The following is a 144179-nucleotide window of genomic DNA, read 5'->3' on the forward strand; positions in this document are numbered from 1 at the left end:
ATACTGACAACGCTCCTCAACTATGGACAAAAGGAACAAGTGGTAGATAAACTCATACAGTGGAATAATTATTTGGTCATAGACTGGAACAAGGTATTTCTTCATGAATTAATAAATCACAAATATTTAATGTTACATGAGAGAATCTATAATTCACAGAATGTAGGTGTAAATACACAGGACATTTTGGAAAGTTTAATTCTACTAAGCTAAACAACAGACTACTGTGTGCCAACACACAAAGCATAAAAATGTTTCTGGAAGGAACTGAATTTCTTCTCTTTATTGCTTGATTTATTAATTTGTTTTGTTCTCATAAATATTTATTTATGAAAATTCATAGAAGTATATATCATAAAGTATATTTCTGCATTCAAATTAAGAACCATGAAAAGGCTAGAAGCAGCTTTTAATTGTTGCTTTTTTTTTATTACTAAAAGAATGGCGACAGAAATAAGCAAGCACTTAAACATCACCTCTAAATGACACACGAAACTGAATATTTCAAATTTATTTGCAATATTTGCTAAGACTCCAATTTACCACTTGATCCAGTGAAGCTATTAATACAATTTAAAGTTGTGGGAAATAGTACTGTTCCAGAGAGCATCACAACTTATGGCTTTAAACCCTTATCACCTTGTCTCCTTGCAGATTGGCTTATGGCTAGTGTCTCTACTACAGAAAAAGCACTAACATGTGAAAGTTAAGTAATTTGGCTGCTCACAATTAAAGTTTCTGGGATGTAATATCAGGCTTAGTTTCACTTTTACAAATGACCAAACAAATGGACAAACAAACCCTAAGAACAGTTATGGTAATTTTGGGTGGCATTTCCTAAAATCATTTTGGGAACTTAAACAGTAGATGTCACAGTGCATAAGCTCCTGCTCACCCTTCCTGGATCTAAACTCCATGACCAGGTTTGCAGCTGCAAGAAGTTAAAGGCAATCTCTTAGTTGGAAGTTTTCAGAGCATTGAGAAGTCTGCTGTGACTAGCACTATGATTCCTCCCAAGGGTAGGCTGTATGTATTTTGTGAATGGTAAATGATGAAATAAAGGACATAGTCCCTTTGCCTAAGATCAGAATAAAGCTGAAAGTCTCTTGGGCTCTCTAGACCTCAGCATGGCTACCACTTCAGTTTTGGTGGCAATCACATCAGAGTTGACTATCTTCCCTTAACTTATTTTCTGTTTCTTTTAATGTTCCCAGGTGATGATTTCAAAAGTAATCCCCATTGCATATCTTGCTTGCAAATCCCCAAAAGAGAGCCAATTATCTGGGCTTCTGAAAGAGTTTATGCCAGAAAAGGTTCAAGGAAAGAGACTTAAAAAAAAAAAAAAAAAAAACTACTAGAGCCTGGTGACCCTCTGACTGGCTGGCAACGAACAATCCATCAGTGATGGCACATGGAGCTGAGTCCTGGTAATTCCTGGACACATAGGAAATGATTGCAAAATCTTCAGAGACAGAGGGAATTTCACTGACAAGTGCAATGTTTCAGCTAAGAAAATAATCTCGAGAACTGTAGAATAGTCCAGGCGTTATTCAGTGTTCTAGAAGAAAAAAAAAAAAATAAAATAAAATTCTGAGATTACTTAATCACCAATTAAACTTTAAGTGCAAAAACGTTGGTAGCACATAAAGACTCTTATCACCCACATGGTGAGGGCTCTGGAAGCAGAGAATGAAGATCACATCTTACCTTTTTTTATGGAGAATATGTTAGAAAAGGTTTATTATCAGTCTTGGAAGTGGTTCTGTGTGAAAGTGAGAGCCACAGCTAAGATGAGTGGGTCCAGGGGCTTAATATAGGGTCATCTATGATTTTATGTAATAGAGACTTAACCATTGGGAGCAACTTACATCCTTCTGCTAAAAGCTAACAATCTCCTGTATCAAAGATGATGGATATAACTTTTTTTCAAGAAAATATCTTTTGTCCGAAAGAATTGTATAATGTGCTTCTGGTATGTTATTAACATACCCCAATGTCACATAGCCAGGAAAGCACCTATTTTACTGTAACAGAAAGAGACCAATTTCAAAGGTGCTTTAGAAGTTCTCCAACATATATTAGGGAGGTGTTACAGATGAAGTGCTGAGCAGGATTATCCAAAGCCTCCATAGAGGGCTAAATAGGCCTACATTCTCAGATGGGCTCGAACAAGAATGGACTTTTCAAATATAAGTTTGATTTTTAAAAAGTCCTTTTAATAATAGAGCGATTAACCACAGAAAAGATTCTACCTGCTAGTGTGGAAGAACAATGTAACACCCCTCCCTCCCAGACCTTATCAAAAGTGAAAACATGATAAATGGCCATTCAGATCTTGGAACCAAGTACATAGGGAACATCCCCTTCCAAAACAAAAACAAAGACAAAACCAAAAGAAGCCCTTGTAGTCCTGTGATAGTCTCACGCTTTTTTGCTTCTGTAATTCCAGTTCTGGATTACTGTTCTTTGTAACTGAGGTGTGTGTGTGTGTGTGTGTGTGTGTGTGTGTGTGTGTGTGTGTTGAAAATCCCAATTGGAGAAAGGCTCTGAACTACACTTGGGTCCTGAATACCCAATGTAGTCATCGGCCAGCTAATAAAGACTTCCCATTGGCTTGAACCCATGTACAAGTGGTCTTTTCTGGTAGATCACTCACACCAATAGCATGAACTTTTTACGAGGATGGTTTTTAAGATACTGAAGAGAGTGGAAGAGCATAAAATATGAAGATGAAGGTGAAAATTCTTGTTAAAGTTAGAAAGTACTGATCAAAAGGTGGAGGGATTCATGCTGGAAGGGTACACTGCATAGACTTATAAGCAAGTTCTGAGCCTTCTGTGTTCCCAGTGATGTGATACACAAGGGACAAAGCAGTGTGAAGTGCCTAGGTGATGCTCATTCTCTGTAAGTCAGGATAATGGTGCTGTTGTAAACTGGCTTTTTTCGCTGGCTTCAATACAAGTAGACATAAATAACACCAAATGGCAGTGCTTAGTCATCAGAGGGAATGCATGTACATGTTCTTTGATAGGTAACAATCTTAAGGTGTTACTCAGGGTACTTTGACCTATGGCACTTTGTGGGTAAGATAAGCAGACAATCCTATTGTTTTATGATTGTAATAATAAATTAAATCAAGGGTGGTTTGTTTAGAACCCAAGAGAAGACCACTCAGTAAAATACCACTACACTAGCTTTCCTAAAGTCTGAATCAAATTTCAGACTTGAAAGCTGTTAGGCTCAAAATAAGCTAGGTACAAAAGAGAAAGGGTCCCATATCACAAGTATTGGTAGATATAGTAATGAATCCTTTTCATTCCATCCAGTGTACCCATGCCCCCAAGACAAGGCTTATCAGTTTGTCAGTTTGTGATCTTGGGAGATCCCTGTTCTGCTTTTAATGCTATGATAAACTTCATAGTAACTAAGTTTGGACCTTTTTTTTTTCTTAATGATTTATGTTAATTTTATTTATTCATATGTGTTTTGCAAATATATAGCATGTATATGTGTGGGTCCTAAGAAGACAGCAGGATCATTAGATTCCCATGGACCTGCAGCCATAGGCTGATGGGAGATATCATTCTGTAAATATGTTTCTCTTATTGGTTAATGAATAAAGTACTGTTGACCAATAGGAAAGGAAGACAGGCAGGACTAGGAGACAAGGAGGATTCCAGAAGTAGTAGGGAGAGGATTGAACATGGAGGATTAAGAGAGAGGAACACCAGCCCCTCTCTCCGGTAAGATAAGACCACGTGGAAGTACTTAGATTAATAGAAATGGGTTAATGATTAGGATAGAGCAAGCCCATAAGAAACTAGTAACTGGCCTACAGCTTTATGTCTAATACAGTAGTCTCTGTGTGTTAATTGGGGCTGGCTAGGTGGTGGGACCAGACTGGCAAGGTGGGGGGTAGAGACATACTCATAACAATAGGCTGTTGTGAACTGCTTTGTTGGAGTACTGGGAACTGAAATCTGGTTCTCTAACAATTCTGGAACTTAAAAGCTGGGCCATCTTTCCAGGCTTGAGTTTGCTTTTAGCATGTTTTAACAAAGAGCAAGGACATGATAAGAACATATGAGTCCACGTGTTCTCACATTCTTGCCATTCCAATTCCACAGCATTGGAAACAAGTGTGCTCTTTGAAATTGGTTAAGAAAAAGAACATGTCTTAATACTAAAATAAACAGATGTTAATTTCAAATAAACTAGAATCTGTTTTAAAGACAGAAAAAAACAGAAAAATCTAATCACATTCTTCTAAATATCTAGGAGCCCAAGGATCCTTGTCATGGTCTTTCTAACATTAGTTACTTGTAATTTGCATCAGCTATTTAGGTTGAAAATATGACCAGAAAAGAGCAAATTTATCTAAAGTTCTTTGCTTTGCTTATCTTTCCCTTACCAGTGGCCTGAAAGCACATAGTAGAGTTACAGTGTCTACATATCAGAAAATAAAGTAAAAATGACAAGATAGCTTCTTTGAACCTTGTAACTAGTGTAAAAAGAATGAAAATTATATGTGTCTACCAGTTAAAACAAAAATAATATCCTTTTGATATTTATTAATATGAGTTAAATGCTCCTATATTTGTTTTTGAAATCATCATTGCATGATATACAGATTAAAGTTAAGTTATTGCAATAATAAACAAAATATATTATTTTTTCATGGAAAACATTAAAAAAGGGGTCTTGTTCCCTTCTGTTTTTTTCTTTCATTTTGAAATATTGCAACAAACTTCTTATGACATGGAAAAGTATAAAACTCACTAAACTTCTCATTGAATTCAGAACACTCCTTTTTTAAGGAATGTGTCTCTAACCCATAGACTATAAGTAATGTGAAAATCTTTTAACTATGAGGATGACCGAGAAAGTGCTACAGGTTTGGCCTATGAAGCATATACTACAGGCACATGTTTCAAGTTCGTGGAAAGTTCTCAAAACAGGACCACAAATCATAGTTTCAGAATTAACTATAATGGAAAAAATGACAACAATCAAAAAACCATCAGCTTATATAACACCAGTATCAGAAACACTGAGATTAACAATTAATCAATGGGGCCTCCTGAAATTGAGTAGTTTCTGTAAAGCAAAGAACACATTCAACATGAATAAACAGCAGCCCACAAATGGGAAAAGATATTCACCAACCCCACATCTGACAGCGGGCTGATTTCCAAAATATACAAAGAACTCAAGAAGCTAGTTACGAAAACACCTAATAATCCAATTAAAAATCAGGGTACAGAACTAAATAGAGAATGCTCAATGGAGGAAACTAAAATGGCTGAAAGACAGCATGCTCCACATTCTTAGCCATCAGGGAAATGCAAATCAAAGCAACTCTGAGATACCATTTTACTGCTGACAGAATGGCTAAAATCAAAAACACCAAATACAGTATATGCTGGAGAGGATGTGGAGAATGTGGCTCACTCCTCTACTGTTGGTGGGATTACAAACTCATTGGAAATTAGTATGGTGGTTCCTAGGGAAAATGGGAATCAGTCTACCTCAAGGTCCATTAATTCCACTCTTAGGCATATATCCCAAAGATGCACATTCACAAAACAAAGACATCTGTTCAACTATGTTCATAGCAACATTATTTTAATAGCCAGAACCTGGAAGCAACCTAAATGCCCCGCAACTGAAGAATGGATGTAGAAAATGTGTTACCTTTACACAATGGAATACTACTCAGCAGAAAAAAACACAATGAAATCCTGAAATTTGCAGAGAAATGTATTGAACTAGAAGAAATCATCCTGAGTGAGGTAACCCAGGCACAAAAAGACAAATACTGTATGTACTCACTCATTTATGGATTTTAGACACAGAGCAAAGGATTACCAGTCTACAATTCACACCACCAGTAAAGCTAGGAAACAAAGACCCTAAGAGAGACATACATGATACCCCTGTGAAGGGGAAAGGGACAAGCTCTCCCAAGAAAATAGGGAGCATGAAGGGAGGGGAGAGGGAGTTAGGAGAAAGAGGAGGGGAGAGTAGGTATGAGGTAACAGGAAGGTTGAGATGGGGAAATAATGAAGAACAAGAAAAGAGATACCATAATAGAGGGTGCCATTATAGATCTAAAGAGAAGTTTGGCACTAGGGAAATGCTCAGAGATCTAAAAGGATAAACCCAATTAACAATCTAAGCAATAGTGGACAGGCTACCTTTAATGTTATTCAATGATAATGAGATTGGCAACTACCTAATATGTCATCCTAGAGCCTTCATCTAGTAGCTGATTGAAGCAGAAGCAGACACCCACAGTTAAACACTGAGAAAAACTCCTGAAATGCAGTTACAGAGAGTCAGGAGTGATAAGCAAAGGGTTCAAGACAAGTCTGGAGAAACCCACAGAATCAGCTGACCTGAACAAGCGGGAGCTCATGCACCTCAGTGTGATAGCTGGAGAAAACAACACAGAACTGACCCAGATCCCCTGATTGTGGGAGTTAGGAGGACTGGGAAGTCTATGAGGCTTCTTGTTATGGATCAGTATTTATCCCTAGTATACGAATGGACTTTGGGAGCCCATCTGACATAGAGGTATACTTTCTCAGCCCAGAACATGGGAGAGGGCCCAGGCCTTGCCCTAAATGATATGACAGACTTTGAAGACTCATCATGAATGGCCTCACCCTCCCTGGGGAGCAGAATGGGCAGGGGATGTGGTTCGGTAGGAGGGGGTGGTGGAGACTGACAGGAGGATGAGGGAACTGGGATTGACATATAAAACTTCCTTGTTTCAAATAAAAAAAAAAAAAACCCAAAATCAAAACAACAACAACAACAAAAAAAATCAGTCCTCCTAATTTTGTGGCACCACTTATTAAAAATGCCCCCCATGAACTGATGGGTATGCCTCTTGTATATAAGTTTCTGTTATTGGTTAATGAATAAAACACTCTTTGGTCATTGAGGCAAGAAAATAGGTGATTCTAGGAGATGAGAATTCTGGGAAAGGTAGGCAGAGAGAGCCCACCAAACAAAGGAGTAAAACATGTCAGGCATTAATAGGTAAGCCACAGCCTTGTGAAAATACATAGATTGATAAAAATGGGTTAATAATTAAGACAAGGCTAGCCAATAATATTGGATCCAAGGGCCACAGGATCAACCAGGACAAAGAGTTTCCTGTAATATGGAACCCTTTTTTTCAGGTGGCTATGGTATGAATAAGGTTGTTTTCCTACAAATTGGATGAAAAGTGTTTCAGATCCTCATGTTAATGAGTTCTCATGGAGAGGTACTTTTTCTTCTACTTATACCTGTATCCTCCTTCTGTGCAATGCCTTGTAACCAGTGGATCCTCTGCAGTGATGCTTCCCCAATATTCCCCAATAGAGTAGCATAGCAACACTATCTGAACTAGTCACAGTGACCATGGTGATGTAGGACTGGTCAAGATGCTGACACTCAGCCATAAATGAGTCACTCATATCATTTCCTCCAAGGCTCAAGGAACATTGCAGGAGAGATTAGAAATGTTTGAAGTAAATTATGATGCAGAGGGTGAGGAGATGCTGCCTTATACATATGATATGACACTGATACTTGCCTTAATATGGCATGTGGAATGGTGAGCCAGTAAACATTTAGCCATACACTGGAAGGGCTCCTTCAGCCCCACCCAAGGGAGTTAACAATATTCAAGGGCTCCCTGGAGACAGGAAGTCATTATATCCATCAATGGAGGGACTGGTCAGCTACCCATGCTGGGGAAGGTAATTTTACACTCCCTTCTGTGGGGTATTTCTCATTAAACCCAGTCAATTGTACATCAAATTCATAAACAAATTATGAGATATGAAAGTGGGATGGGGATTGGTGGGAGGAAAGAAGTGGAGTTGTGAGAATAGTAACAGTATAAGAAATGGTTAAGGGATAAATATGATGAAAATGTAGTATATACAACATGAAATTGTCAAAGAGACATTAACATAAAAAGCATTTAGCTGGGTGGTGGTGGCACACACCTTTAGTCCCAGCAATGGGGAGGCAGAGACAGGCAACTCTTGTGAGAGTTTGAGGCCAGCTTGGTCTACAAAGCTACAGAGAAATCCTGTCTCACAAAATAAAAAAAAAACAAACAAACAAACAAAAAAAAACAGAAGTTGATAACATTGTACAGTGGATAAAGCTATGTTCTGCCAGACCTGAGGATATGAATTTGATCCCCAGCAACCACATTGTGGAAGAAGAGGACTTTCACATGCAGTTCTTAGAATGCATTAATTTTCCTAACACATAAAGTAAAGAATAAAATATAATGTAATATTAAAAATTTAATTAAGCAAAATATTTCTAGATTTTTCTAGTAGGCAAGTTATCTATTCATTAAAACTGTGGAAATAGTGGGTGATCTATAATGTAGCTCAGTACATGATACAGGGGGCAGTGCATAGGACTGTATTTCATACACACCAAAGTTTTGAAAATGACAATGATAGTGTTGTCATTATGTTCTATAGAATGTGGAACATCAGACTGTAAAGAAGTAGGACACATGTGGGACTATACACTGAAAGTAACAAGCAGTGGAAGAAGCTTGGTGAGATATTCCTGTTGCCTCTTCTACTCTTAGATCTGAAATGTTCATTTTTATGGCTTTCTTCTTCCACAATGTGTGTGCTGGGGATCAAATTCATGTCCTCAGGTCTGGCAGCACATAGCTTTACCCATTGTGCACAGGCTGGCCTCGAACTCATAGAGTCTTGAGGGCTGACAGTTCTCATCTGAGTTCACTTCTAGTAATCTCTCTCAGCTGAAGGCCATAGTACTTTATGCAGGTTTTCTTCCTAGAAACAGCAAGAGTATAAAGGATACCTACTTCTGGTGTATGAGCATGCCTTCATTTGCTTGCTTTCATATATTAATGAAGGAAACTAATGCCAACTCCCCTGCTTTCCACTGATGCATTTTTATGACTGCACCCCATTCTGTTTAACCATGCTTGTTTAGTGGGAAATGTAACTTGTGGCTCTTCTTCATCAAATAGTACTTTTACTGCCAATCTCAAAAATGTTGGCAACATTGGAAGAAACACCCTGCAGGCTATACAATTTTTGAAGCCTCCTCCAACCATAGCTTTAAAATGAAACAAATGCTTATCACTTATAAACATCCCAAACAATATACCAGCTAAACTAAATTACCACACAAATAAAATCCTTTCCTCATCAGTGATTTAAAAGGATAAATGATATGGGAGCTGAAGAGCACTTCATTTTTATGCAATGTAAAGGACACTGAATAAAGAATTTCATTCATTTCTTTATGAGATGTCAAATTACAAAACTGATATGCAAACTAAATGAACTGAAACTGGATGGAAAAGAAAAAGGCACATAATCATTGATTGCTGGTCACATAAACATTATAGGGATTGTCTGGAGTAGGCATTATTTAACAAGCTAATCATAAGGAAGCAGAAATAGTTGAATACTAACTACATTTGCATATGAAATAAAAACACAGGAAATGTTTTTGGTAAGGGGGTAATAAAGGTGATCTCATAAAATTAGATAAAGTCCATTTCCCTATACAGTGGCCTTTATTTCATTTCCTATGATCATTAAACCATTAGTGTTTTCCTCCATTAATAATCCTATCAAGGTTGTTCCTTCAGCACCTTCTCCTTAGGAGTTCTTCTTCTTAGTGTTACCCTGATGCATTGTCAGATCAGATATAATATCTTGTCTTGGCATGGCTTTTATTACCTGAAATTACCTCAGTTGGGTCTGTTTAATCATTTTATTTCAGGGTCATTTATGATCCATTGTTTTCAGCTCTCGCTAGGAAACTGTTCTTGAAATTGCACCTTTTTTTTTTTTTTTTTTTTTTTTTTTTTTTTTTGTTCAATAGCAATGTCGGAACACCGAATGCCGAATGTCATTTATTGAGGGGAAAGAACGGGCTTACAGCACAGTGGAAAAATTACAGGAATTTTAGGCTTAGCTCCTCCCTACGTGGTGTGAGTTGTCAGGAGGCATGTGTTGTCATGAGGTGTGTGTTGTCACTAGGTGTGTGTTATCAAAATGAGAGGAGCACCAACAACAGCCGTGGGGCAAGTAGTTCCAGCCAACTGCTTCAGGCTTTCTCAAGGTGCCTCGGGGGTCCATGTAGGGGCCTACAGGTCCCCCTTTCTTTTAATATAAACTAACATCTGCCTTAGGTGTCAGAGGACGTCAGCATAATTCCTTACCTGTCATTGGAGAGGTCACCCAAGCCCGTAATCTTCCTATCTTAGGTTGAATATTTGCCCCCTCTGCCTTACTCTTCACTGGAGAATAGTTTGTCAGCCACATTTGGGAAGCGGCATTTTCACTTGAGCCAAAGAAGTTGAATCTGTCTTGTTTGAAAGTTGGTGAAGGAAATGCCATTGCTGATTTTAAAACTAAAAAAGATAGTGCCATCATGATGATGAGAGAGTCTGATTATGAAGCAGCCTGCAAAGCTCATACAACCTTCCACCTTAATGCAGGGTCACTTAAATTCCATTTTAAAATTACTAGAGACCAAGCTCTTAATATAGTTTTGAATTTTCCCCTATGTGCAGAGTTGTTAACTGTTCCACACCTTGGAGTTAATCACCGGGGTGGCACACCTAATGATATCTGGCAGATGGATGTTACTCATGTTCCTTCCTTTGGCTGACTACAATTTGTTCATGTATCTGTGGATACCCATTCTCATATCATATTTGCCTCTGCTCATATTGGAGAAAGGCTTAAGGATGTTAAGAGCCATTCTTTACAAGCCTTTGCTTATATGGGAATACCCAGACAATTAAAAATTGATAATGGCCCTGCTTATACTAGTCAGGGTTTTAACTCCTTTTGCAAAAATTTTTTATCTCACATAAGACGGGCATCCCTTATAATCCTCAGGGTCAGGCCATGTGGGGCCTGCACATCACAGAATTAAAGCCTATCTTCATAAAACAAAAGAGAGGGACTTTACAGAGTCTCTTCATAATCACCTTTCTCTTGTACTTTATATTTTAAAATTTTTAACTAATGATAGTGATGCTTGATCTGAGGCCTACAGGCATTGGCCCCATTGGTCATCTGACTATGGCTCAGTTATGTGGAAGAATGTCACTACTGGAAAATTGTGCAGCCAGGACCCAGTATGGTTCAGAGGGTCAGTTGTGTCTTTCCACAAGACGCAGATAACCCTGTTTGGGTGCCTGAGCGGCTGATTCACCATATGCAGAGGGACAGTGATTGCAACAGCCAGAAAGATTGTTCAATGGGTCTTCAAGAATCTACCCTTCCTGATGCCTGTGGGTCTGAGTAGCCATATGTGGCCTTTTTTTTTCCTGACCACTAATTATAGTTTGGATCAAGTGGCTATAAATTTACACTTGATCCAATGGACAAGAATTTCACCTTCATCTCAGGCACTGTATTCTGGTTCCATTCTTTTTGTTGTAGCCAATGATACTAATTTTGGAGAAAGTTTCAATTATTCTCAGCAGGTCTGCCATCTGTAACAGCTGTCATGTGCCAGTAGAGAGGAAAGGAGATTTCGAGATCATGGCTGCCAGTGCTGCCTCTGCCACTGAAGCAACAGTTTCTACAATAGCCCTCTCTCAATCTGTAAATACTGCAAGCACAGTGGATCAACTAGCAGGTGATTTGGCTGAAGTCTTAACCACCCAAAACTACTTGATTATCTAGTACAAATTGGCATTTTTAAACTAAATTTACTAACCTCCTATAGGAACACTTGAAGTTTTGTGAGAAGCTCATATGGCTTCTTGTTCTCTTTCTTTCACACATATCTGTGTTAATGCATCATTTTTCTCCAGAAATCCTGTAGTGATCAGTTTTTAAGTTATATACATGCTTGAGCCATGGAGATCATTAACATCAATGAAACCTGAGTGCCAATTGCCAATGCAGAAGTTTTTTTACCAGGACTTCAACTTGTGGGCTGATTACTGGGGTTTGTAGCCCTTGAACTTGGTAATTGCACCCTTCTAATAAGCTTTCAATAAATTTCTATAAAATTACTGTCTCATTTCATTATAAAAATCAGATCATCAAATACTTGACAACTATACCTAGTATGTCCTAGTTTCTTCAAAGGCTGCCTTAAGTTACACCATTCTGTTCTCTCCCTCTATAGTAGACCACTATAATGACTGGGATATAGTAAGTCATTTGAAAGCACATCTAAAGCCATGTCATCTTTTCTTTCTTTTCTTTTCTTTTTTTTTAAAGTGGATTTTATTTATTTATTTATTTTTCTTGTTTTACATATCAATACCAGTATCCCAGTTTCCTCTTCCTCCCTCCCTCTCTCCAACCTTCCCATAGCCATGTCATTTTAATAAAGATAAAAATATAAATATGAAAAGCTGTGTGGTCAAGCCACAAAATAGCTAGTAATACAACATGATAAAGAAGTTTCTCAGGGTTTGTTAAACTAAACAGAAAACAGGGGTTAATGCTTAAATGTAATCAGCATTGGAAAGCAGTAAACCTTTTTTTATCTTGTGCTTGGGTCATCTCTTAGCTCCTATAGCAAAAAGACAGAGAATTCTTCCTGAGGCCTGTGAGCTTTCCTTTCCTTCACAGTAGAAAGTAAATTAAGTGTTATGATGCAGTTGAGAGCTTCCAAAAACCTTCTAGTTCAGTGATTGATAATATAATGGGTTTGATGGCAAAAAGGCTTTCTTAAAATAAATATTGAAATTGGTTATTTTGGCAGGTTATTTTCTCCTATTGTTCTCCATAGAGATTTTGTTTCCCACATTGCCATATGACCACCCATTAATTTCATAACACCAGTAATTTGCTATTGGATTGTTTCTATTTTCAGTTCAGTCCAATGAAGGGGAAAATTCTAATCAATGTTCCATAGATCACAGCATCCTGCCTGCAGGGCCACACAACATTAGCAATTAGGGAAGTTGTCAGGCTAGCTTTCAGTCTTAGGCCTTTAGCAAGATTCTTTTATGGACCATTTCCTTGGGACTACTGCCTGAATAATTTTTTTGTTCTCATGTTTCTTTTACTTAATGTTTCTCTAAACAATGTAAAATACTGGGTTTCTCAATAGGGTATATTATAAAAACAACAGTTGCCACCCAATCATCTTTTGCAAAGTTTAGTCTAGCAAATCACAGATAAAAATGGGCTTGTCCTTTGAAGATGTAGACTCTACTCAGACATCACTTATTTGGAAGTACTGTAAAATAGAAAATGACAGACTACAGGTTGAATGGCAAGAAGTTCTTAGTGAGAAGCTTCTGACATGGCCAGTTTTGAGTGTTGAGGATTTTGACTCCTAAGAGAATATTAAATGATCCTTTCACACAAAATTGACCCAATAAAATTGTCCAGAGGATGGCATTTGGTCTATCAGGAAAATAGTTAGAAATAATTGCTGCATGGTAAAAGGCAAAATCAATGAACAATGAAAGCCACCATATGAAGATGAAATGCTGAGGGTATTCTTAAAATTACCCACTTACTATGAATACAGATGATGAGATCTATGAAAGACAGAATCTATTTTTTTAAAAAAAAAAAAGAGATGGTTCCCTGCTTGAGATCACATAGAGGACTTGGTTGTGACTCCCAGCACTTATATAGCACAACAATTCATAACTCAAGCTTCAGGGGATCAGTCATTCTCTTCTGGCACTTTTGGCTTCCAAGCACATATACAGTGCACTTATTCACATTCAGAAAAACACTTATAAGTTACAAATAAATAATTTTTGAAGGAAATTAAAATAAAGAGAAACATACATATAGATCAATAATTAGATCAAAAATGAAAACTGGAAGGCTGCATTAGCAAAACATTAAAGAGGATCTAGTATTATAGATAAGAATATTGAAGCATAAAATCACATAATTTGATCTTTATATCTCAACATATAATTACATAAACATTTTAAATGACAGACTGGTGAGATGGCTAATCAGGTAAAGGCACTTGTTTCAAACATGATAACCTGAGTTTGATTGGTGAACCAATATTTTAGAAGAAGAGAAGTGACTCCTACAATTCTCATATCTACACACATACCCCTGTACAGACACACACACACACACACACACACACACACACACACACACACACAAACACACACACACGAGACAGAGAGAGAGGGAGAGAGATAGAGACAAAGAATAAATAAACATTAGACATGACATTTTTAAAAAGTAGATGCTTGGTATATATATTTGAAATATATATATATATATATATATATATATATATATATATGTATGTATGTATGTATTACAGGCTAGGTTTAATTTTAGAACAATTAAAATGTAAGAAAATATAATAGATAAAAAGTTTACAAAACTATAGGATGAGCACAGAAGCCTAGATAATTTATTAATTAGGTTTCTAAACAAAACCAAATCAAATTTTAAAAGAAATAAAATACACTAAAAATATTCAAAATAAAAGACCGTTTCCTATTCATGTTCTCATATAATTTTAGTTCCTCGTTGGTAAATATGGTTCTGATAGCCCTTGTGGAAAAAGGTGGTTGGTCACATACAGAAGAAAAAAATCAAAACACAAGAGAGAAGATCAACTACGAGAAAAAAATATGTTCAATGAACCCTTCAAATTCCAAATTAAAGTATCTTCCAATTTTGAAGTATATAATATGGATTCTTTTTATTTATTAATCATTAATGACAATTCATGATGATCAGACCTTCATCTTTTCCAAAAGTGTATCTTCATTGCACTGTTTTTAAGAAAGTTAAAGGGTTTCCCCAGCATGCTCTTGACCCCTTTTCTCATCACTCCTCCTTCTTGACAACTGGAGTCCAGGAGTTCTGCTCAGTGCTTAGCTATGAATACCTGCTTCTGCTTCTATCAGCTACTGAATGAAGGCTCTATGATGGCATTGGAGGTAGTCATCAATCTCATTATAGGGGAAAGATATTTAAGGCAGCTTCTCCACTATTTTTAGATTCTTAGTTCGGGTCATCTTTGTGAATTCCTGTGAATTCCTCTAACGTCACGTTTAAAGTTCCTCAGCAAGATCAGATCAGCCACCAACATTCTGAAGCCAGATATTTTATTCTGGGGAGTTCAATAGATCAGGACATGTCTATAGCATGTCTGACTGTTTTGGGTGCTGGTTCAGCTGGATCCAGATCTGGGAACAAGGAAGGTCTGATGAGACCAGTGCATCCTGATTCAGGGCAAAGCAAGATATTACACTGTCCTCTGGTTATTTCTAGTTAACTGGGGGTTCAGTCAGAGCCACCAGTTCTTTCTCTGACCTGTCTTGAGAGCCTGAAGATGTCTTGGTGAAGACTTGGGCCTAGAATGATCTCAGAGAGGCCTGGCACCTAGGTGTCCCGTGGTGGGGTTTCAACACCTTGGCTGCACAACAGAGCAGAGGAACCATGAGGATGTCATATCTCACACAGTGTAGGACATCAAGTAATCCAGGCTGAGATGAAGTCAGGAAGGTCCAGCCTAACTGAATGGAGGGAATCTAACACCAGAAATCTCCAGCCTGTGTGGGGAGGATATTGAAAAAAAAAAAAAAAAAAAGGCATTCTGATGGTTAAGAAATTTCTTTGATTAAACTGGTGAACTTCTGAATGCCCCCAATTGTGGTTATGGTTGTCTTGTGTCTTTCATCTGTCTTGTCTTGTGCTTTATCTGTCTTTTTGTGTTATGATTTGGGGCAACTGAAAAGGGCAAGTATATGGGTACCAAGGCTGATACGGGATAGTCCTTTGACTTGTGTTCTGAAAATTTTAACAAACTGTATCCTCCTCCAGTTAAGACAGATTTTGGCTGTCCTGTCACCAAACGCTGCACTGCTCTTGGAGAAGTCAGTCCAGAATGGTTGAACGTTTTAGCATGGAGGTTGGTGGGTCAGTGCAGAGAAGACAGAGTGGACAGCTTGAAGCCTGGACGAAGGCTCAATGGACAGCCCTAGAATCCCGTGTGAGACCCCATAAGCCATCTCTTTGCAACAGCACAATGTCTAGCTATGAGGACCTTTCAATGTGTGGCTGGAATGCCAGCTCCAGCACCATGCTGTATAACTGATTACCAGGGCCCCCCATGGGGTCACCTAGACCATCTGCCGCACTAGAAACAGAAGATTCCATTGCCTTCCTTTTTCTGTACAATGCAGGCAGGATTTATAAAGCCTGATTGGCAGAAGGTGTGTGGATATCAATGAAGATGATTTAATTGCAAACATTGGTTTCTACAGCAGTAAGTACCCCACAGGCAGCTAAAGCGATCCTTGCAATAGCCTCACTGCCCAATGAGTTGAAGGCTGAAAGCATGATCGAGTCCTGCCAGACTCTTGCCACCCTTCAGAATTACAATGCCAAAGGAGGTAAGGAACGATTCAGTGAATACCACCAGGCTCTTATAGGAGAAAAAAAAATTTCCAGCTGTTGTAGATAGGGGAATGTGTCTGTGCTTTTGGTGTGCCCGTAAGTTTTGCAGCAAATGTGGTGAGCAGACAGAAATGGGTCAGGTTCAGTTGAATGTATGACTGATAGCATGTCTTGTTTCTCACTGACCTCCATTGAGTATTTCTGTTGCTTTGTTTTGGTCTGCTGATGCCATTGACCATTGCTATCATGGCTGCTTTGATGGCCAGGTCTCAGAAATTATCTCTGATCTTTCTAGTTACTAAGTTTATTTTTGCAGGGATTCAGATATTTTCTGGGTGGAGATAATATTAAAGTTATCTTTTGCTGTTTGACTTTATTGAAAAGCTGGCTCTGGGTTATGGTTCTCCCTTTCTGGACCCAGGTTTGCTTTTAAACTATTCTCTGTTTGCTGGGTCAGGACAGCCACCTGACTCACTTATAAATGAAGTGGTTTTGGAACATAGTTTTTGAATGTGAATGTGCAAATCTGAAAAGAGAACAGTTAACTATGAAGAAAGTTATTACTTTCTGAAACCTATTTGCACAAAACCATGAGGCACCCAATTTCATTAAAAAAAAAAAAGTGAAGTATTTAAAGACACAGATTAACATAGATCCATCGATAATAGGTGGTTTCACTTTCTCCAAAAGAAAGGTCACCAGAAAAAAAGAAATTCAACCAGGCAGCACATGAAAGCTTTTCTGCTACATCCTGAACACAAAACAAATCTTTACAAACAAAATTAGGTTGAAATAGCTCCTTGTATTCTGTCTAGCCACAGTGAGATAAAACTTGAATAGCAACCAAATATCACACAAAATCTTGATCACCTCTACCGATTAGATAAATGAAAATAAAAAGTAAAAACTTTGAGATTTCATCTTACCCCAACAAGAAAGGCAAAAAACAACCAAATACAAATTCTGGATGGGTTACAGAGAAAAGGAAATACTCATTCACTATACCTATGATTGTAAATGGTCCAGTCTCTATGGTAATTAGTGTGAAGAATTCCCAAAAAGCTAAGAATAAACTTAAAATGTGGCCCAGTCATACCATTCCTTACATATGCCAAAAATACTTGACATCCTACATTGTATCTTCTTGCTCTGCCAGGTTCCTTACCTCTCGACTCACAATAACAAGCAAATGGAAACATCATAAATATAATGAAAATATGGTATGTAGACACTATGAAATAATATTCAGCTATAAAGACAAAATGAAATAATGGATATTGCAGGTAAATGGATGAAACTAGAAAATGCATATTGAGTCCAGAAATCCACATCAGGAAAGAGAAACATCATATGTTCTGTATAACTGGAGGATCCCAGCTCTAAAGCTTCAGTATCAGTACATAGCCCAAAGTAACTGCAGAAATAAGGGAAATAAAGTAGTGCCATTGAAGTAATAAGAAGCAGGAGTGTAATAGAGAGGGAAATAGCAGGGTAAATGTGATCTGATTGGGTATGGCAAGAAAGAGAGCTGTAATTAGTTAGCGAAAAATGTCATAAATACAGAAGAAAGAGGATAAAATAACAATAAGTGTGTCTGGAAAAGACCTATGGAGCCATAATATTAACCTAAAAATCCATCCATCCATCCATCCATACATACATACATACATATATATGGTGAGTGTGTGTGTGTGTGTGTGTGTGTGTGTGTGTGTGTGTGTGTGTGTGCTTAAAAATACATATATGGTTTATGGGAAATTTTCTCATCTCCCTACAGAGACAAAGACTCATCTAACAAGAATACAAACAATGGGCAGAAGAAGCTCTCTTTTGAATTCTTGTTCATGGTGGCAAAAGGCTCAAAACACTTTGCAAACTTTTGCCACTATTCTTAGTTTCCCCTCAGTGGTGTTAGGGTCCTGGAGAAGTCCCACAAAAGACCACCATCTACATATGCAATCAGCAAGAGTTTGTATCATCCCAGAATGCTGGGTCTGTCCATCCCACACAAAGGCAAAATGACAACAAACCCTAGAGAAGCTCACAGGTTCCCTTTAAGCACAACTAAGGGAAGGGTCTGAAGTAGTTAGATCATCTTATGTATGATTGGCTTAAGCAAGCAGCAGTCATATTAGTATGTTTTAATTGGCTAGGGCTATCAAGGACTGGTTAAAATTACAGCTTTTCCATTTTGGGGAAGTCCTGGACAAGTTCCAGGCTTTGTCCTTATTTTGTTATCTGTTGACTGTGGCTACCACGCTTCTAATCCTTTGTTCCTGGCTCCCTCAAAAACTGTGTACTCAGTTCCAGGAAATTGAAATTCAAGTCTAATCATTGAGAGAGGATTGAACAGCCTGTCATTGCATTTGCTAGTTGCTCTCAGAAGGTAAGGATCCACTGTTGAAGACACAGAATACTTCAGATGTAGTAGGATCCAGAGTTCTATATGTTGAAACTTATTTAAACCTTTACTGGGGCAGCTTTCATGGTACCATAAAATGCCATGGAAGTTATCAAAGAAGGGAAACAAGGAACATTCTATTGAACTATGACATCTATGAACTACAACAATGGACCACCATGGCATGATAACCCTAAGGGTGCACACATAACTTGGTAACCAAAAGTTCTTCACATGGACTTAAGATGCACTCAACAAGAGAGATACCATGACTATACTGGAAAGTTAGCAAATTCGCCTGATCTACTGAAGTCATGGTGTTGGTATCCTGGCATTATGTTGGCCCAGTGCCCTGACAACTGGCAGGATACAGACACTGACATTCTGATAGATACTTAGACAGCTTAAAAGGCCCTGTGTTACATGGATGTGTCATGGGATGTGTGGCTGCCTAAGGACTCTGTAAACATGTGCAAGCTTCTCTTTTTAAGAGAACACCTCACACCTGTTTACCCCTTCTTCTTCCTCCTCTCCTCTTCCCCTTTGTCTCCCATTTCTACCTCTGTACCTACCCTTCTCTTTGTTCTCTTTCCCCGATAAACTCCACGTGAGTTTGTTGAGTCTTGTGGTTCAAGTTTAATGGCCTGCAGGTGCAAATGAAGAAAAATGACAACACATATATCTTGAAGAACATAAAAATCACTATTTTTCTAAAATAGTAAAGTATCTAAGTATATTCTAAAAATTTGTCCTAATATTCACAGAGAAATATAGTTCCCATGCCTAATCAAGGAAATTCCTCTTTGCAACAGACAAAACAATACAGAAAAAAAAATCAACTAAGTAAAATTCAAATCTGTAGAGCCCAGCACCAACTGACAAATCTATAAAACTACTCTGATACCCAGTACAGGTGGCATTGTAGAGGAGGGGTAGGAAAGATTTGTAAGATCCAGAGGACCAGGGAATTTGTTTTGAGATTGTAGGTCCTAGTAATGTCAGAAGTTACACCACTAGTTACCAGCATGACTCTCTAATCATGATGTGAAGAAGGATGACACCAATAGGCTTTCACGAGTGGACAAGGGAAAGACCACAAAGCTTACGCCCTACAAAGAAAACTTCCACTTGAAAGAATGATGAGAGAGAGAAAAAAATAGTCTTATCCAGGAAAGTGTGCAATTAGTTATCCAACACCAAGTCATGATACCTAAAATATTCATACAAGTAACATTATACAGACTCAGCAGGTTATATCTAGAGCTATAAATGTATACACACATATTTAGGAATATATCTATACATATATACATAACAACAATTGATGTAAAAAGAGGTCATGAATTTGAAATATCAAGAAAAAGTATATGGGATGATTTGGAGGTGGGAAAGGGAAGGTAGAAATGATGTAATATTTGTAACTTCAAAAGGTAAAATAAATAATTACCCCCAAAAAGAATGCTTGCTGCTTTTCAAAAGGCTTTAATTTGGTTCCAAACACTCAAACTGGAAATTCATTGTCATAGGTCCATAGCTGGAAGAGAAAGACAAGAAATCTCTGTTTGGATCCTGCAGATGAACAAGATGCATTTATATTGTGAGATAAGACATCAACACTTGTGGGCAAGTACAGGTTATTGTGGTTTTAAACTGAGTGTCTCACAAAATCTCATGTTTTGTGTCCTGTTGCCAGCTTCTGGGTTTTTCAAAATGATCAAATACTATGGGACCTAGCCTAATCATTGGATACTTTGATATGTTCATAACAGAATGACATTATTTAGAGGAAAGACAGAGGGAAAGGGGGTCACTGGTGTGTACTCCTAGAAAGATAGGTCTTACTATTTATCCTTTCCTATTTTCTCTAAGTACCATGAGGTGATCAATCAGCTTCTGCTACACAATCCCATTGTTGTAATTTGTGTCTCTTCTTAAAACCAAAGAAATATGTCCAGTTTATGTTGGACTGAAACTTTGGAAAACTTGGGTCAACATAAATCTTTCCACTTTCAAACCATTTCTCTCAAGTTATTTTTCACAGTGAAAGAAAACCAGAGTAACCCAAATTGTTAAACTTTCTTTGCTAGATTCCCATTGTCATGCTATAGCTTCATACTATAACCTGGTATATCACATCCCTCCTGCATTTATATCTTTCTACATAATGTGGAATTCATTAAGTGGGGCATTCTGATATCCTCTAGGTAGCTAAAAGAATTAAATGACAGTCTCCACAATATATTTGGCATATATTCAGACTATTTTACTCTCTTTGGATATGATGATGGGAAAACATTTTGAGTTCATGAGTATAGTAATTGGAATTGAGTTAGCCTCAATTTATCAAAGCTCAGAAATAGATCTTCAAAAGTACTAATAACTATGGTTTATTGAATGTTTGATACATTTCTATTTATGTCATTCATTTTTCTGTATTTTATTCATCAATAATATGGTAATAAAATAATATCAATTTCATAACTTTGTTGGGAAAGTGATTTCTTAATGAAAGAAATATAGCAGATCACTACATACAATAAATACTGGTTATTAGTAGTTGTTGATATGGTAATTAACTTTCTTGAGTATCTAATTTAGTGACACCTTACCAGAGAAGTTATTTTATCATTTTTTAAAAAGTGACTCATCCATTATTATCTACTTCCATTTTTTTCTGAATATTTTATATTTATTTCATTGTAGTACACAGAATATAAGCCTCATGAGAGGAGGAATAGTTTACTATTTTTTTCCTAGTTCTATCTCTAGTTCTTGTTACCATACGTGACAGAGGAGGATCCATGTTGAATTTAAACACAACCATCTTCTGGTCTGTTATTAACACAACTAAAAAATATACCAAAGAAATATGTATTATATATACATAATTATTGATTTACTATATAATAAATGCACACATATTAAATGTGTATTATAAAGACAAAATTGTGCAAACATGCATATAAATGTATGAGCCTATGTAGACATATACATGGTATAACATGTGATATGGTGAAAATTTAGTTCAAAAAGGAGAATATGGAGTAGATCAGACTTTGAATCTGTTATACATATAACTGGTGTTGCATCTATATATTTGTTTTTCCTAAATGTGAAGCAATTGAAGGATGTAGTTGTAAGAAACTATGTTGTGAAAGATTAAGTGCTATAGTCCTGCAATAAGATTGTACATGAAATGTTGGAAATCCAGCAAAACAATATTTATGTCTGATGGTGTATATATATATATCCACATATCTTATTTGTTCATGAATAAAGCCATGTTGGCCACTTGGAAAACAAGATAGGCGGTTGGAAAACAAGATAGGCAGGACTAGGAAACAAGAAAAATTCTGGGAGTAGAGGGGAGTCAAGATGTAGGACAAGAGAGAAGAGGTCAAGACCCGCTCTTTGGTAAAGTGAGACCGTGTCGTGTGGAAACACTGAGTGATAGAAATGGGTTAATATTTAAGACAGAGCTAGCCAATAAAAAACACTAGTAAACAGCCAACACTCTCATAATTAATTATAATGTCTGTGCATGTTGTCTGGGGCTGAGGTAGCTCTGGCAACAGGATGGTGGGAACCTACCCATAACAAAATCAGATGTCTTTGTTGCATGGATGTGGATCATTTGGGTATAAGCCTAAGAATGGGAATTCCAGGTCCTGTGGTAGACTGATTCCCACTTTAATAAGGAACTGCCATACAAGTGGCATCACCACCCCTGACTTCAAGTTCTACTATACAGCTATAGTCCTGAAAATGGCTTGGTATTGGCACTAAAATGGACAAGTAGGCCAATGGAATTAAAACAAAAACCCTGATATTAAACTACACACCTATGAACACCTGATTTTTGACAAAACACCTAAAAGTACACAATGGGAGGAGGAAAGCATCTTCAACAAATGTTGCTTAGTGGTGGCACAAGTGGATGATAGTGTGTAGAAGACTGCAGATAGATACATGTATATTACCATGCACAAAATTCAAGTCCAAATGGATCAAAGACATCAACATAAATCCAGCCACACTGAACCTCTTAGAAGGGAAAGTGGGAGGTACCCTTGAACAAATTGGTATAAGAGACTGCTTCCTGAACAACTCCATTAGCACAGAAACAGAGATTGATAATTAATAAATGAGACCTCCTCAAACTGGGAAGCTTCTGTAAGGCAAAAGACAGAGTTGACAAGACCAAATGGCAGCCCAGAGTCAGGGAAAATATCGTCACCGATCCTACATCTAACAGAGGGCTGATCTCCAAAATATACAAAGAACTCAAGAAACTAGTCAACAAAACAACAAAGAACCCTATTAATAAATGGGGTACAGAACTGAGACAGGATTCTCAATATAGGAAATCAAAAAGGCTGAAAGATACTTAAGAAAGTGCTCAACATCCTTAGCTATCAGGGAAATGCAAATCAAAACAATTTAGAGATACCATGTTACTCCTGCAAGAATGGCTAAAATTAGAAACACCAATAACAACTTATACTGGAGAGGATGTGGAGAAAAGGGAATACTCCTCCCCTGCTGGTTGCATTGCAAACTTACAAAAAGAGATTTTAAAAACAAAAGTACATGTTCGCAAAGTCCTTTTGTGCACCAGGGATACATCCTAGCTCCACTGTCTGAGGTCTCTTAGACTAATCAGTCCTTCTGGCTGAGACCCATATTCAGGGGGGGCCTGAGTAAGTCCCATGCTGGCTTCCCAGCTATCAGTCTAGTGGCCTTTAGCTCCTCCTTGTTCAGGTAAGCTGTCTCTATGTGCTTCTGCCGCGTGGTCTTGTCCTCTCCATCTGCTTCTGGGTTCTAGTTCAACTCAGTGTTTATGTATGGGTGTTTGCTCCTATTTTCAACAGGCATTAGTTGAAGGTTCCATGGAGAAGTTAGTTGTTGATCTCACTCTCCGGGAAGGGCATTTATGATAGCCTTTCCACGGAAGCTGAGATTGTTAGTTGGGAGCAGTCTTATAGTTCTCTCGACCTTTCTTTGTGTTCAATTTTATCTTCAAACCAATATTGGCTCCCTCTTTTATGTTCTCTCTCTCTCTCTGTCTCTGTCTCTCTCTCTTTCCTATCTTCTATTCCTAACCAGGCTCAATCTTCCTGGTCGCACATGTTTTCCTTTCCTCCCCCTCATTTTCTCCTACTTCTCTCTCCATTCGCTGTCCTCCCCCCTTCACCTGAGCTCTGGGGGACTTTCCCTTCCCAGTTCTGTCCCAGGGACTTTATATGAATCTCTTAGAATACACCTTGAATCCTAGTTCATCTGGTGATGTGAATTATAGGCTGGTGATCATTTGATCTAGGTATAAAATCTATATATGAGTGAGTACATACTGTGTTCCTCTTTTTGTGACTGGGTTACATCATTCAGGATGGTTTCTTCAAGTGGCATCCACTTGCCTGCGAATTTCAAGATACCATTATTTTTTTCTGCAGAGTAGTATTCAATTGTGTAGATGTGCCACATCTTCATTAACCATTCTTCAATTGAGGGGCATCTAGGTTGCTTCCAGGTTCTTGCTATTACAAATAGTGCTGCTATGAACATAGTTGAACAGATGTCTTTGTTGCATGGATGTGAATCCTTTGGGTTATGCCTAAGAGGGGGATTGCCGGGTCCTGTGGTAAACTAATTCCCATTTTCCTGAGGAACCGCCATACTGATCTCCAAAATGGCTGTATGAGTTTGCACTCCCACTAGCAGTGGAGGAGTGTTCCACTTTCTCCATATCCTCTCCAACATAAGTCATCACTGGTGTTTCTAATCTAGAGACAGGAGAGAAGCCCTAGTCCCTACTTCACAGGACCTGTCAGATCTACATGACCCCAACTGGATGGCATTCCCCTACATATGGAATTGGGGTGGGGGGATGGGAGGGGAGGGTGTTTAGAGTGCATGTGAGAGGGCAGATATGGTAAAAGGGAGGGAAGGAGAGAGGGAGGGCTTGGGAAAGGAGGGAGGGAGAGGGAACTGGGATCGACATGTAAAATAATAAATTAAATTAAAAAAAAAAAATGCTTTGACTCCAAACTTTAAGTTGAAGGACAAGTTACTGGGGAAAAGGATTTCTATTTTTGTTTCCACAGAAAATGAAAAGATGTGGATTCCTTCCAGAATAATGTGGTTTGATCAAGCCAGACCGCCTGAAACAGAGTACAAGTTAATCCTACATTCAAAACAGCTGGACAAAACAGCCCTACAGACTACAGCCAGGATATCTGAATCTTCTTTGTATCCCCCTAAGACAGCAGGAAGTAGTTTGGAAAGAACAATGCCCAAATTCCCAAATATTGTGTATAAATGTTTGTTTTCATTTAATTGGACTTTGTTATATAAAATTAAATAAAATAAAAAAAAAACAAAAACAAAAGTACAGAGACAAGCAATGCTTCTTGGTAATAACATTTTTCTAAGGTGTTATGTTGGAGAAAACAGTGACTTACACAGATCCTTTGACTAGACATAAGCAGCAAAATTCCTCAGGGCTCTTTCAAAAGGCCCTGCTACCAAACAAGAAAGTTGTGTATGAGCAGCTTGCAGTGACAGTGACTACATCTCTGAGCTGACAGCATGTTACTTGATGTCAGCATACACCAAAGAATTGAGCACAGTTCTCAGTATTGGTGTTAAACATATCCCTGCTATTTTGGATAGACAATGGCTAAATATCCTTATGGTTAATTTTAGCAATGCTGTTGTTTAACAGATAAAAGACATTTGGCCAGAAAAAGATAAAGACTTACAGTAAAGACAGATTAAGATAAAGAAAGACAACTAAATGTTTATAGTGTGTGTTTAAATATTCCTAGGCTTGGGAGAGAAAAAAGAAACAGGATAAAGTTGTTTAAAAGAAAGAAGGAAATAAGGAAGGAAGGAGAAAGAAGGAAAGGAAGGAAGGAAGGAAGGAAGGAAGGAAGGAAGAAAGGAAGGAAAGAAGAAACAGTAGCTGTATGCTGTGATACACTCCTTTAATTCCAACACTTGGGTGGAAGAGGCAAGCAGATCTCTATGATTTCAAGGCCAGAGTATATTTTAGAGCAGCCAAAGTTACACAGTGAAAATAGAAGTAACAGAAATAGAGTAATAAAAAAGCCACACAAACATGGAGAAAATACACATACAGTCTGGATACAATATGTGATTGTGCTGTGTTTGAATTTCTCAATTGCTAAGGAAGGAACAACTGCTAAAATATACTTGATTATCAATGTTTCTGAATTAATGCAATTTATATATTTTAAAAATGCTTTTACTTCAAATTTTAAGTCTAAGGACAGATTACTGGGGCAAAGAATTTCTATTTTTGTTTTACAGAAAATGAGAAGCGGTGGATTCCTTCCAGGATAACACGGTTTGATCAAGCAAGACCCATTGAAATAGTATCCCAGGAGATCCAATATTCAAAACAGCTGGGACAAAGTAGTACTGCAGACTACAGCCAGGATTTCAGCATATTCTTAGAATTTGTGTTACAGAATCCCCAAACCAACCAGCAGGAAGCAGTTTAAAAAGAGCTCCAATTCCCAAATATTGTCCATAAATGTTTATTTTTATAAATGGGTTTGGTTATAAAAGGTTAATGATCACAACAAATCTCTTTTTAAAAGTAAAAGAGGATTATAGTATAGAAATGAATACTTTGTTTTGGAATGGATTTCATTTATTGAAACAAATGTATGGTCAATTTTGTGATATGTATATTTCTCCTCTTGTTTAAGTATTGTGTTTATATAGCCCATTTAAAAATGTAATGTATAATTAAGTACACATTATAGATAGTTACCTAGAATAGTCAAACCATATAATTAGTTTAGTCAGATTTTCCAGATATATAGAGATATATTTCAATTGGATAGGCTTTTTCCAAATATTCCAAAGACCCAGAATATGGCATTTAAAATACTTTAGGGCTTTTCTTAACAGTGAGGCACAACTGCTCCTGGCAAAACCACCTTCTTCATAAAGGAAGATGGAACCCATTATGGAGTTTGCCTCCAATATGGCAAGACTAGCCATATTGACACTTATCTTGTCTGGACTGTTTGACTTCATGCTGTATAAATTGGACATGCAAGACCCACAGAAAAGTGATTGCTAATACAAGATGGACATTGCTACAGAGTTTCTATTTCATGGAAGTGTCTGGCAGACATTCTTTCTGACACAGAGGAAAGTGACTGACAAACTGCCAATACAGGTGACAGTTTAAAATTTCCTGCTTTGCTGAAGAGTCTGCCAGACACACTATGGCCTATGGGCTGAAGATGGATATGCCAATTTTCTGAGGAACTTTGGATGACTGTCCAAGTAGTGAGATGTCTCTGCCATTTCCAGAGTTTACATATTATCCTTTTGTGGTCTTTGATGGAATTGAAGACAGATAGTTATTGTTATAGTTTTCCTTCATTAGAGTTAAAGATAAGTTATGTATAAGACTTTAGACTCACAAAGATAGAATAGATGATGGAATATTTTCTTTAAATCTTGATAAATGTTAATGAAATATTGTTAATTATAGTTCTTATTTGATAACTGCTTTGCTATGTATTTTACTATGTTAAAGTTAAAACACTTCTTTTTATGTTAGACAGAAAAGAGAAGATGATGGGAGATGTCATTCTGTAAATATGTTTCTTTTATTGGTTAATTAATAAAGCCCCATTGGCCAATTGGAAAGCAAGATAGGCAGGACTAGGAGACAAGGAAGATTCCAGGAGATTTAGTAGAGGGAAGTCAAGATGTAAGACTTGAAAGAAGAGGTCTGGACCCTCTCTCAGGTAAGATAAGACCATATGGAAACACTTAGATTGATAAAAATGGATTAATATTTAAGACAGAGGCAGTCAATAAGAAACACTAGTAACTGGCCAACAGACTCATAATTAATATAATACCTCTGTGTGTTATTTGGGGCTGATGCAGCTCTGGAACCAGGCTGGTTGGAAACTGCTAGTAACATATGTCAGTTATTATTACATTTTTGCAAACTCATTTCTAGTTTTAACATTAAAATATGAAATGGGTATTGTTTCTTAATAAGTTAAAGTTAGGTTTTGTTATATTCAGGTACACTGTCAGAGTTTTATGATGGTGTCATCAACCACACTACTTACTAGATGACATCTGCTCCTTCGACACTCTCATGACAATGAGTTTCTCCAAATATCATTAAGTATACTTTATAAATGGAAAGAAGTGAATCCTTGCCCAGTTAAGACCTTGGTTCTGGAGCAGACCTCACTAAAGTCAAAGCCATCCTTCCTAATGACTAAGAGTTAACTTAGATTGTTCTTATTAATGGCACAATGATAATATTTAAGCATGTTAGTGGTCAGCTGATGTGTAAATAATTGACTCTGTAGTAAAACCATTTCCATGAGCAGCAATGACATCTTCCAACACTTTGAATAGAGAGCAGGTATCCTTTACCTTATTAAACAATGCGTATGTGATGTAAAATTTAAAGTGTATCCACAAGGAATATCTAAGCAAGTTTATTTTGTATTGACATGATAATATTTATAAAAAGAATTTATTAGCTAATTAATTTTATTAAAGGGAGTAAAAATAATTTTGTATTCAAAACTTGAGGACAAATATATCATACAAGATTTCATCAACATGCCAAATAAATCCATCTCAATGAGAATCACTCAGAATGAGCAAAGCTTAACTTCAATAATTCTGTAACTCATAAACAACACAACCAGGAGTTAGGATGTTCTTTGTGTACTGTCTATAGTGATGAATTTAACAATTGACTTTGTAACATAACAACTTAAACAAGCATCAGATAGCTTAAATACCTAAGTAAAAATGTATGTCATTATAAATGAGGAGGCTCAATTCTTTCTTTTGAACCTAATGCCTACAAGAGTACTTTGCCCTCTAAAGACAGACAACCATTACAGCTGTGGGTCTTTCCATCTTGGATGATAAATGATGTCATCATGAGGATATTTCAACAGTGCAATGAGAAAAGGCAACTTTGGGATTTCTTGGGCATGATTTGGAAAACGCAGCACAGAAATATTTGCCTTAAACATTTCTCTCTCAGCCTCTGAAGTTGAGCCTCATGCTGCTGAGCCAGGAGCAGAAGCTTACATCCAGCTTTATGTTGCCATCAGACTTGAAGACACATTAAAATGTTCCAAAAATCAAGAATAAATGACATTTTTAGAAGTATGTTAGACTAGAAAATAGATGTTGGAGATGCAGGCTACAGTATGACTCATGCTAATTTTAAATTATTATTTATGGCCCTGGAAAATGAATCAGGTACAGATTTTGCCACAGAGGCATGAGGGCCTGAGTATAGATCCCAAGGACACATTTCAAAGCCCATGATGGTGGTGCATGCTTGTATCCCATTATAGGGATACAAGCACTGACACAAGCAGAGCATGGAGCATGCTGGTTTAGTCTCAACGGTAAGTTCAAAATTTAGTGAGAGGTCTCCTCTCAAAAATGCAAGATGGAGAAGCCAATAAAGAAGATACTAGGTGTTGAGCTACTACTTTCAATCATGCACATACAAGTTAAGACTTAAACCTACTTACATATAAACATGAATACACACATATGCACAGCACAGGCATCCATCTAAACACATGCAATTATAAAACAAAAAAGCTCATGAAGTATTTAGCAGAATTGAGTTAAAATTATAATGGATATTAAGCATGTTATATGTTCTAAAAATGTATTTTATGCTTCTGATATTTATGTGAGCATGGTCATGGTAAACCATTATATTTTAACACATAGAATCAAATCATGAAGCATGTCCTTTGTCCCTCAAAAACAATTCTGTATTAAACGGCATGACTGAGACAGGATTCTTATAAATCAATCCATTTGAACTATGAGTTTTATTATTTCAGTGTTATATGGGAGAAGTGATCCTTCATATAGTGCCCAATCAAGGTGATGAACTAATGGTACTCATGAACATGTTTTCATTTTTGCCCAAAGAACAAAAATTGAGCTCATTGCACCCCCATCACTGGGCCTCTGCTAAAGAGGCCATAGCAGGAGAGTGCCAGGTCCCTGCTAGATTTGCCTATTGGATGGGAACATCCTGAGTCCCAGCCTGTGGGATCTTTGACCCCAATCACCAGGCACTGCTAGAGGTGAATCTGGGACAAATTCAGTTTGAATCCCCCACACCCTTCCCAGGTAACTCCCTGGATTGGCCCTGATTTTGCTCCCCCTGTGTCCTGTCCCCAGAGGGAGTAATCATGGTGGTCTGATACACACCCACCCACTCCCACCAAGAGCCTGCCCTCTCCCTACCCTGTGCCATACCCTGCCCAATATCCCACAGCACTGGTTGAACACTGGGACAGAGTCACGGAGCCAACACACTAGACCTGCCTATCCATGTGGAACCACCGGGAATTCCTGCCTGCCTGATCTCTGACCCCCACCACTGGTCCTCTACTGGAGATATGGGACCCTTCCAGAGATCTGCCTATCCCCTTGGTGCCATCCTGAGTCCCTGCAGGCTGGATCCTTGACCCCAATCACCTGGCCTCTGATAAAGAGGCCTCCTGTGAAGAGGGCCAGGCCCCTGCTAGATCCACCTTTCAGCAGGGGAACATCCTGAGGTCCAGGCTGCAGGATCTTTGACACTCATTGCTGGTCCTCTGCTGGAGTTAAAGCTTTGACCCCCCATTGCCAGACCCCTGCCTGGGGAGACACTTCCTAAAGAGTTCGTACCACCCAGAGCTACAGACATCAAACTTCTGACCCACCTAAGAGCCCACCACCAGGGGAGTACCAGAGAGAGAGAGAGACCCCACCTGCACCTACTGAAAGAAGCAATGCGAAGATAATGATACAAAAAAAAAAAAAAAAAAAAAAAAAAAACTAAAAATAGAAAGACAAGCATAACACCACCATAATCTAGGGAGTCTACATTAACTAGACCTGAACATCCAAAAGCAGATGAAGCAGAAGAGAACAACTTAAAAAATATCATCATAAAAACAATAGAGGCCCTCAAAGAAGATGTGAGAAAATCCCGTAATGAAACGGAAGAAAAAAACAAACACAAAATGGAAGGAATGAACAAATTTCTTAAAGAAAGTACGGAAGGCCAAGAAAAAAAAACAAACAGGTGAAGAAAACATTTCAAGACTTGAAAACTGAGATAGAAACAATAAACAAAACCCAAACTGAAGGAATGCTGGAAATAGAAAAAAAAAAATGGGCAAACGATTGGGTACTACAGTCGCAAGCATAACCAACAGAATACAAGAGATGGAAGAGAGACTCTCCGGCGCTGAAGATAAACTTGAGGAAACAGATTAATCAACCGAAGAAAATCGTAAATCCAACAAATCCTTAACACAATCCAGGAAATATAGGACACCATGGAAAGACCAAACCTAAGAATAATAGGCATAGAGGAAGGCGAAGAAGCCCAGCTCAAAGGTACAGAAAATATATTCAACAAAAACATTGTAGAACACTTTCCCAATCTGAAGAAGGACATGCCCATGAAAATACAAGAAACATACTGGATACCAAATAGACTGAACCAAAAAAAAAAAAAAAAAAAAAAAAAAAAGGCCCCTCAACACATAATAATCAAAACCAAAAACCCTAACAGAATAAAGAATATTGAGAGCAGCAAATGAAAAATGCCAGGAAACACATAAAGGCAGACTTATCAAAATTACACCTGACTTCTCCATGGAAACTCTCAGTCAGAAGGTCCAGCATAGATGTTCTACAAGTACTAAGAGTCTACAGATGCCAGACCAGGCTACTATACCCAGCAAAACTCTCAATCACTATAGATGGAAAAATAAGATATTAAATGAAAAAGCCAGATTTTCCCAATACATATCTACAAATCCAGCCCTACATAAAGTTTTGGAAGGAAAACTCTAACTCAATGAAGTTAACTACACTCACAAAGACACAGGCAATAAACATTACCATTTCACCAGAATCCCAGGGTATAGCAGGACAAATATATCACAATACCACTGCTAACAACAAATCTAAAACAAACAAGCATTAACAATCAATGGTCCTTACTTTCCCTCAACATTAATGGTCTTAACTCACCTACAAAAAGACACAGGCGAACTGAATGCATACAAGGACAGAATCCATCCTTCTGCTGCATTCAAAAAAACACATCTAAGCTTCAAAGATAGACATTACCTCAGGGTAAAGGGCTGGGAAAAGATCTCCCAATCAAATAGACTCAGGAAGCAAGTAGGTGTGGCTATCCTAATATCTAACAAGTTAGATTTCAAACAAAAATTAATCAAAAGAGATGAAGATGGTCACTTCGTATTCATCACAGGAGAAATCCCTCAGCACAAAATCTCAATTCTGAACATCTATGCCCCATTCAGAAAAGAAACGCTACTAAAACTAAATCTCACATAAAACCTCACATACTTATAGTGGGAGAATTCAACACCCCACTCTCACCTCTAGATAGGACCACCTGTGACACTAAACAAAGAAACAAAAGTACTAACAGAAGTTATGTCTCAATTTGGTTCAACAGACATCTATAGAACATTCTATCCAAACACAAAATAATATACCCTCTTTTTTGATCCACATGGAACCTTCTCTAAAGTCAACCACATACTTGGTGACATAACAAATCTCAACAGATACAAAAGAAAAATTGGAATAGTTCCTTGTATCTTATCAGACCACCATGCTTTAAAGTTAGAATTCAACAACAACACAAATCACAGAAACCCTACAAACTCAAGGAAACTGAACAATGTGCAATTGCACCATACCTGGGTCAAAGAAGTAATAAAGAAATTAAGGACTTCCTAAAATTCAAGAAGAATGAGGACACAACATAACAGAACTTATGGGACAACTTGAAAGCAGTATTATGAGGGCTAGGACAAGACCAGGTTGCAGAAACACATAGAGACAGCTGACCTAAATAAAGAGAAGCTAACGCCCCCCCCCCCGCGTCCACACTGTTAGCTGGTATTCCAGCATGGGACTGACTCAGGACCCCCTGAATATGGGTCTCAGCCAGAAGGACTTAGCAGTCTAAGCAATTTCAGACAGTGGAACCAGCATGTATTCCTGGTGCACAAAAGGACCTTGATGACACATCCCCCATGGAGGGATACTGCCTTAACCTAGAGACAGGAGAGAAGTCCTAGTCTCTACCTCAAATGACTTCACAGATTTACATGACCCTACCTGGATGGCATTGCCCTACATGTGGAATTGGGTTGGGGGGATGGGAGGGTAAGGTGGTCAGGGTACATGTGAGGGGGCAAAGAAGGTAAGAGGGAGGGAGGCAGAGAGGGAGGGAATGAGAGAGGGAGAGAGAGGGAACTGGGATCATTGTGTAAAATACTAACTAAATAAGTAAATAAAAAGGAAAGCAGTGTTATGAAGGAAGTTCATTGCACTAAGTGCCCATATGAAGAAAATGGAGCATAATCACATTTGAGTATTAAGAGCACAACTGAAAGCCTTATAACAAAATAAAGCAAACTCACCCCAGAGGAATAGACGCCAGAAAATAATCAATTTGATGGCTGAAATCAATAAAGTAGAAACCAGGAAAACAATACAAGAAATCAATGCAACAAAGAGTTGGTTTTTTGAGAAAATCAACAAGATAGTCAAAATTTAATTCAAACTAATGAAAAAGCAGAGAGAGAACATGCAAATTAACAAAATCAGAAATAAAAAGGGTACATAACAATGGACAGAGAGGAAATCCAGACAATTTTCAGGTCATACTTTGGAAACCTGTATTCCACAAAATTTGAAAATTCAAAGGAAATGGACAAATTTCTGGTTAACTATCACTTAGCACAATTAAATCAAGAAGAAACAAACAACTTAACATACCTATAACCCCTAATGAAATAGAAGCAGTCATCAAAAGCCTTCCAGGAAGATGACTTCAGATCAGAATTCTACCAGAAATTCAAGGAAGAACCAATACTCCTCAAATTGTTCCACACAATAGAAACAAAAGGTTCATTACCAAACTCTTTTTATGAGGCTACAATCACCTTGATACCCAACCACACAACTAAGATGCAAAAATACTCAGTAAAATACTTGCAAACACAATCCAAGAATACATCAGAGAAACTATCCAGCATGACCAAGTAGGCTTCATCCCTGTGTTGCAGGAATGGTATACCATATGAAAATCTATCAACATGATCCACCATATAAACAAACTGAAAAAGAAAAGCCACATGATCATCTTCTTAGATGATGAAAATGCCTTCAAGAATATTTAACACCCATTCATGTTAAAGGTATTGGAGAGATCAGGGATAACAGGAACATACCTAGATATAATAAGAGCAATATACAGTAAACAAAAAAGCCAACATCAAACTGAATGGAGAGAAGCTTAAGGTGATTCCAGTAAAATCAGGAATGAGACAAGGCTGCCCTCTCTCTCCATATCTCATCAATACTGTACTTGAAGTTCTAGCTAGAGCAATAAGACAACAAAAGGAGATCAAGGGGGATGCAGATTGGTAAGGAAGAAGTCAAACTTTCTCTATTTGCAGATGATATGATAGTTGACTTAAGCGACCCAAAAACTCTACCAGGGAACTCCTACAGCTGAAAAAAACACCTTCAGCAAACTAGCTGGATACAAGATAATCTCAAAAAATCAGTAGCCCTATTTGATTCAGATGACTAAGGGGCTGAGAAAGAAATCAGAGAAACAACAATATTTACAATATGTACTAACACAATAAAGAATCTTGCAGTAATGCTTATCAAGCAAGTGAAAAATCTATATAGCAAGAACTTTGTATATTTAAAGAAGAAATTAAAGAAAATATGAAAAAATAGAAAGATCTCTCATGCTCTTGGATAGATAGGATAAACATAGTAAAAATGGCTCTCTTTCCAAAAGCAATCTATAGATTCACTGCAATCCCCATTAAAATCCCAGAACAATTCTTCACTGACCTGGAACGATAATAATCAACTTTATATGGGAAAACAAAAGACCCAGGATAGCCAAAAGAACCCTGTACAATAAAGGAACTTTCAGAGCTATCACCACCTCTGACTTTAATCTCTACCACAGAGCTATAGTCCTGAAAACAGCCTGGTATTGGCACAAAAATAAATAAGTAGACCAATGGAATCAAATCAAAATCCTGATATTAACCTGCACACCTATGAACATCTGATTTTTGACAAAACATCTAAAAGTATATAATAGGAGGAGGGAAGCATCTTCAACAAATAGTGCTGGCACAACTTGATGATGGTGTGTAGAAGACTGCAGATAAAGTCATGGCTATTACCAAGCACAAAACTCAAGTCCAAATGGATCAAAGACCTCAACATAAATCTAACCACACTGAACCTCTGGAAGGGAAATTGGAAGGTACCTTTGAACAAATTGAGACTGCTTCCTGAACATGACTCCAGTAGCACCAACACTAAGATCTACAAATAATAAATGGGACCTCCTCAAACTTAGAAGCTTCTGTAAGGCAAAGGACACAGCTGACAACACCAAACGACAGCCCACAGACTGGGAAAACATTTTCATCAATCCTACATCTAACAGAGGGCTGATCTCCAAAATATACAAAGAACTCAAGAAATTAGTCAACAAAACACCAAAGAACTCTATTAAAAATTGGGTACAGAACTGAAGAGAGGATTCTCAATATAGGAAATCAAAAAGGCTGAAAGATACTTAAGAAAGTGCTCAACATCCTTAGCTATCAGGGAAATGCAAATCAAAACAATTTAGAGATACCATGTTACTCCTGCCAGAATGGCTAAAATTAGAAACACCAATAACAACATATGCGGAAAGGATGTGGAGAAAGGGGAACACTCCTCCACTGCTGGTGGGAGTGCAAACTCGTATAGCCAGTTTGGAGATCAGTATGGAAGTTCCTCAGGAAAATGGGAACAAGTCTACCACAGGACCCAACAATCCTCCTCTCAGGCATATACCCAAATGATCCATATCAATGCAACAAAGACCTGTTCTCAACTATGTTCATAGCAGCATTATTTGTAAAAACAAGAACCTGGAAGCAATGTACATGCCCTCAACTGAAGAATGGACAAAGACGATGTAGCACATCTACACAATGGAATACCACTCTAAAAAAAAAAAAAAAAAAAAAAAAAAGAAACTTGATTGAAATTCGCCAGCAAGTGCATGGAACTTGAAGGAACCATCCTGAGTGAGGTAACCCAGTCACAAAAAGAGGAACGTGGTATGTACTCGCTCATATATGGATTTTAGACATAGAGCAAAGGATCACGAGACTATAATTTACACTGCCATAGGAACTAGGATACAAGGTGGATTCTAAGAGATTCATATAAGGTCCCTCACAGAAGGGGGAAGGGCCAAGTTCCAGAGCACATGGGGAGTTAGGGGGCAGTTAGTGGAGAAGGAACTAAGACAAAGAGACGTGGAAGAGAGGAAAGCACGTGGGACTAGTAAGATTTAGACATGGGAGGAATAGAAGTGAGAAGAAAGAGAGATAATATAGAGAGAGATGAGAGAGAGAAAGAGAGAAAAGAGAGAGAGTCAGGTGGGAAGGGAGAGAGAGAGGTAGGAAGGGAGAGAGATTATAAAAGAGAGAGCAATTATAGGATTGAAGAGAAAACTGAACCTAAAGAAATGCCTGGAGACCTACAATACTGACCCCATTTAACAATTTGAGCAACAGAATTAAGGCTACCATAAATGCCCTTCCATGATAATGAGATCAACGACTAACTTATCCACCATCATGAAGCACTCATCTAGTTTGCATAAAAGCAAACACCTACAACTAAACACTGAGCCAAACTAGAATCCAGATGCAAAGAGGGAGAACATGACCAGGTTGCAGAAACACAGAGACAGCTTACCTGAACAAGGAGAGGCTAAAGGGCCCTCAGACTGATAACTGGGAATCCAGCATAGGGCTGACTCAGACCCCTTGAACATGGGTCTCAGCTAGAAGGCCTGAGCAGTCTAGAGGTCCTCATACAGTGGAACCAGGATGTATTCCTGGTGTACAAAAGGACTGTGGGGGCACATCCTCCATGGAGGGATACTCTGTTAACCAACCTTGCTACAGGAGAGCATCCTAAAACCTACTCAAAATTACTTGTCAGATTTAGATGTCCCCTGCTGGAAGGCATCACTCTACATGTGGAGTGGGGAAGGGTGTGAAGGGAGGGTGGTAGGGGTGCATGTGAGGGTTAGAGAGAGGGAATGAAGGAGGGAGATAGGCAGGAAGGGAGGGATGGTAGGAAGTTGAGGGAACAAGGATCAATATGTAAACTAAAAATAAAAAATAAAATAATATATATAAAAAATAAGAACGATATACAATAATTAAAAAAAATTTATTTCACCTAGCAACATTTGCCTTTTGATATTTCTCCAAAATTAAAATTTTAATACTTGAATTGAAATTTTCTAATAAATTTTGCTGTGCAAAAATTTAATTGTTTACTGTGGTTTCTTCATTGTTTCTTTCTTAAAAGCTGGTACTTGCTAGGGAAAATAGAGGTGAGCAGGTTTCAGCACAGGGATTTCACTATTGAAGGTTATTTTTTAATATGCTCAAACTCTGTCCTTATATTTTAAGTAACACAATTTCTCTGTTTTATTATAAGATTATAAGATTAATAAAACAGGAGAACTTCCATGCAGGTTGTAAAGAAGTTAGAATTTTGAGTTGTACCTGAAATAGTTTTATAAGATCCTGTGAGTCAGAATTTCAAAAGGGGTAGTAAGCTCAGATAAGATGTACTAATTTTTAAGCAAGTGCATCTTATAATACTATTGCAATAAATGCAGTTATTACCACCAGGGCAAGACACTTTTGTAGTCTTTTTTATTACATTCTATTCCCAATTTCTTACCTTTTAAAATCCTTATAAAGAAATGAAGAATATTATCATAACAGATTACACATATGCTTTTTTATGTCATCTTCTTATGTTCATGCTAACAGAAAGGTATTAAATCCCAGAAGCTTGTGGTACCCAATAAGATGTATTCTTTTTATTATTATTATTACTTAATTTTTTCCAGCCTGATTAAGTTTCCCCTTCCTCTCTCCTCTCCTCCCTGTCCCTACTTACAGCTTCCCCTCTTTTCCCACACCCCAATACACTCTCCCTCCCTTCTCTTTAGAAAGGGGCAGTCCTCCCATGTATATTAGCCAGCCATGTTATATCAAATTACAGTGAGATTAGGTACCTCCTCTCCTACTGACGGTAGAAGAAGCAACCCAGTAGGAGTAAAGGATTCCAAAATATGTAACAGAGACATCCCTTGCCCCAGCTGTTAGGAGACCCATAAGAAGACTAAACTGCACAACTGTAACATATGTGTAGAGTACCTAGGTCACTCAAATAAAGGCAATCTGGTTGGTGGTTCATTCTCTGTGAACCCCATGCGCTCAGGTTAGTTGATTCTGTGGTTTTCTTGTGGTGCCTTTGACCCCTCTAAGTTTTACAGTTCTTTATCCCCTTCTTCCACAGGATTCCTGAGCTCTGACTAATGTTTGGATGGGAGTCTCAGCAACTGTTTCCACCAACTGATGGGTGAAGCTTCTCTTATGAGAAATGGGTTAGGCACCAATTTATGAGTATAGCAGAAAAATCATTAGGAATAATTTTCTTGACATTAGTTTTTGTTAGTTATGTTTGGTTGTATTCTGGGTCTCTGGATTATCTAACATCTGGGTCCTAGCACTCCTGGCAGTATTAGGGGGTGGGCTCCCTATCTTATAGGCAGGGAAAATTGCAGGTCAAAGGTTATTTGGATCTGTTGGGGTCTCAATCCCTCCACTGGAGGTCTTGCCTTGTTATAGGAGATAGCTGGTTCGAGCTCCATATCTCCAATTTCTAGGTGTTTTAGCTAGTGTCACTCTCTTAGATTCCTGGAAATTTCCATTACACTAGGTTATTAGCTCATGCCAGAAGTATTCCCTGGTTGCAGTTTGCTCTCTCAGTACTCGCTTTTCCTCTATTCCCCCTCCTGTCTAATCCCTCCTGTTCTCATGCCCACCCTTTCATCCAGTTCCCATAGATAGGTTTTTGAAGAAGACACACAGCATAAGGAGTGCACTTTTAAAGTTCTTTAAAGAGGGTTCATTGCAGAGTATTCTTCATTATTAAAAGAATGTATAAAGTCAAAGTTTTACTTCGTAAGACTTAATTTTCCTATTTCACTAGTACTTTAGAATTAAAATGAGCATGTGTTATGTTATTGAGATTAATACAAGGAAGAGTTTTATTTTTTTCTTGTCTTCAGGTGATTGTAGACTATGTGCATATATGTCTGTATGTATATGTAAGAGAGGAGGGAAGGAAAGGAGGAGGCAGAGAGTGAAGGAGAAGAGGAAGGAGCTGAAGTGTATAATGTGCTCTTTAAAAAATTTGAGTAATAACACTATGTTTTGACATTCCAGAAAAGTAATTTACCACGTGTTTTAGGAGAAGACAGATGAGTAGTCCTCAAATTTGGCATGAATGAAGCTGTCAAAACAGTGAATGCATCCAGTGGAAGATTGCCTTCAAAAAGCTGGACAAAAGAAGGAGATAAAGTAATGAGGTGTAACTGACATTTCATACCCAGATCCATCATGCTGTCAGTTCAACAATCAAAATATAACTTTCTCAGGTGTATGCTGGCAGTTATAAAATCACTGGGGTATCCACCTTTATTTTTTTTTTATTTATTCAAGTAAACAAGAAGAATATGTAGATTCTTCTACATGATCTCATTTTTATTATTTGTAATGTTTTCTAAACCTATCAGATATAGACAGAGCACTTCCAATTTGAATGGTCAAAAGCAATGGGTTTTATTAAGTTTATTTAAGATAGCAACTGAAACATCCATAAATACAGTAAATGAAATGCTTGTTATTTAATAACATATTTTTAATATCTCTATAACATACTTAGCATTAATGAAAATAAAAAGAGACAGAATCCAGCCTGGTATTGAATACCTATCACACCAGCATTAAGAGGCTATGGCAAGAACATCTGCAGTTGGAAGCCAGCCTAAGGTACATGTTAATATCTATTTTAGAAATACACTTAAATGACAGGAGGAATGGGCAGTTTATGGGGCCTCTGGTAGTAGATCAGTATTTATCCCTAGTATATGAATGGATTTTGTGAGACCATTCCACATAGAGGGATATTTCCTCAGCCTAGACACATGGGGGGGAGGACCTAGGCCCTGATCCAAATGATATGACAGATTTTGAAGACTCCCCATGGAAGGCCTCCCCCTCCCTGGGTAGCAGAAAGGGGATGGGATGGGGGTTGGTGGGGAGCACTGGAGGAGGGGAGGGTGAGAGAACTAGTATTGATAAGTAAAAGAAGCTTGTTTCAAATTTAATTTTTAAAATGGTGAGGGGGAAGACATACACCTAAAAGAGTTAAAAGGTAACACAAATCGTAACTAGGAATCTTATCAAGAGTCCTAAAATCAAAGTCAGTATTGCCTTAAATGAGTTTTCTATATAATTGGGTATGTATTAATATTCTCCAATGATTGACAGTAAGTTAAGTAGCATATTATATATATAGAAAAGTCACATATCCTTTTTGAACAGACCAGACCATCTTTTTTTTTCTTATTGCATAATAATTCTAAAAATTAATTCAAACTACCTTTAAAGTATCACCCAAGTTTGTTCCATATTAAAATCTCACACATACTTGTTGTTTGATAGATTAGCATGCTCACAGTTAGCAAAGCATGGGTTTTGCTCTTAATTTTCCAACAAAGTTATAGTGCAGTGACTCTTTTATAGCTGAAAGATGTAGATAATACCTTACTCAGTTCCTAGAAAAATTATTATCTATTATGTCAATAGTTTTCCTGTGTAGAAGTTACCTGTGTAGAAGCTTTGCGTTTCAATTTCCAGTTCTGCACTGGTGAAACATCAAGTTAAAACAAAAACTGTTAATATTTTACATCTTCATTTATTGTGTGTGTGTGTTTGTATGTTCATGTGCACATCATGTGTTTGCCTGTGGATGTGTGTATGCATGAAATGCTTTTGTTTCTCTCTTTCCAACATGTGGTTCCAGGGATTTCACTCAGGTTGTCAGACTTGACAACAGGCACCCGTCCCTGCTCAGCCAGTTCAAGAAGAAGCAAAACAAACAAACAAAGAGACAAAAACCCTCAAATTGACTGAGCTTCTATCAGGGACTACCACTGTGCTACAGTGAAATTATGATTGAAGAAAAAGTAGATAATTGAAATGGTTCAGTCTCTAAAGAAAAATGCAGTGAGTATAAAGATATATTTTGACAAGAAATTGTCTCAATTATTATTAGACAATAGGCAGTTAATTGAGAGATGTAATCTTTACTTAGGCACAGAAACATTTTCTAAATTATGGTAATAGTTGCACAAAGACTCATGCAAACAAAATGGAGAATATCACTATTTCATCTGTTTCCTTCGTGTTATTTTGTACCAAATTATTGCAAAATGTAATTACTTAAAACAAGTCATGTTAAAGTTATAAACCATGTGAGTTAAAAGTCCAAAAGTGTCATGGATGTGTTTGTTACACCTAACTTCCTGGTAGCAGGGTTTTCAGATAGATATACACAGTAACTGGATGGATGGGGTTGGAGCATTCTAAAGTTCATCCTGGCTTATCCCAAAACAACTAGTCTGTAGTTGAAGAACATGCATAAGATTTAAATGTGACTTACCTTCCTTATGGCCTAGTAACCTGAGGACAGTAAGACTTTTTTTGAGATTTTAATATAATTACAACATTTCTCCTTTCTGTTTTCTCCCTACAAACCCTCCCATATTCTCCACAAAGTGCTTTTTCAAATTTGTGGCCTCTTTTAAAATAAGCTCCTTCAACTCAAACATAAGGGCATCTACAGTAAAGTATACTGAACTAGATTTTATGAGCCATGTGTTCTGATTATTCACCCTGTCTCCTTCAAATCTTGGAGGCCCTCGCATAATTCTTTTCTTTATAATACTCTCTGAAGGAAGCATGGTACATATATAAAGACAGAAATTTCTCAATTTGGTGATCACATGCACTTAGTTATAATTATACAGATTTTTCTATTTTATTTATGGTTGCTAGGATTGGGAAAAAGTGAAAAAAAAGATGCTATTTAAAGAACATGGAATGAAATATAAGAAACAAAACCTAATATATTTACTCATCACATATGTCTAAAATCTTCCAAGGAAAAATCAAAAGGTTTGTATAAAACAGTTTGACTCACTCCCAGCACTTCCTTACTTCAGCACACATTCTGATTTAATTGCTCACTTATGCACAGTACTCTGACTGTTTATTAAATTCACTATTATCTTATGATAGCCTCACATTTCATTTAATCACTTAATCGTGGTTACATGATTAGCAAATAGGTTTGTATAATATATCGACTGAATTTAAAGTAGTCAACTGTCGCAAAATGTTTTCAATTCCATTTACTTGTGTTATCAGATCTGTTTATAGTTTGTTATTTTATATTGGTCTGCTTATATTTTATCATGAAAATATCTTCTGTTATTTTTTGCTTCGTCAATGAGGAGCATTTATCATAGTGAACTAATAAGGTCAAGTTGGAATGTAAATCAGTCATAAGTTAATGTCCTTGCATTGTGGGGTTGCTGTGTTGGAAGTATGAACTCTGAGGTAATACTTTCAGCCTGTCAGAACCAGTGATTTCCTCTTCTTTGTCACCTCTTCATATTAGGGTTTAAACTTCTACATTAAATCAGTTTGAGTAATATGCAGTTGGGCTCCAACACATCCCCACATGCTCTGCTCTTCAATCACACATTCCTCTTAGTAACTAAGCAGTTACTTCTCATCACACAGCAAGTGAAAGCCATGCTCTCCTATAATAACCTAAAAGGCCAAGTGCTTACTCTTTCACTTGTATAGATTTTAAGGTGGTGCAGCACAATTTGTCTTATTTATTTGCTACAGTTTCCACAAGGCCTGGAGTTCCACTGCCTTATCACTAGCTCTAAGTTAGCACTTATAGAATATATTGCATATGTATTTTCAAGAATGAGGTAGTCATCAATGTTTCAGTCAGCTTAAGAGAAGATCAAGTCTTTATTATCTTTATAGTCTGCCAGAAGAAAAACATTAATATTCTTATTTACCACTTCAGTAGCAAAAGAGGAAATCTCTTTGAATATAGCACGTGAAGCTCATGTGTAAGTGGAAATACACTGGGTCAGATATTTTAAAAGGAATAGTTATGAGTGTGTGATTATGTAATGTTAACATACAGTCATTATGGCCAAAAATTATGTAAAAATTATCACAAGTGATAAAAAAGTAAATATCTCAGCAGATATTTCTTCCAACTATCTTTCAGCATGTGATAATAAAGTAAGCTATTTGATAACATTTGTAAAAAAAAATGAAAAGAAAAAACAACAAAAAAATTCCAACTCATTTATGAAAAAGACAGAAGATGAGGCTAATATAAGAGTTATCACAAAAATGAATTAGCTAGCTTTAATGCATCAGACTAAGTGAAAAAATTAACAAAAATATAAAGAAATATGAATATTAGAGCAACAGCCTGAGAGACTCTCTCTTAGTTATTTGAGCAGAATGAGGAAAACAAAGAAAAAAGCCAATATATTATGGAAAAAGAGTTAGATTCATAATTATTTATTTAAGGAGGAGTAGTAAATAAAAATATTCTATTAATAACAAAATATTTTGTGAGTGTTGACTGTTGGGTTAGAGACACACAGAGCTTTCTTTACCAGAATTCTAGCCATACATATCTATATTTCTATGTCTATATTCCTTTCTTATTACAAATCTAGATACCATGTTAAAAACTTTGAGGATAGAATTAAGTTTGCTAATAATCTGATATCAAGAGAGGAATAATATCTTAGATACTTACGTTAGTTCGATGCAATTATATGAGCCACCAGCATCAGAAATGGTAGCTGAAAGAGCCAGAGAGATGCTAATGCAAAAGGTAGCTGAGGGATATGAAAAATAAGTGTGTTGGGAAGACTTAAAGCATTAAAATATGCAAACTACACTTCATGGCTTTAAATCTGGAGGCCACAACTCAAAGAACAGGACATGTGTTTAAACAATGACCAACAGCCAGCAAGAGTTGTGTAATTCAGTGTCCCAACAGCACAGAACTGAATTCTGACAACCAACCAAATGAGCATGTAGAGGAATTCACCTCAGAATGTCTTGAGGAAATACAGTCACATTGACATATCAGTTTGGTGAACTTAAGATCAGTGAAAGGCAGAGTCTCCCTGTACCCAGATATCTAACCTGCAGGGTGCTGGGATAACAAATACATGCTTTTCTAAATCTGTAAATCTATAGGTATTTATTAAGGCAGAAACAGGGCACTAAAAGACTTGCTAACCTAAAAGTACTTCAGCAAAGTGATTCAACAAAGATCAGGAAGAATGTAACTGAATCACACAGAAAGACAGAAGACAGAAGCTGTGGAAATCCTAAAGTGAGAATACAAGAAAGTGGAGTCAAGAAAACCAACCAAGAAGAGCTAAGTGAAAGCCAAGGGATGGCTGGATAGGCACTGATCAAAAAGGCATTTTATAGACACTGGAACTCTTCCATGCCATGCAAATGAAATGAATTACTAACAGGAAAATGATGAAAAACTTCACTTTCAGTGACAAGTTAGGTAAAGCAGGAATGGAGAAAAGGTCATACAACTTGAGAAAATGATTGGTGTTAGAAATCAAACTTAAGGGAGTAAGAAGAACAATGAGGTTGTAACAAATAGCAGATGCTTGCTTTAGAAATTTACATGAGAAGATACCTGTCAATGGATGACTGGGTAAGGGAAACTTGATTCATCCAAACAGTGGAATTTTATTCAGCCATAAATGAAAAATGACATTTTTAAAATTTCAGAGAAGTGAATCTGAAAATTATTATATGAGATGACAAAACCCAAAATAAGAAAAAAAAATGCTACATGTTCTATGTCATATGTGGATCCTAAATTTAATTTTTATTGTTGTATGTATCAAGGTAGTGAAACTAAAAAGGGAAGCATGAGAAGGATAAAGAGAATTTGAGGAAGCAGGGGAGGATAATGCAACATAAATACCATAGAAGTAGAAAGCAGACTACTGAGGGTGGGAGGGATACCTGGAGGCAGTGGAACGGCGAAGAGTATTGAAAACAACCAATTATTTGTGGAACTTACTATATAATGAGTCCTATTAGTTTGTGTGTTAATTAACAAATAACAACAGTAGCAATTTATATGTTAATTCTCAAAAATAATGTTTGTAAAACCAAAGACATAAGAAATATATAAAATAAAAAATGATTGTAATATATATCACCATACATGAGCAAGCAAAGGCCAACATAAATTGTGAAGCACACTGTTATGTAAAGGTGGGTAAAGAGGTCATTGTATTTCCAGTATGCAGTTTATTTTTTATTTTTTCTTTTTCTGGGGGATGTGCTGGGAAAGAAGGTAGTTGTTTGTTTTTACACGATTTCCAGTAAATCCCTATTCTTTGCATTCTGTAGTTCCACTATAACCTCCAGCAAAATACATAGAAGACAGTGTCCATTCAATGAGTCTACAATTGTGGGAAGTCATGGCAGCAGTAGGCAGATGGAGAAAACTGAGAGATCACATCTCAATGGTAAATAGGAAGCAGAGACAACAAGCAGAAAGGGAAGCCCTCATAGCCAATTCCCAACAATATTCTTCTGCAGGAGAAGCTGCAATTTCTAAAGTTTTCATGAACTTTACATGCAACATTATCAACTGGATAACATGTTTTTACATATGCCAGCCTATGAAGAGCATTTTTATTCAAGCCACCACATCAATATCTTTAAAACAGGTGATATATGACCTAGAACCAAGCATGCTCAGTAATATCGTCCTGAACCTGTAAAAATGAGACTTTCTTCTATGATTTTATTTAAAACATGCAACCATCATGTTTTTTTTTCAGTTCACAGAATGATTGATTTGAGAATTACCTACCCGTAGCTCCTTGCTTGTTGTAATAGCACAACATTCACTCCTTAATCTTTTGGTTGCACTTACAGGCCTTGTTGTACTGAGTGATGACCCTATTTATATCACTCACAGTGTAAGTGATGAAATACAAAGCAAAAAGGAATGGGATGACATTTAGAACCAATCAGATTAGGAAGCCAATAACCAATACAAATATACAAGTAAACATAATAAGAAATGTAAATTATTTTCTTGCTCAAAGCATATAATCCTCTGTCCTCTGATGCCATGCTTGGCCCTGATTTTTCACAATCATACAAATCATTAAATTGTGAAGTCTAACTCAGATGAGTGAGCTGTCGCAATATCAGATTCTGCTAATAGTTTTAAGATAAAGTCTTTAAAACACAGCATCCATCCATAATCCAAGATGGATGATCCAACTCAAGCATCAGCTTTGCATTTCAGAGGGAAAAGGAAATAAGTTAGGAAAAAATGTTTCTTCATTCTGTAAGTATATTTCTTGGAAGCTGTTTGCACCTTTTCCTTTGCATAATCAAAAGAAATTGTAAATTTAGAGTGGGAATACTGAGTTATCTCTCGTAGGCTCCAGGCATAGATTTAGCTTGCTTGGGGAGATAAATTACTGAAGACAAAGGTAAGAATATACAAGGAAGAAAATACTCCCCCTCTGGATACCACCTGACTCTAAAGATGTGGATCTTTCTAGTCTGAATATCAAGTTCATCAGAAAAGTTCACTTAAAGAACTTTGAAGTGAGCATTAAAACATGTTAAAGTACTTGATAAAACAGTAATAAAAGTAAATTAAAAATTCAAACTAAATGGAAGCATGAATGGGTTATTTATTTGTTTGTTTGTGTGTGTGTGTGTGTGTGCATGTCCTGAAGAACACTTCAGCATCTAGTGTATGTCTGTTGAACTATGTATTCTGAGTACACAACATAAAAGTAGGTAAGAGACATCTTTGCTTTACTTGGCATTCTGCACACAGGATTCTTCACATTGTTGAGCAAACTAGTCAACAAAGGCTGAGAAAGAGCAGTTTGTTTTAAATTAAAAAAAAAAAGTTTAGTAGAATAATATACCAATTGTAACTTTGGGTAACCTGATCTTTCAATAAGCAGGTCATCCACAGTAGGAGAAAGTGTGGTAGAAGACACAACAATAACCTATTACACCAAGAAAATGTCATACATTTGTAGAAATAGAATCAGGTTGGAGTCTCTAGGTTTAGCAGTTTGGGAAAGGAACTAAAATGGGTATGAGATGTAAATGAGCCTTGCTAGATGGCTCCTTCCATTATTTAACACAACTCCCCACAAATAAATTATATTTTTTTTTAATCAACAAAACTCAAAATTGGATAATCCATTCATTATTGGCTAGTTATAAATGATAATCCCACTCAGAAGCATACATTCAGGTAATTCAGTTTTATAGTTGAATAGTGTTGTTTTAAATTATTTAAAGTGTATTGTTATTTTAAATATGGTGATTTCTATAGTTAATTTTCACATAATTGTGTATTTTAGTAAATTAGTTTTATTGTTTTCGGTAGCAACATAGTTATTCCTAGGTTTGGAGTATACAAATGCAACTGAGTAATTTTTTTAAAGAAAAAAGCACGCATGATAGGTAAACATGAGAAAGGTATGAATTTATCAACAAATTCCTGACATTTGTAACTCATGGAGAAGGAAGTATTCTTTATGCTCTTCAAGCAATTTGTCATGCATAGACCTTGTACCGATAACATTTCTGATGGCTACTATAATATAATAAGTTTGAATTGATATTTTTGAAGCATACATTTCTAGGTTCCATGTTAGAAGCAAAACATTATTAGCCAGTAAATTATTAGGGAAAATATAAAGAAAAACATAGTGTAAAACACCATCCATTCCATGCAAAGCATGTGTTCTGGGTACCACAACATAATCCCATTTTTTTTTCAATTTGCATTTACTATGCTAAAATAGAAAGATAAATGAGAGGCTGAAAGCAAAATTACCATCCCCACACTCCCTCAAATTTGTATCTGAAACACAGAAAATCTTAAATTTTATTATTAAATTATTAAAGCATTTGCTGAACTTGTAGTAAAGTGACCTCTGTCATTTTTTGAAAATCATTTGGTTTACAAAAGTTATTGCCCAGAGTTTGAATGTGTCCTTGTCATTATACTTAAATATTCACAAGAATTATTCCAATACTTTAATGCATTTCTGAGTGCAGCTCACACCTACCACCTTGGAGTGGATTCCTTAGTATAGCGTTTTAGCTGATATGGTCTGGAATCTTATACATCTGTTCTAAAACAAGTAGACGAAGATGCTCAAACCATGAAAAAGACCAGCAAACACTGAAACACTGCCATAACTATAGTGGAAAGTAGTTTCCTATGCCTGAAAAACAATCTATTGGTCCCCTTATTAAAGAGGGCTGTCTTCATTGTACCAGAGTTGAATTAAGTTATTTTTCTAAAATTAATCTGTGACTGTGTCTGAGGAAAAATTTACATATTTTAATAAATACATTGTGAGGGACTCTGTTTGGCCAGGGCATGGCAAATATGGCTCTGGCAGACCATATCCTTCTCATTCCTTTTGCCTTGATGAAAACCATTACATTACATTCCTAAAGCAGACCAATAAGGTCCATTCCCTAATTTGGCTACTTTTTCCTCCTGAGGCTAACTACCAAGGTCTAGCTATAAAGTACTGAAGTCCCACAATCAAAATCTCCTTTAGGCTCACCTAATTAACATGCCCAATTAAAATTAAAAACCTCACCTAACATGGGGTTTCCTTTTTACCTTTATAAATTGTGGTTTCCCTATAGGCCATGTCTTTCTCCTCTCTATCAAAAGGCAAATCCAGAACAGATACCCATGTCCTCCTCTCCTGTTCCCTCCCTCTTCTCCTTGTGCCTCTATTTCCTGCCTTTTATTCCGTGTCCTCTGTCCCTCTAGGGCAAATAAATCTCCTCTGTGCTGAAAATTTGGTCATGCGGGTCTTGAGCTGATACAAAGATCTTTTTGTTGGGTTCCAGAACTTGAATATTATTCTACAGGATCACCACTTAGCCCAATTCCTGCACATTCAGATATTCAGACACTAGCCTTCTTCATTCAACTGTCTAATTGGCAAGGTTTCACTTAAAACTCCCTAAATTTCTACCATTTTGTTAGCATATTTCATTCAGTTTGGTGTAGTTAGTATTTTGCTCACTTTTGGTAGTTGCTCTGTAGGAACCTGGAGCCCTTACCCTTCCACAAACCCTGTGGACAGGTCATAGATTCTTCCATGGACACATTGTGGCCCCTGTCTTGGTGACAGAATCTGGGTGATGAGCCCTCTGTCCCAGAGGTTTCTGTTCTCAGCAAGAGACATGAGGATGCTCTACCTCTTGACTTTGCCTTCACTGATAATGGGGATGCTTTATCCACCTGAAAGCTCTTAGCACCCAACAATAACTTTGGTGCCTGTGCATGTCTCTGCTTTCTCTTCTATCTGCTCTAAGTCATCTGTGTGACACTTACACCCACTGAACTTTCCCAAACTTCTTTGTAAGGCTTTGCACTGACCCATTTCATGTCTTATTTCGTCATCTTCATGCTGCAGGAATACTGACTGACAACTTTTGAGTTGCCAGTGCAGCCAGCAGGGCCACTTCAGTACAGCCCACACCGCTGTGGAGCCCCCCTGAGCCCACAGCTTTACAGGCTATATCCCCAGGCTTGAGCTGCTACAATGCTGTTACAGTCCCCACTGCCCACAGCTTCTGGAGTCCCGTCCTTACCTTTCAGCCCACCGGAGCTCCTGTTCCCCTTCTTCTCTCCACCCATCAGTTGTCCAGACACACTCCCTCTAATGTCAGCCTCACCTACTCTGCATGGCCCATCATGGCTCATACTGGCGGGGAGGAGTCAATACTCATACCTTTAATACATCAGCCTCTCCAACACTTCTTAGCAACGGGTCACTCCCTTCCCTCTGGGAACCACTGATTTCCTTAGGCCTAGGTCTGGGCAACAGCAATCACTTTGGGTTCTTCTGGGCATCTTAAGTGTCTGTCCAGCCACTTGGCTTCCTGCTTAAAGTTCTGCAGCTAGCTCCCTTAGGCTGGTGTAAGCTGACAGCAACCCCTCCTCCAATGCCATGGTCTCAGAGCTTCTTCCTCCAGTCTTGTCCCTTTGTTACAGCCATGGCTTCCAAAGTCCCCTTCTTCTTAGTCAGACACTGCTTCCCCCTTACATTCCAGATGTTGATAACCAAGTAAGCGACAATATAACATTTAGCCCCTGTTATGTCACACCTACCTCCAAGGCCCTGGCCACATTTCCAACTTATTAACCCTTGCCTGTCCTGGCAAGGCCTGCAGCTTAAAGTGAATTATGTAAGAAACTGTAGCATTGTATAAAGACAAAATTTTACTGCATTTATGGTTTCCAGTTAAATCTTCAACTCTTTTCTGTCCGCTGAATACTGACTATTGCTTCTGCAATAAACCACGTGTACTACAAAGGACTGTCTGAGTCAGTCTAGTTTTAATTGATTACAAAACCATTTAAGTTATACTCCTTACTCATGTTTATTCTCCACAGATCTCTGATGACACAGATGCCTACCTGTAGTATTAACAACAGCAACCAACCAGCAATCTGGTAAGTCCATTCCATATGTACAGTGTATCTTGCTGAAAGGCTTCACGCTGAGAAAGATTTAGAGTTCATAAAGTTTAAAGGTCGGTCTGAAGATGTAAAATCTTAAGTAAGTAATGAAGGTTTAGTAAGTCATTTATGGGTCTGAAAAAGTAATTTAAAGTATACGTAAAGTTATTTCAGATTTCATTCCTCATCTCTATGCTACTCTCCCTCATCCATAGTCAGAATACACATCCAGTCCTCCAGACCCCTTCAAACTCCTCCCTTAACCTTCTCCTTACAGTCTATTTCCTTACTAAGAAAGGATGTCCTCTTTATCATACACAAGAATACATTTTGCTTTTTCCCTGACAACAGCTTTCTCTCTTCTAGCTTTCCCCAACCTCCATTTATACACGTTTACTCTCCAACATTTCAAAAACTCTCTTTCCCTCTTCTCACTTCCTTAGTCATCTCTATTGTATGGGATGCCACCTCATCTTCCCTGGATGCACATCATAAACCCTTCTCTATCATATTCAAAGACCATACATTTCCAAACCCCAAATCTCCCTACCCTTAACCTTCCTCTGCCTAGGTCTCAAACCCACTATTTCTACACCACACTTCCTCACCCTACAATATTCCTGTATTAACAGTCTAAAACCTAACAGAGCCTTCCACCTAGTTAAGAACTGTCACTCCATTTACACTATTAAGTCTCTAACCCTTATGCTATCATCTCCATTTTACTCGACAATGCAATTCACTTTTAAGTTCTAAATGTTAAAGACAATTTTTTCTTTCGAATGTTCACTCTCAAGTCCTTCCCCAAGGATTCAGACACAGTCCCCACCTTTTTGTTCAGGTACTCACTTCAGACTTGGTTTGCCTTCACCTGTTTCTCTGAGACTCACTTCAGTATATAGATCACATCTTTCTCTGTCGTCCTTCCCTCTCTGATAGTATAGTTAATCTAACACTTCCTCATTCCTCAATTTCCTCAGCTCTAGAGGTTAGCAGATCTCACCTCCAAAGCTCAACCTCTTCCCTGTGTAAGTCACGTGTTTTAAATTCTCTCTCACAGTAGCCCATAGACACCTCACATTAAGTCACTTTCCACATCTCTGTTCCATATCTCTGCATTCATGGCCAATTTTTTCCTCTCATGGGTCCCTAGATTCTTAATCCTAGTACATACTTTATCAAAAGCTGCTTTTGGACTTCCTCCTTCCTACCATCCACAAACAATTCCTTAAATTTAAAATGTTCTCATTTTACCCCAGTCCTCCATCTCCCAGGTCTATAGAGCATTTTCTATTCAAACCATCACAATAGGGTTTGCCTTTTCCTTTTATAAAGCAACATTTTCCTATGGGCCATGTTTGTCCCCTCCCTATCCAAAGGCAATTCTATGTTTCACTTCATGAGAATACTCCCCTATCCCCCCTTCCTCATTCTTTATCTCCTGTCATTGTCTCTTATTCCTTTCCCTCTGTCCCTCTAAGGCAAATAAATCTCCTTTGTGCTGAGAACTTGGTCATGGGAGTCCTGAACTGATACCAAGGCCTTTATCATCTGGCTTTCACAATATGCTGTGTACTATATCTCACTTTTCAGTTTATGCTCAGTTTCATCGGCTTGGAGCTTCTTATCTTTACCAAAATGGTTCACATCTTTGATAGTTTGGAGGGACCTCCAAGAGCCATAGAAAACATGGCTCAAAACCCAACGATGATTCCTCTTTGGTGTCTAAGAAAAAGTCCCAATTATGTCATTATTGTTATTTAAAGTCATTTTATTTCCAATATGGATGTGATTTTTTTGTTCTTTTTTTTTAAGTTTTTTTTATTATTATTGATTTATTTATTTTATATAACCAAGTCCATTTAAATGAAAACAAACATTTATAGACAATATTTAGGAATTTGGGCGTTGTTCTTTCCAAACTACTTCCTGCTGGTAAGGGGTGCTGTCATGGGGGATTTGAAGAAGATTCAGAAATCCTGGCTGTAGTCTGTCAGGCTGCTTTGTCCAGCTGTTTGAATGTAGGATCACCTGGTACTCTATTTCAGGTGGTCTGGCTTGATCAAACCACATTAGTCTGGAAGGAATCCACATCTTTTCATTTTCTGTGGAAACAAAAATAGAAAACCTTTTCCCCAGTAACTTGTCCTTTAACTTAAATTTTGTAGTCAAAGCATTTTTTTAATTTAATTTGTTATTTTACATGTTGATCCCAGTTCCCTCTCCCTCCCTCCCAACCTCCTTTACTCCCTCCCTTCCTCCTCCCTCCTTCCCTCCCTTTTACCCTCTCTGCCCTCTTAAATGCACTCTAACCACCCTCCCCTCCCATCCCCCACCACAATTCCATATGTAGATTTATGTTTTTCAACTTATCATCTGTCTTAAGATATAGAAGTATGCCATATAGTAGGACTACAAATATTTTAGGATACCCTTGTAACATATTTGTTATATCTGTCATTACACTTCCACCAGGCTCCTCAGGCTCCTCTTGATTCTGGGAATTTGTGATGTTTGTCAAAGGAATTCAAATATGATATAGAGAATACATTGTAGAAAATAAGGAGAGTTTAGTATGCCAATAGCACAATTGCACCAATTTACATTCTCAACAGGTTTTATACTACTTGAAAAGTCTCTGAAACAAGCAGCTTTCATGACAGAGCATGTTCCATGTTTGTATACAAATGGTTGACAGACCCATTTTTATTGATATTTAGAGGAAAGTAAAATGATATGCTGATTTTCATCACCAGGACACTTCTTGTTACACCCTAATCTTATGAGCTGTAGAGCAATTGGAACCATAAGTTTGCATACTGATCTTAATGATCAGTATGTATGTATTCTCTCAGGGCAAAGGCTATGAAAAAAGGCAGTATTAGAGTCCTATAGTTACAGTTCTTGGCTTCATGTACTTTTAATTATGAGAAGGGGTCCAGCTATAAAATTCTATAATCCCACTAATGTCTACCTAGCCACCCTACTATAACACATATATATTGTAGTTACTCCAGAGGCTCAAATATGTCCTTTGGTTGCAACCATCTTAATGTTCTTCTAAATTCCATGTTCTGCATTTGTGCCTTTTAGAGAATTTTAGTTACCCCAGAAACTCTGGAGGGCTATTTAACCCAAGTATACAGCAGGGCATAATTACCAGAGCATTAATTGTTCTATGAACAGATTAACCAGTGATTGATGAGGACTGTGTATAAGTGGCTAATATTTACTAATATGAAACTATTCCTTCTTAGCTGTGCCTTAAAAAATTAACATATTCTCATTTCATATTTTTAGATATTTACCACATTGCTTTCCTTAACAACACTGAGCTTAATCTATGGATTAGTCAAAATGATTTAAACTTGTAGATGTCTTTTACAAACTTCACTTGAGCTACTCTCTCTGTGATTTGGTGTGTCTAGCTAACCAACAGTCTTTGTTAAAATATGAAAGCCATTTTAAATTATAACTGTACCTTCTAGTTTTGGTAGATTATGCCCATTTTGCACAAGAATTTACTTTTTTATTTATCTCTCAGAGTAATAGGGTTTCCATGCTCTATTGGTATTTAATATGCTGATAAAAATTTCTAGTTGCTTTGTATAGTGGGAAGATCCTACATTATAAATCCCATATGTCTGTGACTAAATTTGGCTGTTTCTTTGCCTAGAAATATGCTTGGTGCTTATTTTATTGTGATGCTTTCTATCACTCTCAGAACCTATTATAGATAGAAATCACACATGTAGATTAGCCCAGGTGCATACATTTTTCTTTAACTGGAGAGCTAGCCTCTTCTTGAATTTCCTTTACATTTACTTAAATAAAATTAACAGATATTTGCAACAGATTTGAGTAAAAAGAATCTTACATGTACCACTAAAGATTCTGCCTTCTCAATGGTGAATCTCATTGTTTCTTCATTGCTGTTCAAACTAAAGTCTACCCAATCAACAGACATTTTGTCTGCCTCACATTTTATTTTTTAATATAGGATCTCCAGGAAAATTCAGTAAGGTTCATATATAAGAATGGTAAAAATCCAAATTATTCACAATATTCTTTTCAAAATTACAGCAAACTCTGCCAGAAAAAGAATCTGTTTGAAGGAATTCAATGGAATATTAATTTTAAAAATCTGTTTCTTAATCTAGGCTGCATATTTTAATGTATAACAATGTTGAGGTATATCAAAGAATTAATTTTATTGAAAAAATACTGGAAGATGGATCTTGATGATTTACTGGAATACAATATTTGTCCCCCCACCCAAAGCCCCTACATTAAGTCAGTATCCTTTCTCTTTGTTTAAGTATCACTGTTAGGGCCAGTGTGTGAGTGAAGTCAGTCAGACCAGAACCATGACAAGCTCTCCTGATGGCCCAGAGATCAGGCCTTAGTTTCCATTCCCTGATGGGTCAGAGCTGAGCAAGCAGCTTTCAGGAAAACCACAACTTAGGGGCAACCAATCAGCAGGCAACCCATAGCCTTCTGTTAGCTCAGTAAGCACCCCAAAGCCTATTTGCTGGTTCAGCAGGTGCCCCTCTCCAGCCCATAGCCTTCTGTAATCTAGTCATTTGTAGTTAGTAGGCCCTTGGCCAACTTTCCTGGACAAGAATTACTGAATGGCCCCAACATGGTGGCATCACTCCATTTCAATAGTATTTTTCTCATCCTCTTACTTCAACAGGCACCAAATGCTTTCAACTTCTTTTTGATGAAGCAGAGAAACAAATGTTAGAATTCTTTGTTTTGGACTCTCAAGAAAAGCTGACCCATGTCACAGACATATTTCAGGAATTTTCTCATCAAATTCTTCTGAACTGAGATTAAAATAGAGTGAAGAATAACAACTGACTTCATGGGAATTGAAATTGTTATAAGGAGAGATATATATGAACTTTGTTTTGCTATGGGATTATTTGATGGTGGATTCTAAGGAATTTGGATTTCCATGGGATCTCTCCCAGGGAAAGAAGACTTGGGGTCCTTGTGTCACTGAGAGGGGAGCTTATTTCTTGAAAGGAAAATTGACACAGTGCTGCCAAATTGTCAGGATACTTTGAAGAGAGACCAGGAGCAAAGATTCCCTTATTCATTATGCATAGCTCTTGCTCTCAGTTTAAAAAAATCTAAGCTGTACATCAATGTTCCAAAAATAGACAGCTGTTTTTCAGGAGATTTTTTTAAACATGCATTTATTTATGGCACAGTTTACCTATCGAGATCAAAAGACATCTTGGGAGAAGCTGTTCTACCTTCCATTCTGTGGATATTAGGTACCTAAGGTATTTGTTCAGACCTGGTAGCAAGTGTATTTCCTCCAAGATTGAAACATTCATCCTGCAGAGAAACTTCTTAAACAGGAAGGTAAACTACTTAAAATAGCTTCCAGGGTTTCCTAAAACTGATCAGATTCTCTACCCACTTCTCCATCCCCAAAAATACCAACTTGCAAAGATTTAGAACAAATTAGCTGCATGGAAGATGCAGAAAAGAGTCAAGCTACCTGGAAAACATTTAGGCCAAAGTGGGTCACTTAGAAAGCACTCTCTAATCTGTTGAACTGCCTATAGGAAGTACAGAGTGATACTTAGGTTCTCAGCTTTGGTGACTTGTCACCAATGCTGGGGTGCACTTTGGTGATGCAGTTGTCTTTGAGCAATTGCTGCTTTTGTAAGTAAACTCTCACTCATACTATTTATTGTAAGTAACTCTACGCTCCAAGTAAGACGTTAGAGGTATCAGTACTTTGATCTGTCATGGGCTCCCTGTTTGGGGTGACTAGACCTGTGTGTTGAGTCTCCCCAGAATAAGTAAGTTTCCTTTCTCTGCTGTACACACACACACACACACACACACACACACACACACACACACACACACTTCCTTAAAGTCATTGCAATTGAAGGGGACTACTACACATCAAGGACTCCCTTCCAAACCTTGGGTTAGGCACAAACAATAACCAAACACTCATTTTTACCACAAATCTTTGTTAATCAGGGAAGAAAAGTTCAAGTGGCCGCTTTCTGACTAAGGCAGAAAATAGCAGCTAATGACATTGCAGGTGTAATTTTTAAAAGAACAGGAAGGGGAGGAATGTGTGAGAATGGGCAAGGATGTAGTAGTAAAGGAGATAGAGAATGAGGAAGAAGGAGAAAGGGACAAGGGTAAAAGGCCTGGGATATGTGCTCCTGAGGGACAAAGAACTGCCTCTGTGTAGAGAGGAGAAAGACTTGGCACATAGACAAATAGTGGTTTATAAAGGTAAATAAAGGGGTAATCTCATGTTAGGATGAGGTACTTAATTTTAATTAGGTGAACCAAAGGGGCATCTGATTTCTAGACTTTGTTAGTCAGTCTCAGGAGGAAGTAGTGTCCATATAAGTCAATAAACCTTGATTGCTAGCAATCTAATGAATCTAATTTTTGTTTTTGTTGTTGTTTTTGTTTTGTTTGTTTGTCTGTTTTTTCTGAGACAAAGAGGATTGGGGAGAGGGGCAAGATCTGCCAGAGCCACATGATGTAGTGGCCTTCTTCCCCTTCACCAATCTATTTCCAAACTGTTTTGTATTGCTTATGATTCTAAAGAGTACACCCAAGTTTCTAATTTAGGGTAAGTAAATAAAGTTTTAGCATAATATCCAAGTATTTAAAATATATATTATCATATGCCTGAAATCTGGAACAATACATGTTTAATATTGAATAAAAGAAATAATATTTAGTAGTATATTATCTAATCAACCCTAATGGTTCCATGTATTTTGTTATTCATGCCTATTTCTGATAGATTTTAAATTTCAAAACAGGAAATATAATATAACTTTGTAATTTTTAATTAAGGGCAGGATATTCAGACTTATATAACAACACCTGCTTCATAATAAGTAGAGTAATATTTCAAATGCCAGATGAACCAATTAAAATATTCTTTTAGATTATAAAAACATTTTGATGTAGGTAGCTTTTTTTTAACCAAATTTAAATATATACTACAGGAAGACAAACTTATTTAAGTATATTTTAAAAGAAATAACTAAAATTACATGCTAAGAGAGTGCATAAAGGGTTAAGTAATTTTCCATTTTAACTTCTCCAGCTACCTCCTCATTCTTATAATTCAATTTCCTTAGTGTTTGAAGATCCAAGTCCTTTAACTATGGTTAATTGAAGAACCTCAGGATTAGAATAGAGGAGAGCAAGAAAAGAGATACCATAATAGAGGGCGCCATTATAGGTTTTAAGATAAATCTGGCACTAGGAAAATGTCCAAAGATCTATAAGGATGACCCCAACAATCTAAGCAATAGTGCAGTGGCTATCTTAAATGCCCTTCAACAATAATGTGATTGGTGACTACCTTATATGCCATCCTAGAGCGTTCATCCGGTAGCTGATGGAAGCAGAAGCAGACACCCACAGCTAAACACTGAACTGAACTCCTGGAATTCAGTTTCAGAAAGGAAGGAATCATGAGAAAAGGGGTCAAGACCAGGCTAGAAAAACCACAGAAACTGCTGATCTGAACAAGGGAGAGCTCATGGACTCCAGTCTGAAATCAGGGAGGGACAGACCTAGACTCCCTGAATGTGGGTTTTTTTTAGGAGGACTGGGCAGTCTATTGGACCTCTGGTGATGTATCAGTATTTATTCCTAGTATACAAATGTACCTTGGGAGCTCATTCCACATAGAGGAATACTTTCTCAGCCAAGATACATGGGGGGAGGGCCTGAGCCCTGATCCAAATGATATGACAAACTCTGAAGGCCTCACCCTCTCTGAGGAGCAGAAAGGGAATGGTATGGGGGTTTGTGGGGAGAACAGGGGAAGACAGGAGGGTGCAGGAACTGGGATTGACATGTAAAACAAGCTTGTTTCAAATTTAAATAAAAAATATCCAAAAAAGAACCTCATATTACAGATGAAGAATTATACCCCTCCCTTCAGCAGGAGGTGAATGCTGATTAAAAAAAAAAAAAAAAACCTATGGCCCTGATATTACATATAAAATGCTTTGTAAAACCCATACTTCCATCAGATCATGTGCCTGTACAAACTATTTAACATAATTTACTCTAACAACATTATAGACATGAAACAGCAGGAAAGGGTAGAAGAGTAAGGTTTGAAGTTTTTACACAAATGACACAAAATCAGAATGCAAAATTGACATAGACAGGAAGGTAGAAAGAAAAATATTAGATGTGGGAAGTCTGGAAACTCCCAGCCTTCTGACAAAAGAGCATGTGCAAGAAAGCCTATACTCTACAAATGGCCCAGAAATCTTTCTTTATGACACATATGCATCCTAATCCTTTGATCATGAGTGTTGTTGATCTCCTGAGCTTTCTTGTCAAATTCCTGATTGAAATAGCATTTCTTTGAAATGAATTGAATTGCTCTGATTCCTAATATCTCTTGTCTATTTTAGCTCATTGATCCATGACACAAAAATAGGAAGCCCTGCTAGGTACCCATCCAAATCAAAGTACCCATCATCAGTTGATGAACCAGCATAGGAGTAAAGTTAATATTCACTTAGCTAATTTAAGGGTTCACAAAGAGGAGTCCCTCCAAATGGCCTGATTTGGACAGCACTTACTTTGTAATCCTATATTGCTAACATAGAGCATCAGCTCTCTGGTAAAGACTAATCAATCATTTGAAAGGAGTCATACACACTTTCCAGCTCTCTTTGGGGTTAGCCATGCCTTGATCAATAGCTACTGTCTCATTCCCTTTCTTGAAAACCTCTAGTCACTCTTTCAGGACACTATGGGAAAACGTGATTGGGTGTAGGAAAAGGAGTGAGATCATTTAGGTACTCACATTGATTGGGTGACAGCAGTTCATGTTATAACCCTAGGGAGTACAAACAGTGGTTATTTGAGGGCCTTTTGAAATGGTTCCAGTTAGAAACAATGGCATGGACCTGCATCTGGTCAAGCCACTGGAACCTGAATACTTCAACCTTTTATTCTGTGCTACTGGAGTTTCACTGCATATTCTCATTTTTATCCTTTTAGATACTTGTGCTAAACACTTCCCCACCATCACTTTGCAACTCTAAAGTTTGTTTGCTCACACTTCAACATATTCGTCCTGCTCTCAGGTCATCATTACTTCATCAATAAAGAAAGACCTCTACAAGAGCAAAAAATGACCCTAACTTCTAATTCATCTCTTCATCCCACTGTGTGTGTGTAAAGAAAAGAATATACAGAGGGAAATGCTTTTAGTTGAGGAAACATTTCAGAGAGTAATTTTATTCAAAATATCGTAGTAAGGACAAACCATAAATCACACTGCGGAGTGTATACTTAAGTCACAAAAAATTCATGGAATATTGAAGTTAAGGGAGATATGCATTTTATAAATATCACTCTAATTAAAGAGTATTCAAAGTGTTGGGCAGAGGCAATGGCTCAATTGGGAAGACACTTCTAGCCAAGCATTAGGCCCTGAGTTTAGAGCCCCAGCGGCACTTGAAACCCAGTGTAGTGAGTGGTATGCCTCTATAATCCCAGAAGCATGGAAGTCTGCAGAGTTCATTGGGCAGTCTTCTAGTTAACTGCTATGCACTCAGTACAGCGAAAGTATTTTTCTCAAAAACTATATGAATAAAGATTTTTTTTTTCACATGACCAAGGACCAGAATTCTGATTCCTAGCACCAATAAAAATTGAAGTAAGTGTTTTGGGACACCTATAAAACTAACACTCTGGAGCCAGAGATAGAGTATCAAGGCAAACTACAATAGACAAACTGATAAGTTTTGGGTGTAGAGAAAGACCCTACCTACCTCAGTAAGTAAAGTATGGTGTTATCGAAAAAGGTACCTAATGTTAGCCTCTGGGCTATACATGCATCTCCACATGTATGTACTCATACAAATGTAAGCATGCATGCAAACATCCCTTGCAGCATACAACACATGCATATTCCACAATAACAAAAGTGGAATGGGATAAGACACCCAACATTGAACTCTGACCTTTACAAGCATGCAGTCAGTCACACATGCCTCCATGCACACATGATCGTCAGTAACATGAACATGTACAAATACCATAGATACAACAAATAAATACATGAATAAATGAATGAATGAACAAACAAATATTGTAAGATAAGATTTTTGTTGGGAACCAAGTTTATCAGTCAATTTGCTCTAGAGCAAAACACACAAACAAAAACAATAACTGCCCAGAGACTTAAAGTTCAAGTTAACTTTGAACTTGGCTTTAAAGGGTCCTCAGACAACAAAAAGAAAACTAGTCCAACTGAAATGACAGCCTTAATCCAGGAAATAATAATGTACATCCTCAGATATTCATCAGGATATAGAATCTTAGAGTTTGTGTTTACTATGGCTCTTGGATGCCACAATATTAGAAAATAACCACCTTCATTGGGTTTCTAAGAAAACAGTTTTTTCCTCTCTGCATAGATGGAGAGAATGGTAAGGCATAATGCTCAATGTTCCATCCTCTGAGAGGAACATTGAACTCCAGATTCAATGACAGTTTTACATAAAGTGTGAAGCCTCTCAAATTTCACTAGTGAAGTCTACAACTCAGTGACAACAGACCATCTTGGAGGCACCTTGCAACACTAACATGACAGGTAAAATTCTTTCTAGTAACTGGGTCTCATTTCCTGCCCTAATTGATATGCCAAAGCACCATTGCCAAATAAACTTGTAGAAAAACAAGTGTTAATAGAAATGTCTAAAAGACTCTAGATGACCTAATGTCATGATATGACATAGGAAATACCTAAATAACAGGGGACATTCCTAGAGCCATAACTAAATTCTGTAACAAAGTATTATACACAAACAGACACACACACACACACACACACACACACACACACATGCACACACACACACACACACACACACACACACACCAGATAGCTTACATATCCATATATAGGCTCCTTTTGCCAAAAATTAGTTTGATCTTGACTTACCAACTATCTTGAAGATTTCCTCCAAACAATTGCTATGATACATTTCCTCTACAGGGTAGACATTCCCTGACAAGGGAATCTGGGGTACACTCCAATTTTAAGTATATTGCTTTAAAATAACATATTAAGAGGGAACACTCTACACTATATGCTGAACAGTGAATAAAGAGGCTTTCCAAATATAACATTATTTGTACATTGTTGCCTGTAGAAAGATATACCTTGAAGAATAAGTTAAGAGTAATGTAGATACACTATCAGTCTATGGCAAGAAAGATGTTTTGTCTACTCTATCTACTCTAATTTGGGAAATATTGGTTAAAACATAACCCATTAAGCAGAGTTTATTTTTTTCTAATGAGCACAAAATATTGCTGTGTCTCAGTGTTATATGTATTATCAACTGTGTGTTTTTGCACAGTTCTAATTTATTGTAACATGTATTCCATATTGGTTATAGTAGTTACACATAACTGCTTCAACATTATACCAGAAACAGTAGCTCAAGTAAACACAGCCTTCCCTTTAGGTGCATTCTCCTGTTTTAAATTATCACATATTATACAACCCAACCCTATCACAGTATCTCCTACCTCCACTCCTCCAAGTATCCGCCCACATCTCTTCTCCCCCCAGAGCTTCACATCTGCTTCCCTTCTGAAAAGAGCGGGCCTACCAGGGATATCAACCTAACAAGGCATTACAAGCTACAATAAGACTAGTCAGAAACCCTCCTATAAGAGCTGGGTCAAGTAACCCAGTAGGAGTAAAATGCAGGTGAAAGAATCAGAGATATCACCACTGCTCCCGTAAGAATTTCCAGAAAAGCACCAAGCTACCAACCATAAAATATTTGCAGAGGGCATAGCCCAGACCCATGAAGGCTCCATAACTGCTGCTTTATTCTTTGTGAATTCCTATGAACACTGATTAGTTTATTCTGTGGGCCATGGCTTTCTGGTGTCCTCTATCCCTCTCTCTCTCCTACAATTCTTCCCTCTCTTCTAAGTAGTTCCCAGAGCTCTGAGCCTCTTAGGGATGGAATCCCAAGGATATTTTGACTCTCCCTCCCTCCCTCTCTTCCTCCCTCCCTCCCTCTCTCTCTCTCTCTCTCTCTCTCTCTCTCTCTCTCTCTCTTTAATGTTTGGCTATGGGATATAGGTTACACCATGGAGTATTGCACAGTGAACACATACTCTTAAGTACTTTTACTGATGAAGACAACAAAAAAAATAACTAGACTTTTTTCCTTTAAAAGTTTTCTTTATAAGTTAATTTAATGCATGAAGAAAATCATATGATTTTCAAATTCACAGAAATCCTCAAGTTTCAACCAGCCCAAATTAATCAGTATATTAAAAATAAACAATCATAAGCTTTTTGATATGAATGCCCATATGGGTCAGGTAACTGAGACCCGCCTGGGTGTGGATCCTTGGAGTTGGACATTACAGGGCATTGTTTTTTTTGTATGTGTGACTTTTACCTGAATAAAATATAATAACCCATATTATTAAATCTAGTCCCATGTGTCTTAATCCATCCATCTATAGCTTATATTGAAGATTAACCAGGTACAGGGTTATTCTAGAATTCCTGCTAGTTATACAAAATTTGTCTTTACATTTCTTTCCTGAATGCCTTAAAACTTATTTGCAAAATAAGTTTTATCTTATTGTATTATCTTGTATGATATACATATCTTATGACAAACTAATTCATACATATGTGACAATTGAAGTACACATATTTATATTTCAAGCACTACATAAGTAAAATAATCACCAATGTATTGGGTACATCTTGCTAAAAGTACTTCATTCACAATGGAGTGAGATGTTAAAGAAAACTTTGGTACTGGTTATATGTTTAAAAATAGTTAACCACATACAATGAAGAAAACAGATAACAAATTTTAAGACCAAGGTAAGATACCCAATCAAGGCCATTTAATCAATCACATTCATCTCATAATAGAACACATTCATATTCTAAAAATCAATCTGAAGTTCAAGTTGAGGAAGAGGCCCTCCAATGAGGCTGTCCCAGAGCTGTCACATGGCACCATATTGAAGAGATTATCCTGTTAATGCTCATTTTTTCCTCTAATTCACAACTTACTGAATTTTTATGGAAAAATGTCAGCATCTGTTCATCAATAAGAAAGAACAAACAGGGCACATTAAGAGATCCTTTGTCAACTAATTTCATTGCCAAAGAAATGTATTCTGTATTGTAGATATTAAACCAATTTCCCACATTTAAAAAAAAAAAAGAATAAGTTTATCATGTGACCAGAACTTAATAGGAAGTAAAAAAATGGCACATGCTGTTTGTGGCTATTATAAAAGGTGATGTTTCTCTGATTTCTTTCTCAGTCCCTTTATAATCTGTATATAGTAAGTCTACTGATTTCTTTTAGTTAATTTTATATACTGCCACTATGCTGAAGGTATTTATCATCTGTAGGAATTCTCTGGTAGAGTTTCACTGATCACTTTATCATCTGCAAATAGTGAAAGTTTGCCTCCTTCCTTTCTAATTTGTATCCCCTTGATAACCTTTTGTTTTCTTATCCCTCTAACTAGTACTTCAAGTACAATATTGAAGAATTATGGAGAGAGTGGACAGCCTTGTCTTGTTCCTGATTTTAGAAGAATCACATTGAGTTTCTCTCCATTTACATTTATATAAGAACTTTGAGTCTTTAAAGAAAGAAATTAAAGAAAATACCAGAAAATGGAAAGATTTCCCATGCTCTTGTATAGGTAGTATCAACATAGTAATAATGGCAATCTTGCCAAAAGCAAGCTACAGATTCAGTGCAATCCTCATCAAAATTCCAGCACAATTTTTCACAGACCTTGAAAGAACAATACTCAACTATACATGAAAAAAAAAAAAAAAAAAAAAACAAGGATAGCCAAAACAACCCTGAACAATAAAGGAACTTTCAGAGCCATCACCATGTCTGACTTCAAGCTGTAGTATAGAGCAATAGTCCCAGAAACAGCTTGGTATTGGTGCAAAAGTAGACAATGGAATCAAATTGAAAACCTTGATAATAACCCACACACCTAAGAACACCTAATTTTTGTTTGACAAAGAAGCTAAAATTATACAATGGAAGGAGGAAAGCATCTTCAATAAATGGTGCTGGCATAAATGGATGCTGACTTGTCGAAGACTGCAGATAGATCTATATTTATTGCCATGCACAAAATGTAAGTCACAATGGATGGAAGACCATACTGAAACACTTAGAAGAGAATGGGTGTGTGTGTGGGGGGGGTACCTTTGAACGAATTGGGAGAGTATGTTTCCTGAATGTAACACCAGTAGCATAGACACCAAGATCAACAATTAATAAATAGGACCTCCTGAAATTGGAAAGCTTTTGTAAGGCAAAGGACAAAATCGACAAGACAAAACAGCAGCCCACAGAATGGGAAAAGATATTCACCAGCCACACATTTGAGTGAGGGCAGATTTCCAAACTATACAAAGAAATTAAGAAGCTAGTTAACAAAACAAAAAACAATCCAATTAAAAAGTAGAGTACAGAACTAAATAGAGAATTCCCAATAGAGAAATCTAAAGTGGCTGAAAGACACTTAAAAAGTGTTCAACTTTCTTAGCCATCAGGGAAATGCAAACGAAAACAACTCTGAGACACCATCTTACTCCTTTTGGAACGGCTAAAATTGAAAACACCAAAGAAAGTTTATGCTGAAGAGGATGTGCAGAAAGGGGAACATTCCTCCACTGCTGGTGGGAGTGCAAACTCATACAGCTACTTTGGAAATCAGCATGGCAGTTCCTCAGGAAAATGGGAATTAGTCTACCACAAGATCCAGCAATTCCACTATTAGGCATATACCCAAAAGATACACCATCATACAACAACAACATCTGTCCACCTTACTCCCCCCATTTTCCCCCATGCTCTCTTTTTGTTTGCATGACCCTTCTAACCTAAACCTGCTTAGCTGTTGACCAGTCTGCTCTTTATTAACAATGATAGAGCAACACATCTTCACAGTGTACAGAACTATTATTCCACAGTACTAGAATGTTTAAAAACATTTTGAGAAAACAATTTATAACTCTTCAGACAAATAAAGCTCAATGAACATGGACTCCCAAGTTGATCTACCTGCCCTAAAAATAATTTTCCAATGGATAGCTGTCTGTATCTTCAGAGAAAAGCTGATTCCTTTAACAAAAGATAAAGGAAAATAATGAAGAAAATGTATAGCGTTTGGGAGGAATTGTTATGAGAGAGATGGAGTGAATAGAATCAAAAGGCACATGAATGCCATGTGAGGTAAGGACTAGAGCTTCTCTCCTGTCTCTAGGTTAAGGCAGTTATCCCTCCATGGCGGATGTGTAAGCAAGGTCCTTTAGTGTACCAGGGATACATCCTGGCTCCACTATCTGAGGTCCCTTAGACTGCTCAGTCCTTCTGGCTGAGACCCATATCAGGGGGGCCTGAGTCAGTCCCATGCTGGCTTCCCAGCTATCAGACTGGGGGCCCATTAGCTCCTCCTTGTTCAGGTAAGCTGTCTCTATGTGTTTCTGCTGTCTGGTCTTGTCCTCTCCATCTGCATCTGGGTTCTAGTTGGACTCAGTGTTTATGTATGGGTGTTTGCTCCTGTTTCCAACAGGCATTAGTTGAGGGCTCCATGGATAAGTTAGTTGTTGATCTCACTATTCAGGAAGGGCATTTATGGTAGCCTTTCCACTGATGCTCAAATTGTTAGTTGGCAGCAGTCTTGTAGTTCTCTAGACCTTTCTTTGTGTTCAATTTTGTCTTCAAACCAATACTGGATCCCTCTTTTATGTTCTCTCTCTCTGGAATTGGGGTGAGGGGATGGGCGGGGAGGGTGGTTAGGATGCATGTGAGAAGGCAGAGAGGGTAAAAGGGAGGGAGGAGGGAGGGATAGGGAACTGGGATCGACATGTATGATAATAGATTAAATAAAAAAAATGCTTTGACTCCAAAATTTAAGGTCAAGGACAAGTTACTGGGGAAAAGGATTTCTATTTTTGTTTCCACAGAAAATGAAAAGCTGTGGATTCCTTCCCAACTAATGTGGTTTGATCAAGCCAGACCGCCTGAAACAGAGTACCAGGTGATCCTACATTCAAAACAGCTGGACAAAGCAGCCTTGCAGACTACAGCCAGGATTTCTGCATCTTCTTAGAATCCCCCATGACTGCGTCCCTTACCATCAGGAAGTAGTTTGGAAAGAATGACGCCCAAATTTCCAAATATTGTCTATAAATGTTTGTTTTCATAAATGGACTTGGTTATATAAAATTAAAAAAAGAAAAAGAAAAAATGCACTGAATGTATGAATGAAATTCTCAAAGAAGAAATGAAAATATATCTAAAAGAATGAAGCTGAAACAACTTGCAAGTTAGACAAACTGCTTATCCAACTTAGTCACCTAACTATATACCCAAAGCACAGTAAGAGCAAAATCTGTTTTTAAAGGTACAGAGCATGTCAAAAGGGAACATCACACATCCCAAGTGTATAATCACTGAGCTCTATACCCTGCTGTTCAGTTAACAACTAGTAACTGAAATTAAAAGGACTCTAAATTTGCTAATTGTGATTTAATATTATATTATTTTTTTAATATGTGATGAAATTAAAGTTCTTTCATTTCTATAATTAATTAAAACTTAAAAATTATCTTTTGTGTTTTATTGGGTGACATAGCTATACCAAAGGGAGGGTTTGGAAATTTAACAGCATAAAATTAATTCCCATTGATATGATTCTAATTTAAAATTCAAAGACATAGGAATAGTGCAGGGGAAAAGGTGTTAAAGCCCTTCAATATTTTTTTGCCTTTTATTATTCTACCTCATATCTAGCAGGCTTGCTATAGTATGATCAGGAATTTGAAAAATAAACTATTGCAGCTGTCAGTGCTTCCTGCTTAACCCTGTGTATTATTTCATGATTATCTAGGCTGCCTCTTGTTTTCTAGGATGAAGCTGTTTCAGAAGGAGGCATAAGAACACTTTCATGTAAATTAATTTTTACAGCTGTAAATTTTACACTTTGCCTGTGGGTCTTCTCTGTGAATTTTGCATTTATTTAAGAATTAGCATTTTTGAAATTAAAATATTTTGTTATGTTTAATATTCATTAGAGATAGCTTGAAATTTTTAAACCATCAATTAACATCTCTTTTAAATAATTACTTGCTGACAATTTTGTCCCTTTGGTATTCTCCATTCCAGCAAGGTACATCTAGGGCAGTGTCCTTCCACATATTTGCCCGTGACCTTGTCACATCTCACTCTCCTCGCTTTTTCATTAAGAAAATTTTCATTGAACATAACTTCCACTCCAAAGCACTGTTACTTACTGAGTAGTTTTGGAAATTCAACTTTCTAAAATTGCTATCCTCATCTAGGACATTTCATTATGTCATACCATATATACTACATAATTATAACATTACTTTCTGACTCATATCTAAATTGTATTTAATATTTCACCAATGTCAGCTATTTTAAAAAAATATATAATCTTGTTTTTCCAAAGTATAGAAATTATTAAAGTTATTTAATCTCATTTATCATCATTGTATAATCTTAATTTTCCCAAATGACAGTCTATTCATTGCTGTGATAAGACACTAAGAACAATGCAACTTATAAAAGAAAGGAATTTATTTAGGCTTATGTGTAAGGATCAATAGGGTACACAATAGCCTTGCAAATGCATGGTGAAAAGGATACCTACCTCAGAGATACCTACATCTTGACCCAAAAGTAGCAGCAGAACTGGAGTCACTTGGAATGGAATGAGTCTTTTTGAACCTCAAAACCCATATCCAGTGTCATACCTCCTCAACAAAGCTACCCCTCCTAATCATTGCCAAACCATCCTACCAACAATGAACCATGTACTGAAATAAGAGTTCTGCATCCTGGTCTTTATGGCCTTTTACATATTTCAGAGCACAAAATGCATTCAGTACAGCCTCAAACATCTCTATATCCTTTCAGTCTCTGCACAGTTCAAACGTTCAAAATCATTTGAGGCATACAGCAGTCTCTTAACTATAAATACTTGTCAAAATCAAAATAAAAATTCAAATTACATATTTCCAACATAAAATAGCACAGAACCCACATTACCGTTCCAAAAGGATGTAATGAGGGACAGAGTGGAAATACAATAAGCCAAAGCAAAGCAACTGCAGGCCAAATTTGAATCCTTCATGTCTGATGTCAGAGGGTTTTGATGGTTCTTCCCAACCAACTTGGCTGACTGCCACATACTTTCCCCTCTTGGGATGGTTCTATTCTCAGTCTATAAGCTTTCCTTGGCAGGTGTCTTGTCTAGCACTCTTGCTAACAGTTGCCCTAAGAACTGCACAACTATTATTTACATTGATTTCACAGGCAGTGTTTTAGTGTTTTCACATCCACATAAATAAACACTAAATGTGTTTATTAAAGAAGAAAATCCATGAATTTGGAAGGTAACAGAATTGGGAGGTAAGGGATAGGTGGGAGTAACATAGATGTGATAGTCATGTATGAGGTTCAAATTTTTTTCAATTCTACTAATAATAATCTTTTGAATAGTCTATGTATTTGTATCTCTAACTGCACATTTATTAATGCAAAATAAATATGAGATCCAACTTCTTAAACATTCAAGTCAGAAAAGTTTCAAAATAATAAGAAGTCAGAATTACTCACTGATATTTAGTGAATGTAGAAGTATAATTGAAATGCCATTGTTAGACTAACTAGTACAATCCCTATAAGCTGATCATCCCAGTGTCTCTGTGGTAATGCGTTACTAGAGGAAGTACATCCCTAGGGGACAAGTTTTGAGTATATATGTCACCCCTCTTCCCATGTATTCTCTTCGATTCATGCCACTGTTAAAGGACATAAGCTCTCACTACTCCAGATTGTGTGCTTGCTGCTAGCTGCAATGCTGCTCCAGTCATTATGAACTCTCTGGAAATGTAAGACAGACTATTTTGAAAAAAGTTGCCTTGACCATAGTATTTTATCACAGAAGCAGAGAAGTAATTAATACAATGCTCATATTTGTTAATCCTTTGAATTTCTTATTCTGTGTAATGTAACTTTATACATTTTATTTTGTCTTGGGTTGCTTCTTTCTCACTGTCTTTACTTGGTTAATAATTGGTACAATTTTATGATACAGATAATAACTTCTTTCCCTTTGTGTTGCAGTGATTTCCTCTCAAATCTGTTGTTAGCCTTTGACTCTATTAATGGTTTCCTTGGTGATAGTTTCTTAAATGTAGGGCCTCTACATTACTGTCTTTCTGTGTAAAATAATGATAATGATTATGTCATTCAGTTATGTGAATTAAATAGTACCAGAGAAGTGCTTCTGTTAATTGACCCATGCTGGAAACATTATGAGTACTTAGGGAGACTGTCTATAAAAAGACATAGTCAAGATTATAACTTTTTCACATCTAAGTTTTGAGTCTTGATCAAAACAATATTTTCCTAGATTTGTATTATATAAAAGGATCCTAAGTATTCTCAAGATTTTCATTGATTTTGTTTTAGTGCTTTTGCTACATGATTGACTTGTGTCAAGTTCACTATATATCTTAGGATGATCTTGAATTCCTGATTGTCCTTGTCTTACCTCCCAACATTGGAGCATAAGTGTGCATGTTGGCTAATTGTCAATTTTTTGTGTAGTATTTCTAATTCCAAGCAAATGTTACCTAATTTGAATATTGCAGTCATGTGTGATATTTATCTGCTATGGGACTTCATTTCATACAAATTTAACTCCTTTACCAGTTATATTAAAAAGTTCAATTTAAAAATTGACTGTAATACGCTATCTTTAAAAATTTCCACTGATTTCTTCCTATTCATTTTTCACCATTTATAAACATGATCATGTTACTTTGATATTTTAATGTTTTATGTAAAGAATTATGTAATTTTCCAAATACTTAAATACATATGTACTCAGGATAAATCCTGCTCTGTCATAGTACATAATTTTTAATACTTTTAAATATACATTTTTATAACTTGGTTTTAATTTTGTGTGTTCTCATGGAGTAATATAGGTGTATATATTATATATAAAAATATGTATCCATATGCCACTATATGATATCAGTTATGTTCTTTACACAAACATATACATATTTATAAACACATACATATATATATATATATATATATATACATATATATGTAATGTATATAAATTTGTTATATTTTATGTGTCTGAACCAATTTAAATTCATTTGTAATTATGTGATTTAATTATTAAATAAGCCTCATTGTGAACTTATTTAATTTGGTCTGTCCTTTATAATTCATCTTTTTCATTTTATAATGCTTTAGTTTTTTGTATGTTTTATTTCATTACCTGTGACATTATTTTGGCAAGAATAGAACCTTTCCACTTTTCAGGTCTTTCTATAGTGGTTTGAATAAGAATGGCCCCATAAAATCATATTTTTAAATGCTTCGGTGGGGGGGGGCACTATTTGAAAAGGATTAAGAGGTGTGGCCTTGCTATAGTAAGTATGTCACTAACAGTGGGCTTTGAATTTCCCAAAATCCAAGTCAGCCCCAGGGTCTTTCTATTCCTACTGCCTGGATCTGGATGGTCTCTCAGAATCTATGACTGCCTGCAAGAGGATAATGAAATAAACCTTTGAGTCTGTAAGCAAACCCCAATTAGTGTTTTTCTTTATAAGATTTGCCATGGTCACAGGTCTCTTCACATCAATAGAAGAATAGAATACTAGCCTCGCTTACTTCTCCTGTCCCACACTTTGCTTTTACCACTGATTTGATAGGGATCTCTGATTTAGAATTTTTCCAGAAGTACTCACTTGTTACTAGATCAAAGGACCATATCATTTGTAGATTGAGAGCCATGAAGAGTATATCATTGGAGCATGTCTGCAAGAAAAGTTACTGGAAATGTTTCTGAGATTTTTTTAAAAGAGTTTATTATATGGTATTTCCATAGACTGTAAGTACAAGTTCCACAGAGGGACATCTTAAATATATTCCACCACAAGCCCAATTTCAAAATGAGACATATATTCCTTTGAAATATTTCTAAGTAATCATCTTAGGTATTTATTTCAATTATTAAAGATTGAGTTTAGAGATTCAATATTTGGATGTCAATAAAATCTTCACTAAGAGTTCCATTTTAAATACTCTAAAGTAATAATTTTAATTATGTGTTTTGCCATGGTAAATAATTTATCTTTCCAAAGAAAGCTATTCTGAACTTGGTATTATAGACTAAATGTAAAGAATTTAATAAATATTAAAACTAATTTGTTAAAGTTTTCTTTACTAAGTCAGGTGGTAGTGGTGCACACCTTTAATCCCAACACCCAAGGGGCAGAGGATGGCGGTTCTCTGTGAGTTCTAGGTCAACCTAGTCTACAGAATGAGTTCCAGGACAGGCTCCAAATAAATAGAGACAAACCCTATCTTATAAAACAAAATAAAAACAAAACAAAATAAAACAAACTAAACAACTCTTTGCTTTCTCTCTTTCTTCCTCTACTGTTCCTGGTGTCTCTATGTCTCGTTACCATCTCCCTCACTCCCCTTCCTAAATAAACTTCTCACTCAAAAAAAAAAAATTCTTTTACTAGTCCATGGTGACAAAGTTCAAATTAGGTAAACCCAAATATGTAATCCCTCATACCAATGTATTTTTCTTTTTCTCCATGTACATTTTGTTCTATGCTTCTGATTTTAAATTATTTCAAATGAGAATATTCATGTCAATATTTAGACAGAATGAATTTTCTCTATGTATATGAAAGAATTTTCTCTATGTATATTTTTAAAGGTAATGATAAAATAAGATTCTGTCAGTTTCCTTGGCAAATTTGTCTCCTAGATGAGTTTCCAGGTATTAATATAAACAAAGATGATGCAGGCATTATATTGAGATACTGTCATCCAATATGGTGATACATTAACTAAACTGTTATATAGATTAACATATGCAAAACAAGATAAAATACTTTGAGTTGTAAGCTAAATATTACCTCTAAGTTATCTGAAGCTGACAAACTATGAGTAGCACTAAACTATATTTTAAAGAAGATACTTTTATTAAAAAATACTTACTGAATTCTATGTGCCAGGCTCCTTCCTTGGAGCTCATCAATCAAACTTAAAATTGGCTGTTCTGAGAAGATCTTACTGTTTAATGACTGAGAGCCACTAAAACCATAATGTGGTGATAAATATTGAATTAGGACTCTGTAAGCTGAGGTACAAAATCTTCCATCTACACAGGAAAACGAACAAGTGCCTTTTAAAAAAGAGGTGCTATTTGAATTGATAGATAGAGTGTGAACTAGAAACATCCAGGGCATTTCGAGAAGGGGAATATCATGTACTAAGAGGGAGAATCCACTTGCAGAGAGGGTGATAAGAATTCTCTAGTACTTCCTTTTGGCTCACCTTCATGCTGTGTATGAAATATGAGTGAGAAATGAAGCTGAAGTATTAGTATCATCACCAAAGTTCTCAAACCAAATATCTTTTCATGAAATGATTGTATAAAAAGAACAGACAATATTTCTTAAGTGTTTTTAGGATATAGATACTGTATAAACTTACTTGTATGCTCAGCCTGTTTGTTTCCCAAAAAAAAAAAAAAAACCCAAGCAGGTATTACATTGCATCATTAAAAAAAACAAAACAAAAAAAAACATAATTTCAAAAAATTATAAAATTGCTTGTTGGTGGTGATGCACATCTTTAATGCCAGCACTTGTGAGAGATAAGCAAGTGGATCTCTGTGAGTTTATGACCAGCATGGCCTACAAGAGCTAGTTTCAGAATGGGCTTCATAGCTACGCAGAGAAATCCTGTCTCAAAACACCAAAAAAAAAAAAAAAAAAAAAATCCAAACATCATAGCCATTTAATAGTAAATCCAGGTTGTAATTTGCGCGTGTGTGTGTGTGTAATGTATGTATGTAATGTTTTAAATTTCAAAACACCTTAATACTTAATATTTAGTTTATTCTGATATTAGGGAAGTCAAATAATCCATTACCATCATGAAATTGCCACTTTGACAGCAATAGGGTGGGAGTGGATTTTGCAAGTATACAAAGAGATAACAGAGCAATCTAACATACTTTTTCTATGTACAGATTATAGCTCATATGTTTTTGAAAGACAGATAAAGGAGGAAAAAGCAGAAGCTGATTCACCAATTAGGACGATGACAGAAAGCAGAAAATATAGGGCATACTCAAGCTAGATGACTAGAGAAAACTTCTCAAAGAGGACATTGCAAAGATGTGAGCTTAGTTTAGAGAACTCTCAGAGGGTTTAAACCATAACTATGAGCTAGAGAAAAGGGAAACTACCAATACCAAAGTGAGCAAAAGTATCAAGAAACAGATGCAACCATGTTCTGATCTTTCAGGTAGGAACATAGTCCACCAACATTGCTTTGCCAGAACAAAACAGATTGAAGTTTCCTCCAGGGTGCTGCCTGGCTATGTCTAGAACATCACCTCAAGCCGCCATCAGACAACCATTCTCATAGTTCACTGTAGATCAATCAGCGACACTGGCACAGAGCAGGCTGAATGCTAACAAAAAGAAGAAATAGAAAGGAGAGTAGAAGATTGCAGTGTCAAGATAGAATATATAGATTCCAGTAACTAATAAGAGAATATTAGAATAAGAAAAACTAAAAATGTTTAAGAGATGATTGTTAGTTTGATAATAAACCGTACATTTGGATACATAGGATTTTTATTCCAGTGTTGGATTTGTTTCACTTAGTAAAATGCCCTTCAAATTTATTCACTTTGTCCCAAATGGCAGAATTGCCTATTTCTACAAACAAAATATATTTTCTATGAAAAAAGAAGAAACAGCTAAGTTACATACTATTGGTAAAATAAGAGTTAGTATTTTTCTACTAACCCATTTCTATGAATCTTAAACTGATTCAATATTATTTTGAGCAATGCTACAACAGTCATAGCAGCACAAGTTTCCCTATATTGTTATAATATAACTTTCCTTCAGCACATATCCATCAGTAATGTTGCTGCAATATACAACAAATAGTTGAGAAACTTTCATACTCTTTTCCATGATTAGGTACTTACAGTTCTCCATATTAACAATACTAGCTTTGACTCCTTAATTAGCTACTTTATTAGGTGAAAAGTGACATCTCATTATGGCTCTGATACACATTTTCATGATTTGTGAGTGACCACTTTTTCAGATACACGATGAAGAATTGTTAGTCTTTTTAAAAGTTTGTTTGGGTCTCTTGTCTGTTTTTCTTTTCTTTCTTTCTTTTTTTTTTTTCTCTCTCTTAGCCTCATTGAACTTTTGGAAACATTATACGTTTAAATAACAACCCTATAACAAATGTATGATATGCAAATAATTTGTCAAATCTGTGAGATTTCTTTACACTTTTGTTTGTTTGTTCCATTCACAGTACAGAAACATTTGGGTTTGATATAGCCTTAGTATATGTTTTTGATTTTGCTGCTTAGGCTTTTGGTGTAATACTGGAAAGTAATTGTCAATGCTATATTATGAAGAGCTTTCCAAGGTTTGGAGTGATAGCCCAGCAGTTAAGAGCATTAGCTGCTCATCCAGAAGACCCAGTTTTGACCTCCAACACCCATATAACTAATTACCATTCTGTAACTCCAGTACCAGAATAGCTGCCATCCTTTTTTGATCTCCATGGGTACTGCAGTGCACAGACAAGTAATATGGCAAAACATACTTACACATAAAATAACAATTAAATAAAAATAATCTTTCCTATATTTTTCCTTTAGTTGTTTTCCAGCTTCAGATCTTGCATTTCGTCTTTATTGTAAGTTGGTTTTCATACATGGTACAAGGCAAGAACCTTCAAAGTCATTATTCTGTCTGTGATGGCCAAGCGTTTTCCAACTTTGTCTGCTAGTTGTCTATTTCAAAGACTAGTCTACAATACAAGCCTTGGTTTACTTTCAATTCCAGCCTCCAAGGAATCCAACACACACACACACACACACACACACACACACACACACACACACACACACACAGGCAAACACTAATGCATAGAAAATAGGAATAAATCATTAACAAATTAAAAAATATGCTGTGCTGACTACTTAAGCCTTTCACATATTTTAAAAATGAGAAGTGTGAAACAACCAAGCTTTTCTTGTGTTCTCAAGAGAATTTTCATAACTTATGGTCTTAAATGCTTCTATAAGAATTTTCATATTGCTGCGAATAAGTCATTGTAATTTTGATTACAGTGATCGGTATATCACTTTGGATAGTGTACATAGTAACAAAGACAAACCTGGGGGATAATATGCTAAGTAAAATAATCCATACAGACAGACATTCTACATGATCCCACTTATCTTTAGAATTTAATACCAAAAGTAGAATGTATAGTAGTACAAGACAGAATGGTAATTAACAGTAATAGAACAAGAGAGAAAACAGAAGATGGTTGAATAGCACCAACCTGCCTGTCATCTAGAACAAGTGAGCAAAGATACCAATAAGCAACATGGGGACTTTGGGAAACATCTGTGTGGTTAAATAAATGAAAAAAAATAAAATAAAATTACATCACTTCCACCCTTCCTTTCCTCCCTCCACCCCATAACATTACCTTCTAGTCATTACCCCCCCACTACCTCTCATATTGATAGATTTTCTTTAATAATTGCTATTCACACACATCACCCATGAACTTTTATTAGTAGTGTTATCAGCATGGGTACACATACATATATACATAAATTATACATTTAAAAATAGAAGTTGTTTGGAAGCTAGAAAGATGGCTGATCAGTTAAGATCATTAGCTGCTTTTGAGAAGCACCAAGGGTCTGCTTCCAGCATTTACATGGTGGCTCACAGTCATCTGTCACTTCAGTTGTAAAAGATCTGATTCCTTCTTCTGTCTAGGCACCTGGCACACATACGTTGCATGTGCATAGATCAGGGCAATCACTCATACACATACAATAAATTATAAAATTTAAATAAAATAAAATTAATTTAACAAATTAAATTCACAAAATACAAATTATAATTAATCATTGATTGGTACCAGTCTGCTAGTAATTATTTATAGAAAAATCATCCATTGCAAAACAGCAAGTCAATTTGGGCTTGATAGTTTCCCACTATCACTGACCAGCCAAATTAACTAATATCATGATCTCTGATATTTCACATTCCTGTCAGACCTTCTTGGTAGAAAATATCCCACACATTTATCAATTTTACTGCTTATATATTTTTAAATGAATTTAGTTATACAAAGTATACAATACATTTTACTTTATTTACTTTATAGAGTAGTTCACAATGTGGAAATACTCTTTCTGTGAATAAAAATTCTCACTTATGGGTTTATAATTCTAATTATTTACGTATTTTAAATACATATAAAATATTTTAATACTAGATATGCAAAGTCATTCTCAAAGAAATGTTATAATCCATAATAATATAAATAGCACCTTTGAAGGCCAACTGATGGTTTTTCTGGAGTTTAATGTAACTTGCTTCTGCCATCACCATAATTTTCATTGCTATATAAATAAAAGCAAGAAAAAAATTACAGCTGAATAAGACCAACATCAAAGAGCCAAGACAAAATGTACAAATACCTACTGAAAAACACATAATGTTTTGGAACAAAATGGGACATGAATACATAAATACAGTCATAAAAACATTGTTTTCATAAAATTACTTTTTATATAATTAGAACAACTAAGTTCATTAAAATAAAACACATCTTTTCTTCTATATGCATGCCCAAAAATATGCAAATTAGAATAATTATTCTTGTTATTGTAAGACTGCTGCTTTAATTTATGTCAGACAATACACTTTGAATAAAAAGAAATGATCAATAATGTTAATGACTGCTCTAATTTGATTAAGTCATATGTACACTTTCTTCCCAATATTCTAATAAATTTGTATCATCTCTCTCTTTTTATGATGTTAGAAAAGGGAGAGATATACAGGGCATGGAGGAAAGAGATGCAGGGAAAGAAGACTTTCTTGTAGTTACATTAGAATTTTGGTATTTCATAGTACCTAATTTGAGGTATTGAGGATTTGGAAACAGACAAATACAAGCATCAGCATCAGAAGCTTGGAAAGGGTAATAATTCTTGGTAACTACATTAGATACTCTTAAATTGTAATCAGCAGCCTAAGGGAGAAAATACCAAGAGATGGACTTGCCATAATAAAAACTTGGAAATAATACCCTGAAATCTTGTGCTTACCTGCAGAAGAGTAGCAGGTCTCATCTCCAGTGTTCTTTCTGAGACATTCTGGTGAGGCTCATGTTGAAAACATAGAGAGAGTTAGGGTTTGGGCCCATTGGTGATGTCACAATGAACATCCATAATAAAAGTAATTTATTCCCTCTAGCTATTTAGAATTAACTTTCATCCTTCCTTCCCAACTACTAGATACAGTTTCAATATAAGCACTTTTAGAAAATACTAATTTTCAATAAATCTGTATGTGTATCACTATTTTTTCTAACAGTTTGGCAATATAAAATAAATTGCAAAATCGTCTGCCAAGCATAGTTTTTAAGATAGCATGAACAAAATGAGACAAAATGATACTATATGCAAATATATATGTGTATATATATATATATATATATATATATATACATGTAAATGTTTGTCTATTAAGTGTTATGAGTGACTTTTCTGCTCGTTTGGTCCCACCACCATGCCAGGCCCAAATAACACACAGTGATGCTCTATTAGATATAGAGCTGTTGGCCAGTTACTAATTTCTTATCGGTAAGCTCTGTCTTAAATATTAACCCATTTCTATGTATCTAAGTATTTTCATGTGGTCTTAATGGAGAGACTGGCATTCTACCCTGTAGTTCCTCCATCTTGGAACTTCTACCTACTCCTTCCTCTCTCCTCCTATTCTCCTAGCCCAACCTATGTTACTTTCCTATTGGCCAACAGTGCTTTATTCATTTACCAATAAGAGAAACATATTTACAGAATTATACCTCCTATCATATAGGTACATTCTGTAATGACAAAATCAAGCTACTTAATATGCAAATTACCTCATAATATTTACCATTTTAATAGTAAGGACATTTTCAAAGACTGCACTTTGTAATTTTCCAAAGTATAAAATACTACTATTAGTTTTATTTAATAGGAGATAAAATAGATCTTTTGAACTCAGTTCTTCTAACTGAAATTTTGTTAGAATATATTAATTGGTATATTTAGCTATATCTTGCTATACATATGTTACACTTCTTAATAAACAATAAACAATAACGAGCTGTCTAACTTTATCTTTGTAATTGATTACAAAGCTATGATTATTCTTTTACATCCCATCTCCTATTTATTGCATTTTTCTGTTGTCTTAAGAATTCTGAATTTACTGCTTAATGAGGTATCTCCAAATTTTCTACAAGTGAATCTAAATGCTCAGTGGTCCTGAAATTTGTACGCTAATTTTTAATTTAATATTTTTCTTCTTATTCTTAAAAAATGTAGGCATTTTCTATCCCATCTGCCAGTTTTCAAATAACTACAAGGAGATATTTCTTTGGTTAATACTTTAGGCTTGTTCTTACCTAGCTTTTATAACTTTAACATATTTCTATTAATCTGTATGCTGCATGGAGGCACTTTTACCTCATCCATGTACTGTCTATCCTTCTTTCCTACTTCCTCTGTTTCTGGCTGGTGACTCTGTCTTCTCCCTCCCAGTGTTCTCTTTGCCTAGCTTTGATTGTTTACTTTTATATTAAACTAACAACAGTGACATATCTTCACACAGTGTAAAGGAATATTCTACAATACACAAACCTCTCAAAAGTGGTCTTTTTTTCTTTTCCTCTTAAATTTTTATTTCTATTGAAAATTGTTATTTTATTATAAAATACAGCCTGACCACAGTTTCTCCTCCCTCCACTTCTCCTAGTGCCCCTCCCCTACTTCTCTCCTCCTCCAGATCTGCACCCCATTTCCTCTGAGAAAAGATCAGGTCTCCAAGAGATGAGAGCCAAACAGATCAAAACAAGATACAATAAGGCAAGGCAAAAGCCCTCATATCTAGGCTAGACCAGGCAACCCAATAGCGGGAAAAAATAAGTCTTCAAAAACAACGAGAAAATAAACACAAAGGCATACAAATAAAAAATACCCCCCTCAACAAAATCCCAACAAAGATAACATCCATAAAATATATGCAGAGGACTGTGTATAGAACTGCAAAGGTTCCATGCTGCTGTGTGTCCATGTGAACTATAACAGTTCATATATTTTATCTCATTTAATTTTCAGGAACCCCTTTTAGGATAGACAACTGAAGATAAGACCTTGACATGGTTATCTTTGGCTTTCCTTATGTCTAGAATTTCTAGCCCCTTCTCACATTGTCTTAGAATGATTTATCTTTTTAAATTTCAGGAATACAGTTTAGAAATGTATATTCACTTCTTATCACAGTATCTATTTAGTAAAAATTTGGCTTGATTTGTTGAAGTCCATTTGGATTGTTATTGATTTAGGTAAAGTTTGTCAAGAAATGCTTCACATTTAGAAACAGAAGATGGACAAAATAGCATAGCCAAGACTCATTTAAGATAACAGTTAAGTCATGACCATTTCTTTAAATGCTTCTTGAAAACCATTCATTAGAGATTCAACTATTAACTATCAAATGAAACTGACTTTATTCATTCATATGCAGATACCAACCATGCATGATCATTGAAACACGTGGTGCTGTGTAAGAGTGTTCTCCAAGATTGAAACATTCCATTCTACAGGAAAGCTCTTTAAACAGGAAAGTAAACAACTCAAAAGAACTTCTTCAGGAAGTCCCCCAAAACAACCAGATTCACTAGAATTCCTACTTCCCAGAGTAAGCAATAAAAACCAAGAATCCCTCTCAAAGGAAAGGAAGCTGAACTGCAAAGAAGACTCTCAGAAAAGCTGAGAAAGGATGACAGACACCAAAAGTAGTAGTCTGGAAGAAGCAGAAACCAGTTGAGCTGCCTAAGAAACCTTTAGACCAAGTTTAGACCAAGTTTCTGGGAAAGGACACTCTCCAACTTGATGAATTGCATACAGGCTGTGCAGTATGCTCCAGGTTCTCAGCTTTGTAACCAGTTACCAATCCTAAAGTTAGGGATTGCTAATATGGATTTTTTTTTGGTCATTTCTGCTCCTGTAAACAACCTGTTACCCATATTCCTGTAAGAAACCCCAACAGAACTCATTGCTTTACTACTGTGAACTTTGGTAGTATCTGCATTTTTGTCTGTCATAGGCTCCCTATCTGGAGTAAGAAGGTATGTGCTGAGTCTCCCCAGGAGAAGTTTTCACAGCAGTGGAAAGTGTGAGAACCAATGTGGAAATATCTCAATCCTTTAGACTATGTCTTAATCATAAACAAGAATGATAACCATGGGAAACTAAAAGTTAAGTAACAAGAACCCTGTAAACATAACTTATTTGAGTTTAAGGATTATGGTCAGTATATACTCTTTCTCCTTAATAGACCAAGTGTTAGAGATACTTAGTCCATCTCAAGAAAAAGTCAAACTAAGAGTAGAAGCAAATGAATAAATGACACCTGACAAACAAGTGAGAAAATTCACTCTAGGCCATCCCTCACTCTGACTCAGCCTTTCAGGATGAAGTCAATCCACAATCCAAATAATTCATTCATCTGTGTGCCTGGAACTGGTAGAGTGGCATAAATTTAGCTCTGTTTTCAATATCCTTATTTGCTGAAATTTTCATAGATAATTTTAAAATGTCATAGTTCTAATGAAAGAAATTTTGCTTGATAATCACATGGGAATATCAAGGGATGTTTTTCTTAATTACTTCTCAGCTTGTTTGGCTATAAATAACCCAAATTTTTTCCATCTAAAAGTAGCATTCAGCATCAGGTTAATTTAGGAAATAGTAAAACAATACCCAACTCTTCAAGAAAATTAATGCACTCCACAATCATAATTACCTAACATGTTACTCAATTTTAACAAGTTATGACAATTTTGAGTGAGATTTAGACTGATTTCTGGAAAAATAATATAACATGATCAAGGTTATTCCATTTAGTCTTTCAACAAAAATTATAAATGCAGTATTAGTTTGCTCTTGATAAAAATTAACTGGGAAAATTTCCAGAAATCCACTGTGTCAAAGTAATGACAATTTGTAAAACTGTACTCAAATATACCAAAATATACAAATCATTAAGCTTCTTATATTACTTGGTGTTTCTCCCTTTATAAAACTAAGTAAAATTTCTCATGAAAAATCCTGCAATTGTTTAATTATGTAGAAGGGCTATCCTTTCACTGTATTCTATATTCAACCAACACAATCTTCTATGGGAGAAAACTGTATTCCGAATGAAAAAGAAAAAAAATTCAAACAGGTACAAGATAACAATTAGGGAATTAAAGCAATGAATAATGGGCCTAGTTTTTGCATTTACTAGTTACTACTTGAAAAGCAACACTGTGTTTTCTTTATTCTTTCATGCTATCAATCCAGATATGTTTATTGATCTAAAATTTTTACACTAAATTAGTTTTACATTTGTTTTATTTTATTTTTTTAATTTTCACTTCAGTAATTCTCACTTTTGCCATGTGTGCCATGGTTAATACTAAATGATTGCCAATAAGATTACTCAAATGATTCCCAGACACATAAATCATGATATTAACACTTCACTTATTTAATGGAGAGAAGCATAATATTGAAAACATGATCCAACTATACAGGTATTTTGGATCAAAGAAGAAGTATTTTAGCGAAAATGAAGCATATTACAAAAGCATTGAGACATCAGCTCTCGAACCTGTGTGTATCATAATAAGTTACCATTCTCAGTATAATTCCAAAGACACTTTTCTAACTTTGTAAAAAAAAAAAAAACAAACAAACAAAAATCTACACGCAATTTATATATAAAAACATAATCACAGAGATAGATACAGCACACATGTAAGCATATTTGAATTTTAAATTCTAAAGTTTAAATTATGTCATTTCATCAAAATCATACCATTTATTTATAAAGGACTCACAGTATACAGATCATAGGACTGTTTTGCGTTTGTTCATGTTGAAGAAAACTCCAGATTTATCAAGAGTTTTGTAATTTCTTTTATATTTCATATTGGTTGTCAATCTTAATTATGTCATTTCCCATGTATTTGCTTTTCCTCTTCATTAGGGGGTTCACAGAATACACACCTGCAAGACCATTTTCCTTCTGCATTAAACTAAAGATGAGAATAAGAGCTATACAATACATAACAACAATAACTGTTCTCAATGGGCCCACTTTCTAAGTTTTTTAAAGTTTCCAACAACTTTAATTGTGAAATTAACTACACAAAAAGAAGGCCAACTCTTTTGGATAGAATAATCAGTAGAGGTAATATTAAAGCATATATTTGAAATCTATTACCATCCTTCCTCATGGGCCCCTAAGAAGAATATTTAGTGCCTCTATTTTGACTCATATTTAATTAATAAAATTTTATAGCATTAATAGAGGTTAATGAGATAGAGATAAGAGTTTGAATATTATCTTTGAAACTCATTTTAAAATTGGTTCACATTGTGGCAATATTAGCAAAACTTTATTTCCTTGCTTTTTTTTTAAGGAATAGCACTTTATTTTATTTATTAATTTTAATTATTTAAAGCAAATTTTAAACTTACATGTATTTTGAACATATTTTCTCCACTTTTAAGTCCTTTTAGATTCTTTACACTTCATTAACCTCCAAATTTTAACTTTTCTCAAAAAACAAAGCAATATCCCCCCAAACCAAGAACTTCCTCTCCCCCCAGAATCCAACAAACTGTAGTCAAGTAAAAATATATAATTGCACACACAACGAAAGCCAAAACCAAATTAAAAACAAAACCAAAAGCAAATCGGGGAGTCTCTTATGTGTTGGTTAATTACTCCTGATCATGAAATCTTCCCTGAAGTGGTTGGTAGACCTAGTGTCACATCATTGAGAAAACTTATTTTCCTTCTCTGAGTATGTACAAATGACATTTCAGTTGTTAAAAATTTTACCCTAGTGGCTAGCTTTTCTTTCTTTCTTTCTTTCTTTTTTTCTTTCTTTCTTTCTTTCTTTCTTTTCTAAATATGAGAAAATAATATATAATAAGACAAAATAAAGCATCTTCCGTGGAAATTGGATAGGAAAATCAACAGAAGTAAAAGAGGCCAAGAGAAGGCACAAGACTCAGAGACGCATGCATTTACACACTCAGGATTCCCATTAAAAGCATTAAGCAGGAAGCCACAATATAAATGCACTCACCTGGTAAGAACCAAGAATTTTAAGACAGTTGATTATTAAGTAGGATAACAGAGTAATGAACAAGGTTTCTAGACCAATGGAGCTTCAATTCTAGTATGACTTATTGGAGAAGAAATAACATAATAATTGGTCATAGTGGGTAACAGATTTAAAGCAAACTTTGTTGCTGAGGAAGATGACTCTGAAGTCTTTTTCTTCTTGAAATTATTGCAGTGATCTAAAGAAATCAATACAATCATTTTAGTTTTTATGGTTCCAAAGCTATGGTTCTGGTAGGACTGAATGGTGCCGGTGAAGAAATAGGACCAAGGGCATGCTAGATTTTGTAGACTCTCGACCTACCTGTATCATGCCAAAGTTTTGTGAACAGATGCTGAGAAACTCTATTGCTTTAGTGTGATTAAAAAAAAAAAAAAAAAAGATAGGGAGCCAAAAGTCCACCCTATTTCACAGACTTCTCAGAGCAACTCTGAACAGAGGAGACCTGCCTACCCACATGGGACCACCTATAATTTCCACATGCTTAGTCTCTGGCCCCACCTCCAGTCCTCTGCTGGAGTCCTACGCCCCTCCCAGAGATCCTCTTATCTCTGTGGGTCCACTCTGAGTTCCCACCAGCAAGATCCTTGACCCCCCAAAGCAGGGCCTCTGCTAAAGAAAGAGGCCTCTGCTGGAGAGTCCCAGTTTCCAGTGAGATCCCACTGTCCTGCAAAAACCTCCCAAGTTTCAGCTCAGCCTTTGTCCTCTTCTGCCAGCCATTGGCTAGAGGTGAGTCTGGGCCCAATCAGGGCGGCCTCTCCCCTACAACTTCTGCCCCCCCAAATCCCAGGGTTGGGCCTCTGATCCCACTTCTACTGTGTCCTGTCCCCATCAAGAGCACCCTTGGAGCTCTGATACACCCCAACCCATCCCCACCAAGAGCCTGCCCCCCACACCCTGTGCCCTACCCCACCTACTGTCCTGCTGCTCTGGTTGAATTCTGGGACATAGGGTGCAGCCAACAGTCCACCCAACTTCGGAGATTTCTCGGAGCAACTCTGAACAAATGAGTCCTGGCTGCCTATCCATGCAGGTCTCTGAACCCACCTCCAGTCCTCTGCTGGAGTCCTGGCCCCCTCCCAGAAATCTGCTCTCTGATGGTCCACTCTGAGTTCCTGCCTGCAAGATCCTTGACCCCCAAACAGGGCCTCAGCTAGAGAGTGCCAGTTTCCAGTGAGATCAGACTATCCTGCAGAAACTTCCCAAGTTTCAGCTCAGCCTTTGTCCTCTTATACCAGCCATTGGCTAGAGCCATTGGCTAGTGGCATCTTCTACTGGATCCTTAGCCTTGACGCCATCCCTGGGTCCCTGTCTGCTGATAGACCTCCTAGAGAGCTTGGACCACCCAGAGCTACAGATACTAAATCTCTAACCCACATAAGCCCACTGGGGAAGTACCATAGAGAGAGGGGTGGACCCCACCAACACCTACTGGAAGAAGCTATGGGAAGACAGCAATACAAGAACAGCATGACACCAACAGAATCTAGGGAATCTACACCAACTAGAATGGAACACAACAACAAAGCAGAGGAAGCAGAAGGGAACGACTTAAAAAATTACCATCATAGAAATGATAGAGGCCCTCAAAAAAGATGTGAGAAAATCCTTTAAAGAAATGGAGGAAAAAACAAACAAAAAAGTGGAAGAAATGAACAATTTCCTTAAGGAAAGCAAAAAAGTACAGTAAGACAAGAAAAAACAATTAAGCAGGTGAAGGAAACAGTTCAAGACTGGAAAACTGAAATACAGAAAATAAAGGCAACACAAGCCGAAGAAATGCTGGAAATAGAAAAACTTGGCAAAAAAAATCGGGAACTACAGATGCAAGCATAACCAACAGAATTCAAGAGATGGAAGAGAGAATCTCAGGCACAGAAGATAAACTAGAAGAAATAGAGGCATAGAGGAAGGTGAGGAGGCCCAGCTCAAAGGTCCCGAAAACATATTCAACAAAATAATTGAGGAAAACTTTCCCAATCTGAAGAAGGACAAGCCCATCAAAGTACAAGAAGTATATTGAACACAAAATAGGCTGGACCAAAGAAAAAAGTTCCCACAACATATAATAATCAAAACAACTAGCATACAGAATAAAGAAAGAGTATTAAGAGAAGCGAAGGAAAAAGGACAGGTAACATATAAAGGCAGACCTATCAAAATTACACCTGAAATCTACATGGAAACCCTTAAGGCCAGAAGGTCTTGGATAGATGTTCTAAAATTAAAAAAAGAACATGGATGCCAGCCTAGGATACTATATCCAGCAAAACTCTCAATCACTACAGATGGAGAAAACAAGATATTTAATGACAAAACCAGATTTTCATAATTCGTATCTACAAATCCAGCCCTACAGAAAATATGGGAAGAAAAACTCCAACCCAAGGAAGGTAACTATGCCCACAATAAATGTAAGCAACAGATAATCCAACTACACCAGAAACAAGGGTAAACCAGAACTAATATATTATTAATACCACTGACAACAACAAACCTAAATCAAACAAGCATCAACAATCAATGGACCTTACTTTCCCTCAACATTAATGGTCTTAACTCAGCTATAAAAAGACACAGGCTAACAGGATACAAAGATAGAATCCATCCTTCTACTGCATACAAGAAACACATCTAAGCTTCAAAGATATACATTACCTCAGGGTAAATGGTTGGGAAAAGATTTTCCAATCAAATGGAACCAAGAAGCAAGCAGGCATAGCTACCCTAATAGCTAACAAGTTAGACTTCAAACCAAAATTAGTCAAAAGATATGAAGACAGTCATTTCATATTCATCACAGGAGAAATCCATCAACAAAAAGTTTCAGTTCTGAACTTCTATGCTCCTAATACAAAGGCACCCATATTTGTACAAGAACTACTACTAAAACTCAAAGCTCATATAAAACCTCACCCACTTATAGTGGGAGACTTCAATACACCACACTCAACACTAGACAGGACCACAAATCAGAAACTCAACAAAGAAACAAAAGAACTAACAGAAGTTATGTCTCAACTGGGGCTAACAGACATCTATAGAACATTCCATCCAAAGACAAAAGAATATACCTTCTTCTCTGATCCACATGGAACCTTCTCTAAAATTGACCACATACTAGGTGGCATAACAAACCTCAACAGATACAAGAGAATAGAAATAGTCCCCTGTATCTTATCGGACCACCATGCATTAAAATTGGAAATCAACAACAACACAAATAGCAAAAACCTGGAAACTCATGGAAACTGAACAATTTGCAATTGCACCACATCTGGGTCAAAGAAGAATTAAAGAAAGAAATTAAGGACTTTCTAATATTCAACGAGAATGAAGACACAACATGCCAGAACTTATGAGACACCGTAAAAGCAGTGCTACGAGGGAAGTTCATTACACTAAGTGCCCATATGAAGAAAACAGACAAGAGTCACATAAGAGAATTAACAGCACAATTGAAAGCCTTAGAACAGAGAGAAGCAAACTCACCCCGTAGGAGTAGATGCCAGGAAATTATCAACTTGATGGCTGAAAGCAACAAAATAGAAACCAATACAAATAATCAGTACAAGGAAGAGTTGGTTTTTTTGGGAAAATCAACAAGATAGACAAACCTTTATCCAAATTAAGAAAAAAGCAGAAAGAGAACATGCAACTTAACAAAAATCAGAAGCAAAAAGGGGAACATAACAACGGACACAGAGGAAATCCAGACAATTTTCAGGTCATACTTTGAAAATCTGTATTCCACAAAAATTGAAAATTCAAAGGAAATGGACAAATTTCTGGATAACTATACCTTACACAAATTAAATCAAGAACAGACAAACAATTTAAAAAAGACCTATAACCCGCAATGAAATAGAAGCAGTCATCGAAAGCCTTCCAACCAAAAAAAGTCCTGGGCCAGATGGATTCAGTGCAGAATTCTACCAGATATTCAAGGAAGAACAAATACCACTACTACTCACTGTTCCACAAAATAGAAACAGAAGGTTCAATGCCAAACTCTTTTTATGAGGCCACAATAACCTTGGTACCCAAGCCTCACAAAGACACAAGAAAGAAAACTACAGACCAATATCCCTGATGAACATCGATGCAAAAAATACTCAATAAAATACTGGCAAACCGAATTCAAGAATACATCAGGGAAATATTCCACCATGACCAAGTAGGATTCATCCCTGGAATGCAGGGATGGTTTAACATACGAAAATCTATCAATGTAATCCACCATATAAACAAACTGAAAAAGAAAATCCATATGATTATCTCCCTAGATGCTGAAATAGCCTGTGTCAAAATTCAACACCTGTTCATGATAAAGGTCTTGGAGAGGTCAGGGATAACAGGAACATACCTAAACATAATAAGAGCAATATACAGCAAACCAACTGCCAACATCAAACTGAATGGAAAGAAACTTAAACCAATTCCTCTAAAATCAGGAACAAGACAAGGCTGCCCTCTCTCTCCATATCTCTTCAATATCATACTAGAATTTCTAATTAATTCTATAAGACAACAAAAGGAGATCAAGTGGATCCAAATTGGAAAGGAAGAAGTCAAACTCTCTCTATTTGTAGATGATATGATAGTTTACATAAGCGATCCAATAAACTCTACCAGGGAACTCCTACAGCTAATAAACACCTTCAGCAAACTAGCAGGATACAAGATAAACTCAAAAAAATCAGTAGCCCTACTTTTTTCAGACAACAAAGAGACAGAGAAAGAAATCAGAGAAACATCACCCTTTACAATATCCACAAGCAACATAAAGTATCTTGGTGTAACACTTACCAAACAAGTAAAAGACCTATATAATAAGAACTTTGTGGCTCTAAAGAAAGAAATTAAAGAAGATACAAGAAAATGGAAAGATATCCTATGCTCTTGAATATTTAGGATAAATATAGTAAAAATAGCAACCTTGCCAAAAGCAATCTTCAGATTCAATGCAATCCTCATTAAAATCCCACAATTCTTCACTGACCTTGAAAGGCTAATAATCAACTTTATATGGAAAAACAAAAGATCTAGGATAGCCAAAACAACCCTATACAATAAAAGAACTTCAGGAGGTATCACCATTCCTGACTTTAAGCTCTACTATAGAGCTATAGTTCTGAAAACAGCCTGGTATTAGCATAAAAATAGACAGTTAGACAAATGAAATCTAATTGAAAATCCTGATATTAACCCACGTACCTATGAACACCTGATTTTCGACAAAACAGCTAAAATTATACAATGGGGCGAGGACAGCATCTTCAACAAATGGTGCTGACACAATTGGATGAGTGTGTGTAGAAGACTGCAGATAGACCCATGTCTGTCACCATGCACAAACCTCAAGTCCAAATGGATCAAAGACCTCAACATCAATCTAGCCATATTGAAACTCTTAGAAGACAAAGTATGAAGTAACCTTGAACAAATTGGTATAGGAGACTTCTTCATGAACATAACTCAAGGGGCACAGACACTGAGAGCAACAATTAATAAATGGGACCTCTTCAAACTTAGAAGCTTCTGTAAGGCAAAGGGCACTGTCAACAACCCCATAAGGCAGCCCACAGACTGGGAAAAGATTTTCACCAATCCTATATCCAACAAAGGGCTGATCTCCAAAATATACAAAGAACTCAAAAAACTAGTCAACAAAACACCAAATAACCCTATTAAAAAATGGGGTACAGAACTGAAGAAAGAATTTTCAAAAGAGGAAATAAAAAAGGCTGAAATACACTTAAGTAAGTTCCACATACTTAGCTATCAGGGAAATGTAAATCAAAACAACTTTGAGATACCATCTTACTGCTGCCAGAATGGCTAAAATTAGTAACACCAATGATGACTCATGCTGGAGAGGATGTGGAGAAATGGGAACACTCCTCTACTGCTGGTGGGAGTGCAAACACATACAGCCCTTTTGGAGATCAGTGTTGTGGTTCCTCAGGAAACTGGGAATTAGTTTACCACAGGACCCAGTAATCACCCTCTTAGGCATATACCCAAATGATCCACATCCATGCAACAAAGACATCTGTTCAACTATGTTCATAGTAGCACTATTTGTAATAGCATGAACCTGGAAGCAACCTAGATGCCCCTCAATTGAAGAATAGTTAATGAAGATGTGGCACATCTACACAATGGAATACTACACTGCAGAAAAAAAAAATTGCTGTCTTGAAATTTGCAGGCAAGTGGATAACACTTGAAGAAACCATCCTGAATGAGGAAAGCCAGTAACCAAAAGAGGAACATAGTATGTACTCTCTAACATATGGATTTTAGACCTAGATCAAAGGATAACCAGCATATAATTCACACCACCAGAGGAACTAGGACACATGGTGTATGCTAAGCAATTCATGTAAAGTCCCTCACAGAACCATGTAGGTTCATGTCCCCCAGAGCACAGGGGAAGTTGGGGGGGCAGTGAATGGGGAGAGAAGTAGGATAAAACAAGGATGAGGAAAGAAAACAAGTGCGACCAGGAAGATTGAGCCAGGTTAGGAATACAAGACAGGAAATAGAGAGAGAGACAGAGAGAGAGAGAGAGAGAGAGAGAGAGAGAGAGAGAGAGAGAGAGAGAAAGAACATAAAACAGGGAGCCAATATTGGTTTGAAGAGAAAATTGAACACAAAGAAAGGTTTAGAGAACTACAAGACTGCTGCCAACTAACAATTTGAGCTTCTGTGGAAAGACTACCATAAATGCCTTTCCTAGAGAGTGAGATCGTCAACTAACTTATCCATGGAGCCCTCAACTAATGCCTGTTGGAAACAGGAGCAAACACTCATACATAAACACTGAGTCGAAGTAGAACCCAGATGCAGATGGACAGGACAAGACCAGGTGGCAGAAACACATAGAGCTTACCTGAACAAGATGGAGCTAATGGGCCATCTGACTGATAGCTGGGAAGCCAGCATGGGACTGACTCAGGCCCCCCTGAATATGGGTCTCAGACAGAAGGATGAAGCAGTATAAGGGACCTCAGACAGTGGAGCCAGGATGTATCCCTGGTGCACAAATGGACTTTGTGAACATATCCCCCATGGAGGGATAACTGCCTTAACCTAGAGACAGGAGAGAAGCCCTAGTCCCTACTTCACATGACCTGTCAGAGCTACATGACCCCAACTGTATGGCATTCCCCTACATATGGAATTGGGGTGGGAGAGAAGGGAGGGGAGGGTGAGTAGGGTGCATGTGAGAGGGCAGAGAGTGTAATAGAGAGGGAGGGAGGGAGAGGGAACTGGGATCGACATGTAAAATAATAAATTAAATAAAATAATGTTTTGACTCCTAAATTTAAGTTCAAATACAAGTTACTGGGGAAAAGTATTTCTATTTTTGTTTCCACAGAAAATGAAAAGATGTGGATTCCTTCCAGACTAATGTGGAAACAGAGTACCAGGTGATCCTACATTCAAAACAGCTGGACAAAGCAGCCTTACAGACTACAGGCAGGATTTCTGCATCTTTTTAGAATTCCCCATGACAGTGCCCCTTACCAGCAGGTAGTATTTTGGAAAGGATGATACCGAAATTCCAAAATATTGTCTATAAATATTTGTTTTCATTTAAATGGACTTTGTTATATAAAGCAAATAAATAAATGAATAAATTAAAAAAATAAAGATAGAATATGAAAAAAGATAGAAGAAAGAAAGAGGAGAGAGAGAAAGGAAAGAGGAAGGATGGAAGGAAAAAAAGAAAGAAAAAAGATAGAGTTAATAAAGGAAAAGAAAGTAAAAGGTCTAAACATCAAATACTTGAATAGAAATAAGGCATAATATGCTAGAGTCAGGTAAATCAATTTAATATTTAAAGGGAAACCACAGCATTTAAATATGTTACACTGAAGGGATATGGGGAGGACAATTGCCATTAAATATTTCACATTGAATGGAATATATACTTTGAAGGTGTTTCATAAACAATGGTATAATTTAATGAGTATGCTGTAAGGTATCAAAAGTCATTCTAAATAATAGAAGTTTATTGAACATGCTTTGCCTTAAAACTCATGGGTCTCTAAAACACATTTAACTAGAATGAAGACTCCTTAGATGAAAGGAATTAACTGGAGTGGAAGGGTACCAAAAAGGGCAATTGGGATGAATATGAATGAAATGCATTATGGGCATTATGAAACCACCATAAGAAACCCTAGTTATGTAAAATTTATATGTGTCAATACAAACACAAAGAAGAAATGGAATGATCTTGAATATCTCTAAGGGTATTTCTCAAGATTTAAAAAATATTTTATAAGGAATTCAAGGTTACATATAAAGGAGGGAATGAGACTTTGTGTTCATTCTTTTCTGTCCTTTAAGACTCAAAGCACATCAAAAAAGGTCCCTGCTACTTGCCAGTAGTGCTACTTGTTAATACAACATTAGCCTGAATTAATTTCTTATGTGAGAAAGGAAGAACTCATGGATTCCAGGTTTAATATTCATATTTATTTGTAGTAAACATTAAGAGAAAATTGTAAGATTTTAGAAGAATCAGAATGAAAGCATGGGATTTTCTGATTAAAACAAATAATCACTTATTAAAATTCTGGCTACATTGGTGACAATAAGAAATTTGGAAGCAAAATATTTAAAAACTATGATATAAGCCAAACAACACATTTACACAGAAAGCTGTGTGTATACAGATGATAGGGGACAGCAATACTACATGGCAACAGAAAGACAAACATCCTTGTGCTCTTTCATTCTAAGAAGTCACCCTTTTTGTCCGTGGTAGAATATTTTATAACTTGTATGTATTTCTTTTAAATTAAAAAAAGTGTTTATGATAATGTGATTTGGTACAAAATAGAAAAATATTATAGTTTAAATTAAAATGAGTATATTATATTCTAAATCTGCCATAATAAAATTGGCTTTTATTCTAAATCAGCAAGATTTTTATATCACAAAGTTGTTTGCAAATGATAAATAAAAACTTAGAAGAAAATGCTTTAGATTTCTACATAGAAATCATTCCAATATTATGATTCAATGAAAGATATTCCATCTGTTTTAGTCAGAAATGAAGTGACAGATTGTTTAGAGAATGAACTTTGAATTGATAGAGATGCTCACATGGCTACAGAAATGATTTATTGGGAAATCCAAATGAAACTAATAACAAAATAATAAAAGAAAATTATAGATTTAAGACACTGCTTGTTCTCCAAATCCAGGATGTTGTTTTTATCAGAGCTTTGCAAACATATGTTGCTTCTCCTTTTTAAAATGTTTACGTATCCCTGAACAATACATTGGTTTTAACTGATTTTTTGTGATTTATTCAGATAACCTGTGTTCTTCTGATCCTTTTTGTTAACAATATGTTGGTAACATGCATATCATTGTGTGTAGTTCATTTATGTTCAGCTCTACATAGTGTTACCATGAAAATATCGTTTTTATTATTAATTATTCCCTCAATTTTGTTTGAGTTGTATAAACTTATGCCATGACTTTAGTTATGAAACTATAATCAACTTCACATTTCATATGCAAGAATCACCTGATAATTATGAGTGTGGCCTTACAGTGGTGAGTTATATCATGTAAGACCAATTTCTTTTTCAAAGTATAGTTATCAAACCATGTTTCTACCTAAAATATTTGTATGTGCCAGCTCCTCAGTCACGTTACCACCAACATTCAGTAAAAATATTATCACTATGTGTCTTAGTTAGGGTTACTATTGCTGCTATGGAACACCAAAACCAGAGAAACTTAGAGAGGACAGAATTTATTTGCCTTATGCTTCCACATCTCAGTTTATCATTAAAGCCAGTACAAAAAATCAAGCAAGGCAAGAACCAGTAAGAAGGAGCTATTCCAGAAGCAATATAAAAGTGATGTTTCTGTTCGCAGGCAAGTGGATGGCACTTGAAGAAAATATCCTGAATGAGGTAACCCAGTCACAATAAAAGGAACACAGTATGTACTCATATATGGATTTTAGACCTAGATCAAAGGATGACCAGCCTATAATTCACACCACCAGAGGAACTAGGATACAAGGTGTATTCTAAGAGATTTATATAAAGTCCCTCACAGAATTGGTAAGGGACAAGTCCCCCAGAGCTCAGGGAAAGTGTGGGGAAGCAGCAAATGGAGAGAAAAGTATGAGAAAATGAGGGGCAAGAAAGAAAAACATGTGTGACCAGGAAGATTGAGCCTGGTTAGGAATATAGGAGAGGAAAGAGAGAGAGAGAGAGAGAGAGAGAGAGAGAGAGAGAGAGAGAGAGAGAGAGAGAGAGAGAGAGAGAACATAAAACAGGGAGCCAATATTGGTTTGAAGAAAAAAATGAACACAAAGAAAGGTCTAGAGAACTACAAGACTGCTGCCAACTAACAATTTGAGCTTCCTTGGAAAGGCTACCATAAATACCTTTCCTGGAGAGTGAGATCAACAACTAACTTATCCATGGAGCCCTCAACTAATGCCTGTTGGAAACAGGAGCAAACACCCATACATAAACACTGAGTCGAAGTAGAACCCAGATGCAGATGGACAGGACAAGACCAGGCAGCAGAAACACATAGAGACAGCTTACCTGAACAAGGAGGAGCTAATGGGCCCCCAGTCTGATAGCTGGGAAGCCAGCATGGGACTGATTCAGGCCCCCCTGAATATGGGTCTCAGACAGAAGGACTGAGCAATCTAATGGACCTCAGACAGTGTAGCTAGGATGTATCCCTGGTGCACAAAAGTACTTTGCGAACACATCCCTATGGAGGGATAACTGCCTTAACCTAGAGACAGGAGAGAAGCCCTAGTCCCTACTTCACATGACCTGTCAGAGCTACATGACCCCAACTGGATGGCATTCCCCTATTTATGGAATTGGTGTGGGGGGATGGAAGGGGAGGGTGGTTAGAGTGCATGTGAGAGGGCAGAGAGGGTAAAAGTGAGGGAAGGAGGGAAAGAGAAAGGGAAGGAGGGAGGGAAGGAGAGAGGGAGGGAAAGGGTACTGGGATCAACATGTAAAATAATAAATTAAATTTAAAAAAATGCTTTGACTCCAAAATTTAAGTTGAAGGACAAGTTACTGGGGAAAAGGTTTTCTATTTTTGTTTCCACAGAAAATGAAAAGATGTGGATTCTTTCCAGACTAATGTAGTTTTATCAAGCCAAACCACCTGAAACAGAGTACCAGGTGATCCTACATTCAAAACAGCTGGACAAAGCAGCCTTACAGACTACAGCCAGGATTTCTGAATCTTCTTCAAATCCCCCATGACAGTGCCTTTTACCAGCAGGAAGTAGTTTGCAAAGAATGACGCCCAAATTCCTAAATATTGTCTACATTTGTTTTCATTTAATTGGACTTTGTTCTATAAAATAAGTAAATAAAAAAATAAGAAAGTGAGATTTCTGGCTTGCTCATAATGGTTTGCTCAGTCTGCTATTTTTGTAGAAGCCAGGAAAATTGGACCAAGGATGCACCACCTACAGTGGGCTTTGCACTCCCCATCAATCACTAATTAAGGAAATGCCCTATAACCGGACATTATGCAAGCATTTTCTCAATTGAGGTTCCCTCCTCATAAATGACTTTAGCTTCTGTCAAGTTGACATAAAACTATCTGGCATAATATGATAAAGTTAGTTAATATAATTCAGTTTTATAAGCCTCTATATTCATGTGTTTATTAGACTTTGTTGTTTCTTTCATGAATTACTTGTTTATAATCCTAGTCAAATTTCCATTGTAATTTGACTTTTCTTCCTTCATTAGACAAACATGAGATATATTTAGGTACAATATAAGTGATTTGCCTTCATGCCTTACTTCTAGATTTGACCTTATTTTAAATTTCCTTATGGTAAATTTTGATGAACAGGTGCTTTTTAGGTTTTACTTTAAGCTTTATTTGTTGGTTTGGGTGTAATTGCACAGATCTATAAACATTACAATCAAAAGCCCAAGGCAGGATGAATACCATTTGATCAAAGTTACCTTGGGGTACTTGGTAAGTTTCAGGACATGAAATATAAAGTGAGACTTACCCTGAAGGCAAGAAAAATCTTAACATTTTATAGATTGAGATAACTATATTAAAATATAGTTTTAACTTGAATAAACCATCTTGAGTGAGGTAACCTAGTCACAAAAAGAGGAACATGGTATGTACTCACTCATATATGGATTGTAAACATAGAGCTAAGGATCACCAGCCTATATATCACACCACCAGAAAAGCTAGAATACAAAGAGGATCCTAAGAGATTCATACATGGTCTCCCACTGGAGGGGAATAGACAAGATCTTCTGAGCATATTGGGAACTGAGGGGTCAGTGAATGGAGAGGGAGTTAGGAGAAAGGGAAGGGGAGAAGAGCAGGGGTGAGAAGAACATGAGGGACCAGGAGGATTGAGTTGGGGGAATAAATAGACACGAGCAAGAAAAGAGATACCATTAATAGAGGGATCTATTATGGGTGTGTAGAGAAAACTCTAGAGAAATGTCCAGATACCTGCAAGGATGACCCCAACTAACAATATGAGCAATAGTGGAGAGGCTACCTTAAATGTTCTTCCCTGATAATGAGATTGATTACTGACTTATACGGCATCCTAGATCCTTCATCTAGTAGCTGATGGAAACAGAAGCAAACATCCAGAGCTAAACACTGAGCAAAGCTCCTGGAATCTCGTTGCAGAGAGGGAGGAATGATAAACAAAGGGGTCTTGAGCAGGCTACAGAAACTCACACAGATAGCTAACTTGAACAAGGGGGAGCTTGTGGACCCCAGACTGATTGCTGAGAAACCAGCATTTGATTGTCCCAGATCCCTTAAACTTGAATCTTAAAGAAGGCCTGGGCAGTCTATGGGACCTCTGACAGTGGAACTAGAATGTATCCCTTTGGGAACACATTCCTGATGGAGGGATACTTCCTTAACCTAGAGACAGAAAGGAGGGCATAGGTCCTATCCCAAATGACTTGACAGATTTTGATGATCCCTCCTGGAAGGCCTCACCCTCCCTCTGGAGTGGGTGGGGAATGGAATGGGAGGGAGTTGGAGGGGGCATGGGAGGATGGGAAGATGAGGGAACTGGGATTGATATGTAAAATAAGAAAAAAATAAAAAAATAGTAAAAATAAAAATTAATAAAAAAAAAAAAGAAAAATCAAAGGATGTCATGTGCCCTTCAACAAATGCCCCAACTATATCAACATGAAAAACTGAGGCTTAGTCACATAAGGATTCATCATTCCCCATTACAGAAAGACCCTTCACCTTATCCATATATAGCCATGTCTGCCTCATTTTCCTCTCACATTCCTCAGTATGTTATGTTATCCAGCTCTGTATGTTTGCCACTTCAAAGTTGATATTTAAATATAAAACAAAGGATGGAAAACTTAGATATTTTCTGTTTTAATTCAAACTTAATACTTTATTCATCTAGGTTAAAGTGTATAATAAAAATATTCCTTCTCACACTATTTCTTGATATGAATAAGACAAAGCTTGTCCTCTTTGCAAGATAATTGCATTACATTATTTGTAGCTAACATGAGTAAAATTGCTATAAACATTTCTGTACATATTTTTGTGGAGACATAAATGCTTACTTCTATGATAATAAATGTTCATTGATTAGTAACTAGATTAAATAGTAACTTAGCATGTAATTTATAAAGAAACTAGTAAAATGTTTTCCGAAATCACTGTATTTTTGATATTTCCATAGAGATATTATTAATGTCATTTTTCCCTCATTCCCTACTAATATTGTTTCTATTAGTTTCTAAAGTTTTGATGATGGACAATGATTGCTCACTGCAATTTTATTTTGCATTGCTTTAGTAGCTAACAAAATAATTCATTCACCTTGTAATTTGTTGCGTGAAAAATCTCTTAAATTTTTCATCCATTATATACTAGTCAGATTTTACTGATGTAATTTTTAAAGTGTTCTTTTTAGACATATGTGTTATGTTAACTGCAAATTACTGATACGTTCAATTTGGTGGGATTGAACATAGATATGCACCTGTGAAACCGTCAACACAGTTATGGCAGTAATTGTAGCTATCAGTTGCACTTGCAGGAGATTCTTCATTGTTTTCAGTTGTTCTGTCACTATCGTCTTTCTGAAACAGAGAGACAGAGAGCGAGAGAGAGAGAGAGAGAGAGAAAGAGAGAGAGAGAGAGAGAATTACCAACCTAACAAATTTAAGCCATGAGAATCAAGTGCACAATATTGTGTTGTTAACTCTAGCTGCTGAAGTGTTTCACATTCCAATGAAACCCTTTGTTATTATCATTCCGCTGTCTGCTTCCTTTAGTTTGACTGTATTTCACCTTTTGTGGAGGACTTGTTTTTACTTACTGTTGATTTTTCAGGTCCATTCATGAAACACAAATTCTAGGATATTTTGGCCTTTTAAAATTAGTAATCTATCTTAGTTCATTTCATTGTTACTGAAATACTTAATTTTAGTACACAGTTAAAGCATTAAAGGCTTGAAGCAACTGATGACACTGCCCCGCTATCAAGAAACTGAAAGATGAATGCAGTTTCTCCATTTATTTTATACAGCCCAGGGTGCCCTGCCAAGGAAATGGTAGCACCCATAATTAAGTTGGCTCTGCTTACCTTAGTTAGTCAAGACACCCCTGCAAGAATGCTGAGAGTTTTCTCTTCCAAGTGACTCAAGAGCCCATCAAGGTAACTATTGACAACAATCATCAAGTATTCCATTTAATTTATACGTTGTCTTTATTCATCTGTCTATGAACATTTAGCATTTACAGATATTGGCTATAGCAAATATTACTACAGTGAATGTAGGAACACAGGTATCTCTGTGTCCACTTTTGGTCAGTTTACCTAGGGTATCATATTTCAAATGGAATTGCTAGATCATAATTCCTAATGTTTATAATTTGTCGACATTGCTTAACACAGTGTCTAGCATTTCATTTTCACCCAATACCGAGTGAATATTCCAATTTCTTCACGCCTTGTCAAAACTTGCTTCTGTAATTAAAATTTACGTAATAGGTATGAGGTGATCTCTCCTATTGGCATTGTCTTGCAGTTCACTAAGGATTACTGACATTATCTTCTCAAATCCCTCTTGGTCACTGTGAGTCTTTTGGACAAACTCTTGGTTATCCTGGATTTACAAATTTAATGTCTCATGAACTATATCCTCACTTGGCTCCTCAGGTTATTTTTAGAAGGAAAGTATATTCTATTTATACTTCTAAATATGCACTTTAAATTCAAGGTAGCTTCAAGAGATTTTTTTTTTAACTTTAAGCATTTATATTTTACTTAAGGTAGATATATATTTAACACATATAAATAGTGATTTTTGTAACTAAATTTTTTTATAATTATGTCCACAAGTATGCTTTACTGTATTTAGTTCTTTTTAAATGCCATTAGTTCTATTTTAAATATTTTATGTTTAGATTTTAGTTTTTTCTTTTTTGTTCTTCCTATTGTTGTTATTTTTTGAAATAGGGTTTCTCTGTGTTTGTGGGTAACAACCCATGGCTCTGTTGGAACTCACTTGGTAGACCAAGCTGGCCATGAACTCACAGATATTCTTTTGCCTCTGATTTCTTAGTGCTGGGATTAAAGTCATGCACCACAACCACCCTCTTGTTTAGAGTTTTTTCAATGATTACTCCACTCTGTTACCTTTCTACCCTTTTGTAAATGATCTGGAGCCATGTAGAAAAATCACCAATACTCTAGCTGTTAGACACTTTAATAATAATTCCTTTATCCTGTTTTAGAATTTATTTTTGTTTTTTTAACATTTATTTATTTTTACTTAAATGGATATTTTACTTGAACAAATATGTTTGAATCATTTATGTTTGTCATCCACAGAGGTCAGAAGAGGGTGTCAGATCCTCTGGAACTGAGTGATAGATAATTATAAGTACTGCATGAAGGTGGCTAATAATCAAATTTGGACCGTGTATATGTCTAGCCAATTACTTTAAATGCTGAAGCATTTCTCCAGGTCCTATTTTGTTTTTATTAAAGTCTCACTTTACTCTGTACTCTTTGATTTATGTGAATTTGTGAAAATTGTTACTATGAAGGTAAATAATTCAGGTTTTCCTTCTTGCTTTTGGAAATTCCATGTCATGTATCTTCTCTGTATATTGTTGTGTGCTTAAATATGTAGACCATCAAATCTTATTGGACAAATTAACATTTAATTATCCTTTTACTATCTTAAGTTCTGTTTTGTCTATTATTAATTTAATGACGTTAACACATTTTGTAACTTCATCTGTATCATGAGCTTTATTTAAGTATATAATTGCTATTTGTAAAATACTTACATTATTATCTCTCATATAAAGAATTTAATTCTTATGATTGTGATTAGCAAATATACAACATTTTCTTAATTTAATTTGTGGTTTGAATGTATCCTGTTTTGTTAAATATTCATTTTACTTGTGTTTTCCCTTCTTAATATTAACGTTACTATACTTTTTTATATTTCCCATTCTACTTTGGAAATATGCACATATATTTTCATATTCCAAGATATTTTCTCATATGTATTTAATGCAATATAACTATTTTTAAGAAATACTTTGTTCTTATTGAAAAATATACCTAGATATCAGAAAGTAGTAAATTGTTTCCCAGCACCTTTTTTCTGTTTGATTATTGTTTAACATACCCATTGTATATCAATTTATATATTATATTTTCAAGTCCTAGACATATCATTTAGTTTCTGCTCAAATGTAATTAGTCTCATTAGTAGTCTTTGCTTTTTTATCAATTTATTCATATTAAAAGTATTTTATATTCTTAATCTGATTTATTTTCTGTCTATAGTTTCTATGGAGTAGATTCTGAAGGTTTGTGTATTTTTCTCAGCATTATCTGACATGGCAGTATATCTTGCCAAGTAATGCTTTTGGATGGTGAGTTTATGTCCTCTTAAGATAATGTGTAATTTTTTTTCTAGAAGTAAGTGTAACAGTTAAGTTTCCACCTCTGTTGCCTGAGAATGAAGATAGAAGATCTGCTTACAGTTTCTACTTACAGATTTAGACAACAAACTTTCTAGAATGATTTCTACAAAATGGCATAAGCTCATCCTGGGGGGTCATGAATTTTTCAGCCTAAAACATTCCAGGATATTTGATCACATGGTCTGAAGAAGTATCTTATCTTACCTGCCTATGGTATCTTCATATTGCTTTAATAAAGAGCTGAATGGCCAGTAACTAGGAGGATAAGACAGCTGGGATTTCTGGAGGAGACAAAGCAACTTGGGTGAAGAATCTGAGAGGAGGAGAATGTGCCAGCAGACTCAGAGGAAGTTGTTTATGCTGTACTGGAGAGAGGTAATTAGCCACATGGGTGAATGTAGATTAAAATAAATGTCTTAATTTAAGTTTTAAGAGTTAGTTGAGAATAAGCCTAAGGTAAGGCCAAAATTTCATAATTATTAAGAAGTCAGCATGCCAGTATTTGGGAGCTGGCAATCTAAAGAAAGTCCTATTGTACTATAATTTCAGATTTCTTCAACTACATTCAATGCTAAGTCAAGCAGTTGCATCATGAATGCATCTGAAGTACATGATTTCCATGACTACAGTTGTAGCAGTTAATGTCACATGCATTCACACTTAGTCATGATGCCTTCCATTCATTCCAAGGAAACATTACAATATATCAATCAGGAATAAGTATAACTGATATTTATAGTTATTAAGTGGTACAGTTGGTTTAATAGAATTGTTACCTATAAAATCTTCTAACTTTCCAAATATATCTCTTTATTCTACATTGTTCTGTTAAGTTTTATTTGAGTTATAAATAAAGATACCTTCCTTTTATTGTTTATTGAGGATTAAATTTAGAACTTTATAAATGTTATGCAAGCATTCTATCATTAATTTATATTTATTGTCTTTATTATCACTGCATTATTTTTATTACTGTTACTATTTATGTTGAGTCGGAGTCTTGGTAACTTTACCATGTTGGGCTTGACTTCTGTTGAATGTTATCCTTCTACCTCAGACTCCTAAATAGCTGGTGTTATATACTTAGGTTACTAGTCATGGTATTATATTTATATAAATGAACTTAAGTGACAAGGTTAAAAGTAATTTCAAGTTCCTATGTTCAAATTTATCTCTCAGTTATGAAAGTATGCTTGATTGTCTGAGCCATTAAGCATCTCTATTTACTGTCACATTTACTATGACAGTATACAATTTCCAAGTTTTAGTTCTCTTTCAGTTACAAGTAATACAAGAAATGACTAAAAAGAGTCGTTTCCTTAATATGAGTTCCACAGACTTTTTGATATTTTAAATCTTTTTGATATTTTAAAATATATTTTGTTAATAAATTTAGAGTTTCACACACTGCATTTTGATCAAATTCATCCCATTCCTTAGAACCTCCCATATGTCCCCCTGTTTCATAACTACCCATGTTTATGTCTTAATTCACTTGCTTTTAAACCTGCTGATTCAAATTTGTGCTTTATATATGCTCTCAGAATGTGACTATTCCTTGGAGAGTGTTACAGACTTCCTTCTTTTCATCCTTCATCCACTCATACTTAGCCAGATTCTAGTCCATCTCAGTATCAGTTAGAAATATAGACTTCAGGTAATACTTCTGGTCTGTCCCACGAGTGTTTACATTGACAAAATGTTTTATTTAATCATATATTTTGAATACTAAGAAAAGTTACTCTACTCGTTGACATTTTCATGAATAATAATATGATTAGAGAAATTCAGTTTCCTTGATATATTTTAAAAACATAAAGTTATCTGTCAATTTAACATTGAAGTGTTTAGATTTCAGATAAAATTAATATATCCAGGATTATTTGTAGATGGAGTTGTTCCACCTAGTCCTACCACCCTTTGTCCCCAAATAAACACACAATGACTTATATATTCTTTGACCAATTTCTCAGGCTACTTATTAATCCATAACTACTAATCTATATATTTCTACATGACCTTATCTTACCATAGAACAACTGGCATCCTATTAACAGCTACATGGCATATCTCTTGTGGTCCCACTCAGTGTTCTCTACCCAGAATTCTCCTTGTCTCATACTCCACCCCCATATTTCCTGCCTGGCTACTGGCTACTGGGCAATCAGTGTTTTATTAATCAACCAATAAGAGGAACATACATACAGAAGGACATTCCCTCATCAATTATTCACTTCAGAACCACAAAACTGGACTAGCAGCATACAACCATACTGATAATGACTGACTTGCAATAGTAGCTGTGTAATTTTAACAACCAAAGCATGAATGTTGGGAACAGGGTTTTATGGTTTTGTTTTATAAATGTAACAAAAAAGTATTACAAAATTGGATGAATATTTTGAACTGTGATCCTGAGATGTATATTATCTTGTAAACATTTTAACAGTAAAATTGAAAGAGATCTGAGTTAACATAACAGATTTAAATTTGAGATAGGAACATACAGAAGAATCAACCAGAAAGTTCCTCATCAATGACACAAAACCAATAAAACCCACAGTTTGATAATTGTGAACCACACAAGTAAAAACTCAAAGAAAAAAATATAAACTTGGTGAAGCTGAATATATTGTACTGATCTCACTGTAACAAACAGGTGATGGCTTGCCATTAAAATATATATAAAAAAAGAGGGGTCACAAATAGTTCATGGCTGTAATGCTTCTTCATTACCCAAGTTATTCACCTTCTTCTACTTTTTGAAAAAGTTTAGAGCATATTCAGTTTTCATTCAGCCAAAAGAAAACAGCAGAGCTCTCTTTAACCTGCCACCAATGATTTATTAAACTCATTTTCTATTCATTTATAGATGAAATGAGGAAAGGAAGGCTAAACAATATTGAGTATGTTTAATAAAAAGAACACATACACTGAGCATTTAAACTTTGTATTGTGCTAGGTTAGATATTTTGGAAATAAGACAATAATTATACACAGGGAATTGCTCTGATTCAGCTTTTCAGCTTCTCAAGTCAATATAGCTACTTAGTACAAGGTAGACATTTCTGTATGTTTAGCATTGGCACTCATTCCACACTATGACATTCAGGTGAATGTGTTTTATTGCAGACACGAGAAAATAGATAAATGAACTTTTTATTGACAGTTTGCTAGCTGTTATAAATGGGATATCATTAATATTCTGTTTGCTGTAACAGCAGTCTTCACATTGGTTGAATGATCATTCTGTTAGTAAAACATGCTGTTTTGACTACTCTGTTTATAAATAACAAAATGCATCTCTCATGTACATTGTGAAATATGTAAAAAAATTCACAAAATAGCTATTTGAATGACTGATAAATGATTCCCAAAAATAGAAATTCTGTCCTTTTCTTTGTGTGCTGTAAAGATCATATGTCCACATTATCTTGCTATCACTTCGAAGAGCAGCACTCTGTTAACACAGTGTTGTTGAGAGTTTCAGCAAACAGTGGAAGAAAACAAATAACTGCTGATTGTCAAAAACTAGAGCATTGTTGGTTTCTGGTTGCTTCCTTACAATTAGAATGATTTCATTAATATCTGTCTTCAATGAGTACCATTACTATTTAATATCATTTCCACAAGATCCAATATCATCACAGGATGTTCTATATACTCCTGGTTATTTTTTTTTAAATATTTTGATAATTGTGGTTGGAAGCAGACTGCCCCTCATAGACTAATATTTTTTGCCCATTGATCCCCTGTTGGTGCAACAATTAGGAAGGATGAGGAGATATGTCACTTGGTGCAGGCTTTGAGCTTTCAAAAGATTCCAATCTATTATCTCTGCCTTGTGGCTGTGTCTAAAGATATAAAGTGTCAGCTGCAACTGCTGTGACATACCTATCTGCCTGTCTGCCTGCCTGATGCCAAGATTGTCATAGATCCTAGCCCTCTGAAATTGTGATACACAATTACACTCTTTTCATCTATAAGTTGAATTGGTCAGCTTTATCACAGCAATAGAAAAGTACATTAATCAGCAATATTCTTTATAATTAGTTTGCATGTTCTAAAAAGGGTACAGAGATAGCATGGGACTATAATCTGATTATGGTGTATCTACAATTCAACAGATAGGTTGACAATTGCCATATGATCTCATTTGTATGTAGAAACTAAAAATGGTGAATTAACAATACTAGAAGAATAGTGGTTACCAGCATCAGAGCATCCGGAGAAGATGAGAAAAAATTTTAGGTAGACAAAGGAATAAATTGGCAACATGTATTGAATAGCAAATTGTTATTCATCATCATATGTTTGAGCTTCAAAGTTTTTCATAATTTAAAACAAGTCATCACTAAAAGTAATGGGTAATTGAGAAAATGGATATTCTAATTAGCTTGAATTAATCATTCCATACTGGAAGCATAGTAGTGTAACATAACACCACACATTATAGGCCATAAATAAATAGTTGTGATTTATCAAATGGTAATAACAATAATTCCAAAACATTAATTTTCAGTGTATAGATAAATATTTATAGCCTCTGCATTTATAGAGATTTAACATTAGTTTCAGTGGACATAATGTCTCATTTTCATGAATGACTAATAGGGAACAAATATACCCACTTCCACAAACAATAATAACTATATCATGTAGAGGGTTGAATTACTATGTAGGTGTGCATAGGTAGCTTAAAAGTTTAGTCACTATAATATTTAGGTAAAGGCAGAATTACATGATTCATTTATCTTACTACCAGATATACCCTTAAAAGAAATGAAATCAGTATGTAAAAAGGAAATGTACATGCTCATATAAACTGCCCAGTACTTAAAATATGTTGAAAATAGAAACAACTAAGGATCTCTAAGATGATCAGTGCATAAAAAATAAGGAAAACACAATAAAATTCCAATTAGCCATAAAGAAGAATGAAATCAAATCATCTATGACAGTGTAATTAAATCTACAGGACATTCTACCTACTAAGTGAAATAAGTCAAGCACAGAAATACAGGTGATTCCTGTATTTTGTACAAAAGTTGATAATGTGTCAGGACTAGCATGACATGAGAAGAGCAAGAGAGAAGGCTGGAGAAAGTTTGGTCCATGTGACCATGTCACAGGGTAACAAAACTAAGTGTAAGCATGTCAGTGTGACTATAAATAAAAATATGATTTTTAAAAGGCTGTAAGAATAGATTTTGATAGTTTTTACTATGTAGAAATCATACATGTATGAGAAAATAGATGTGATTAACATGTTTTAAGCACACATACTTCATATACTTATGTTTTACATTACTTATATGTATATGTATATTTACATTTCTGTTATATATTACTGATATTTACATATCTGTTATATGTTACTGGTATTTACATTTATATTTTATATATAAAATTAAGTTAGAGTAAAAATAGCTAAAGCATTAGTTATCAGAATAAAGGGTTTTAGATGATAGCCACATTGGCACTAATTTCTTCCAGAATTATAACATATAATATAATATTATAATATATAATAATTAGAATTGATACAGCTATATAAAGTGGGAAAATTTATAATTTCTTTGAGTTCACAGGCAGGCAAGATAACTCAGAAGGTTATCCATCAGTACCCCTCAGACCTGAGTTCAATACTCAGGACTCACATAGTAAAAAGGTAGGACCAACCTGAAAAACTTGTCCATTGTCCTCAATTCTTGTGGCATACACATTATGTGTATTTAAATACACACACAAATCAATGAATTTTGAAAAGATTGTAAATATTTTTTTTTTACTTCTAATCACTGCTCTGAGTCAGAATTTCATATTTATAGCACTGTAACTTCATGGTGAAAGCATGTCACTTATTATATATACCAGGTACATTCTAATAAAGGCAATAATGTATTTTGTATTTGATAGATCATGGTAAAGTCTGGCTAATTAGTAAATATATAAAGTAAGGTAAGTTAGCAAAAGACATACATTTATTTAAGAATTCATTTGACACTGTATAAAGCTAGTCATAAAAGGGATATTTTATTTTATGACAATTTACCACTATGTACACATTAATTTTATTATTGGAACTTTTGGGTTCTCTTTTTATGTGAGAAATTTTATTACTCATGCAAAATTTGAGGATAGTATTGAGCACAAAAAAATGTGAGAGTTGAAGTTCACAAGGTACAAGGTGAATGTCAAAGGCACACTTTTTGAAGGCAATCAAGATTTGATTACACCACCATGTTACATGTTATACTTTTCTAAAAAATTTCTAGACTCTTTTTACTTGAAAGGTTACCAAATAATATTTTAATTTAATACAGTTTATTTTTGTCTTTAAAACAGAGTACAGTGAAAACAGAGATTGGACATATCTTACTGATGATTCTAAAGATCAAACAACAAGCTTTGACATTGTAAACTTAATAAAATATTATAGTGATTTGAATAAGAATGACCCCCATAAGTTCATTTATTTGAATGCACAGTCATCAGGAAGTGGAGCTCTCTGAAAGGATTAGAAGGATTATGATGTGTGACCTTGATTGAAGAAGTATGTTACCAGTAGTGGGCCTTGAGGTTTTAGAAGTATGTGCCAGGGCCAGTCTCCTCTCTCTCTCTGTTCCTGTCTCTGTCTCTGTTTGTCAGTCAATTCTCTCTCCCTCTCCTCTCCCTTTGACTCTGTCTGTTTCTCTCTGCAGATTACGATGTAGATGTAGCTCCCAGAACTTCCCATTCAGTACCAATGTACTTTTTTCATGCTATTGCTAGGTAAATATAACTATAGTAGACCAGGCTTCTGAAATTATAAGAAAGACTGGCCCCCAAATGCTTTCTTTTATAAGAGTTGTCATGATCATGGTGTCTCTTCACCACAATAGAAAAAGGATTAAGAACTATGGTTGTTCCAAAGCTCATTTTAAATGATTACCATGTAGTTTACAATTTATTTATTTATTTTATATTTTTTTATTTAATTTATTATTTTACATGTCGATCCCAGTTCCCCCTCCCTCCCTCGCTCTCTCTCTCTCTCTTTCCCTTACTTTTACCCTCTCTGCCCTCTCACATGCACCCTAGCCACCCTCCCCTCCAATCATCACACTCCAATTCCATATGTAGGGGAATGCCATCCAATTGGGGTCATGTAGATCTGACAGGTCATGTGAAGTAGGGACTAGGGCTTCTCTCCTGTCTCTAGGTTAAGGCAGTTATCTCTCCATAGGGATGTATTTGCAAGGTCCCTTTGTGCACCAAGGATACATCCTGGCTCCACTGTCTGAGGTCCCTTAGATTGCTCAGTCCTTCTGGCTGAGACCCATATTCAGGGGGGGCCTGAGTCAGTCCCATGCTGGCTTCCCAGCTGCCACTATGGAGGCCCATTAGCTCCTCCTTGTTCAGGTAAGCTGTCTCTATGTGTTTCTGCTGCCTGGTCTTGTCCTCTCCATCTGAATCTGGGTTCTTATTTCAAGTCAGTGTTTATATATGGGTGTTTGTTCCTGTTTCCAACAGGCATTAGTTGAGGGCTCCATGGATAATTTAGTTGTTGATCTCACTATCCAGGGAGGTCATTTATGCTTCCTTCCAAGAAAGCTCAAATTGTTAGTTGGCAGCAGTCTTGTTCTCTAGACTTTTCTTTGTGTTCAATTTTCTCTTCAAACCAATATTGGCTCCCTATTTTATGTTCTCTCTCTCTCTCTCTCTCTCTCTCTCTCTCTCTCTCTCTCTTTCTCTCTCACTCTCTCTCTCTCTCTTTCTCCCTCTCTCTGTCTCTCTCTCCTGTCTTCTATTCTTTTTTTTTACTTTATTAAAATACTGAGTTTATTTCACATGTGTATTTTTGTCTCCCTACCATTTCCACATCTGACCACCACTATTACTATGTCCTATCATAACATTCCATACATACTTAAAACCAAGTAAAGGGTGGAGTTCCATCCTTGAAAACTAAACAGGCATTTGAAGATGATGAGGAGGATGAAGATGATGATGATGATGAATTTGATGATGAAGAAACTGAAGAAAAAGTTCCAGTGAAGAAATCTGTACGAGATACCCCAGCCAAAAATGCACAAAAATCAAACCAAAATGGAAAAGACTTAAAACCATCAACACCAAGATCAAAAGGTCAAGAGTCCTTCAAAAAACAGGAAAAAACTCCTAAAACCCCAAAAGGACCTAGTTCTGTAGAAGACATTAAGGCAAAAATGCAAGCAAGTATAGAAAAAGGTGGTTCTCTTCCCAAAGTGGAAACCAAGTTCATCAATTATGTGAAGAATTGCTTCCGGATGACTGATCAGGAGGCTATTCAAGATCTCTGTTTTCTATTCTTAACCAGACTCAATCTTCCTAGTCGCACATGTTTTCCTCACCTCCCCCTCGCTTTCTCCTACTTCTCTTCCATTCACTGCCCCCCCACTTCCCCTGTGCTCTCAGGGAATTGTCCCTTCCCCCTTTTGTGCTGGTAGTTTACAATTTAAAAATAAAATACTATTTATAATAGTACCACTTAAAATTACTACTTACAAAATAAAATTGTTCTTGGAAAGTGAAGACAATTTTTTGCAGAAAGAAAGTAAGTTTTAACTAAAAGAGGAAGTAAATAATAATAAGTGGCTAAATATATAGATGTGTATATATGCATGCAAACATAATATATATTAACGTATAATATATATGCATAACATATTATATATATACATATATATATGCAAACATACTAATATGAGTACTAACATGCCTTTGTGCAATGTCCATGACATCTAATTGGGATGATTATGTGTATGTAATTTATGTATAGTTTTCAATGATTTATAAACACTGCTTATGTAAAATTTATTATGTCTGAAATATAAATACAGAAGTATTTATGATACTGCAAATTACAAAATTATTTATAAAATATTTTTCTGAAAGAAAGGGAAAAAGTTGATAGAATCGTGAGGGAATCTTTTGATTAATAATACAAATTAACACCACAACATAAATTAATTCCATGAGTTCATTCCCATAAAATAAATGACATGTTGGTCTTATAGTTTTCTATAATGGGATGGAACATTGATGTCAAGAATGTGACAAAATTGGGGCCTTTAAAGAATGTTATGTTATGATAACTCTTTCCATTCATCCTGGTCCTACAGTTGTGTCAGCCACAAATAAACACCCAGACACTTATACTAATTATAATACTGTTGGCCAATGACTAGGGCTTCTTATTGACTAGCTCTGTCGTAATTATTAACCCATTTCAATTAATCTAATTATCTCCACATGGTTTTATCTTACTGGACAAAGGACCAAGACCTGTTACTCCTCTGGTGTCCTACATGGTGACTGCTCTCTGCCTACACCTCCCAAAATCCTTCTCATCTCCTAAACCTGACTATCTTGCTGCTCTATTGGGCACAGTGTTTTATTCATCAACCAATACGATAAACATACACAGAAGACCATTCCCCATCACTGTTATATTTCTTAAATGCATAGCAATTGTGAACAGATATGAATAATCTAGCACTTGATTGTTTGTTTCTTTATGGTATTCACTTTGATATAATTTTATATTTATAACTACATTGATCTTTCATTTTGTCCCAGAGCATTTCATGAAATCTCTGTGGGAAGTTTCATCTTAATATTACACACCCATTGACTACAACATGTTAACAAAAAGTGGTCGGCCCTAAATGCATATAGATATAAGCAATACTAAACGAATTCAAAGGCTTTTGTATATGTATGTGTGCATGGAATAATAATTTTTATATTTATGCATATACAAAATAATAATTGTTATGTGTATGTGTGCATATTGATAATCATGTCTGTAAAATGATATTTGCTGTGTATGTGTGTAAAGATTAATATTGTTATATGTGTGTATGTAACAATAATACTGAAGATGAGGTTCTGTTCAGAGAATTTCTCTCCTGTGCCAATGAGTTCAATGGTATTCCCTATTTTCTTCTCTATCCTTTTTAGGGAATCAAATCTTATGTGAAGGTCCTTGATCTATTTGGGCTTGAGTTTTGTACAGGATAAGAGATAAGGATTGAATTTAATTCTTCTATATGTAGCTATCCAGTTTAATCAGCATCATATATTGAGGAAGCTATCTATTCTCCAGTGTGTCTTGTTGGCTACTTTGTCAAAATTCAGGAAGTTTTAGGAATTATGGATGTAACTTCCATTGGTCAATGAGTCTTTTTATGTCAGTGCCATGCTGTTTTTATTACTATAGCTGTGTTATGATGATGGTGATTTTTTCATAAGTTTTATTGTTTAGGATTCTTTAGCAAACAGATCCTGGATCTGTTGTGTTTCCAAAAGAAATTTGAAGTTTTAAAATTACTTTGGAGAATTCTACTGTAGTTTTTATTGGAATTGTGTTGAATGTATAAACTGATTTCTATAAGATAGACAGTTCCACAATATTTAGTATACTAAAAGGACTTTCCATCTTCTTGTATGTCCTTCAGCTAAGAGGTCAATACTGTAGGCATTAAATGAGACTTCATGAAACTAAAGAGTTTCTATGCTGCAAGTAGGAAACTTTTTGTAGTTGATAATGAACAACACATTCATGACAATTGGCCAAGAGATAGTATATTTTATGCTGGAGTTAAATTTGTGGGAAGTTTTGAGTCACCCAGTATGAGTGCTAGAAACTGAACTATGCACCTCTGCAAGAATAATAAGTCCCCTTAACCAATGAATGATCTTTCTGGATATAAACATCTTTCTGGATATGAATTTAAAATAAGGTCAACTATACAAGAGAAAAATACATTTTTTTCTGTTTCATTCTGGCTTATTTCAACTAACATTTTAGCCTGATTATTTTTCCTACAAATGTCAAAATTTTATATTTCTTTATTACTGAATAAAATCTTTTGTTGCATATATGTAGCACATCTTTCTTTTCTATTCATCTATAAATGGACATTTTTATTGCTCTATTACTTAATTCAGCAATAGCTATGGTGTGCAATTATCTCAGCAGAAAAGATAAGAATCCACTGATCACTTGCACAGAGTTATGTAGCTAGTTCCTATTGTGGTTCTACTTCTAATTTTAAAATTCCTTTTATGCTGATTTCCATAGTGGTTATCTAAGTTTACATTTCTACTATCAATATTATAACTCTTTATTTTCCCATAATCTCACCAGCATTTTTTATACTTTTCTTAAAGATTGTCATTCTGTCTGGAGTAAGACAAAATCACAAAAGAGTAGTTTTTTATTTTATTTCTGAAATTAAAATATAATTACATCATATACCTTTTGCTGTCTTCCATCTAATCCTGCCCATAACTATTTCACCTGTCACTAATTCATGAACCCTTTTGCCTTTTTGCTATAATTTATATTGGTGTGTGTGTGTGTGTGTGTGTGTGTGTGTGTGTGTGTGTGTGTGTGTATGAATACAAACTGCTCAGTATATTTAGTAATACTTGTTTGTACATAATTTAGGGTTGACCACTTGTTATCTTGTTATCGGGTAACAATTTGAGACTGGTCAATTTGGAAAGAAATTTCTTGTACTCTTAATTTACTTTTTTAATGACTAAAAATAATTGAATGTTTCTTAGGGTATCTATTGACTATATGTATTTCTTCTTTTTGATAACAGCATATCCAGTTCGAGTTATTGACTAGAGAATCAGTGTGGCATTGGTGTGTAATGTTTGTAACTCATGCATTTGTATCTAAAGTTAAGATATTTAAAAAGCAAGTTGTGAGTCTAATTTTTAGATTGTAAAGCTCTGTTGCAAGTGTAAGATGTAATCTCAAAGTAGTTTTGATTTGCATTTCCCTGATAGATAAGGGTGTTGAGCATTCATTTAATGTTTTTCAAACCTTTGAGATTTGTCTATTGAGAATTCTCTGTTTAGATCTGAACCCCATTTTTTAATCAGATTATTTGGTTTGTTGATATCTCTCTAGATATCCTGAGTTCATTATATGCTTTGATAACCCTCTGTCAGATGTGGAGTTGGTAAAAATCTTTTCCCATTCTGTAGACTGCTATCTTCTATTAATGTCTTTTGCTGTACAGAAGCTTTTTTTGTTTCATGAGGTTACATTTATGATTTGTTGATTTTCATATTTCCACTATTCATGTTCTATTTAGGAAGTTGTCTCCTGTGCCAATGAGTTCAAGGTTACTCCCAAATTTCTCTTCTATCAGATTCAGTGTATCTGGTTATATATTGAACTCTTTGATCAGTTGTACTTGAGTTTTGTTCAGAGTGCTAGTCATGTGTCTCTTTGCATTCTTGTATATGCTGACTGCCAATTAGACTGGAAACATTTCTTGAGAATCATACATTAAATGTCTATAAAAAATTGTCTTGTAATTTTTGTGGGGATTGCATTGAATCTATAGAATGCTTTTGGTAAAATGGCAATGATATGATAATCCTACTAATCCATGGGGATGGGAAATCATTCTATCTTCTGATATCTTCAATTTTTTTTATCAAAGACTTGATAGTTTTGTCATATAAGTCTTTTCACTTGCCTAGTTAGAGTTACCACAAGTTATTTTATATTGTTTGAGGCTATTGTGAATAGTGTTCTTTTATGAGGGCCTTTGTGGTCTAGCCCCAAGGTCCTCTTAATGGTTGAGATCAGATGCTACAGGAAGTAAAAGCAACATTTTTTCTTAGGGTATCTGAGGGCAAATGAAATATCTCATACTGTGCTGTTCTGACAAGTCTCTTTATTCTTCTGCCTCTATTCTAACTCTTGTGTCCTAATTCTAATTCCTCTTAGTTCTTCTCCCCTATACTCAACATTGTCTTTTGACAAGAGGCTTGGAGCAATAAAATTTATGAGTCACCTCTCATTGGTCAAAAGCACATCCCTAGATAATGAAATTAGACATTTATCATGGCAACACAAGGTTACAAGGTGTCAGGAGTAAGAGCCCATGACCAGACAGGTGAGAGGGCTGTGCACAGTGACCATTGAAAACTTTGAGATATAAGTCTATTGTCAGCAGACTTGTCAGGCAAGTATTGGTATGCTTATCTTAGAATACTTTGTGTAGTCACCTGTGACTCTGACCTTGTCCGTAGCTGTAAAGTTTTAAACTTACGATGTATTTATGAAAATTCTATAGTTTAGTGTGAACTTGCTCTGAAGTGAATGTGAACTAATTGTGTGTAGTTAGTCTGAGCAAAAGGAACAAAGCAGGCTTTTAAGTGTCTACAGTACTCATGGTTCAAACAGATCTAGTTATGAAACATATCTTACTTAATATTTTCTATATATCAAAATTCTACAGATAAATGAAAATTCCCTGACCATCTACAGATATATGTGGTATTAGGACTTAGCTGTTATAATAATTTACATAAACACATCACATGAGATTCCACACTAGAATTCAGGTATTAGGAAGACACCAAGCTGCTTTAGAAAAAGTGACCAATAGTTCCCAGAGTTGATGGTCCTTCAGGATTTACCTGGACAGGATTAAGTTCTACCACTCTTGGGCATATAGCCAAAGGATGATTCATCCTATCCACAAGTACACTTGCTCAACTATGTCCACAACAGTTTTGCTCACAGAGACAATGTATATGCCCCTCAACAAAAGAATGGATAAAGAAAATGAGGAACATTTACACAATTGAGTAATACTCAGCTGCTTTAGAAAGAAAAAGCATCATGAAATTCAAAGACAAATGGATGCAACTAGAAAAAAAAAATGAGCCTGATGAGGTAACCAGACCTAGAAAGACAAATATGGTATATTTTCACTTATAAGTGAATATTATCTGTAAAGTAAAAGATAATCCACAGACAACAAAGATAAATAACAAGGGAGGCTCAACGGGGACACTTGAATTTATCTGGAAAGGGGAAATTCAATAGATATTTGAGGATAGACAGGAACAGATGGGTATAGGAAGAGAAGAGATAGGGAGGGGGCAGTGGAGAGCAAGAATATGGGGACAGATGACTAGAATTGGGGACTGTTGTGGTGGTGATGTAGAAATCTGGTACAATGGAAACTCCCTGGAATCCATGAGTATGATCATAAGGAATACTCCTAGTAATGGGGGTTAAGGAGACTGAACCACCTATTAGTTTTTTTGTCTCAATTTCAGTTTCAGGTTTTAAAGTGTTTGAATTTTTTTCCTTTATCTGTTTGATTGTGTTTTCTTGGATTTCCTTGCTTTCTTTAAGAGTTTTGTTCATTAATTACATTTTTTGCTTGATCTTTTCCTCTATTTCTTCCATTTCTTTTTTGTTTTTGTTTTTTCTTCCATTTAAGGGATTTTCTCATATCAACTTTAGGGACTCTATCATTTTCATGAATTTATTTTTTAACCTGTTCTCTTCTTCATCTGCTTTGGTGTATTCAGGTCTAGTGTAAAGTTCCTAGATTCTGGTGGTGTTATACTGGCCTTTCTATTGTTGAGTGTTGTCTTGTATTGCTGTCTTCCCATCACTTCTTCTAGTGAGTGTAGGTGGGCTCTCTCTATCTTTACCCTGCTCTCCCAGTGGGTATAGGTAGGTCAGGAGTTAAATGGGTGTTTCTTGGCATTATTTGTGATATTCAACCCAAGCTAATATGGTGATTCTAAAGAATTGTCCTTTTCTAGAATTTTTCAAATGTAAATGATATTTAATTTACCTAACAGAACATTTTGCTTTAATTTATTCAGGAAGTAAAATTCAATGATAATTTATAATGAGGAGAACAGTGCAATTAAAACAAAAATATTAAAAATATAATCACTAATCAAATAAATCATTCTGTACTATCATTTAAAAATCTGTATACACTCTTGTTTTCACTGAAAAAAAGTTCTCTTATACAATATGTCTGATTATGGTTTTTCCTTCTCCATCTCCTTCAAGTACTTCCTAATTTCCCTGCCTATCCAAATCCTCACAATTTCTCTTTTCTCACTCTATATCATTTGAAAGGAATCAATAATCTATAATAATAATATTTTAAAAATGAAAAGGAGAAGAAGAAATAAAATTAATGATATTATTGAGAAACAAAATAAAGAGCTAAAGAAAAGGCATGAAAAAGACATATAGATGTTGTTGATAACTACATACACTTACTGACATAGAAAACCCATGAAAAATAGAATTGGAAACTATTATATATAAACAAAAACTGTGAGTTAAAATAATAAAGCAAAAATGTCTTTTCAAATGATTTTAAAAAGAAAAACCTTCTAAAAATACTACTGAGTTCATTTTGTGATGCCCATGTATTACTACACTTAAATTGGGTTTTATTCTGTTGGTGGAATTTAATTTTTATTTTGCAAGTGTTTATCAATTGGAGATTGCTTTTCAGGTTAGAGATGGAGTCTTGTGTCTACCTTGCAGTACTTGGTTTCTCTCTGGCTTAAAACTATGCAAGTCCTGGACATGCTGCCACCGACTCTTTGAGTCCATATGTGTGTTAGTTCTCTTGTGTCTAAAAAGCCTTTTTGCTTTTGTCTTCCATCCCTACTGGTTCTTAAAATCATTCAGCCCTATCTTCCTGGGCTGGATTCCCTCAGCTCCTAGGGGAAATGTTTAATGTTTGATGGAGACTTCCCATTTATGTGTCTGTGTTCCAATTGTTCTCTCTCTCTCTCTCTCTCTCTCTCTCTCTCTCTCTCTCTCTCTGTCTATCTCTGTCTCTCTCTGTCTATCTCTGTGTCTCTCTTCTTCTGTCTCTCTCTCTCTCTCCACATTGTCCAGTTGTGGGCCTCTTTATTATTTCAGTCTACTGATAAAGGTAGTTTTTCTGATGATGGGTGTGCAAAGCACAGTTATATTAGCATAAGAGAACATAGTTAGGAGTCATTTCATTGCTACTTTCCCTTAGGAGAACCATTGTATTTGGTTTTACCCTATGTCTATGGCCCATCCAGTCTCAAGTTCTTGGACACTCAGGCAATGGGTTCAATCTTATAGAATTGGCCTTAATTCCAATTATAGTGTTTGGTCACTCCCGCATTTTTTGTGCTACTATTGTACCAGAATATCTTGGAGCTAGGCAGCCATTTAAATTGCAAGATTTATAGCCAGATTAATGCCTACCTTTATATACTCTGTTAGTAAGTAGAGGACTTCCCAATACCATGAGCAGTAGTCATTAGGGGTAGAGGTTTTAGGTAGGTATTTGCTAGTTTTTTCTGTGTTCAGTGAGTTATGTAGGTTTTGTCTTCAGCAATATGACCTTGAAATCAATTTGTGGAGAGCAACCAATAGCCTTGGCTGGTTTCCATGGGACTTTCCAACAACATGATTGGATGCACCTCATTCCAGAATTACAGGTTTTTGTTTGGTTGTCTAGTTGAGGCTTTCTCTCCCGTAGTCCTTACACCCAACCTTCTTGGTTATATAGATTGTACATACATACAAAATTCTTAACAACAAACATGCACATATTAAAAAGCATACCACAAATTTCTTTTTATGACTGAATTACCTCCCTCTTGATGAACTTTTTGTTGTAACTCAATCCATTTACCTGCAAATTTCATGACTTCATTTTTTCAACAGCTGAGAAATTGTCTATAGTATGTACTACATTTTCATTATTGAGTCTTCCTTTAACAGACATCTAGGCTGTTTCCTATTTTTTATTTTATGTATAGAATGGCAAATAACAGGGACAAGTGAGTGTCTCTGTAGTAGGATGAAGTGTCCTTGGGTGTATAACCAATAGTGATATAAGTAAATCTTAAGGTACATCTATTCCCACCTTCCCAAGGAACTACCATACTGATTTACAAAGTAGCTATATAAGTTTGAAATATCAGCAGCAATTGTGAGAGTTCTTATTATACATCCTTGCCACCCTGAATTGTCTTGTGTTTTATTGATCTTGGTAAATCCTGAGTAAGATGAAATCCAAAAGTAGTTTTGATTTGTATTTCTCTGATGACTAAGGATGCTGAGTGTTGCTTTAAGTGTTTCTTTGCCATTTTGTCTTTCATGTTTTGAGAACTCTATTTAGATCTGTACTCAAATTTTAATTGGGCATTCATTTTCTTGATATTCAATTTCTTTTGAATTTTGTATATATTTTATATATGACCCCTCTATCAGATGTGTGGTTAGTAAAAATCTTTTCCCACTTGTAGACTGTTTTTTTTTTTTTTTTTTTTTTTTTTTTTTTGTCTGAATGGTAGTTCCCTTTGTTATATAAAAGCTTCCTAGTTCCATGGCATCCTATTGATTAATTGCTGTTCTTAGTGCCTTTGCTATCTACATTCTATTCAGAAAGTATTTTCTTTTGCCAAAGATTTCAAGAATATCACCTTTCTTTCTTTCTTTTTCAGATTCAGTGAAACTAGCATTACATTGAGATACTTGATCTTTTCGGAGTTGAATTTTGTGTAAAGTGGTAAGTATGGGTCTATTTGCTTTATTCTACATGAGGCCATCTTGTTTGACCAGCATCATTTGTTGAAGATGCTGTCTTGTTCCTGTGTGTGCATTTCTAGATTCTTTGTCAAAAAATGTAATGTTCATAGGTCTGTGTATTTACGCCTACAACTTCAATGCTATTCCATTGATCAAAGTTTCTGTTTTTATGGCAATACCATGCTATTTATATTGTTATAGCAATGTAGTGCAATTTGAGTTGGGAATAATGATAATGATACTTTTTTTTTTTAGCTCCCCTGAGTTTTCTCTGTCTCTATATGTATCTGAAAATTGTGCAGTAAATTTATGTGAAGAATTTTGCTGGAAATTTGAAGGCAATTGCATTAATTCTTTATATTGCATTGTAGGGTGATCATTTGTTTACTATATTAATCTTAACATTTAATATACCTTCTTTAATTTCATTCTTTAATATTTTAAAATGTTATTATACAATTATTCTATTTGTAAGTATATTCCTTGTTTCTTGTTTAGTCCACTTGTCATTTCTATAAGAAGGCTACTGACAATTTTATGTTAATTTTGTATTATGCTATTTTGTTGGATGTGTTTATAAACTGTATCTCCTTGATCTCCTTCAATTGTCTTATTGGTCCAGTTAAGTCTCAGGTACATATAAGAATTGGTGTGGAGAGAGTGACCATTCTTGCCTTGTCGCTGATTTTAGTGGAAATGCTTTGATTTTTTTTCTGTTTAGGTTGATGTTGGCTGTGGGCTTGATGTAAATCATCTTTAATGTGTTGAGTTATTTCCATTGTCTCTCTGGGACTTTTTTTCATATAGAAGTTGTTTTATTTTTTTCCAAAGGCCTTGTCTGCATCTAATTAGATGATCATGTGGTTTTGCCTTGCAGTCTAGTTATTTGGTAGTTTATGTTTATTGATTTACATATGTTGAAACATCCTTGTATCTCCAGAATGAAGCCATCTTGATCATAGTGGATGATTGTTTTGATGTATTATTGGATTCAGTTTGCAAGTACTTTATTGAGAATTCTTGTATCCATGTCTGTAAAAGAAATTGGTCTGTTATTCTCTTTATTTGTTGTATCTTTTTGTGGTTGAAATATCAGGTAATTCAGGATTCACAAAAAGAATTAGTCAATGTTCATCTGTTTTATTTTTATAGAATAATATGAGGAATGTTGGGGTTAATTTTTTGAAAGTCTAAAATCTCCTGACCTTGGGTATTTTTGGTTGGTAATCTTAATTACTGATCTATTTCCTGGGGTTATAACTTCATTAATGCTAATTCAACCCTGGTATATTGTATATATCAAGAGATTTATCCATATCACCAAGGTTTTCCAATTTGGTAGAATACAGATTATTTTAATATGTTCTTAGTGTTCTTTAGATTGTCTCTCAGGCTGTTATTATATCCTTCTTTTCATAATTTAGCTAATATCTCACTGCCCTTCAATTAATTAGCTAGGGAGTTATCAATATTATTGATTTTCTCAGAGAACCAACTCTTTGTTTTATTGATTCTTTATACTTTTTCTATTTTATTGATTTCTCGCCTGATTTTGATTGTTTCTTGCTGCCTATAATCTTTTAGGGATGGGTTCTCATTTTATTTATAGAGCTTTCAAGTATGCTATGTTAGTAATATGAGACATCCCTCATTTTATTTTTTTTAATGTAGATATGCAGTACTGTTAAAATGTCTCTTCGAACTGCTTTCATTATGTTGTATAATGTTTGGTAAGTTATATATTCATTTTCATTTTATTCTAGAAAGTTATTATCTTTTTTTATTTATATCTTGACTTTTTTAATTCATTGGAGAATTACTCCTCTTTTTTGTACTTTGTAATCTTTCTCTTGTTTCTGTTATTGCTGATATCCAGCTTTAATTTCTGGTGGTCATAAAGGATTCAAAGTGTTATTTCATTTTTCCTGCAACAGGTGAAACTTGCTTTGTGTCCAAGTGTGTGGTCTGCTTTGGAGAATGTTTCATGAGGTGTAGAAAAGAAAGTATATTATTTTGATTTGGATGAAATACACTGTAAAAATGTTACATGTAATTTTTATAACATAAGCTCCAGAATTCTCTATTTAGTTTTTGTCTGGATGACCTGTCTATTAGTGAGGTGAGTGTATTGAAGTAGCATTCCTTTTTATCAACATGGCTGCTTTTGTGTTTGTTGCACAAATGTTTAGCTTCACAACATCTTCTTGATGAGTTTTCCCTTTGAAGAGTACATAGTATCCTTCCTTATGCAATCTTATTAATTTTTGTTTAAAGATTTTTTTGTGAGATATTTAGTTACAGCATCCTTTCTTTTAGATCATTTTCTTGCAGTATTCTTTAGCATTTTTTTTAACCCCGTGGTGATGTCTATCCTTGATTTTAAGACATTTTTTGGATCCAGCAGTATGTTGGATCCTGTTTTCAAATTCAATCTGTTAGCCAGTGTCTTTTTATTGTGAAATTAAAACCATTGATGTTGAGAATTATTAGAGAGCAGTATTTGTTGATTTCTGTTACTTTTTGTTATGATATAGCTCCCCACTATTGATGTATTGGTTTGATAGTATTTATCTGTTTGTCTTCTCACTTGCAGTTAAACTTTTAAACTTAGTTTTCCTTCTAACACCTTCTATAGAGATGGATTTGTGGACAGATACTGCTTAAGTTTTTTTTTTTTTTTTTTAAATCAGTGGGCAATTTTTCTTTATCTGTTGTGATTGCAAGTTTTACTGGGTATCTTAGTTTTGCCTGGCATCTGTGTTCTCTTACACTTCTTAGACTATCTAAAAAGCCTTCATGGTGTTTAGAGTCCCCACTGAGAAGTCAGGTGTTATTGTACTGGATATTCCTTTATTACTTCTTCTAGTATACAATGTTAAATCAATGTGAATGCATATACCTTAAATAGGGACTGGAAAACAAACAAAACTAGGAAAGAAAACCGACATAGCTACTTAGTGGCTTTCAACTCTATATTTTTCTATGTCTAAGAATCTAAAAAGTGTGGGGTAGTTAAGTCAGGGTATTTTATTTAAAATAATTTAGTTTTATTTTCATATAGTTTATTCATTACAAATGCTCCCATGAATGTCATATATGTGGTCAGGAATAATCACATTCATTGTGATCACTGTGGCTGTCCTCTATGTTCCCCACACTTTTTGTTCCCTATGACCCTTCTGTTGTTATCATATGAATTGAATGCACATGTTGATGACAGAGCAAACACAGTTTCGGTATAAAATAGTTCCAATTGATGATCTTCTCAAGAAGGTATGGCTTAATAAAGACTTTTAATCACTTAACTTGTCATTGCGTAATGAAAAGGAAATTCTGCTTTTGAGGCTCATTGATAATCAGTTTTCTATAAAAAATTCACAATGTGATTTTTTTCTGTTGAAATGAATTATTGCTATGCTCTAGCTACAAAATTAGAAACAGTAATCAAATAATTATACAATTGTGTGGAAAAACATCAAAACTGTTGTCTTTTTCAAGATGCTAAGTGGGTTTAATAGAAGGAACTCTTTTTTACAAGACGCTAAGGAAAAAAACAACAAGTTGCATTGAGAAAGAAATAGGAAGCTGATAAAAGAAATCTGAAATCAAAACAGGTACAGGCATGAAGGCCAAAAGCATGAGTGTGAAAGCCTGGGAGAGTAGACTGAGTCACAGGAAACAGAAATCTCATTTTTAGTAAGTTTTGAAAAGTTACTAAGGAATGCTAAATGAGTGATATTTGTGCTACAGATGGAAGGTAAGACATCTTGGAGATGAGAATTGCATGAAGAACTGTGAAGGCTAAATCGTCATGCTAAGGGAATTTTTCCTATTGAATTCAAGCTTTATAAGGATTGTGAGCATGACACATGAACTACACATTGGAAACTACCCTGAGTTCCCACAAAACTGTTGTTCAGTTCTTCCTTTTCTACATACATTTTTTTTCATGGATTTCCTCATTTAGATTTGATAAATAGAGACTGTGGTAAGAATAAATGTATCCCTGGAGCACAAAAGGACTTTGCGAACACATCCCCCATTGAGGGATAATCTAGAGACAGGAGAGAAGCCCTAGTCCCTACTTCACATGACCTGTCAGACCTACATGACCCCTACTGGATGACATTCCCCTACATATGGAATTGGGGTGGGGGGGATGGGAGGGTGGTTAGAGTGCATGTGAGAGGGCAGAGAGGGTAAAATTGAGGGAAGGAGGGAGGGAGGAAGGGAGAGGAAACTGGGATGGACATGTAAAATAATAAATTAAATTTAAAAAAAATGCTTTGACTCCAAAATTTAAGTTGAAGGACAAGTTACTGGGGAAAAGGATTTCTAGTTTTGTTTCCACAGAAAATGAAAAGATGTGGATTCCTTCCAGACTAATGTGGTTTGATCAAGCCAGACCACCTGAAACAGAGTACCAGGTGACCCTACATTCAAAAAGCTGGACAAAGCAGCCTGACAGACTACAGCCAGGATTTCTGAATCTTCTTCGTATCCCCCATGACAACGTCCCTTACCAGCAGGAAGTAGTTTGGAAAGAACAACGCCCAAATTCCCAAATATTGTCTATAAATGTTTTTTTTTTCATTTAAATGGACTTGTTATATAAAATAAAAAACAAAACAAAACAAGTCCAAAAAATAAAAAAAAGAAGTATTAATTTAAAGCAACATGGAAAGGAATCCAACTTTTGTTTACCTGTGTATGTATCTGCATAGGTTTGTACATGTTGCTTGTATGCATATGTATGTGCTGGTACACTTGTCTATAGGTGTACCTGTGAAGGCCAGAACTCAGCACTGAGTTTCTTCTTCTATTTTCACATTATTATTTGATTTTAATGAAACAGATTCTGTTATTGAACTTAGAAATTAATTATTATTTAGTTTGCCTGGCCACTGCTCCTCTAGGTTTCAACTCACTCTGATTCCTTGTAGTAGGGTTAAAAGTCATGCACCTGTGACAGTTTTGTACATTAGAGAACTGATACCAATGGAAGCCAATGCCTTATGAAATATATGTTTTTAAATAATAAGACTTTACATTTTAAGTTGATCCGTCATCCATGGGCTGCAGAATGAAGAGTGAATGCTGTTGCAAGAGAATGAAGAAGTGTTAATATCATTCTGCATTTCCATAGCTCTAAGAGAATTAAGTATTGTGTTAATGATTAGCAGTATCTTAAAGGAATCTCACTTCATGAGTAACTGTTTTAAACATTAGTCTTAAAATATTCAGCTAACCACTGTGGGCAGATGCTGTCATTCAAGGTTTAGTCCACTAATGGAACACATGCATAATAGATTTAGTGTCACTTGTAAGGTACTTGAGGTATTCTGAGCAGTAAGTTATGACTGTCTTCATTTTGCAATCACTGGCTACTTTATATCCTCACAATAGACTGGGCCTGTTACTGAACACTGTGAAGCCCAGAACTGGCTACCCATTTCCAGCTATGAAAATCTTTGAGGTGATCTCTTTTTTGATGCCATGCTCAGTTCTCTTATTTTACTGAGAATCTTGTATTTAGTATGACTAACCAAGACCCATCTTTGGAGATTCCATGAAATTCCAGAAGTCCTGAATCAGGAGGACATGCTGCTCCACACTGCACTTTTTTCCTTAAACTTCAAGAAGAAATTTTTGCCAATATTAGACTTCTCTTCTTTAGCTTCTAACTGCTGTAAGTCTCCACATTCCACAAAAAACAAACAAACAAACAAAAAACCCAAAAAGTATAACAGTTAATTATTTCAATTAGAATATCTATTTCATTGACTATCAGAATGCTTATAAACATTTTGTATAAATGAACTAAAACATTTGGAAAGTATAAAATAATTAATATAATCTTTACTTTTATAATTAAAGAGCAACAGTGTTTAAACATGAATATCCTCTGCTCCCAAACACACACACTACACACTAATGAAGAATGTTTCAATTCAGGACAGCAAATTAATTAAAATAATTCAGACTCTGAAAAGGCATATTTTTTCTATAAAGCTTAGTAAAGCACCAAGAATAAGATGGGCACTTACTGCAGATTAAATGGCAAGGGAAACAAGATACATCAGCTTATTTTGGGGTGCTGATAGTTAATGCTGATAGTTACCCAGACTGTAATGATAAATACTGAAAGTATTGGTGAAACACTTTTTCATGTGTGTCCCTGAGGGCTTTTGAGAGAGAAGTGACTTAGGGAGTGTTGTAATTACTGTCATATTGTTGTTAAGAGATATTATGACCAAGGTTGATTACAAAAGAAAGTACTAATAGTGTGAGCTTTCTTACAGTTTCTGAGGGTTAAGCTTAATCTATCACTATCATGGTGGTGACTGTGGTGTCAGTAGTCAGGCATTGCTCTAGAGCAATAGATAAGAGCTTAGTATGCACAGGTCTGGTTATGGGGGTGGAGAAGGCAATGAGATAGGGCTTGGGGTAGGCTTTTACAACCTCAGAGCCTATCTACAGGGATTCAACTTCTACAAAAAGGTCATACCTCCTAACCCACCCAAAACAAGTCTACCAACTGAGAACCAAGCATTTAAGTACATGAGGCAATCGTTGCTAGTCTCATTCCAAATATCACACAGGGTTATCCTCAACTTTTGTCTAGCGACTGTGTAAAGTGGGAAAAATGACTAAGCATCTGTGTTCTCCTTCCTCTCTTTCATGATCCTACTTGATGTGAACAAGTAGTCTGGAACTCCGACCCCCTATTGGCTTACCTGTCTATTTTGGATTATCTACTTGAATACTGAGTAAAAGTAAACCCTTCTTTATTTCCTTCCTTCCTTTCTCATTTCTTCTTTCTATAAGTAGTTGCTTTTTATCTATGAGGTTATAGTACTGAGAAAAGCAGCTAACACCAAGAGTAAAATCTTGTTCTGCCTTATATGATGGATTAGGCTGGTACAAGGCACTTCTGTGGGCACACACACACACACACACACACACACACACACTATGATTCATCCCCTTACCAGCCACGTGCCTGCTTTGGTTCCTTATCATTCTTCAAGTCAATTCATCATTGAAGTAGAATTTTAAGTTGTCTTCAAGTCTCTATCCTTTTCATGAACAGCTTGATTAACAGTTTGGCATAAGTGGCCTGGCTTTTGACCTGCCTTGGCTTTTAACCAGCCTGACTCATCAGGCTTAATCGTTTCCAGCTTTTGATTTAAAAAGAGAGATGAGTGACCCTTACTTCATTGGAAGATGTAAAAGCTACTATATTATTATTTATGGCTAAATTTCAATGTGTGTGATTCAGGAAGCAGGATTGTCTGCAGAGATAGAGAGAGGTTGTGGGGTAGTTAGTTGGCAGACTTGGCAGAGCAGAGATAAAATGTGTCCACAGTGTTTGTGTGGGCATGGTTCACTCACATTGCCCCAAAGAAATTTTAACAGGATGTCATAGGCACCTATCATAGGTATAATAATAAAGGCCACATTGTAAATGCTGTGAGATTTACCAAATGTTTGAATAATTAACAAAAGACGATAAAGAGAAATGAAATTAAATCATGCTGCTGCATAACTGTGATATTAATAGAAATTTTTGATGCAGATTGCTAAGGTATTTTAATTTGTAAAATAATGTGCATTTTGTGTAAATCCCAATGTTATGAATTATAATTAAACAAGATGTGCCTGGGCATTTCTCAGACATCCCAAAGTTATCTGTGGAAGTGTAATTAATGTATACTACATTTGCATCATCTTAAGAGAGAAACATGATGACCTTATACTCTGTTTTTTTTTCTATTAAATAATATATTCTCATATTCTACAATAGGCATGTGATCTCTAATTAGACATCCCAGTGTAAACTGTACAATAATACTGTGAAAGACATCTGGGTCTATGAATTACCTCAAAGATGCACAGCTGCTCCTTTCTACTTCTACACTTTTAATTAACAACAAGAACAACAAATAAATGAAGACCTTTAAGCACTGTTTATCTTTTTTTTTTCAGGGACCTGAAGAAAACTAAAGCCAATGCTGCTCATGTTATGCTAATCCTTGAGTAAATATCATTGGGACCACCCAGAATTTTTGCTAGAAATGCAAATTTTAAGGTGTGCCATTCAGATGTTTTATTTCTCTGACAAAGTACTGGATAGAACCAATTTAAAAGGGAAAGATGTATTTTTAGCCTATGTTGACACATATTTTAAGCTATCATGATGTGAGAAAGGAGTGATAGAGTGAGACAGTCAACTCACATCATAGAGGGCCATGAAGCAGCTATGCTGGTTCAAATTTTCTCCTTTCATTACATTCTGGCCTATGGCACAATGGACAATAATATGTACATTCAGGATGGATATTCCCATTTTAATTAAATATTTCTAAAACCATATTTGGAGACATATCTACAAGGGATCTTACTTACTCCTATGCCTTTCTCAGTCTAATCAAGTTAGTGGTCAAATTATCCATTATAGATACTTCTCCAGACCTAGCGAGTCATACTAAATTTCAAGAAAATCCCTTATGTGATGTATGAATATTGATGCTTGAGAAACATTGTCCTAATTCACACAGAATCTTAGTCTGGCAGCCAATTGCCATAGTCTTTATATGATCATGACAAAAGACCTGAAGAGAAGAGAGTTTAGTTAAGAAGAATAAATGAAAACCCAAGTGTATGGTGATTGAAGATACACAGAATGATGAAAGTAAAACACTTTAAAACAAGATCCAGAAACAAAGCCAACTGTTAAGAGAATGGGACTATTAATTATATGTGTCAGATTGACTGAGGCATTTGGTCAAGTGAGTCATGTCTCTGCATAAGATCCCAAAGTGAGCAGGTGAGTTAAGTACAATACCATACCTGATGTGGTGGTCCATCTCAATCAGTACTTTAAGAGACTGAGTGGAATGAAAGCCAAAGTAGGGAAGAAATCATGATGCATGATAAGTCAAACGAGGATATAATTCTTCTCTTTCTTGAGGATTACAACTAAATCAGTTGTCCTGGTTTTCAGATGTTTGTACTTAGACTAGAATTATGCCAACCCAGCTGGTTATTTAGTTTGCCAAATGAAAAGTAGGTTATCTTTCATCCTACTAAATTGCATGAGCCATTATATTATTTCTCTCTCCTTTTGTTTTCTTATTTATCCATTTCTCTGTACAACAATGGTTTGATTCTAAGAATATTTCTAGAGGAACTTGATTTCATTATGATCTCTACAATTGTTTCTAGAGTTTCTGCACTTGGCTAATATGAATCAAACTAAAGACATTAAAGGTTATTTTCAGTAATAGAGTACTAATAGTTGATGGTATGAATTGGTAAGAAAAATATTAGAATTGGATATGCCTAGCCAAAAATAATCAAATAAACTTTCAGAAAAATGGAACGGAATGTCTGGATATGAGATTCCTTTTAATTTTTTTCAACACCAAACATGATCATAGTTGGGTTGTTTCTAAATCAATGAACAAGTTTGCAAATGAAATTATTTGTAGAGAAATCTAAGTTCTTATCTGAACTAGAACATAATGGCCTAAAATCTTGCTCTTTTTCTTGGGTGAAACTCTTTTTCTCCACATTTGCAGATTTGAAGCAGAAGAAAAGCAACTGTGGGATTTCCTCCTGCATCTAGCATAGTTTGACTATAAGTGATGCAAGTCTGTTATTAAACTGAGGGTACTCCTTAAAAAGAATTGGATGCTATGGGCTGACATATGTATGTGTGTTTATAGAAGCACAAAAGTCCTCATGCCTACAGATTTCCAGGGGAGCCAGGGATGGTAATCCCAGTATTGGGATTTGAGAGGTCAAAGGAAAATATGTATAATCTGTTTTTCCACTCAGAAGGCTGGGTATTTAAGGTGATTTATAGCCTGAGGATATGCATTATCTGAAGGTTTATTCTATATTCAATCCCCCCACAACTAGGACTAGAGGTGGTTAGTTGTCTAAATGACACTTTATCTGCATGGCCAGGGGTTCTCACAAGCTCTCACAATCAGAATTAGAAATGGTTAATGACTCAAATGATGCCTATGTTATGTGAATTACCAATATTAGCCTAAAGACTAGGCCCTTGGGCTAAAAAAAGGTACCCTATGTCCAGAACTATGTTCTTGGAAGAAATCATATTTACTTTAAGTTGAGTCTTTACTCCCCTATCAACATGAGAGAACCCTAAGGTTGATATTTTCTAAAGAACCTATAATATTTTCTTCGGTGTCACTGGCAACCAATACATTATCAGTTTTCCTTAGAACCCATTATTAACACATCACTGAAGGCAGGGATAATGAATTCACTAGCCCTAGGATAAATGATAAATGGGTGTTTTATTGGGGAACAACTCACACAGATAATAATAAAGAACTGCCACAGCTATTTTCTGCTCTTCCAATCTGATCTGCAACCCAAGAGAGCACTACAAGCTCCCTGTCTTTCAATACAATCAACACCTGAAGACTCACCCAAAGAGGTATGGCCACTAACACAAATACACTGGCTGCTACACATCACACTGCTTCTGAAATCTAAGATTAGATTCAAGTCCAAAAAACCCTAATGGTAAAATCTAAACCATGACTAATAAGGAATGTGTGACTACTTTTATGTCAGTTTGACAGAAGGAATAGTTACCAAAAAGGAGCAAATCTGAAGTGAAAAAATGACCCCAGATGAATAGCCTATAGGGTATTTTCTTACTTAATGACTGATGAGGGAGCATCTAGCCAATTGTGAATGTTATTACCCCTGAGCAATGTGTTATCTCGAGACAAATAAGCCCTTTTCTCTCAAATTTGATTTTTGGTGCTAGTGCTTCATGGAAGCACAAGAAATCCTAACTAACATATAAATTTGTATCACCATATTAGAGAACTTTTGTGACAGAAAAGGTTATGTTTTGGGGAAGACTATTGAGGGAATGTAGAATTTTGGGCTAGAAAATCCACTAAGTGCTGACGATTCAGTCAGATGTTCTGTAAGAACTTGGAAGATAATGTTGATATCAGTACAGACGATGAAGTACTGCCTTGTGTTATTTCAGAGGTAATCAATGACTGCATTCACATTGATATGAAGAAGCTGTGGTGTCTGGTCAGCTTGAGCTGGAGTAAACTGTGACTCAAAAGAGATAAGCATCATTGAGGTGCAGTTTTCTCAGAAGTGTTTCCTCAGGATCAACACAGAGAAGTTCTGTTCCAGAGTTATTTAGATACCTGTCTAGATACCATTGTACAGGTGGCAGCTGAACTTGAAAGTGAAGGAGTCACCCAGATGGTATTGGTTTTTGAGATATGAAGGGGTCATGGAGAGGAGCTGAAGCTTGGCATTGTAAGAGGCTGATAGAGACCATTAGTGAAGGTACAGCCTCAGTAGCAATTGAAGGCCCATTATTGAAAGGATCATGCAAACAAGTTGAGGCTTGGCACTATGACAAGAGTCTAGGAAATGCTATTGGTAAGATTTCAAACCAGTTGTACTAGAAGACCCCAGAATTTTGAAGATGTCAATAATCATGGCATGTTCATCAAGAGTAGCAGTAGTTATGGACAGTAGTCAGCCAGATTATAGAAAACAAGCTGTGCATTTTGTAAAGAACAGAGCCAGAGAAGTGACCCAAAACCATTAGAAGGGTCTAATAGATCATGAGTGGATTCCATACATTAGACATTTAGTCATTTAGTCATTCACACAGTCAATTTGGTTTCACTTTCATCTAATTATGACTGTGCCTTGGCTCCTCCATCTTGAAGTAAGAAAGTATTTAATTTATTTTTGATTTTATAGGCGCCAATAGGTGAGTGATTGAATTTTATAATACATTTACAGTTTCAGAAGAGTCTTTAGATCTTTTTAAAAGACTGAACTTTACAATGTTTGAATTTGTAAAGACTGTGGGACTTTTTAACTTTTTAAGATTGCAATGTTTATATTGATGTGTGGTCTTGGAGATGAACAAAAAAGGGGATGGTTGTGCCTCAACAGTGGTGTATTTGTGTGTCAAGTTTGCAAGGGTTCAATTGTGCTGGGTAGTTTTATTCCAGCTTGACTCAGGGTATCGTCATCAGAGAGGAAGGTGTCTCAGTTAGAAAATGCCTTCATAAGCTCAGGCTGTATCCTAGACTTTAGGACATTCTCTTTGTGATTGATGGGGATGAGACCCAGTCCATTTTGACATAGTGGGTGGTGGTTGTAGGTGATGCCACTTCTGGACTGGCTTTTATAAGAAAGCAGGATGAGCACGCCATGCACAACAACCTAGTAAGTAGCATTCTTCCATAGCCTCTGCATGAGCTTCTCCAGGTGCCTGACCTATTTGAGTTCCTGTCTTTATTTCCTCCAATGATTAACAGTGATGTGGAAATGTAAACCAATAAACACTTTCATCCCCAATTTGGTTTTGGTTATGGTGTTTCATCACTTCAAGGGTAAATTAAACAATTCAAGTAGTACACTATGCTACAGCAGGAGAGCTCAAAGTTACACATTGAAAAAATGAAACAAAACAAACAAAAACCTAAACTCCACACACTCACTAAATCATCTATATCAAAAAAACTTATAACACACAATCCCTTTGATGGTAGTCTCTATAAAGAACCCCAATACACAAGCCAAACCTAATAGGCTTACATATTACACTGATTACATGTAACCCTTTACCACAATGCACTTGTTTTAAGGAACTAGAAATAATCAGATCTTTTCACAACTACTGTATTCTGTGAACTTACAGTACAGGGTACTAAAATATAACTGTGGTCCACTAGTTAGAACAGCAAGTTGTGGGGGCAGAGAATCAACAGAATTCTGTTCTAGTACATCTAATAGTGTGCACAGTGTTTTTCAAACTCCTGGGATTATGCCTCAAGGTCAAGAATACATAATTGGGATAGATACAAAAAGAATCTGGCAAACACTTCAGATTGGTTCTCAGAAACTTGTAGTAAGATTATTGCTATGCAAGTAAAGATTGAATGGAACCAACTAGAACTGCTTCTGCCTAGAACAAAACAAGTCAATATCAGTGCTTCACTCTTACAGGGATTCCTAGAGAGAAGTTTTGGATGGGGGACATAGAGATGAACTTAAACTTGTCACTGAACACCACTATACCAACAGCAGAGACTAACACTAAGTACCAAATGCAATAGCTCTTCAAAGATGAATTAGTGGGCTACTTTCTGTCAGATTGATCACATTAAATTTGTTTTACAATGTGAAACATTTTCATTTTAATGGTAGAGGAACATTCTCTGGATTGCTTTTCTGTACAAAATGTTTCTGCCCAAAATACATTATACTCATAAAATGGCTTATTCTAACATCCTATCTTACAACGTTGCTGGAGGTCAAGTATTTTGCTTCATAAAAGTCTATAGTAATAGCCCTCACTCATGAAACTTAACATCTTACTATGTACCTCTACCATATGTGTGTGTGTGTGTGTGTGTGTGTGTGTGTGTGTGTGTGTGTGTGTGTGTGTGTGTATACATATCTTTAGAGAAGATGAGAATGACATGTTTAAGAGTTAGTTGAATTTCAATATCTTCCATGGCCTAGGCAAAGTTCTAAAAGGGGAAATAACTTTCTTTCCTAAGCCATTGACAGTTTATCTGTAAGAAAAGACAAACTGTCAAGGACAAAGGCATATACCTCTGTTTATAGTATATTTTATGGAACACAGGACTCCATATAAATAAATGTACAAGGAACAGTTAACTGTATACATGTTTAAGATAAATTTAGTGAATTTAGTCCTATAGATATAGAAAACACAAATTTAATGACAAGTGATTTGAGAAGAATTTAAAAAAAAATCTATCATGTTAGTCCCTTTCCATGTTTCTCTGTCTTCCTAGACAATGACATTATTTTCTTTTCAAAGCCAGGTTACCTTTTATATAAGTTATAAGTGTTATATTGTGTTTCAAGAGAGAAAGGCAATAGTTCAGAGGTTATCTCATAGAGTTATGAGGGAAAGCATCATGGAAAATGGAGAATGACTTTCTTGTTTCTGGTGATATTTTAAATGTTAAAGTGCTGCAACTTGGGATAACATATGTTGAAATCTACATATGTCAGGATATTGTGAATTTGTTCCAATATACAGTGTTTTACTTTTTTGTGCTTCTTTCTCTTTCTATTATTTTCTAAAATTGTATTTAAAATAAAAACAATCTTATTTTACACTTCAATCCCAGTTCCCTCACCCTCCTGTCCTCCCAACCCCCCATCTATATCCTTTCTACATATCCATATCCCAACCCACACCATCTACTTCTCAGGAAGTATGAGGCCTCCCATGAAAGGTAATCAAAGTCTGTCACATCATTTGGGGCAGGACCTAGGCCATCTCCCATGTCTAGGCTAAGAGAGTAATCTTCCATATGGGATGGATCTAGCTGCAATCTTCTACATGTCAGCATCAGTTATGCCAGTACCATTTGTTGAAGATGCATTCATTTTTCCATTGTATAATTTTAGCTTCTTACTCTAAAATCAAGTGTTCATAGGTGTGTGGATTAATATCAGGGCCTTCAATTCTATTGATCTACATGTCTATTTGTGCTAATACCAAGCTGTTTTCATTACTATAGCTCTATATTAGAGCTTGAAGTCAGGAATGGTGATGCCTCTGGAAGGTCCTTTATTTTACAGGGTTGTTTTGGCTATTCTGGATTTTTTGTTTTTCCATATAAAGTTGTATATTACTCTTTCAAGGTCTGTGAAGAATTGTTCTGGGATTTTAATGGTGATTTTGTTAAATCTGTACATTCCTTTTGTTGAAATTGCCATTTTTTACAATGTTGATCCTACCTATCAAAGAACATGGGAGATCTTTCCATCTTCTGATATCTTCTTTAACTTCTTTTTTAAAAGAACACATCAGAAAAATCTTCCACCATGATCATGTATGCTTCATCCCAGGGATGCAGGGATGGTTCAACATACAAAAACCTGTCAATTTAATCCACCATATTAACAAACTAAAAAAAGAAAAACCACATGATCATTTCACTAGATTCTGAAAAAGCCTTTGGCAAAATCCAAGTCCCCTTCATGATAAACGTTTTGGAGGGATCAGGGATAACATGAACATACCTAAACATAATAAAGGCCATAACAGCAAGCCAACATCAAACATCAAATAAATATAGAAACACTCAATAACTCAATGTGATTCCTCTAAAATCAGGTAAACACTGTCCACTCTCCATATCTCTTCAACATTGTACTTGAAGCTCTATCTACAGCAATAAAACAACAAAAGGTGATCCAGGGGATACCAACTGGAAAGGAAGAAATTTATCTTTTTTCCTTCCTTCCTTTACATTTTTCTCCTTTTAAAGAACATGTACTCTTGCATCAAGGAAATATGGGAAAAATGATCATTGATACCACCCATTGTTTTCCTGATAATTCTTCTACAAAGAATTTTCCTTTTCTATGACCATGATGTTTTGATATGCTGGTGAATATTTTAGTATCAAAGAAAGAAATACTTCTAGAAGAAAATACAACAGTGATTCCACCAAACAGGAAAGCAAGATAGCTTCTGGCTACTTTTGAGACCTCATAAGTTTTGAGTTAACAGGCACAGAGAATTACTGTGATTGTTGGTACCATTGATCCTGATAACCAGAAAAGAACAAGCCCACTACTCTACGATGGTTAAGAAAAATATCCATGGAGCATAAGGACTTTGGTATGGCATACTTTTACTATTACTACTACTACTACTTCTACTACTACCATTATCATTAAATGTTTTCATGTTTGCTCCAACCCAACCCCAGTTACCCCTCCCCACTCTTCCTATTCCCTCTCTCCCTCCCCTCACCAGTCCACCCCTGTTCTATCTCTGATTAGAGATAGGCAATCTCCCATGGGTGCAAACACAGCATGATATATCAAGTTGAGGTAGGAGTAAGCTCTTTTTCTTGTATTAAGGCTGGGCAAGGCAACCTTGTATTAGAAACAGGTTCCCAAAAACCAGCCAAAGCTTTAGAGACAGGCCCTGTTCCCATTTCAAGCAGTCTGCCAAATAGACAGAGCCATACAACATTCACATATATTCAGAGTGTTTAGGTCGATCTCATACACACTTCCTAGCCTTCAGTCCATTGTTTGTGAGTTGCCATGATAAGGCCAGTAACTTCTGTGGGTTCCCTTGTGATGAGCCTGAGCACCCTGGATTGTAAAATGTTTCCTCCCTCTCTGCATTACGATTCCCAAGGCTTGGCCCAGTGCTTGGCTGTGGATATTTGCATCTGTCTCTATCAGTTACTCAAAAAAGGCTCTACAATGAAAACTGGAGTAGTAGTTACCAATCTGATTACAGAACATGGCCATTTTATGTTACCTATTCACTATTGCTAGGAGTCTTATCTGTGCTCGTCCTTGTAGATTTCTGCAAGTTTCCATTGCATCAGGTTTCTACCTGACTCTGAAATGCCCCAGACATCAAGTCATCTCTTTCATTACTCTCTCCTTCATCTACCTGTCAACATGAAACCTCATGTTCCCATCCCCACATGCTCCCAGTCTAGACAAATTTGTAATCATTCATAAGTTAATATTAGGTGTAATGTAAAGGATAATCATGCTATAAACCACAACCCCAGAGAGATTAGGTAAAATAGAGAATGCAAAGGGGACACATAGATGTATGTGGAGATTTCTTAAACACCTGGTGCCACAGACACTTTGCCCTAAATAAACACATGGACAATATGTTGACTATAAACCTGCTGATCAATAGCTAGGCCTTCATACTGGCTAGTTCTCTCTTAATTATTACCTCATAACTACTAATCTATATATTTTTGCATGGCTTTCTCTTACCAGTAAACACCTAGCACATCCTATCTTCCCAGTCCCTTCATGGCATCTCTTCATGGCCTCCCTCTCTTTCTTCTCCCATCCTTCTCCTTGTCTGATCAACCTGCCTATGCTTCCTGCATGGCTATTTGCCAAGCAGTGTTTTATTCATCAAACAAAAAGGGAAACAGATATATATATGTATATATATATATATATATATATATATATATATATCTCCCATCATCACATAGATGAAATAGAAAAGATCTCATGTAGAACATATATTAGTACTACCATGTGCTGTTATTTGGGCAAATAGAAGACTGTAGGAAGAACCAACCCAGAAAGCTTGTCCTCAGAGTACCAAATACACACCAAGACATGTTCAAGCTCATATCCACACATAAATCAGGAACACATAATTAATAATATTAATAAAAATATGATAAAATGTTAAAAAAAGAATTATTTTGATAGCTATAGTTCATGGATAAGTGTGCAGTAAATGCTATCATATAAAGAATTTCACTAACCTATAAATGCTTGGATATAAAATTCCAAATGACATTTTTACTTTGTCAGCTCTTTCAGTTATGGATAGAAAGGTTGGAAAGAATTTTCTTTTATCATAAAAGTTATGGAAATTAAGAGCTATAACCCAACTTTGAAAAACATAAAATGCCATATGATTTGTTAATCAGTTAAAATTTAACATATGTAATAATTGTACAAGGGTCTCAAAATATCATTAATTTTTTTTCTTTGTTTTAGTTCCAAATATGATCTATATAGAAGACTGGCTTTTTGTTCTAACTTTTCTTAAAATTTCTGTACTAGCAGATATATTTCCAACCAAGAAAGTGACCATTGGAATATATGTTATAAGATTAGATTAACATTTTCAAGTCCTTCTCTATAATGCTACTGGACATCTGAACTTAGCATATGTCTTACCTTCTGTAATTTACAATATTCAACCTAATCACTCTAGCAACATACCACAAACAAGGAACTGTTGAATTTAGTTTTACAGAATTAGTAAAGAGCTATTGAATAAATTGTATTATTCAATATAATGCTGTTAATAAGGTCCTATAATAAAATTTGTTTTAATTTTTTTCTAATTTTTTATAAAACTTGGCAATAAAATTTGTTCGATTTTATACTCTGGAATTTGCTTTTTGAACCACTTCCCTTGAGGTTTTCACATGTATATTTACTTTAAATAAACTGATATGAGATTTCCACAGTAAAATCATCTTAGGAATTCTTTCATTTTACCTCTACTAACTTCTCCATTTTTCATGTCTTGTGTACATAAACATGAACACACACACGAAAAAGCAGAAAAACTAAATTCTTCTTGGAAAAATAAAGAATGCTAAGGTGTGACTTAATTTTTCATTCGAACTATATTGTGATCTCCAATATGCAATATGATCTGGGAAAGCACAACAATGTAAACTAGGCTGGTATATCTTACTTGAGTTTAACTTTCAGCTATTTATCAATGGCAGGCTAGATAACCTTTCAAAATATTTTAGGAACATTTTCATTAATTTTTAAATATATCATATATATATATATGTATGTATGTATATGTATATACACAGAGATACATACTTACATACATGAGAGAGAGTATATATAATTCAAATGTAACCTCCTACAAGCCCTAGATACCCTCTCTAATCTAATATGCCTCTTCTTTTTTCTGTTGTTTCTTCATCTCTGATTTTTAACTTACTACACCCAAATTTTAATGTCTGTATATGAGTGGATACAGGTTGGGGTCATCTTCCACTGGAGCATGGAGTACAGATAACCTATGCTCAAAGAAGAATGTCTTCTCATGCTTTAGAAACCATCAATTGCCAATAAGTTCCTTGGTTGTGGGGTGAAGCCACATAAGCTCCTAAACTATCCATTGATGGGAGATGTTTCTCATACTGGTTAATAAATAAAGCACTGTTGGCCAATAGGAAATGAAGATAGGAAGGATTAGGAGACAATGAGGAAATAGGAGTAGTAAGAAAGGAGCCAAGATGGAGAGTTGAGAGAAAGCAGTATGCCGCCGGCTCCCCGGTAAGAGAAATACATAGATCAGCAGAAATGGGTTAATAATTAAGGCAGAGCTAGCCGATAAGAAACAAGTAACCGGGCCAACAGAATTATATCTAATACAGAGTCTCAGTGTGTTATTTGGGGCTGGTGCGGCGGTGGGACAAGACCGGAAAGCGGGTGGAAAAACTGTATGTCTTACAGTCCATCCTGGAAAGCTGACTTCCTTCATTTTGGACTTGTGCATGTAACTTCAGGAAAAATTTTTCTCTGGCTTGACAATCCTTACTTTATTACATAACGTTCCCCAAGACTTGGGTGGGGAGGGCCATGTAAATGTCCTATTTAGGTTTGAGCATACAACAGTTACATATTCTAAGCATTTTGGCCAATTATGGGTCTTTGAATTGTGTTTGCAAATTTCTTAGAATCTTCCATTTTAACCTAAGGTAAATGTGTGATTTCCTCTATTGATTTTTATAAAAAAAAAAATCAATTGTCTAGATACCTATCAGACAAAGACTAAATCCATATTTCTGAAAGTAGAGTAAAAATTACCTCAAAATTCAAAATATTTGTGGTGACATAATATTCATGATTTAATGAGGTTTGCCTGAGGCTTCAGAATGCAAAACTCATAGAAGACACAAAGGTCAGGCAGTGGTGATAACATAACTTGAATCCCAGCAGCCATACTACCTAGCCATAGAGCTATGTTGTGGTGGCATACCTCTTTAATTCCAGAATTCAAGAGACAAGCAGATGGGTCTCTATTAACTCAAGGCCACATTGAGCTATATAACACTGATCTAGTCTAAAAGAAACAGATCACACAATGGAAATCTCATCACTTGGGATCACATGCCTTTAATTCCATCACTTGAGGTACATATTGTAGAAGCAGATATTCAGTTTGGGGCATTTTTAGTCTCCAGTCATATTGAGGCAATTAGTCTCTAGCCACATTGAGGGCAGGATTGCTTTATCCTGGGTAGAGGTATGAGCAATCAGCTGGGCTGCTATACTTATCTGACCTTAAGCTTGAGCCCCATTGTCTATCTCTAATTTTTTAGTTTTTATGTTATAATATTTTAACGTCTTACTCTTTACATTAATGTTAAGGAATTAAGTAAATTATGTAGGTGGTTTTAATTTTCTCCTTGCCCACTTTGTAATTAATACTTTCCCTGCCTCTGTGTAATAATCATCAGAAGCTTTCATGGCTTGCATAGCAAGCATAACAGAATACATAATGTGTCATACCCTTACATCCAATGCTATAAAATGGAAAGTGAAAATACTACATGAAGGAGAGTAAAGCAAGAAGGCAGAGTAAGATTCCATAGTCATTATCTCTCAGCAGAAAAATTGGTTAGAATAACTATCCTAACACAAAAAAAATCAAATGAGAGATCATAGTGTCCAGCTTATATGACTAAAAGAAAATTTATTGAAGAGGGTGAGGACAATTTTTATTGCCCATGCAATCTTTTCTAACAAGACAGAAAAAGAGGAAGTGACTATAATTTTGCCTTATTCTCCAGTAACAGAGAAGACAAAATACAACTCAAATGTTAGGAAAGTACAATAGCTCATATCCCCAGGCTAAAAGTTGTAATGTGGTACTAGTTCTACCTGGATCAAGTGAGAATTCAGAGGGCCTGTGAGATAAATTTGACTTACTATACTATAAGCTAACATAGGTCATAGGCTCCAAATAATCCATAGTGCCAGAGAGTCTTCAGAACTTACTGGCTTCAGACACATTCTAGTGTTGAGTTATAGTTCTACTTACAGTCTATGACCATGTCCTTGAACTGTACTAGCCCCTGGAAGCAATTGGTTGCAGCTTGGTACTGCACTAGCCTTGGTGGTTTTAGATGCCCATCATCACTACAGAGCTGAAATTATCATGAACTATGTATGGAACCACACTCAACCATGTATATAGAACCTCTGGACAGATATCCTGGAAAACAAAAACAAGAAAAAGAAAACATTCATAAGGGAAAACATACACATTCACATACTACAAAATTTGGAATAAGTGCGCTTTTCAATGTGCAGATATCACCCATATAAATGTAAAACTCCAGATCATAGAGGGAAACACCACATTACAAGACAAATAAAATAAGACTACAAGGATTGAAATGGAAATTATGTATATTGTCTAATAGAAATCAAGGTAGCTATTTTTAAGGAAGTTTCTGCACCTGAAGAAAATGAAGAGAATTGGTCCAATGAAATAAAAGAATGTTGATTAATCAAAATACTGACTTTTAATGAATAGTAATAAAAGTGCTGAAAAGAAGGAGAAGAAAACTATTTTTAGAGCTGAAAACAATAATGAAGTATATGAAAAATGCAATGGAATACACCCACAGCAGGCCAGATAACACAGACAAGGACCACCTAAAGATGTGAAAGCAGGTTACTTGAAAATACAATGGAATAAAATGAAAACTGAGGAAGCTTTAATGATACATGGGATTGCATCAAAGAGTAAAAATATATGTCAACATCTTCTTGGGAAAGTACTAAGTGACAAAGAGATAGAAACATAATTTAAAGTAGTAACAGAGAAAAGATTCCTAACCTGTAGAAATATATAAAAAGGCACTGGTTAACAAACTCTCTAGTCATACTCAATTCAAATAGTTACTTTAAGACATAAAGCCAGATGAATAAAGATAAGAGAAAAAGATACATCATAAAGTACTCAGTACAGAACCTCTCTCTATATATATATTTGTGAGTGCACACACATATGTGCATGTATGCTCTTTAAAGAATGAATAAACACTTAGGAGGCTACCATAGAACTGGTGATTTCAGATGGATACTAATATGATGTATGTAGGGCCTGCATTAATAATATGAGAGATACAAGGCAGACTTAGGAAAGAAACAGTTTCTAATGAGTCAAACCAAAGAAAACTTGGGGCCAAGAGTGAAACTATAGCGTACTGTAGAAATAAATAGACAAGGTCAGGTACAAAGCATAAACAGTGCCTTCAGGTCTGGAAAGGTTAGCAGATGGATAGGCAGATGGCAGACAGGTATATGGTATTAATAGGCCACTCACACTGGGTGTTAGACTAAGGCTTCTGTAGAGCCTGTTGACACCACAGTTTCAGAGTCTATCACTCCTTTAGGTTCAGATGAATGAATGAATAAAATCCTTTCCATGATCTTATGTATATGAACCAAGTCCTATTTTCCTAGATATTATTTTAATATGCCCAGATGCATTTGCAATCTTAATTCACCTTAATACATTTACAGGGTGGTACCTTTTCTACTCCAAGAAATGTAATTTTTCAGTCTTCCACAGAAGTAGTGTTTGATAGATGGTGGTATTTGTGGGTTCGCCATGGTGTTAAATATATCTCCATCATCAGAATTATGTAATAAGTAGATTGTTAAATGGAGTCTTTCAATACAAAGCACAGCCTGAAAATAAACACTGTTTTCTACAATGTGGAATATTTAAGATGAATTGTAGTGTAGTTTTGTCTTAGTAGTTCTTTAGAGCTACTGTAACACTAAGATAAAATAATAGCCAATATGACGATATTCTTCCAAGGAAAGTAGATAAGACAAAGAGGCAAGCCAGTCACCTAGAAGACAAATTGATAAACCTCTAAAGACAACCACTTGTTTTTATCTTGGGTATATAATCATAAATTTTTATGTTTGTAGATACTTATATTTTATTTATTCATGTGTTTTTCATTTAATTTTCTTATTATATCATGAATGAGTGTTTTGCTTGCATGTAGGTCTGTGTACCAGTTGCATGTACCAAAAGAGGGTAGCAGATTCCTGGAATTAGATTAGAGATAGTTATGAGCTGACACTGGGTGCTGGGAATTGAACCAGGTCCTCTGGGAAAACAGCTGGTGGTATAACTCTCCAACAATCTCTCTGACTCCTTGTTTCTTTTTTTTGTTTTGTTTTGTTGTTTGTTTGTTTGTTTGTTTTGAGAGGTCCACTCCATGTTCCTCTGTAATGATAGCAGGAACAGCTCTAACTTATTTTCACTGGCCAGAATCAGTGTTCTATATCAAATTCATAACATGCTGAAAATTAAGACAAGTCATTTATAACTAGCTAGTTATGTGGATTTTAGCATATGTCATTTACTCTAGATAAAAGTTCTTTTAAAAGGTGAGATTGTGCCAGGTAGTGGTGTCACGTGCCTTTAATCCCAGCAGTCCTAAACCAGAGGCAGGCAGATCTGTGAGTTCCAGGCCAGCCTGATCTACAGAGATACACAGAGACACATTGTATTTAAAAAACAAGAAGACAAAACAAAACAAAAAAGTTGAGATTGAAAAATTAATGTTATCAATAATAATTATTTAAAGATGCCATAAGCTTTGTATACACAAATTTTTGTACCTTTGACAACACTCTTTTAGAGCATGAATTTTCATTTGGATTCAGGTAACAATACAAATCTGTGAGAATTCTTAATCTTTGTGATATGCTATTTAAGAGATTGTTACTCATTGGGTCTCAGGTAGCAAGACTGTTCTTATTTCAGATGCAGCTGTAAACAATTTAATGAATCTCTTGACCATAAACTAATAGATTTATTTTCCCTACTCTCTTCTCTTAGTCATGGATGGAAATGTTGAAGCCTGTAAAATGCTTATATAAAGCATTTGCATTGTTCATGTATTGAGTAAACATAAGAGAACAAATGGTAAATTATATTTATCTATTTAGTAAAATAAAGGTAATTTAATGAATTCCTTCCTTTTGAATTTTGTTTTCTACCACTTTCCTGCTCTCTTTTTCTCTCTATCCCACATCTCCCCACAACACAGACCATGCATAAAGAAATACAAGCTCTGAACTCACATGTTGTCAATCACATAGCCAGCCCTACATTAATATATCTATGAATTTAATCCAAATGTTGCATGGAAAATATCCAACAAAAACCTATTCAGTACTGACATGCATAAGCATTCCCTTGCTATTTTTCCCTTAATCATATAATGTGGCAATTACATGCATAGTATTTGCTTATGCTCTGTATTATAATTAATTTAGAGATGACTTAAAGCATATGAGAAAATATGCATAATTTATCCATAGAGTCATTCTTTGGGATTCTTGAATACTTCAAGGATGTAAAACAACTCCAGTGATTGAATTTTTAGTATGGCAAAGTGTTTGAATGTAACATAATATATACTCCAGTATACTTTAAATACCTCTGGATTACTCATAATACATAATAAAAATTATGCCAAAAGTTTCATTGTTTTAGGAATGCTTATCATATGACATTCTGTACATGTTCAGCACTGGTAAAATGTTTTGGGTACATATTTGGCTAATTCCACACATGAAATCCTGTATACATAGATCTGTCTGTACTCAGCATTTTACAGAATGATTTCAACATTTGTGAATGCAGCTGTGTAGTGAGATATTCAATTTGTCTTCTTCTGTGGCACTGACAATGCCCTGTGGAACTAGGTCTGAGGAGGGGACTGGGAATGCTCTCTTGCTGGCAGGATGCGGAGAGGAGAGCATCTGATGGAACTTGCTGGTGTTCATCTGTCTAGGTTGTGAGTTATTTCTCCCTGAATAAACACCTATTCAGCCTATTTGTTTATCCTGATCCTTATTAAGCCATGATACAGCTGCATCAGGGGAGAAAGGTAGTCTGTGATTAGTCTTCAGAGGAGGGCATTTATATTTATCGAAACTCTCAATGAATGTTGAACTTTTGATGTGATTTTGTACTGAATATGTCTTCATTCTTAGGACATTTTTGTTATTATTTAGCTTGCAGATGTTAAGTATTGACTTTTATCTATAAAAAAAAAATTAGGAGCAGGGATCAATCTAATACTAGCTTTTGCAAGCTTGTTTAATCACTGCAATTAAATTATTAAATCATTTAACCTGCCTGTGCATTTTATCTTTCACAAGAAAATTACTTTAATAGGAAAAATAAATATGTTTTAATGTTTTATATTAGTGAATGAAAAGTATCATTTAATCCTGTATGGAATTTATAATTAAATTCAGTATAATTTAATTATGTCATAACATCTGCTAAAATTTCATGAGTAAAGAAGGAAACTATTATATCTTCTATCTTTAGCTTTCAACAAGTAAATAATTTTCCTTTAAAGATTTTCTTATATAAGTATTTTTCTTTAATTACTAATAGCTTGATAGGATAAAATAGTACTACCATTTTGTAAAAGCATTTTAAATTTGTTGTTAAATTTAATGATTCAAAATGTATTCTTATAATATAGATCTTGAAAATGTTCCAATAATGTCATATAGCCACCCATTTTTCTCAAAAATCAAATACATGAGAACAATAAATTAGAAATACAGATTGTTGTCTCAATAAAAGTAGGAAACTAACTGTGAACCATAGAATGTATACACTGAGTGAAAAGAAAAGGTGTGAACCAAAATTAGAAAGAATTTAAACATAAACATATCAGGAATAGGTGGAAAATTATATATCTCCAAAGTTAAGTGTACAACTTGAAGAACAGAATGACTTTACTTATCATAGCAAGAGAAGTACAACTTAGGGACAGCAGATTCCCCTGTATTTTCAACATCTCTGAAGCAAAGTGATGGTCAGAAAAAGTCACATAGAGTTAACACAGAATGCAAGAAGTAGCCTTTCTATGTGGCAGGATAAAAGAATCCTGCCAAGTTCCTACCAGCACTAATCCCTCTCACCATAGTGAAATGGATAGAAAGAAATCACAGATCAATACTAAGATAACACACAAATTCAGAGCCGACAGCATGCTAAGGTCCTTTCCCAGGCATTGCCTTCAAAGATTCATTTAATTTAA

At 35.8% G+C, this 144179-nt stretch overlaps 1 protein-coding gene across 1 annotated transcript; it reads left to right on the forward strand.

Moving 5' to 3' along the window:
• Positions 1–15879: 15879 nt before the first annotated feature.
• Positions 15880–111043, forward strand: LOC127214850 (nucleophosmin-like). The gene is made up of 4 exons (XM_051175094.1): positions 15880–15982; positions 16259–16387; positions 108951–109349; positions 111015–111043. The coding sequence occupies exons 1-4, from the start codon at positions 15880–15882 to the stop codon at positions 111041–111043; spliced, it is 660 nt and encodes a 219-aa protein (XP_051031051.1).
• The last annotated feature ends 33136 nt before the right edge of the window (positions 111044–144179 follow it).

The sequence above is a fragment of the Phodopus roborovskii genome, unplaced genomic scaffold (assembly GCF_943737965.1).
Source record: "Phodopus roborovskii unplaced genomic scaffold, PHOROB, whole genome shotgun sequence".
NCBI classification, from domain to species: Eukaryota; Metazoa; Chordata; class Mammalia; order Rodentia; family Cricetidae; genus Phodopus; species Phodopus roborovskii.

Excerpts from the sequence above, each read along its gene's own strand:
- LOC127214850 (XM_051175094.1), top strand. The coding sequence starts at position 15,880 with ATGGTTGAACGTTTTAGCATGGAGGTTGGTGGGTCAGTGCAGAGAAGA. Across the intron at positions 15,983-16,258 it reads ATGGACAGCCCTAGAATCCC|CAGTAAGTACCCCACAGGCA; the intron begins GTGTGAGACCCC and ends TGGTTTCTACAG. Across the intron at positions 16,388-108,950 it reads GAATTACAATGCCAAAGGAG|TAAAGGGTGGAGTTCCATCC; the intron begins GTAAGGAACGAT and ends CTTAAAACCAAG.